The sequence below is a fragment of the Aythya marila genome, assembly GCF_965140915.1.
Source record: "Aythya marila genome assembly, chromosome: 1".
Classification (NCBI taxonomy): Eukaryota; Metazoa; Chordata; class Aves; order Anseriformes; family Anatidae; genus Aythya; species Aythya marila.
The window spans coordinates 45,597,387-45,741,565 of record NC_139042.1 but is presented as its reverse complement, the minus strand read 5'-3'; the positions used below and the strand labels follow the sequence as shown (position 1 = coordinate 45,741,565).

Genomic DNA, 144,179 nt, shown 5'->3' with positions numbered 1-144,179 from the left:
TAAAAAGAATCTAAATGCAGAAATGAAAGCATCTTGTACTTCCAAATCTCCCAAGACTCCAGCTGCTCCCCTATCCTTTCATGGAACACAAACCCCTTTCTCCATGAGAAGTTCCTTTTGAAGCAGAGACCCAATATAAAATCATGTGTTTGTGTGTGGAGCCAGCATAGGGTTGTGCTGAGGTCTGATGGCAGTGGCTGTGCACTCCCAACTCAGGGACTGGACTACACCAGTACAGAGGTGCCACCAGTACAGTCATGGCTGTTCAAAACCCCCTCCTCAGCAGAAAGCAGGTGGTTTGACTCATCAAAACTTTCAGTAGCATTTTGCAGGTGCCTTGCTCTCTTCATACAGTCTCCATAGACTATAGAGAGAGCCTAGAGGAACTGTGCTCCCAATTTATTTTATTATATTATTCTTTTTATATTATTATTATTACTATTTTATTATTATCCCCACCAACAACAATTATATTTTTTTTGGTGGTGGTGGTGGTGGTTTTTTTTTAATAACTGCAAAGCTTTGGGTCGGAGACACAGTTAAAAGAATGTTTAAACAAGAACAGAAGAGATGGTAACTTTTGGCAAAGTAATGAAAAACTGAGTGAATGCTAACCACCTACCCTATGTCAGCAGCAGAAATCTTCAAATCTCATTTTCATTGATAATATTACAGAGCACTATAAATAACTAGAGATTTGTATAATATAGAACTTTTTATAAAAAAACCATATGCACTGCTGTCAGGTGCTTAGAGTTAACTCAGACTTCAGTTCACAATATTTTTTTAACCCATGATTCTATGTTAGGAAAGAAAATACAGACAAGGGAAGGAAAAAAAAAAAAAAAAAAAAAAAAAAGAGAGAGAGAGAGAGAGATTCATTATTACTTGTATTTTTGTCCAGCATTAATACTTTGAAAACATTCCCTGGTGCTGTCAATGGGAAATAATAATAATAGTTCAACAAGAAATCAAAACTAAGTAAGAGAGCTAAAAATACACTGCATTTTCTCTACACTACAGCATAACCTAAAATACTTTTTTAGCATTGGAATATCAAGGAGTCTAAAATGTTGTTTATAAAAGACAATCGTGGTGCTTCTGTTTAAAGTACAATAGCCATAAACATTTGTGTATTATCAGACATTTCTGCTTATAGACTGAAAAGGAACTGTATAGTCTGTTTGATTATCTTTGTAAGAATAAGTGTACTGCCAGAATCTCACTTCCATATCTGTACCAGAAAAAAAAAAAATGCTGATCAAGGATCATGACTTGGAGCCCTGTCTGGGAAGTCTAGTACACAAAACATATAAGTCACAGAAATAGCCTGTGATCTTCATCCTATCTTTTCCCTTTTTCCCTTTCACTGGTTATACTCTGCCTAAGAAAATTCCAAGGTCCTTAGGTGGCCATTGACAACTTCGCATAAGGGCAGATCAACAATCACTGCCCTCAGAAGTATGCATAAAAATTATTCATATTTTTAATTATGCTATATACATACAGATATACACTGACATTGTTCAGTGAGCAGTGGGATGAGTGTGATTTTTGTTCTCATGGGTTCCCACCCCATGTGTCCCTCTGTGATACAACTCCCATAGATGTCAGAAAAGCAGCAGTATGTGCTATGCTGCCCTTAGTTAGTAGTGTGTGCATGCTGGTCAGCTGCATTGCCTTCAGAGCTGAATTATAATGGCTTTTCCCTTGGTAGCAGACCTTATTTGGGTCTCTCTTACCCCTGTAGGCTTCAGTTTCCATGAAATGTGTAGAAAATAGGGTTTCTGGGACCTTCTGCTTGTTAGTTTAGGTTGTCACATAGTAAGTTGTCCAAAAGTTATTACAGAGGAGACCTGAGCAGGGCATATGGACATAGACTTCACCATGTGCTGGTCTAAGCTTCATTCCTCACAAAAGCCAGGCTAAATTCACACAAAACTTAAATTATTTGAGTTAGGGAAAATGATAAGTGAGTTAACTCAATTTAAATATACAGGTTTTAAAAACTGCTGAAAAATAGTTCAAACAGAAAAACAAAGGATTTTGTGTAGCACTCTTTTAGACATCTTGAAGTTTAAACAAAGCAGTCACGTCATTTCTCATTTCAGAGAAGTCTGAAATATGAAGTCTGAAGTGAGTTTGGATGCATTATCAAATGATGTGAAACGATAAACCCGTGAAACTAGTTATGCCATAAAAAATAATAAATAAATAAATAAATAAATAAATCTCCTTCAAATACTTTGTAATCAAAGGAGTTAAAATCCTAAAATATATTTTGCCCTTTGACAGCTCTGGAAAAATAACCTTAGATTTTTATGGAAACAATGGTATAGTACTACAAACTTATTTATTTATTATTTCTTAATGTTCCTGGGCCAAATCTTGCATCATTGAAACTAAAAGTCCTTGAAAAGCAAACGGGAGTGTTTGTATGGTTAAAGCAGGAAAACTTTGGTTTACAGCTTTTTTTTCATGGCAATGTTGATATACTGGCAATAACTACATTAGCACATTTTGTAGAGAGCAGTGTTTGGATTTCTGACATCAGTCCAGAAAAGATAGTCTAAAATGTGGAAGAAAGGCCCAAAGTTGCAGAATACCCACTAGTCAGTAACCCTCGGTTCCTGTCTCTCCCACTCAAGTGTCTTAATGTTATGTAACAGGAGAAGGGAATGTTCCTCTCTTTTGGCAAAGGACACTGAATCCAGCAATTTGTCTTGATGGCACTGAGCAGAGCACATGAAAACAAATGAGTTATTACAGCCTGTGGTTTCAGGAACCGGTTTAAAGATAGCCTCAAAATTATCAAAATTTACATAAAGAAAGACATCTGACTATGGCCATGAAATACTTCTACCAAGTTTGGAAAGCAAAACTCAAGCAATGAATGGTCTGTGTCATAAATCAATTTTTTGGCTGCACGAACAGGCCAGTGAAGAAAGAACATTGAATAAGCAAAGGTTTTAATATTCTGACAATTATAAACAGTCCTTTGTTTTTCTTTTTCTCTTACATGCACATGGGTGTGGGCTGGGGAAGCCATATATTCATAAAACATCTGGTGTTCAGCTTGTTGTTATAATCAATCAGTCTTTTTATTTTATTTTTCCAACTCTATGGAAAAAAAAAAAAAAAAAAAAAAAAAAAGAAGAGAAGAGAAGAGAAGAGAAGAGAAGAGAAGAGAAGAGAAGAGAAGAGAAGAGAAGAGAAGAGAAGAGAAGAAAAGAAAAGAAAAGAAAAGAAAAGAAAAGAAAAGAAAAGAAAAGAAAAGAAAAGAAAAGAAAAGAAAAGAAAAGAAAAGAAAAGAAAAGAAAAGAAAAGAAAAGAAAGGAATAGCAGAAAACATAGCAGAAAACCAATACTTTAGCTTTCAGTCCCTACAATTACAGACGTAGTAATAACACAAACACAGGCCTAGACTTCCACAGAACCACAACGCTTCCTAGCTCCTCATTAGTAATAATGCATTACAACTTCCCAGGGTGATTTATAGGCTACTAGCATTAGGTTTGCAGCCTCATTCATCAGGTAAATTCAACTCCCACCCCCACCCCCAGCAGTGGTGGTATCGTCTTGTATCTCAGAGAAAGAAGAGCCACATTTGCAAAAGTACTTTTTGTCCTACAAGGCCTACAGAGGACAGAGATGTTACTGGTTCACAATACTGTGTTCATAAACTGAAATTACTGTGACCATTTTCAGATCTACTGAGTCTGAGAAATAAACAAATACTTAGAGGAAAATTATTTATTAGTCTTGCTAACTACATGTTAATGGTTAACATGCTCTCCAAATTTGTCTGTCTGAGACAACGTTATTAAAGCCATAGTTTCTGTCTTCCCAGAGCTATGTGCATTTAACAGGTGGCAAGAAGCCTGGCAAAGCCGGAGGTCTGACCTCTCAAAAATCATTGAACAGCAGCGCAGAGAAATGCTATAGAGATGAGTAACTACAAAATACAAGAAGCAAACTGCAGTGCACTGATGCAAAACAACTGAGGCAAGGATTCAGCTGCAGATTCAAATACTTAAAGTGTGATTCTGTTACTTCATACACTTATATATTTTGTGATAGCCTGGGATATCCAGATCACGAACACAAGAGTAGCAGATAGGCAGAGGACCCACTTACAGGTGACCTGGTCCTCTCTTGAGCATCGGAAGGAACCTGCTTCTCATACATTACATGTATGAGAGTGAGCTCCAGCCAATCTGATTTCTCTGCTGTCTGAATTTCACTGACTTTTTTTTTTTTTTTTTTTGAACTCGGAACTTGTCTCTGTAAGTGACTAAGTGAACTGTAAGGCAAAGAAAAGTGAGTCAAGATGTTATAGATGTACAAGGTGATTTGCACACATTTTTGTATTTGTGTAAACAGGATGTAGCACACATTTTCACATGTTAAATAAAACTTGAAAAAGCCAAAGTTCCTCTGAGTTCTTTCCTCTTGCTTTGAAAGTTATTTTTTTCCCAAGGTTTGTCTCTCATAAACATATTAAAACACCACAAGCAAAGGAATAAGATAACCCACTGATGAAATGACTAGCCACATAAGTGTCCTCACTCTGCAGGAAACCTCGCCATGACTTTGCCTAGCCTACACATTAATGAAAAAAACCTTGTGTTTTGTAAATAAGCTCTGCAAAGTCTGGTGGAAAAGTGCTTTCTTCCTTGTTTCATCAATAAGGTTACTATGTGACTTTTAAAAAATTCCACTGCAGTAGGAAAACTTCTGTTTCCTTTTATGTCCAGATTTAGCAAGTTTTTCAAAGCCCTTCTTATTAAGAAAAGTTGTGGCTGGAAACATGGATAAGTAGTTACAACGATTCCAGAAGCTATAAATATTCAAGTTATGATATCCAAGAAATTATCCTCTCTGAGGTGGGCTTTATTGTCTCCTAGGGCCCACCTGCAGCTAGGTAAGGGCCTCCCAAAGTGAAGTGGATGGCCCTAAATGATCATAGGTGGTTTTTAAAAAATAAACACAAAATTAGTTTCACACCTACTTAGACAGTTTAGAATTTTAATGTGCAAAGTCTGCCAGGGCTTTGCAGTGAAATAAGGCCATGCATTCAAGCTCCCAAAAACCAATCAGAGAGCCAGGCTGAGTACTACCCATTTCGCAATTAGGGATCGCAGCTCAGTTTTAGACCATATTATTAATGAACAAACTGCTGCTTTTATCATATTTTAACATCTATCAGCTCACAGAAACTAAACAAAATAAAATAAAATAAAATAAAATAAAACAAAAACAAAAACAAACAAAAAAAGAACAGAACAACAACAAAACAGCACCTTATGTTTAAAAAAAAAAAAAAAAAAAAAAAAAAAAAAGATCTTTTTTAGCCTGAGAACACCAAGAAGAGATCCATTTCATGCCATGTCTGCAGGCATATAGTAGTGGGCTTTTCATAGTTTTTTCTCTACACGTCTCTCTGCACACACACAACCCACTCCACCTACGCCCTTTCTGCTGAAAGACTCGACTCTATCTAGGTGTGTTTTGATAAGTTTTGTTTGTGACTTGATGTCTGGTTGCCCTGGTCCAGACCAAAAGCCTGGCATCATCAGCCAGATGGAAGTTCTGTCCCATCTCCTGAGAGGTGCTCTGACCCACCTTCCCCTAACACTTCCAGATAGCAACAGCAGACAGAAACCCAAGCATTGCCCCTTGGACTGCACATGCCATTAGTCCATCAGTCCAGTATGTCCTGCATTTGTGTTGGATTTGTTCCTCATCTGCCAGGCAGCTCTTGCACATTTTACCGATTTGGAGAAGCTCTAGGTATAACTGAGCTTTGTTCAAACCTGTTGCTGGCTTTAGAGGAGGGATGGACAAAAGTATGTTTCACTGTTTTATATCAGCATTTCTTTATGTTGTTCAACAATAAGCAGTGCTTATACTTGCCGTGGTTCAGGTATTCCAATTGATTTAACTCTGCCACCTTTATTCCACATTCAAAGCAATGTGATGAAGCAGCCACAGTCTGTGCAGTTTTCCCATCCTTTATACGCTTTCTGTGCAAATTTTCTGAAAACCTTTTATCACCCAGTTCCTCTTCACTACTAGGCAAAATGGTGGAAGACAGAAAAGGGTTATGGTGTTGCCAGGAGTCTGATTCATGGTAGCTTTTTGAGATGCCTTTATTAGCACAGTTTTAAAATTTCCCTTTTATATTAGGGATATATCTGAGTTCCAGTGCCTGGCTATCAGAAGCAAACAAACAAACAAACAAGCCAACCAATCAACCAAATAAACAAAATATTCAGGTCTTGTGCTTGCCTTTTTCTTACAGAGATAGATTAACAAATATAATAAAGAAGGGTTTTTCTGGGAAATCAAAAGTGAACTTTAAGGTCTGTTCCAACCCAAGCCATGTCATGATTCCGTGATTCTATGATTCTGTGATTCTATGATTCTGTGAGATAGTTTAACCCCTAGGAAACTCCTGCTCAGAACCACATATGCCCTCATAATTAGATTCATTAAAGGACTATGGTGCCCAAAGTGCACCTACAGATAAATCCAGACTCTCTATCAAGCTTAAACGCTCCAAACCCACATAAGCCAGTGTGGGACAGGTGTCTCAGGAAGGACTCCACCACAGTCAGCTCTTCATTTGTACAGTAAAATACCTTAGGAAATAATAGTTATTCTTATGCTGCCAAATATCTTGGCATCCCTCCCCACTACCCCTCTAACCCCCTTCACTCCTGATTATCTAATGTCCCAAATCTAATTCATAATCTGCTTTGTTTTGAAGTGAAGAAACTGGCTTTCTGTGACACAAGCCTTGCAAACTGTCCTAGAGAAACACTACTCAGGGATCATTCCCACCAGCCCACATGGCTGCCCACGGCTTCTCCCCAAGTGCCACTGCCCCTACAGCCCTTGCTACAGTGACATGGCTATTTTGCTTCAGCTGGAACAAATGTCTTTTGCTGCACAGCCACAGCCACTGGGAACAAGGTTTTTCCCTTGGAGTATATGAGCCAGGATTACTTCCAAGCTCTTTTCTGATAATGATGATGATTACAGCACATTTATATAATAGCCTGTATCCAGGTCTAGGGTGACTAATTTAAGCACCCAGCTCTAGAGCATATGTGCCTACACTTCACATGTATCATCCTAAGTAAGTGACACAATCCTGATAAATTATGCAACGCTTTTCCCTGTATTCTCAGTGAAGAGACTTATGTGCCTATGTAGAGGTCCAGAAGACAATCCAAACACCTTAAGCATATTTTTCTCTATAATGACTGAACAAAAATGTAATGTAAATGCTATGTGATTCCATCCCAGCTGAAATCCATCTCAAATCGCCTTCTTCTGAGAAAAGAAGCCGAATTCAGAAAGATAGGTATTTTTGCACAGTAATGAAGTTATTAGAACATGTGCAACATCAACACTGTATTCATGATAAGACATTTGTGAAACCATCACCTATTTCACCATAACAACCCACCTACAAAGAGCAGGTTGAAATGACACATTAAAGTGTTAGCTGTCCTTTTTAGTTTGATTACACCAGCAGTCCCATCATTATAATTTCTGTAGGGGGCAAAGCAGCATTACCACTCAAAAGGAAACATAAAATTACTTCAGAAGCTATGATTTTAATTACAGTCACTGGAATGGGGAAGAGGACAGAATAGGAAATACAAATACAAAGGGAGTATAAATAGCATTCCCTCTTAGGACAGTATTATTTATCTTACTCTGGCTATAAAGTTGCTTTATTTTCATAACTTCCTGCTTTGGAAAGCAGCCACTGAATTAAAAGAAAATGTGGTTTTGTAATGCAAGGATAATTTTCTTAATTTATAAAACTGGGGAATGAAAAGCAATCTAATTTAAAATGCAGGCTCAAGAAGGATTTAGATGATTCCAAATACTAAAAAAGTATTAAAGAATAGAAAAGAATAAAGAATTCCTTTCCAAAGAAAATGAATTCAAAATTCAAATTAATTGTGAATATTATGAACCAATCTCCTTTCTTGTACATTCATTCTCAGTCTGGTTTACCTGTTCTTGCATTCATCAACCGAGCCATCACTGTGTTAAATCATAGTGAAATTAATGTTTCCCCATAATCTAAGGTGTGACTGATTTTTGCTAAGGGTATCACAATATCCCAAATATCTATATAAGGAATAAACAGATTTTGAAATCAAATCACAGAATCACAGAATGGTTGAGGTTGGAAGGGACCTCTGAAGATCATCTAGTTCAACCCTCTCCTGAGCAGGATCACCCAGAGTATGTTACACAGAATGGCATCCAGGCAGGTTTTGAATATCTCCAGAGAAGGAGACTCTACAGCTTCTCTGGGCAACCTGTTCCAGTGCTCTGTCACCCTCACAGTAAAGAAGGGCCTTCCTTAAAGGAAACATATAAATCTCTGGTTAATGAATATCATGGCCAGCAGCATATGATACAGTTGCCTACACATACAGTCCTGTTTTCATTTTAGGCCCCTCAGGGTGGATGAAAATTCATGCCATCCCAGCCAGACCCAGTACACGAAGGTTTATGTTGGGTGTCCATGGTAAGGTGTTGGTGGTGAGTACTCCACAGGGGACTGTGGGAAGAGAGGCTGGGGCTGGCCCGTGCTAGACATAGCCAGTTCCGGCCAGCTCCAATGGCCCCACCACAGGGCATGGCTGGGCCCAGCAGCCATGGTGGTGTCACCTTGAGAAAAGCCTATGTAGTAAAGGGCATAACACCACATAGCAGTGAGAAGTGAAGAAAAAAGAATGAGGAAAATACCCTGTGAACACCAAAGTCAGAGAAGATGGAGGGGAAAAGGTGCTCCATGTGCTGAAGCAGGGATTCCCCTACAGCCTGTGGAGAAGACCACAGTGAAGCAGATTCTCCTGATGGGCACTTCAGCCCATGCAGAAGACTTGTCCTGGAGCAGGGGAAAGATGTCAGGATGAAAGATAGGCAGAGAGGAACTGTTACAGACTGACTGCGACCTTCATTTTGCACTGCTTGGCAGGGAGAGGAGGTAGAGGAGTTGAGAACAAAGGAGTAAAGTTGGGAAGAAGAAGCCTGGGAAGAAGAGGATAGGGTGGACAGAAGGTACATTAGTTTTTTGTCTTTGTTTCTCAACATCCTACTCTATCTTAACTGTCAATAAATTAATTTTCCACAAGTAAAGGCTGTTTGACCCACCACAGTAACTGGTAAGTGATCTCCCTGCCTTTATCTCAACCCACAGGCTTTTACATCTTATTTTCTCTCCCCATCCTATTGATAAGGAGAGTGCAGCTGGATGGGCATCTGACAGCCAGCCAAGGTCAGCCTACCACAGAAGGTTAAGATGTTCACACTTGTCATAAAGCATAACAGATTCTGAGTTCTTCAAAATTCCCACTGATTTAACAGCAGAAAACATACTTAAAAGTAATTGAAAGAAAAGTATAAAAGAATTCAGCTTGTGTTTTACTGGTTATAAAGAGATGAGATACAGTGCTAGGAGGTGGAGAAATCAAGAGCTGCATCAGTCTGGGCTAAAACATTAACTCAAGCCATTAAATACTTCTTGTTTCACTCTGAAAATTTTCTGTAGTTTTAGGAAGAGAACATCATAACCTACTTTCTTCATGATGCTGCCGCTCATCCTCATTTTCATTAGGCCCATTCACGATTGCAAGATAAATTCAAGTGCCATAAATAGAACTGTATTGGCATAAACGTGATTTCTCTACTTGGTTCTTGACTTAGGTAAAGAGCCACATGCTTCCAACAAGCCCTAAGGTTGGAGTCTCATCATTTCATGCTGTCAGAGCAGTCTTCTACAGGCAATTTAAATATGGGGTTGTCTGGATAAACCTTTGAGATTGATTGATTTCCTCTGTTGGTTACAGAAGCAGTTTTGCAGTAGCACTCTTTATTGGCACATCTCTGACATTCAGGGTGGGGATCCAGGTCAGGATTTCAGCTGTAGCATGCCTGCAGAGATGTGCATACCTAAGGTCTCAGAGACCAGGTAGGTCCCCAGCACACCACTACCCCTCACAGTAGCAGAGTAGGTTGCTCACAAGCTGATGAAGTGGACATGGTGACCTACACCCTACATGTACTAGCTGGTGGAAAGATTTAGTCTCTGGGAGGGTCAAGGGCTCCTGCCTACTTTTTCTGCCTACCACTGAGTTCCAAGGGCAGCAAAAGCCAAGACTTGGGCCTTGCACAGAAGTAAGAGGGCAGTTGCAGGGCAGCAGTTCCTCACTGCCAGGACCCCAAGAACTGAGGAAGATGAAAGTTGTCCTCACAGCCTGTCAGCAGCCATGGCATTGGGTTCTCCAGGGTTTCCAGCTATCTCTCTCAGTGATGTTAGTTTGAAGCTGTGTATGTTAACATAGAAGTCATTTACAAGGCAGCACTTCCAAAGTCAGCTTCAAACGTCATGGGTTGCTGAAATTACAGAATACACAAAGGTTAATGAGTGCAATCCTACACAACTTTCTCCTGAAAATAAACAAACAAACCAACAAAAATTACTCTTTAAAGAATAATTAAGATGTTGTATACTGTCTAAGAGATTGGTTGGTTGTTGTACTGGGACTCTTATACCATAGATAAATACATGTGGACAACCCTGGGATTACCATTAAATTCAAGGGTGGAGGTGTTTGTGAAGATACAGAGGTGTCCTGCACATAGAGAATCAGCTTCAGGACTGGGGACTTGGACAAGACCTGTTATTTATTTACAGTTGTTAACTTTCTTGCACTGGAACACATACACAAAGTTTAAGCACTCCATTTCTGGTTTTTATTTTGATGTGTAACTTCAGTTTGTGAATTAACCTCTTCCACAGAGTTTGCAAACTCCTTCAATGGCAGTGCTATTCCCAGCGAAGCATGCATCGAGTAGTTAATCATTAATTCTTCATGGTTCATATTTGCTGTCTGTTTTACTGCATATATTTTGATATAGTTCCTTCGAATAGACTTAACGCTATCATTACGAGTCACATGCTGGATCTTTATCTAAACTATTATCACAGTCCAGACATAGCATTACAACTTCCTTTTGTTAGCCGAAATTATGGAGTTCAGAAAGGCTTAAAACTTTATAAATACTGTGGTTTTTTATGGTAACAGAACAGCTGCAGTGGCAGACTGACACACATACACACCCTGACTGAGTCTGCCTAGTCACTGTAAACAGGTGCACCTAAAGGCTAAAGCTGTTATTTTTTTATCCATGACACTAATTTCATTGTCAAAGTCTAGCTTTACAACTGTATGTGTGTTGGGATAATGTAAAGGAATCCAGACACATATGGTGAACGAAATTCCTGGCTCTTGCAAAGGGAGTGTATTTTTAAATTGAAATTGCAGTTATCACGGTGCAGATAAAACAGTCGACCACTTGCAAAAAAAAAAAAAATAAAATAAAATAATAATAATAATAAACTGTTTGTTATTGCTGGAAATCACATGACATATGATATGTGGAGACTGCCCTCAGAATAACAAAAATCACCACAAAATGGCGTGAATTATGGTACATAGCATTCTAGGAAGCTCTAAACCTTTATTTTAAAATCTCAGACATAGTCTGGGGTTAGATTCATATGTACTTTGGAAGAACTAGTTCTCAGTGTGTTAAAGTGCACAAGTGGGTAGGCAGAGGCATTTGAAAATTTCAGCCCAAGTGCCTTAGATCAGATCACTAGGCCTGTGGCTAACCTATTCAACCACACTAGAAACACTTTCCTCCTCCTCACTGTATGCTAGCATGCTTATTTCTTGGAAAAGAATGTCTAAGATCAGGATCAACAGCAAATAATTGCATTTGGCATTCCCATTTGTTTATACCTTCCATAGGGGATGCAGTGAATTTAGCTTACATTGGATGAGTCATCTCTCACACAAGTAAGCATTTTCTTCCTTCCAGCCACTTTTGGTGAGTCTGCCTAACAGGATGTGATACCCTAAAAAGGCCAAGGAAAATCTAAATAGGTTTCTATTCAAAAGAGTTTAAAAAGCAAGCAAGCAAACAAACAAACAAACAAAACTCTGCATCAGTAAAATCTTTCATACGCTAATAAGCTCAGCTGAATAGCAAATGATACGAGCCTGGGAGGAGTTCTGTCTTAGTATAGCTGTAATAATTCCCACAACACAGCACGATCACCTAGGGCTGCTTCCAGTATCTCTGCATGGCACTGAACTGTGCCATACAGACATACCCTTAACCCATGTCTTTAAAATGGGCAGCTTTCACTTGTCTCAGGTAGTAAAAGGATCTTCCTCATCCACGTGGAAAGATCCCATAGAACGTAAGAGAGATGAAGCCTATACAGACATAGAGAAATGTTCTGTAGAAATTAATTTAGAATTAGATAATTTCTAAAAGTCTGTAAGCCATACAAAAAAAAAAAAAAAATCAACCCAAGATTACATCTCTGCTTTAGAAATTGATTGAGTTAATTGAAAGGTGAATAATCACTGTAAATTCAACTGGGCTTTCTTCTGATGCCTGGAAAATGTGTAGAAATAAAGTTATGTCTTTTTAGGATTCATATTATCTCAGCCAGCCACAGAACCCAAAGTTTCCAAAGACAGTTTTTGTCACCCCTCTTTTATAGAGTATTTCTTGGCTTTAAAATTGGCAGCCATGACCTGAACATTTCTGGAGATGTCACAATCAGGCTTCCTCTGCATGATATCTGGAAAAGTCATCTTTACTTGTCTTTGAAAAATTAAAGTTTCCAGACAATTTCCCTATAGCAAGACAAGCTATGGACTTGTAATGTCTCAAAATTGATTTAGAGATATTGTTAAGAGAATGCTATTAATAATCTTCAACCAGAGTTGTTTTGCATAAAATCCATTGGAGGATGGCCAACTGAGTTTGAACTTCCTTGTGTTTAAATCAAAAAAGTTCCACACATTTTTTAGAAACTAGTCTATCAAACAGTGGTCTGCTGTCAGATTTGATAAAAGTTAGTTACCACATGTGCTCAGTATATGATCCAAAACAGGAAGCACCGCATCCGATGAAATAGATGACAAAATGCCAGCAACGGATATCTGGAATATGCGTTCCTCAGAAAGAAAATATATTTTGCCATTGGGCAATAGTTCACAGAAATCAGCTGCAATTGTCTCCTTTCATTTGGTATCTGCAATTCAGATATTTGAATTGTTCTGAGAGCCTTCTCCACACCCCTTGAAATTACTGAAGAAAATGATAGTGATTAATCTTTTCTTCTGCCAGTTTGCCAATGAATGAAAAGCATAATTTCCCCTTATCACTTCTTCAGTTTGCACTGCAGATTTATGAATTCAGTACAGGCTGCAATTTGGACTTATTTCAGACAAATTTTTAAAACACATATGCTTATTTATCAATCTTTAAATGTTTTAGCCTTCCCCATAACCCCTATCTCACAAGCCAAAATTATAATTTTCGTAGTGTCTTCAGAGATTGGCAAGGCCCAGCAGTTTTCAACATTTCTCTGATGTCTTAAGTGTATGGCTCAATCCTTGCTTTCTTTTAGGGACTAATATATTAATTAGCATCACACAGGTGTTCTCTAGGAACACTTGGTGTTCCTGTCTTTTCTTTCAAAAGTGTTGTCACAGGTTCTGCTCGTCATGACAAAATAATTTGCATTATTAAATGAATAAGTATATAGCATACTTTTATATATATATATATACATAATTGTGATGTAGATATAATAGGAACACAAATTTGAGTGAAAAAGGAAGTGAGGGGCTCAACTGTCATTTTTATAGGTGTCAAGAGCCAGCTCTGTTGTGGTTTTTTGTTTGTTTGTTTGTTTTTTCCAAGAAATTGGTTCCACATGCACCTGGACTGGCCAGAATATATCTATACAGTGCATAGCACTCTCTGTTTTGTTTTTGTTTTTGTTTTTTTGAAAAGTAAAGGGCCTGAATTTTACCACATTCTATGCTGCCAATGTTTTCCTTTTCAGTATCCTTTTGAAACTTGTATTTCAGTAGGCATCAGTTGTTGAGTTTCTCTGTAATTTCTAGTACTTCACTTAATTTTTTCCCTTTTTCCCATTACTTCTACTTACCTCTTTTATAACCCTTATCTAGAGCTCTTGTCTAAGCCTGTTAAGTATAGACAACTAAGAAAATATAGCACTGACAAGAATGTAACTTGTAAATAAGTCTGTTTCCCAGAAATAAGTGTTGTGTTTTTGTTTTTTTTTTTTTTGTTGTTTTTGTTTTGTTTTTTTGTTTTGTCTGTTCTGCGGTATGACAAATCTAGTTCTTGTAGTGCCACCTAAAGTGAAGGGTTACTATACTTGCTTTCATTGAAGCCGGTATAAACCAGAACTAAATTAGAACTGTTAGACCTGCTAATGAAATTGACAACACACGCTGATGGGAAATCAATGGGAAAGGCAAATGCAATATAAGACGATGCACGAGCCCAAGCTCCTTCACAGATCAGTGTGACTTGCAAATTCTGGAATCACTGAAATGGCAGCACTGTAGTCTGGTCAAGAGGAAAAACAAAATTCCCGCCCAAGGAGAGATTATATCATATGTTAAGATACAGTTTTGAAGCAGACTTTTACAAATTGTTTTATTATTTTTCCTCAGTTCCTGTGGGAAGACAGTCTGGCTGTGGGATAAAGAAAAGAAAAGTAAGAAAAATTAAGACAATTAACCAGAACTACCAGAAATGTTCCCGTCAGTCTCCAGACTCTGGGTTTTGATCCCTGTTTAAGAAGTCAAGCGGGCTCTGCTCAGACGTTTAGCTACCAGCTCAAAATGATTACCCCAGAAACAGGGAGCATTTGAAATACATGGAACAGCTGTCTGTATCACTTCAGCTATAAAAGAGACTGTATTTCAATAAAGAAACACAAATAATGAAGTATTTTCTTGGGCTATGGTAGGAGGCAGTTGGGAGCTTTCCCTTTCAGCCTGCTGGTTCCCCCTGAAGCTTAGAGACCACCTGTTCCAAGGAGCTTCTGGGGCTGAATGGCTAGAAGGTGGATTTCCTTCTGAAACAAAACCAAAGTGCACAGTGGATGCCAGCATTCCAGAGTAAGGGAAGGCTGTCTATTCTTGCTTCAATTATTTGGTGTTCTTGGTTCAAGTAGAAGGGTGATTTCAGACAAATATGATGTGCTTGCTTTGGGGCTTTGGGCTTGTGGATTTATTTATTTATATATGTATTTATTTATTTATTTATTTATTTGGGGTGTGTGTGTGATTTGTGCTCGCATTTTTTTATCTGTTTTTAAAAACAGGTTAGTGGAAGAGTGTTTCGTTGTTGTTGTTGTTGTTTTTCCTCACACATAAGGAGTAAAAGTAACAAACCTGAAAAGGCGTTTTCCCCTAACTCTCCCCTAACTCTCATTTATACTGGCTGATGTGACAATGCCTAGGCCAGTGCAAACACCTGTTTTCTGGGAGACAAAATACTACCAAATAGTAGATACTTTGCAGCCTATCACTAATACACTATTGTAATTATTTTAAATTCAATAAAACTTGCACATGTATATAAAAGAAAATAAAACTGGACTATTTTTGGGCTGGGAGGAAGGATTAGAGAAGACACAGCACCACCTTTCTTCTCTTCCTTCTCTCTGTTGATCACTGGAACAAAGCTGGAGCAGCACATCGTAGCCTTTACTGTAAATATAAAAAACAATAAACAAACCATCCCTACCACCAAGTAAGGTGGAACCTGGGGTGCAATTGACATCCATCAATGCACCTCTGGGAGGCAGAATGACTCCAAGGAGGTTCATGGCTATGCAGTTTATGCAGTTTATGCAGTTCATTGTTTATTTCCAAGGAGAAATTCCACATTATTAAGGAGGAAGGAGGGATGGCTATATTGTTTCAACAAAAATTACTCTGTTTTTTCAGTTAGGAAAAAATCTCTTTCAAAACATGCAAGACTACTTCATTAAAAAATAAAACTCATTTTTAAAGCATATTAAAAGCGTTAACATAGTGCCTGCTGCCAGAAGAGCCCCACTGCAGCGCTGTTGAAGGAAGGAGGACAGCATCGTTATTTATGAGCGTCTGCACTCTCTCAGCCTTTCATGAAACCCTAATTTTATCTGGCAGCTCTTAAGAATCTCTGAGAAACTGGGTCCTTTGTTACCACTGTATCCGTCTAACTTCTGGACCTAAAAAGACATGGATACTTTTTTACAAATATAGAAAAAATGTCCAAACTTTCTGACATTAATGTCACACTACTGTTTTAGGCCCTAAACCTTCAAGTTCCTCTGTCTGGGAAAACATCAACAAGTGCCCCTTTTTGCTTAATTTCCAGTTCTAGATTTTACAGTAACTTTTCTGAGAACAAGATCAGGCCTCAGTAATTTGTTTTCATTGGGGGAAAAACAAGACAAAACAAAACAAACAAAACCCCTTTATTACTCTTAGACAGAAACAGAGTTAAGCCTGAGGGGGTTATTTTTCTCCCATTAACTTTTTCTAACCTCATCCCTCCCTCATTCCTTTTCTCATATTTACTCCCAAACAGTTCATGCATATGTGTGGATGTTTCTATGTGCCTATCGGTGTGTGCATGTATGTATATGAGTACATTTATCCATGTAATGAAAAGGAATCTATCTGTTCAGATAACTTGCTGTTGTTTGCAACATGATACAGCTAGTCCTTTTGACTTCAGTGTGAATAAACAGTGTGATCCCATAAAATAGGACTTTTCTCTCCCAAGAGTTTGTTCCAAGATTGCGGAACCCAGGCTAGCAAAGAACATCTGCAACAGTTAGTGGAAACCCTAAGAATTCTTGTGAATAAATAGATTGGAAACTAAGTTGGAAATTTCTCAGTGAGATATAAATTTAAAAAAAATGAAATCCAGTTTCCCTGGGAGAATACAAGTCTAGCCAACCCAAGTCTAAATACATGTGGTAGTGATCACTGTATGCTGTTTCCAGTTTATCATCAAAAACAATCATAGCTAAAGTATTGTCATTTAAATTTAGCTTCTAACAAATAAATGTTACACTTTTTATCATAAGTATCATTGCAAATCTCCATTATAAAGAAGATGCCGGAAAAAGATGGAAGAATATATTTTTTTAAACTTCCTATATTTTTCCCTATTGCCAGATGTACCTTGAATCCTAGATGAACATTAAATATGTCAGTAAAATCTACTGATAGTGAACAATACAGATCAGGTAGATATAAGTGCTATAATCAAGGTTTCATATCAGTCTGCTTTTCAATCTATTTATAATGGTAACTCTGCAAATCACACTCAGTGAAAAAACCTTTCAAAGGCTGAGGTTTCTTAACTACATTGACTTTCACTTTTATACTCTCACTTTCCTTAAATATGAATTCTTCATTTCAGTTGCATGCTTTCTCTCTCTCTCTCCCTCTCTTTCTCTCTCTCTCTCTTTTTTTTTTTTTTTTTCTTACCACTGGCACAAAAGGAAGACATTTGGGTTATATAGATTATAAGCTAATAGATAGAAGTTACCAGCTTCGTGGGAAATACTTCACTCTTATTAAAGAAAAAAATATATATTGTTTGGCTTGATTTAGTATAGCTTTAGTACGTAGAATAAATCATTTGCAGCTGGCTTACCCATGCACATGCTCTGGCAGTGAGGAACACATGCATGTTATCAACTCATTATTTGTGCTGCAGTTCGTTACCACTTATGTGCTGGACAGCGACATCACTGTCTACCCTACATCTGAGGGTATAACATTAATGGCAACAGATATCAAGCTGTTGGGAAGAAAGCAAAAGCTAGACTGTGGTCGGATTAACATTTGATTGCCTAAACAGTAAGCTTTGAAAGCATGGGAAAATTTGCCTAGTGAGCAAGCTGGATTTTTTTAAAAAACATAAAGCCTGCCAAACTCCTAAACCTAAGGGGAAAAAAGAGCTTGTGGAGAACTTTAATTAAAGTAAATGGAGAAATCTCCCCTCCTCATTCTGAAAAGGACTTAAATATGTGATTTTAACTCTATGTTCATTCTGTCTTTTTTTTTTTTAAACTAAAAAAAAAAAAAAAAAAAAAAAGTTAAGCATGAAACTTTCACAAATGTTTTCTAGTTTCCAAGCCCTGCTTCATCTTCTCTGCCTATTATGGTGAAGAGGAGAAAACCTCTTCTAGTGAATACTGACCTGTATTGATCCACAAGACCTAGAGTTTTTCATAAATATGCACATGTACCAAGTGTTTTCTCAGTTTGAGCTGTTTTGGAGGCAATATGAAGTTTGCTCCCACTCTTTGCTCTATGGATACAGTCTACTGAAGTGACTGTACTAAGGATGCCCTCTACTGAGAAAAAATGATAGAAGTCTAAATATTAGAGCTGCAGAGAATCTTCGTTAGTTAGTACAAGTAACAAAAGACTGTTTTCAGGAGGAGAGAACACTGAGCTTTATTTATTTTTTCAATTTGAAAATGGTTCTGATAATTGTGTGGGTAGACATGACCACAGAATTATAGGTTAAATCTATACTAGCAAATTAAACTGGGTCAGGGAATGTTTCTGAACAATTCTGACCATTTACACTGTTCAAGTGCTAGAAGCATCTCCCCAAAACTGTCTGACATAGTTAGCAGCCTCCAAAACAATTTCTGCGCACAACTTAGCAGTTGTCACAGGGTCAGTGTCTCTTATGAGTAGGGTGGAGTTGGCCACCTTGTTTTGGGTGGCAAAGGAGTTTAATACTGTGGATACACACTGCTCTTTACTAGCTAGCATCATGCCAGAAAAAAATTATCCTAGACAGACTTAGCAGTATAGATGTGGCCTTAGAAAACAGGGGCAGAAGGAGCATAAGATCTTCTGCTTTTTGAAGGGAAGCTGACCATGCATGGCAAATGCTCAGTGCTTCTGACAGGTGTTTGTTCTGTCCTCAAAAATCTTCAGGAAGAAAGATCCACTGGCAGCAAATTAACTGATAACCATAGTTGATTTTCTTTTTTGTAGCCACCATTTAATTATTTGGGATGAATACATGGTTTCAGCCTTTTTCCTATTAACATTAAAAATACTCAATTGTTTTAAAGTTTCTTGTTTGTCATTGTTTCCAGATCGCTAATATCACATGCACATATATCAACACATAGAAAAGTAAAACACAAGAAAATTCAGTCAGTAAATCAACCACTTCAGTGGTCACTAAACCATTTCTTAGCTCATACCCTTGTACCTTGCTAGGAAATTAAAACAGGCAAATAAACATATGGCTTCAGACTGTAACAAAAACAATAAAGAGCCTGTTCTGCACCTAGTTTCACACTCCTCAACCCTGCCATGAACATTAATAATGATATTTATGATACCTTCTCCAGGATGAGACCTTCTTTTGCAAATATACTGTAGGACTTTTTCTCTATAAGGTTTACTTATTATTGTTATATTATTTTTAGTCATAGTTACCCTGCTTCTTACAGACAGGAGGAGAGATTGAGGAATATTCACCTCCTCTACCTGAAGAGTTTGAAAGGCAGATTTCTAAGACTGCCTCTCTTTTGTCAATGTAAAGACACATAAATCATGAGGTTGAGTCATCTCATCCAAAACCAGACATCTAATAGACATATGATGGGTATTTTCTCAAGATACCTGTTTCCACTGACAACAGAATTAGTCCAATATTACTAACTCCTATGGGAATATCTTAGAGACAAGTGCTAAAACAAGATCTAGAGAAGAAAGGATGATCTCTCATGATTGTTCATGAACAAAAAAAGTCCTGCTAAAAAGTCCATTATCAAATCCTGAATGCTTGAAAACTACAACTCCTGTGAGGTATATTTGTGATAAATATTACAGGTCTAAACAGAATCAGATAGCTTCATGCCAGTGGGGGTGATTTTGCTCTTGCTCATATGTTTGCATGATCTGGTGTTTTCAGTCACCACATAGCATGCGGACATTTATGGGACATCACTAAATGTTCTACATACTGAGCAAGTGGATCTGATGACCACAATGTTTGTGTTCAGAGGAGTGTCCTGAGGGAAAAGCAAATATTCTCTCTACATGGTTTTCTTACTACAGTGCACAGGATGACATACTTGTAAGACACTACCAACCATTTAGGAATGCGCTCTCAAAAGTGACAGGTTCCGTTGAGACCATTGTTAGAGAAGCGTCCAAAATTTGTCTGCCTACTTTTTATCATCCTTTTAGCTATGAATTAGAGACAGATATAACTGTTCTTGTCCATTATAAGAGTCCTCTTCCTGGAGCCCAGGCATCTTCTACAGTAATAAGGAAAATATTTGTATTTAAGGAAAGAGCATTTGTTTTATTTTTGTTTGGTTTTGTTCTTGTTCTTTTTTTGTTGTTGCTGTTTTGTTTTGTTTTGTTTTTTTTGTTTGGTTGATTGGTTTATGTTTTGCCAGAAGGAATGCAATACAAGGAAAATTATTTTTCAAATTATGTTACCCACATGTATTTAGCAAATTTTCTCCACCCTATCAAAAGGAAGGCCTGTTTTATTACCAGTTTCTGGGTCAAAAGATGTGGCCTACTCCCTCCTTTAAAGTGGGAGGAGGGAGCCCACCAGTGTTTTTTCACTGACACAATCTGGGCACTCTCTTGATTCAACCAAGTCTCCTCCCTTTCCAAGTATCTTTGAGGTTTTTCCATGTCTTTGATCCCAGAAGAGATGGAGCCAGACAGGCAAATGCTTCCCATCACTCGATGGCCTAGCCATTGTTATCTGAACTCCTTTGAAGCTGGGAACCTGCAGCCCTTATCTGAGACCATTGTCTCACCTTTCCTGTTAAGTTCTGCAGCCATTCCTTTTACAGTTGCCTTTGACTTCACTTCGCATTCAGCCAGGCACAATTAGGAAAGAAAACAGAACCACACAGAATCTCTAAAGATCACACAGATAGTTTTCCAGCAATGTCAGAAATGCAATTTCAGGGGATAGAGGATCATATATAAATCTCTATCTATATATGCCTTAAGAGAATCTGTCTAAAATATGATTTTAGAAAGTGAATTCTTTCTGACTATTACAAATCACCCAGGGTACATTCTAGATAACATTCCCTGATTTCACCCTCTTTTGAATGGAATGTGCACCTGGAAGCTGCAACACGATGATGTGAGACTGCAGGCCTTCAGAGGCTGAGGCACCACTATCATTGGTGACAAGGAGTCAGTATGTAGCTAGATGTCTGAAAACATAAATTAATTCAACACTGTGTTCACACTTGCACTGCATGTTTTTTTCTGTATTGACATACAGACTATGTGACATAGAAAACTTTATCATTCTTGAATAAAGTTAATTAATGATGAGACAGCAAGGGAGTATCAAGATGGGAGTAGACATCTTGCATGGAATATTCTCAAAGTAATTAATGAAGTGCCTAAATTGGGAGATTAGGGTGCCATGCATTGCCCTGTAACCGATGAAGAGAGACAGAGAGAGAGGATCTCAAAAACTTTATCCAGAAAACTTCTCTCAAAAGTAGTTTTTTGCTGTAATGATAACCAAAAAAATACATGGAAGAAAACTATTGGAAGAAAAATGTAGTGTCTTGTTTGATCAGCTGATGTGGGTGGAAGAATTAGATAAACTTTTAGTTACAGAAATCTTTCTTCAGGATGGAAAGAGAAGCAACAAAAGCTTTCACAGTTATGTCTCAAATTGGAATTGAATAATATATCCTTTGTTAAAAATTTTCAGGATATATTAATACAAGCTTTTGATATGCAAAAGAGGGAATTATCAAAATGAATTGAACCAAAAGGAGAGGCATCCTTAAGAAAATCTAGTATCAGATAAGTAACAGAAGGAGTGGCCATAATTGCTGGATAATTTTACTTTGTCTCAATAGCTGTCAATTCTATCTTTATGGCTTCATATAACGGTAATAATAAAAAAGGTTTCTTAATAATCTTTTGATGTACTAGTACTTTCCTAGTAAAAGTTGTGGTCTCAGCTTGGACTGGAACATATTCAGAGAAAAAAAAACAGTCATCTCAGAAAAGAACTGAATGAATATTCTTTCTTTTTTTTTTTTTTCAGAAAAAATGCCCCATCTCTAAAAAAAAAAAAAAAAAAAAAAAAAAGAGGGGGAGAGAAAAAAAGAAAGAAAGAATGGGAAAGTGAGAATAATTTCAGAAGAACCAGATAGTCAAATTATTATTATTATTATTATTATTGGCAAAACAATAACCCAAGGTTTTAAAGAAGATTTTTGGAGTACTTAATTCCAAACTAAAGATATTATTTAATTTGTAGTTTAATTAACTTCCCATCCCTTTTTAATTTAATCTTTTTCTTGTTTTGGTGGTGGTGGTGAAGTTTTTACTTTAGGTCACCACTATGAGTGAAAATATCACTTAAAAATGAAAAGTCAGGAAGTTCAAATATGTCAAAAACTGATAAGCCGATAGACTGGGACCACTGTTTAACATGATAACTAATACCGTCTGATTGTTTATCTTCTTTTTAGTTCATCTGTTTTGATCTCATGTCAACAGTCTCTTGCTATCTCTGTGAGGCAGAATGGGTTTTTACACCATGTTTCTAGAAAAATAAATAAATAAATAAATAATCTTGTCTTAAAGTATCTTGATGTATGTGTAAGCCTCTTTGAAATTACAGCCAATAAAGCTTCTGGGCTTTCAGTAGAGTTTTTCTGGTTGAAGAGAGGTGATTATTCAAAAAAGTGAAATATTTCTCAGAAATGATATGAGGCTGACAAAATTAAGAAGCACACTTAGGTTTCAGATTTTGATGATTCTGAAAGTTTCCATCCAGAATCTGACTGCATGGTTTCCTGTCATTTCACTTGCTTTGCTGATAGGCTACAAAGTGCACTGGTGATGAGCTGAGCCTGAAAGCTGACAACCCTTCAATAGCTCGTATGGTAGGTAAATATACTATATAGTTAAATGCATTATTCCCAGGGATGTCATTGACATCGGTTTTCTACCGTTGGAGACACAGCAGCAGGTTTGTCTTTATTGAACACTCTCTTTTGGAAGAGTAAATCACCATCTAGTTTGTATTTGGTAACAAGTTTTTTAATGAAAATGGGTAAATATTTTGATGGTAAGGAGGCTACTAAGGTGTATGTAAATAGTGTTTTTGTCCAAGGAAAGATGATTGACGACCACAACTAAGGAATGTGAGCAGTTTCAGAATGAGCCAAAGATGTTTTGCTAAACAGAATTAACGTTTCATAATAAACATTGTAGAAATTATGTCAAATAAGATTAACAGCTGGGTGAAAGAAATTGGACCACAGTAAGGTCAGGACCATGGGCTACTTGGCTGTACAGATGAGGAAAACATGAGAGAGAGGCCATTACAATGCAAAATTGGGAATAAGATACAAACCATGGAACATTATTGAAAAGGAACAAAATTTAGTGTAGGATCCTGACACCTCACTTGTCCATAGGTGCCTCCATGATAAGTGTAGTTCTCAGACAAAAGGAAAAGCAGAAGTGAAAATCAGTGATTTATGCATGGCCTACCAAAATCTAAGTGCTCAAAAGATGAATAATTTTGCTTATGGTGTTATGTTAAATATTCCTGACTTTGTCTGGGAAGGCCACAGATAGTTGAAGCAGCCAGGGCTCAGAAAATACTCCTCAGAACATAGACTTTTTTTTTTCAGTTGCATATGTATGATTTGAAAATTAGTACCTTAAAAATGTTAATGTAACAATATATATTACTAGATTTTACAGTGAAAGCGCACGCATCTTAATCAGATCACAACAAAAACACACACACACACAAAAAAAAAAAAAAGTAAATGTTTTTCTAACCTCCAATAAAAACACTTAGAGGCAACCCTGCAGAAAGTAATTGGCTATGCCTCTGCTGCTAGACACACACACACACAGAGCAGAAACAGAAAGAGATTCCTTGGCTTTTAAGCCACATGACAAGGACTTTGTATCACCCTTGGTGTTCAACATGTGTCTCAGCAAGCATCATGCCACCCCCCTCCCCCCCCATGTGAAAACTGGCCTTGATCTTATCTACTAAGTGTAATATTCCCTCAGCCCTGAATCATGATGACTATTCTGTGTGTTTATTTCAGTCTGCAATGTCTAAAGACTGAGGGCATTTTCAAAGTCAACAAAGTGTGTTTTTTTTTTACAAAATTAATTCAAAGGTATGTGGGGCATGACCTGTGATGTGATATGAAGGCATGCAGGTGTTTCTTTGGGTGCAAAAACAGGTGGAATAAAATGAGATCTCTGTAGAGAGCTAGTAGATGCTAGACATTGTACAGTGTCATCTGTAACACCTTCAGAAATAAGTTCTGGAGTGAACTATCACCCAAACCACCTAGGAGGATTGACTTTGGTAGAACTAGCAGTCGATATTTTTTACTTCAACTTCAGTAAGGATTTGACATCATCTCACATAACATTCTCATAGACAGGCTGACAAAGTACAGGTCAAATAAGTGTACAGTAAATTGGACTGAAGTCTGGCAGAATAGATTGGGTCAGAGGATTGTGATCAGTGGCACAAAGTCCAGTTTGAGACAGATCACAAGTGATGTACCCCAGGAGTCAATATTGGGACCAGTACTGAACCCAACACTGGGATAGACTGCACCTTCAGAGAGTTCACAGATGAAAAGAACAAACCAATTAATGAACTAAAACCACAACTACCACCAACACTAACACCAAAAAAAAATAAAAAATAAAAAAGGTATAGGAGGCTGATACACTGGGCCACTCAGGAGGACCCTGACAGGCTGGAGAGAACTGGACAAAAAAAACATCTTATGTCATTCAATAAAGGGAAATGTTAAGTCCTATGTCTGGAGAGGAATAACCATAAACATCAGTAGTTGGAGGGCTAACTGGTTGGAAAGCAGTTTTGCTGAGAATTTCAGGTTGCTAGTGGACATAATTGACAGTGAGGCAGAGAGCCTCCTGGGCTGCATTAGAAAGAGTGTTGTCACTGGGTCAAGGACAGTGATCCCCACTCAGCACTGGTGAGGCTGTATCTGCAGTACTGTGCCCAGCTCTGGGATACCCAGCACAAGATGGATATGGACATACTAGAGAGAGCCCAATATAAGTCCATGAATATGAAGGGACTGTAGCACCTCTCCTGTGAGGAAAGGCTAATAAATCTGGGGATGATCAGCCTGGAGAAGAGAAGGCTGGGTGGGAATCATTAATGCATATAAAAATACACTTGGATATATTGATGAAGAAGAGGCAGACAGACTCTTCTCAGTAGTGCACAGTGACAGCACGAGAGGCAATAGGCACAGGTTAAAACACATGAAACTCTATCTGAAATCAAAATAACATTTTTTTAATTATTATTTATTTTTCTTTGAAGCTGGTAAAATGCTGGCTTAGGTTGCCCAGAAAGGTTGTGGAACACCCATCCTTGGAGATATTCAAAACCTGACTGGACATGGTCCTGGGTAACCTGCTCTAGGTGATGCTGCTTGAACAGAGTGGGTGGACTAGAAGATTTGAAAAGCTCACCTGCAACCTAAACCACTCACTGATTCTGTGAAACTTGGAAATGACACAGAATCAGACAGGAAGTGAAATAGCAGTTAGCTGTGTGGACAATCAGGAGTCTGGTGCTTGTCATTTTCTTAGCAATGTGGGTGAACACATTTTACAAGCAAACTTTCTTCATATTCCAGAAAGGAGGGACATGAATGTCAGTGAGATAATTGCCTAGTAAGGTACATAAAGGCAGCAGCTCCAACGTGTACAGACAACTGAGCCCTCAAACATGACATAACTGGAATTAATTCAACAACTGCTAACTAGAAAAAAATTATGACTGATGGAAAAACTATGCTACAGCATACAGTGCATCAAGTCACATCTAAACAGCAGACAGATGTTTGCCATGAGGTGTCTTGGTGCATTGGTCATGCAGACTAGGGGAATGCACGTGGCTTCACCACATGCGCAGGTTTCCCTTGCAGAATCAGGCCTGTACCAGGAGTAACATGCACACCTCAATCTGCCCCTCATGAACAGCACAGATGAAAAATGACAGGTATCTGAACTCTGAAACTGGGAAGTTGCCCTTTTTGAGACATACCTTCTGAGATTACTGGAACACAGTGAGTTGGCAGCAGTTGTTATAAGATATAGAGGCTTATTTTACCCTTGAGTGATCAATGAGGAATCAGGGACTGCAAGGAACATATAACTGCTAGATTCCTCAAGACTGCATGTATCATCATCTGCTGGACACACGTGGTTCCATCTACACCATTGCTCCTGCCAGCCCAGACCATCTGAAACCAGAATTTGTTTGTGGCCACCACCTTTCTTTCTGCCACAAGGGTTATGTGAGGATAAAGCCATACAAGACAAAGAGATGTGTGCCACAGAAATCTCTGCTGACCAATGCACATTCAGAAATCAAGAGCTCACAAGGAACTCAGTCTATAAGCCCTCCTTTTTACTCCATTCATTCACTTGTTTTTCAGATGGATTTCCAAATAAGAGTGATGGAGTTCCCCTGTTAACCTGGCTCTTTGGTCTGTGCTTCCTACCTAGTCAGTGAATGTGTCCAGAGTCCAAATGTGTTCAGGAGGAACGGCCCCCTCTCCCACAAGAGCCCCCCCTTTTATTGCTGAGTGTGACATCAGGTGTTATGGAATATCCCTTTGGTTGGTTCAGGTCAGCTGCCATTGCCCGGCAATGTCCCCTCCCCATCACTTGCTCACCCCCATCCTGCTGGCTCTTGGGGGCTTGGAAGGAGTCCTGATGCTGTGCCAGCACTATGCAGCAATAGACACAACACTGGAGTGATATCAGTGCTGTTCCAGCTACGAGTGCAGAGCACAGCACTGTGTGGGCTGCTGCAGGGAAAAGGTGACTCCAACTCAGACAGACCCAACACAACTATTTAAATGTGTTCTATCCCATTGACTAAATATCCAGTTAAAGTTTTCATATTCACTGATTTTTTTTAATGGGAAGTGAATTTGAAAGGTCCCAAGCTTCTTCCTGTGACCAAAGACCCATGAGATTTTTTTTTTTTTGCTTTTATTTTATTTTATTTTATTTTATTTTATTTTATTTTATTTTATTTTATTTTATTTTATTTTATTTTATTTTATTTTATTTTTATTCCCCAGAATATCAGAAAGTTTTTAGTGCTCTTAGAAGAAAAACAGAAATACCAAAATTACTTGGTAATACCTGTTATCTTGCCAACCTAAGACTCACTGTGAAGATATTACATTGAGCAAGTTGAAAACTTTTTTAAGAAGAGAGGTAGGCTCTATCTGTTTTCATCCATGCTGTTTGTAAGCAGAAAATGGTTCTGATATTGTTTGATCTTTCTTTTAAAAATTTTAATAAGGGGAAAATTAAATAATGGAAATTACTTCTCTTAAGATGCTGAAGGAAGTTTTGCAGAAATAGGTATACAATAAAGCTGAATGAAACAATAGCAAGGTGGAAAATGGATTTAAGCCTCCAAAATGAAAAGAAGCATATTCACAAAGAGTTCACTGAATTACACAGTCTGACTCCATTACCATCAATGTTGCTACTATTTATTTTTTGAGTTATCATAGCACAGAACAGAAAATGTTTTATGTATTTCAGACAGTGAGTACAACTAGGCAGTTATTAACCAGTGTTATTGTGTCTAAATCTGAGACAAAGATAAACAAATGTGTTAAAAAAATCCATGTTGGAACCGCTAGTGTATAGACTTTAGTATCAAGTGTAATAACCAATCTGTAACAGGAGAAACCATGAGCATGTATATTTTTAGAGGTATAGGAATGTTTAAAATTCAGCCTGACTGGACTACGTCAAAAATGTTCTCAAAAAGGATGTTATTTGTGTTATTTATGAACTCATGGTGTTAATGATTTATTTTAGACAGGCAGGTGAGATGCTATGTTTCAGGGCATAAAAATGAAATGTTTAGTTTGTGCATATTATGTTCTTTTTCCAGCAAAATTGTCTGACTGTAAGAATTACTAAAATATGTTTTTGAAACTCACATTTGTGAGGCTAATTTTCTGAGACAAAAGGAAAGAGAAGAATAGGGAAAAAAATGGAAGTTGAGCTAAAAAAAAAAAAATCACTACCATCTGTAATATAGTTTTAATGTAAAGATTTTAAATATTAAACTTTTGATCATAAAAGTAGGTTTTGTACCTTCTAACCAAACTGAAAGAAAGGCAAAGAGAAGAGTCTGGAATTTCACTGCTTAGTATGAAATAGATCAAAATGCATGCTCATGTGAACAGTAAATATGTTAAACAGGTAATTCTAGAGGCTCAGTTCTGAATTTTTTAAACTAACTTATTAAATAGAAACAAGCATTTGAACCATGGGTTTACCTTTCTTATTTTAATTTATTTTCAGATAGTATATCAAAATCAGTGCAGTGCAAGAGTACCGGATCAAAACAGCAATCAGAGAATCAGAATTTATTCATTGGTTTGATTTTAAAGAATTTTGCAAACCAAAGGCACTTCCTAGAGACTATTTTATATATTATAAAATAGTATAGAGACTATTTTATATTTAAGCAAGCAAACACTATTGTTGACATTGGAGCCTAATAAGGAGGCTTGCAAAACCATTAATGATAATTAATGCTAGAACCAATGTGTATGAGACAAACCATTCTAAATACAGTCTAAGAAAGCACCTTCAGCAACAGTTCAGTTTCTTATATAAATACAGTACAAGAGAAGTAACCACTTTGTACTTGGTGCATTACTGCAAATGCATGAATGAGTGAAACAAAATATCCTAAAGCCTGTTTACAGAAACTTTTGAAACTTGACCAAGAATGTTATAATTTGGTCTTGTTTGTTTTAGAAGAGCAGGCATATTTCCTGACTCTAAAATATGGAAGTTGAAGAGAAAGTAATCCAATTTTCTTCCCCACATATGGTCATCCAACCTTCCCTGAGAAGTCTCTGTCAAAAAAAAAAAAACTTGATAACTCTCCAAGAAACTCATATACTGCACATTTAACTTCTGAACAAGATGATGGGGTGATGGCAACCGGAGGACTAGACCACCATCTGTGTCTGGTCAAGTAACCCAGATGTAGCCACCCTCACTGTATCAGATGATAGGATTTGCCCCAAAATCTTGTCATGAGACATGGTGTGAAAATCAGTGGCAGGTAGCTGACCTATACCATAGCATTTCTTAGGGAGAGAGGGAAGCTGTAGGATGACATAGTCACCAAGGACTGGACGATATGTCAGGGGATGAGAGAGGGGGACTGAAAGATTCCTGGATGACCTTAGTCTTCTTCTTCTTCACCCCTGATACAAGAACATCTGAAACAGTGGCAATCAACTGTGAGAGACAGACCAATGTCACATATGTATTCATACATACATGTATACATATGCATATGCATACGCATACACACACACACACACACACACACACACATATGTATGGAAAGAGGAAAATAGGGAGAAAGAACCTTCGGTGCTGTCCTGAACAGCTAATTTTTTGATCTTCCCCAATTCACCCTTATTTTCCCTTTGATGTTATCTCCACTTTTTTATCTTTACATCTCAGTGTATCCCTCTTTCTGCCACATACTTTTCACTATACTGTGTAACAAATGCAAAAGACAGTCTCAGAAGTGCCAAAGAATTTGGGAAATAAATATAGCCAAGCTGCCCTATGAGCCTATGTAATCATATATTATGTCATTATTAGTTATATCCTCTCTGATACAAAGGTTTGTATCTCTGAAGTAACATAATATTTTAATTCTTTTACAGTCTTAGATGCAGAACAAGAATTGCAAGGAGTACGGATTTAAAAATAAATAAATCAATGATGTCCAAAGAGTACAGTGAATACATTATTTCCTTAAGATAAAAAGTCTCTATTTAAATCATTGCCAAGGCATGTTGTGATTGTCAATTGAATTTGACAAACCTGAATCATGCATTCATCTGTAACTATTTCTCTTTTGTCCTCTTTATCTGCTACAGAATTAGCGGTCAGAGTCAGTTTTGAAGATGTCATTTATCATTTTGAGTATTTTCCTGTGAATCAGCCCTGCTTAGTCTACTCACTGGTTCATCTCGTATATTCATTCATTCATTCATTCATTCATTCATTAAGGTCAAAGAAACTATAGTCATATTCACATCCAGTGTTCATGCAACATTCAAATATTTGTGTTTAGGCCTCAATGCCTCAATGCTGTAATGTGATGGACAGCTGGTGTTTGATATAGAGTTCCACTCTTTACCCTGAGAAATAAAAAAGAAATGCACAATTTCTGAATAAGCTTTTTTTTTTTTTTTCTTCTCATAAGGAGATCACATGGACTAGCATACCTGCTGTTATTTGGTGCAAACAGAAAGAAAGACCAATTTCTACAGTTCTTTTTTCATTATTGCAGTTTTTTTCAATGTGCTGTCATTGCAGAGGTTTCTTCTTTAAGCCTGCAGACAAAAGCATCATATTCTTATTTGTGAATAATTTGGGTTTAGAATAAGAACACATACCAAATGATTGTCTTAGAGACAGTCTTGGCAAAAGAAAATCATATGGAACTGCACTGCAGTTCAGGAGTATTTAAACTGTGAATGGCTTTGTCTCTCTTTTGATCTGTTTACTCACTTTCCTTATGAATGAACTCATGGATACTTTGTCAAAATTTATATTCAGTTAATGTTCTTCACATCTTGCAAATGAAGGCAAACTTTTCTATTGCATCAGGTAAGTCCTAGACAGTAAGAAATCAATACTCCACAATTCTTAATTTCAGCTTTAAACAATAGGGGAAAAAGTAATTCTATCTGCATATCAAAAGAAAAGTATTCCCATGATACCTGGAACTATTAAAGCTTGCATGTTTATGGGTATATGTTACTCTTGCAATTTACCTATTATGGAAAAACATTCCCCTCATCATTTAAAAAAAATCTTTTGACAGAAACTTTTGATTACTACATTAAAATACAGAAATTACTTCACTGAAAGTGACCATGAACCCTGCAAGTTTTCTTTATGATATCTTCTCTACTCAGGAAAACAGAAAATTTCTATTAAAAAAAAAAAAAATTACAAAATTGTAGGAACAATTCTGTCCCAGATCATACTGAAAGTTCTGGACTTCCAGTCTCCTCTGTCCTATTGAAAACAAGAGTAAAGCATGTTTTTGTTATTTTTTTAAAAATAAGTATTTGTCAGTTACCTATGAGCTGTGTTGCCTACCAGTTTAGCTATTGTTGATACTCTCCTGTGGCCTGATTTTTCTGCTATGTTTGATTTGTAATTATCTGCAGCCATAAAAAGCTGATGGATATTGATAACAAGTCGGCAAGGCAGTTCTTTGCACATATTTTGTCCTGCCATTCAGAAGACTTTCCCTTTAATCATAGAATCATTAAGGTTGGAAAAGACCTTCAAGATTGTCTGCTCCAACCATCACCCCACCACCAATGTCACCTTCTAAACCAATTCCCTAAGCACCATGTCCAAGCTTTCCTTGAACACCCCCAGGGATGGTGACTCTACCACCCCCCTGGACAACCTGTTCCAATGTCTGATTGCTCTTTCTGAGAAGAAATGCCTCCTAATTTCCAACCTAAACCTCCCCTGGTGCAACTTGAGGCCATTCCCTCTAGTCCTATCACCTGTGAGAAGAGGCTGACCCTCACTTCCCTACAACTTCCTTTCAGGTAGCTACAGAAAACAATAAGGTCTCCTTATTATATATAATATGAGCCTCCTCTTCTCCAGACTAAACAACCCCAATTCCCTCAGTCGCTCTTCACAGGACTTGTGTTCCACACCCTTCACCACCTTCATAGCCCTTCCCTGGACATGATCCAGGGCCTTGATGTCTTTCTGGTAGTGAGGGGCCCAAAGCTGAACACAGCACTCGAGGTGCAGCCTCACCAGAGCAGAGTATAGGGGATGATCACCTCCCCGGTCCTGCTGGCCACACTATTCCTGATACAAGCCAGGATGCCGTTGGTCTTCTTGGCCACCTGGGCACACTGCCAGCTCATGTTCAGGCGAGCATCAAATAATACACTTTAGGAAAGATAATAAGTGCATATAATTGAATAATAATTAGAAACAGATTGTATCACAAGAGTATTTCTGCCAGTTGTCAAATTAATCACAAATATCCTTCCATATTGCTGAGACTCGTTTCAGAAACTAAACAGTTCTGAGCCAGAAAGTCGTTCCAAAATTTATTTATTATTTTTTGTGCATATGCAAGCAGCTAAACCAGGAATGGATTTCTACAGCCAGAGCAGCTGCAGTGTTGAGCTGAGCTCTTTCCTTCCAGGGCTTTTCCTTGCAACTCTGAGTTGCGTGCACCCAAGCATGGGCTGTAAAAAGGAACAGACTATCACTCTTTTTCTTCCTTCCTCCAAATGCTGTGCCACACTATATGCATACAAGAACACAGCCAGACAGAGAAGCCTGTTGTACGTAGACTAAGGATTCTGCAGATCAGAATAATAGTTCTTTAAACTAAGTAGTTTAAACATTAAATATTAGTAGTTCCTTAAGGGTGTCTTTCTCCATCAAGCATGATCCATCCTACACCTAGTACAGAGCTGATATAATAGACTAATGACAAAAATGACAAGGAGAAAAAGTAGGCTGGGGTAAGTTCACTACCATTCTTGCGGTCTGGTGACACCTTGTTGAAGGCATGAGATAATAAATGAGAAATTATTGTGAACTTTCTATATTTTATAGAACAGGGAGGATGTTTACTTCCACTTACCTGGTGGCTGCATATCAGAACTTCCTCAATATCTGACTTGAAGCAAACAGGCCACGTTATGATAACTTTGTCACCTCACTTTGGACTTATATGTAGTCTCTATAGAGCCTGAGAAGCAAATGGATATGAATAGTCTTGACCAACAGGTGAGCTAAACAAAGAAGTTGCCAGAGCAGGAAGATAGCATTCCTCCTGTACAAATGTATGCACCAATTAGCAAAAGAGAGAACAGGACCGTGAAAGTTGTGATGGAGAGTAGCATCTGGTTAAAGTTAAAACAGATTAAACAGCGGTAATGAACAGGACTGAGAATGAGAAGAATGCAGGGGGAGCTATCTCAGAGAGGTTAATCAGGCCACATCAGTCTTGACTCATGGGGACAGGCAGGCACATGTGGCCTCTGTGTGGGGAAGGGAAGGGAAGGGAAGGGAAGGGAAGGGAAGGGAAGGGAAGGGAAGGGAAGGGAAGGGAAGGGAAGGGAAGGGAAGGGAAGGGAAGGGAAGGGAAGGGAAGGGAAGGGAAGGGAAGGGAAGGGAAGGGAAGGGAAGGGAAGGGAAGGGAAGGGAAGGGAAGGGAAGGGAAGGGAAGGGAAGGGAAGGGAAGGGAAGGGAAGGGAGTAAAATTTTTATTTCAGAGTTTTCTTCCATAGAATGTCTGAATATCTTGGAAAATATTGGGGAGTGGAAGGGAAAAGAGTGGGCACCTACTATTCTGGTCCCTGCTCCCATGACAGTTCTTGTTTATCTACTAATAATCTAATATAATATAATCACTTTGCAGTTAGCTGGTTCTAGCTAGTCTCCAGTAGGATCTCTAAGGGCACCACATGCTCTTTGGATGAATGAAAGATGCTAAATAGCATTTATCTTCTGTTGTCAGTTTTCTGTCACTGTGCTAACCACCCAGCATCGTCCTTCTGTCAGCATGCTAGACACCAAGCTAATCAGCAACACATGGGCAGAGTAATTTTGTCAAAGGAAACTAATCAGTGATTTGATGAAATCTCATTTTTCAGGTGGCTTTTTTTTTTTTTTTTTTTTTTTCTTCCCTGAGGGATTTGGGCAGCATTTGAGCTCCTGTCTTCCTCAGCTTGAATCACAAACTGCTTTGGATGACAGACAGGCACCCATTTCCTAGCAACAGCAATCTGAGCATTTACAGGTGAATAAAATCAAGCTACATCAGAGAGGTTTCAACTAGGTAGTTGGCTTAGAGGCTTAGTGAATTTTGGTGCATACAGAATTAAGCAAGACAAGAAATGGAGTAGCTTTGGGGAATCTGTCTTAGCATAAGCACAATTTGCAGACTGGCTCCCTCTGAAAATTTTTTCCTGTGATATCTTAAATGAAACAATTCAAAAATCTACAGAAGAAGCCTGATTTCATTGTTTCTCCACCTCCCATATTTCCTTAACACAGAAGCTTTTGAGTTTAGAAATGCCTATGAAAATGCCTAAATTCATTTTCTGTAGCTGCATTTAACCACCAAATCTTGACAGCTAGAATCTATAGCAATCAATTAGAATGTAGCCAGTACAACTGTATACCCTTTCCCATAATCATGAACCAGTGATTATTTCAGTTATATTTTATACTGTGAGTCTATTCCCTATTAGCATTACATTGGAACTAGACAACATCACTCACCTTATATGACACAATTTAGTACTGTTGCAATAGCTGATAACACGCAAGAGAGGAAGGGAGGGAGGGAAGGAGGGGGAGAAAGGCATGCCAGGGAATGAGCAGCAAGTGCTTGCACAAACCTTTCTTTCAGTTCAAGTATGTAAAGTGAGATAAATGGTCAAACTGCAGACATACTGTATGCAGCGAGAGCCAAAAGCTGCTCCCTGGATTGGCAGCTCCAGAAGCCATCAGCACCGGATCCTCTCAGCAATTACCAGCTCGGAAATGGCCTTCTATTGATTGTGATGGACGTAAACCAGCTGTGTTTCAATAGTGAGAGAACAGAGGGAGGAAGAGCCAGACGGCAGGACACAAACAGTACTGAACACTGGGACCAGCTGCAGCCTGCAGGTCACACTTCCATGTCAACAAAAAATGTTATTTAATATTTGCCAAACACTGAAGTAATTCATCACAAGGTATAAGTGGATCTATAACGTCTGAAATCGCCCGTTGAAGATTAACTGGACATATCACGTTTCCAGTGCAGTGACCTAAATGGGAAACAAAACAGTCTGAACCTTGTAGGCACAGCACTTATTCACTCCCTGCAGTAGCAGGGTTCCCATGCTGGTCAGCCTTGCCCATGTAGTTTAGGAAATCCTTGTGCCAGAATATTTGTGAGCACAAAGGACAGTGCTAAAACAGGACAGTGCCAAACTGTCAAAACACAGCTAATGTGAGAATCTGATCAAATGTATGCAGCTGCCTTCATCTAATCTAGAGCCTGTATAAGACAAAATTACTGTGAATCACCAACTGAGAGCGGAAGAGGTCGATTATTGTTTAAACATAGAGATAAGCTGGCAAAAAAATGCTCATTGCTGGAGGGTGCCTCTAAAAATATCTGTTTTCCCCTGCAGACGTTCTTCAAATGGACACGGGGCTTCCTGCCTGTAAAAGGTGGCACTTCCATGAGAAGTGGCGTCACAGCAAGCTGCCAACACTGAAATACCATGCTTGGTTTGCACCCCCTCAAGCTTTTACAACAAAACAAAGAAAAGCCTTTGAAACACACAGAATGGAGGGAAGTCCCACAAGAACTTTATAGAGAGAAGAATTATCACACACATCCCAAAGTGGATACTAGAAAAAAAAAAAAAAAAAAAGGAAAAAAAAAAGAAAAAGGAAAAAAAAAAAGAAAAAAAAAAAGATGAGAAGTGGCTTGTAATTTGTTTTATTACTTTTTAGTACATCTGCCTGAATCTATAACTGCATCTAACAGGAGAATAATTGTTAATTCAATCCAAAGAGTCATCTGACAACTGTAATGACTAACATTTCTGTTCGCTGACCTGTCTGTCTGCACCCCAGTTGGACTCTGGTACTGCTAGACGTTGCCTCAGGTAGAAAGCAAAGCTCAGGTAGTGACTATGGAGCAACACACTTCTGGCAGGGGCTGCAATACTGCCCCTTGTATTGCCCCTTTGGAACTGCAATTTCCTATTGCAGGCATCAAGAAGCAGTAAGCTAACACGTTATGTACATTCTTGTAGTTATTATAACTAACCCACAGAGTGCTTCTACAATATAGTATTTCACAGGATTTCCTCAATAATTTCTTCAGGATCTACTCAGGACTGTTGTGCAAAAGCCATAAGTATGCCTCTAGAGAACGGAGTAATTATAAGAGGTTTTAAATAACACAATTAAGTATTTAAAATAATAAAACATATCAAGGTCACACAGTGATGAGAAAGTACAACATGAAATGTTCTCCTTCTTGCCATAACAGTCTTCCTGGAACTCTGCAGAGCTCATTATGTGAGCTTTCCAGAGAAGCTTTCTGCACATCATAAAAGGCAGCAATCAAATCCTTTTTTTTTTTTTTTTTTTTTTTTGACCCCTGACACATGGGTTCAATGCTGCAGCAGTGTGAGACTCAAGCTCAACCTCTTTCACACTTTGAGGGTGTAGGTCCTGACCCTGCAGGCCCAGCTCTTCTTCAAGAATGGAGGCCAATGAGGTTTTATACCCCATTAATTCACCCTGTTCCACTTGTCTTCTCTGCCATCTTCCACTCTTACTATCCTTCTGCAAAATCCCACTGCCAACCCCTATCTTCTCTACTCCACCCCACTAGTTCCACATTGTTTACCATTTCTAGAGCACATTAAGCATTTCCTTAATACTTTTTTGTAAAAGTTACATTTTTACTTGAAAAGCCACAAGTCAAATGCTACATTAAAAGATTTCGAGAGTCTCCGAGATGCTAATGTTTGCGATTAGAAAAAGACATTTTTTTAACATATGAATACCTAACAAGGTAGTGAATTTCACAGGTCATCCTTCACAAGTCTTTAATTAACCAGCAAAATTAACAAATATTACTATTTCACACAGTCTGTGTAGATCCCAAGACCCCACTTTATCCATTCATTCCCCTCTCTCTAGTCATTCTCCAATGCCAGAGTCAACAATATTTTTGCTTGAAGCACTGAAGATGCATGACCCTACAATTCATGGAAACACTGATTAAATACAGAACTTACTGCAGTACCATTTTTTCCATTAGACTGCAGTCATAAGATTCATCAGCCCTACTGCAGGTGTCCAAAACTTAGATGGACAAGTCTGAATTCAGTAAACAAAAAGAGACACACAAAAAAAGTCAGCATATAAGCAGAAATTTCATCTGATGCCCAACATTTATTTTTTTTTCAGAATGTTCCTTCAGTAATTTTTTTAATGATCTGTTACCACTGAGAATAAAGTTCAGCGCTGACAATCTGGAAGTCTGCTATAGCTTTTGCTTCCATATAGATCCAGTCAGCAGTGCTGGAAAAGCATTGCCAAAACCATTTGTTAAGTTTGAAGAGGGAGAAGAACATGCCTATTCCGGTTTACTTTTTCATTGTGTTAAAATTATTTTTAAGCCCTCTCTCATTTTTCCAAGACCTTGTCAATACACATCTCTCTGAAATTGAAAGCCTAACAAGCAAGAACGGATGGATATGCAGCCAGTAAAATTTCACCTTCCTGTCTGATAAAATTCCATCTTTCAACAGCTTTCTTAAGAGTTAATTTTACACTGGAGTAATGGAGAGGCAGAGTGGAACATTCCCTGCTACATTGCGAAAAGAAGGAAAGGAAAGGAAAGGAAAGGAAAGGAAAGGAAAGGAAAGGAAAGGAAAGGAAAGGAAAGGAAAGGAAAGGAAAGGAAAGGAAAGGAAAGGAAAGGAAAGGAAAGGAAAGGAAAGGAAAGGAAAGGAAAGGAAAGGAAAGGAAAGGAAAGGAAAGGAAAGGAAAGGAAAGGAAAGGAAAGGAAAGGAAAGGAAAGGAAAGGAAAGGAAAGGAAAGGAAAGGAAAGGAAAGGAAAGGAAAGGAAAGGAAAGAAAAGGAAAGAAAAGAAAAGAAAAGAAAGGAAAGAAAAGAAAAGAAAAGAAAAGAAAAGAAAAGAAAAGAAAAGAAAAGAAAAGAAAAGAAAAGAAAAGAAAAGAAAAGAAAAGAAAAGAAAAGAAAAGAAAAGAAAAGAAAAGAAAAGAAAAGAAAAGAAAAGAAAAGAAAAGAAAAGAAAAGAAAAGAAGAAAGGAAAGAAAGGAAAGGAAAGGAAAGGAAAGGAAAGGAAAGGAAAGGAAAGGAAAGGAAAGGAAAGGAAAGGAAAGGAAAGGAAAGGAAAGGAAAGGAAAGGAAAGGAAAGGAAAGGAAAGGAAAGGAAAGGAAAGGAAAAGAAAAGAAAAGAAAAGAAAAGAAAAGAAAAGAATGTATGCAGTATGCATAACAATAACAATACGGCTATTGTTACTTCAATTTCATGTAAAAGTAAAGGAAGCAAGACCTTTTCTTTTTTTTTTTTTTCTTAGAAGCAGTCAGTGTAGTACAGTATCTCTGTGCTACCCATCATACTTAGCAACACCCTTTCAGGGTTCTGTAGCTGTCTAGCTGTGTTCAACAGAAGCCAGTTTAGCCACAGCACAGGCAACATGTGCCCCAGAAGTCAGATATATTAGTTAATAAGTGAAGGGGTGAAGCAACAAGCCTGACAAGAAACTTCCGAATGATGTCATCAGGACAAGGGCTCGTCTCAGCGTGATTCCAGCAGGAGAAACCACTGGAGAGAGAGAGAAAACTCGCCGTATAACATACAAGGGTTTGCTACAGCCAGACCTTTCAGCATAACAGACAGGAGCAGAGCAGGGAAGGACTTTGCCCTGCCTGGAGGAGATGTGAACTTCTGATCATTAATAAAAGAAGGATGACTGACAACTGATGACATCAATTTCCTTTATCACGGCTGGTGGTCTCACAATTAGCAAAGCTTTGGGCAGTTAAAGGATTTAAATCTCTTCCCTTCTAGGTTTTGTGGGGTTTTTTAAGTGTTACTTTACAGTACAGTATTACTCTAGCATTTTGGGGCTGAAGTGAATTTTCAGACCATGCGCTGAGGTCTCAGTCCTGCAAGCCAGTCAGACAAATAAAGTGGAGACTTTAATACCATGACTTCTGAGAGTCCATGAAATTAGTAGCAACTCAGAAAGAGGTAAGAAAATCTTCCCTGGTGAAGCCTGTTCACAAGATTTGGGCCTGTCAGTCCTGTTCAAAGTCCACCCCCCGCACACCCCTACACCTAAATTTGATCTTGATTTGTCTTTTTTAGAAAGATGAATGGATAAACAGGTGATATGTAATCCTAGGTGATTCATACATTTCAACACTAAAGTAATATATAACATTATTTGGTTTGCAGTGGTGATATGTACCTACAACATTCAAATCAACTCAGAAGTATACTGTGCTGTGCACACATGCAATAAAATCCAGTTCCCCCACCCCTTACCACCTTATTAAGGAGTTTGTAATCAAAATAAACACAACAGACAAAAGGTGTGAAGAGAAACAACAAATACTATGTTGAAATGTCCTTGTTTGCAGTGAGCCAGAGGCTCAGCAGCAGGGAAGATACTGATGCCAAGTCTGTCCACACTCTTCCACCTGAATATACCCTTGCTCAGCTCCACCAAGAGCTTTTCCAAGATCTACTATTGAAATTGAGAAGTCAGGCTTTTCTTCAAAAACTGTTCAGCCTTTTTTCCTTCCTTTCAAAATGTGGAGTGGAAGGAAGGAGTGTCCACTTCTATATAACAACACAGTATTTAGGGATCACTTCGGGTTTGTGGGAAGTGGAGAAGGCTCTGCCTTGGAAGGAAGGCTCTGCCTTGCCTTCAACAGGTTCCTTTCATGCCACTATCTGCAAAATGGAAACACAGGTGGACTTAATTAATTAGGTGGGTAGTTTGGACTTGCTGAGTGGCAGAGGCATGAAGCGTTTAGTTGTCTTTCATTTAGGAATGTCTCTAGGAGCATCCAGGACTGTAGGACCCCAGTGTGAAGCATTTCCAACTGACCAGGCAGGTGGCTCCTTTGAGGCTGCACTGGCTGACTCGCCACATTGGAAGTGCCTATGCTAGGTTATGCAGAGCATCCAAACACCTATGTTTGCTCATGAATTTGCACCTCTTGGTCCTCATGGGAAAGATGGCAATAAAAGGCTTCCTTGTTCCACAGGGTGTTGGGAATGCAAATATGTGAAAGACATGCAAGGCTCAGATTCCATACTGAGGGAATCATCCCTTTGTCCCACAAGCATTATTTTAACAAGAAATGCCCATGATTAACTTTAAGACAGGGTCTTTTCAAAGTGGCAAAATATGTGTCCAAACACATTTTAGGAGAAAACTTGTCATGCATTGTCCTTTAAAAAGGCCAGACTCTTCTCTGCACTGAGTTTTTAAAACTTTCTCAAAAAAAACAATAAGCTGCCCTTCCACCCCCCCGGATCTCTTACCCAGAGTCTCCATCATGTGCCTAACTGAAGTGTTGTGTTATGATTGCCATAGAAACAGCAATCCAACAGCTGCCTTGACATTTCATCTTCTGCTGCTTTTAAAATGCTTTCTTTTTGCCAAGAAAAACTTTTCTCAATTATTTATTTATTTTTTCTTTGCTGCACACTGTTCATTCCACTTTTACAAAATAAACATTTAGAAAAAAAACAGCGGAAACTGCTTTGGTTCTAACCACATATTTTGCTAATTGCTTTTATTCTTCTCTCAAGTCATTTTAAAGGTTTCCGAGGCTGTGCACTAAAAAGCTTACGCTTTATTTTGCAGATAAAGTGATGATTATGCACCACTGTGCAGAGCCACTGTGGATTGCCAGAAGACACCTCCAACCCCCATGTGCAAGGGCAGCTGCGCAGCCCTACCCAGCCTCCTTAGATTGAAAGATGGAAACACTAACCTCCTCCTCATCCCCTGAGTCTGTTCAGATTTAACCTTCCCACTTAGATGTCTCCCCATTTTGCTACTCACTCTCCTCCCACCAATGCTTTTGGCTCCCAGCTCTATCTTACACATTTTCAAGGAGCTTTTCCTACTATTTCCACTTCTTTCTTCTATTGAGGAGTTTAGGAGATAAGACAGTAGGGAATATGAGTAAACACACCTTTTCACTCCTGTTCTGGAAGGGGCAAGGTTGTGCATTGTGAAGCAGGAATTTGGGGTGCCAAAGAGGGTGCAGCCACAGAAGGCCACAATCCCCTGCTGGTGACCCAGTGTGCTCTAACATCTGAGCTACATTTCACGTACAGAAAGTGATAAGAAAGCACCATATAGCTTTTAAGTATATACAAATGAGCTCTGCTAATTGACAATTTATTTTACTAATTCCACAAATAAAAAATAACAAAAAGCCCACGAGTTGTTAATTATCTAAGCTAGTCATCCCTTTCTTTTCCAAAAGGAGAGAAGGGCAGAGTTTTCCTTCACTGCAGCAGCAGCCAGAGAGGTGTGAGAAAGCACTTTCTCTGCAGCCTCTCAGAGCGCTCCCCCCAGGATTCTTTCCCATCCCAGCCTGCACTTGAGCATGGTTTCAGGTAGCCTGGTGCCAGGAAGGTGTGGGCTGGAGACGTGCTGGGGCATGGAGACACACACAGGACATATTGAAAAGAGATTGATTCAAAGCCTCAGTAGGCTGGATTGTCTACAGCTTGACCAAGGTGGGAGAGGCAGGATGCATGTGTGTGTTGAAGGGGTTTTGGCAATTGTAAAATAAGGTTAAAACTCAGAGACATTTGGGCTAAGAAGATTTAGGGTTTAAAACGAGTAAAGGGGTGAGGGTGAAGGCACGGGCCTGACAGCTTCAAACTGCTTTTTAACTATTTTTCCTTCTTTAATTAGTGGATAAGCTGACAAATTAAAATTAACAACCTTTATCTGAAATGCATGTATGTTTAACATGAGGAAGAAGGAAAACACCTTCAGAGGCAGTCAGCTTCCTGTCTTATGTTTTTGAAATCTAGCTGATGGCTCGCAGAACGGATCTTAAATATGTATATATATAATCCGCACAGCTAAAAGTCATCTATTTTAAAAGACAAGTGTTTGCTCACATGAGGAACATTGTACTCAAGCGCTCAGTCTTTGTGATCCATATGGATTTCATCAACTTGTTTGCCAGGAATTTAGGAAAAACAAACTTTATTCATGTTCCTTAGAGAAATGAATTCAGTTCGTGGTCTGTGCAAAAAGAAATACAGCTTGGGAACAAAAAAGCCCAGGGCATTCCTGGAACTGGAAGGTCAGAGAGCCAAAATAAGTGATCTACTTAATATGTGAAATGAGTGACTTTCAATGGCATCTTCATCAGCACTTGAAGTATGGGGTTTCAGCTTAGGAAGTGATTTCATGTCACATCCCATAAAGGGCCCCCAAATGTGAAGTGTTTTCCCAAGCCGCCCTCTAAGCCAGGCACTCCTGTTGCTCTGAGAATAACATTAATTCCTAATATTGGATTCCCATTTCTGCTCTTCCTCTGGCTTGAGAACCCCTGAAATCTTCTCTTTTTTTGGACAGTCCTTCAGCTGGACTGCATGTGCCTTGTACATTGGGTGTGGGACCGAAAAGAACTACCCTCTGAGCACAGACCCAAATCCTCGCCTTCCCCCCAGCCCACTCCCCTGGTCAAAACACAAGCACCATGTCTCCTTGGCCTTTCTGTGTAGCACCACACAAGTTACAAATTACTCATTTTCTCTGGGATCTCTCTTTTTTTTTTTTTTTCCTACTTCCTGGTCTGGACCTGGTCTGGAATTAATTGGGAAAGGATGGTCCCCTTGTTCATTTGGATGAACATAAAATCTTAGAGTTCACCACTGCAAAGAAGAGGAGAAGAAGAGGAGAGCTAACAAACACTAGAGGAAAGATGGAGCTGCCAAGACCAGACTGCATGAGTTTGTTTCCTGTCTTTCCTTTCTTGCATGAAACACATTTACACCAGTATCTGCAAGTGGAACATGCTTTCTAAAATGGGTACCTACTGCTAGCTAAAATATACTTGATATGCCTATATGGAAATCTGAGGTTCTTCTTCTGCATCTTTGAGGGGGTTTACTTCCAGCAAGAACACTTTTTTTCTAATTCATAACGTTTTCCACGTCTCATAGTATTTCTATAGAGAAAAAAATGACAATTTGCCTCATTTGATGTGTTAGATGTTTAGATATTTAGATGGGGGAGGGAGGGGGGGACGGAGGGAAATAAAAAAAAACTTCAGATGAGAACCTTTTCAACTGTCTTAGACTTCCAACCTAAAAATGGGATGTATAATTGTCTAGAAGTACCTGAGGCCTGGTGCCTAACCTTTTGAAAGCTAAATTTAGGTGAAATACCCAAATTATCCTGTACTATGACTTAGTACATCATTTTTGAGTATAGGAAAAATTTAGTTGTATAACCCTGAGTTTCATTTTACTACTGATGGTGAAAACCCGTGTTCTTTTATACAATGTACTGGTGTTTTGTTTTCTGTATCAGAAAGAACAGTTTTGCTTTTCTTTGAAGATGAGTTAACATATATTGCTACTGCAAACAAAGGCATTTATCTCCAATGACACTTATTTTAAAAGTACAGTCTAATGGCAGAAATATATACTCTGATTCATTCTCAAAGTTAAAGTTAATAATTATGCAGGTTAATCTGTATGCTGCTCAATTTTAAATAGCCAGGTCTAAAAGTAATGCATTACAAATCTTTATGGTTGAGACATTATAATATGGTATCTCACTGACTTTTAAAAGGAAGTGTATTACTGCTCAGTGAGATGTTTGTTACATTGAATTAATGTTGCATTAGAGCCCTTTCAATAAATCAAATGGCATTACTCACTCATATAGTATTCTTGGCAAGCCTCAAAAAAACATTTTTAATACTTAGGAACTGTGAGATACAGCCAGACAGTGATCTGATCTTTAAAACGGGACTAGGCACCTTGTTTCAAAATTGAAGCAGAGAAAAAAAAATAATTGAGTGATTAGTTTTTTAAGCCTAAAGGCACTGCATTTGGTAAATATTCCTATGCACCCCTGCATCCAGATCAAGATAGAGAAATCTAGTCTTTTCTTCATGTGTTACTGTGAAAAGCAGTGTGTGAAACCAGAATTATTCTTCAAACAATGTTGAGAAAAATATTCTTAGCGGACATGTTCTGAGAAAATGAACCCGACTTTTTGCAGAGGCACTGAACACACACAGCCTGCTGCTGTCATGTCAGGATGGGGAGGGAGGGACGCCCTGTCCCCGGCTGCAGAGACCTCAGCAGTTTCCTCCATCTCTTTCTGTGCCCGAGCAGTGCAGATGGGCCAAAACATGTGAGCACATCTGTTGTTACCCCTGTTTAACAGTGACACTTGTCCTGTCTTTCTCACAGCAACAACCACCCCCAAATGCCTCATTCAGCTCCTCAGCTGTGTCCATCTCTCCATGAGTCTTCGGGTGGTTATGCACAAGGAAAGTGAAAAATCCTGAATGGCATGGGTTAATTTTTATACTGGTGACGGCTGTAGCTGTTTACTTTTTAAACAAATGCCTAATATACACTGCAACTGGCTGAGTGCACAGCCAAAAACAGACCACAGGAAATCTCTTTGACAGCCAGGAAGGCAGAATTGTTAACATGGGTCTGCATTACAGTGAAATAATAATAATAATAAAAAAAAAAGGAGGGGCAGGGGGGTTGTGAAATCTCAGTTGATGCTACAGAAAAACACCGCAAATGGCTGTTTTCTAAGAAGAGACATCTATTAATAGCACAGGCATAAATAACTCTTTCCATTTTGTCTGAAGGATTATTGTGGCTTTTCACCTCAGTTTTTTCAACGGAAGTGAAGAAGACAGTGTAATACCAAGCAAATAAACCAGCCTAATATAAAGTTCTCACTGGCGATAAGAAAGCACATGAGGTTATTTATTGCTATATTTTTATATTCTCTTTTAGTTCTCCTTTGATCTGTGTTAACATAGGCATTAAACTGACAGCTTAAGGTCAAAATATGTACTGTGATATTGAAAGCCAGCTATGTATAAGGGAGTATCAAATCATTCATTTAGAGTGAGTTACAAAGCTTGGTTAATATAGTTCTCCAGGGTCTAGCTCCATCCACACAGATTTACTATCTTTTTCAGAAAAAAAAAAAAAAAAAGAGAGAGAGAGAAAAAAAAAAGAGTTAATAGAAAATCTGTGCGTACTTCTCTCCTTTTTTTTTAAGGTACAAACATCTGCACCAGACACTGGGTTTGATTCTCCATCCACTTACGGTGGTGTAACAAGAGTTGCTTTACAGACAGCAGTGGAATTTCAGCCTTAAATGAAAAAAGAATAAGGCTCATTGTGCTTTTAATTTTGTTTCATGTAGGCAAGAGGGGAGAAAATTGATTTCGGTTTCAGCCTTTTTTTTTTTTTCTCATACATGTCACTGATGCATTTCCAACCCTTGGAGAATTGGTGAATGTGGGAATACAGGCTCTAATACAAAACACTTGGCCTGTTTTCAGTTCCTAACACATACTCCAGAGTTCATGTTATGGTTATCAGAAAGAATCTATGAAAAATGAAGCTGTGCACAACTGCAGACCATCAGCGTGGCTTAACCTTGTCAAGCGGGGATGAAACAGGAAGTGCTTTGTGACACTGACTGGCAGAAATACAAACTGATGAAGAAAACACGCTGCAGGAAAGAGGATCTGAGACGGTGAGTTAACGCTGAGGATGTTAACTAGAGCTACACTCTGCTATGGCCAGGATCAGAGCAGCCTGACATACTTGTTAAATGTTTCATCAAAAGGATTAGTTCCAGCAGCTTTTTTTAACCTTTCCTACAACACAATTTACCCGAAGGTGGCTGGGGGCAGCAGGGCTGCCCTGTGCGATAACATTTTTAATTGTACAAATGCCATTCTTGATGTCATAATCCCAAGGTTAATGCAGCTGCAGGTCCTGAACAGATGTGCTGTAGGCTGCTAATAATGCAGAGAGGTGGCCACACAGGCCCAAAACAGTTAAAATAGCTACATTTCAGTGGCAATTTAAGTGATCAAGGGTGTTTTCCTACATGTCACCCATGTATTTTTGCAGGCTATTAAACATTCTCAGCCCCTATATAAAACAAACAGATCACTCATACGATGTATGACAGAGGATCAGCAGCCAAATATAGCCACTGCCTACTGGGACAGCTCAGGGACAGGGCAAGACATCCTGTGATTTAAGGAGAGGACAAGCAGAAAGGGAAGAGACCGGAAAACTTACGGATACCAGCATGCTAAATCTTACACCTTGCAGTACTTTGTCAGTACTGATTAATAAGAAATACGTTTTGAAAAGAGAACCTCAACATGTTCTATTAAATATAAATACACCTGCTGGATTTTAAGAGAGATCATATTTTCCACATGCAGAGAACTTGTCGATGGGTTTGCACATGACGCACTCTCTCTTCACTTAGAACAAACATTTCTTAGAAGAGATGTTCACACCACACAGTTCAAAGAGCACAGTTTTCTTCACTTTTAAATCGAACTAAAGGTTTGTTCTACATGCTAAGCTGACGCCTGTACCACTGGTTCCTAAGTAGGGAGGCATGTCTCATTGATGTGACTCCAGAAGATGAGAGTTGCAGTTCAGTTAAGCAAATAAATGGAATATGGGCAGGTTTACACAGGGCCAGCTTGGGCATTTCTGCACCATGTTTCCAAAATCCATAGAGAGGGATAGCATAGTTCAGAGACATTCACACGGGGGTGGGAATGAGCAAAAAGCAGAAGGCTAGGGCACTGGGAAGGGGGAGAGCAGTTTTAAAAAGGGGCAATTCCTATTGTGGGGTCAGAATTTGGGTTTGGAGTGGCCAGGAGGTGTATCAAATTGGGCTACTCTCTTATGGGCTTCAGAAAGTTTGGGAAAGATCAACAATTGGTCATATTCCCCTTTCCTATGTGGTTGCAGCATCAGCTACAGGGAAGGAGTTGTTGCTCCCAGGTGCAGCAGTCACATCACAGGACTAAAAGGTATCTTACCATGTATCCACAGGTCCCCACTGCTGGCCACAATCTTGTACCACACATCTGGAGAGGAGTTAAACAATCATGGCAGTGACACTTTGATTGTCAAAAACATGACTTAAATTAGGTTATTAAATCCTCTCTCAAACCCTTTCAGTTCTACTTGCCAGTTAAACCTTATGATCTTAGGCCATGCCCAAACTTCAGTAATATGACTGGTGTAGTATTAATGCAGTTTATCCCTGCACACATCTCTTTATTCCAGTATGACTACACAGACCTTAGGGCTGCTGCTAGTATGAAATTGCCACATAAATCCTCTCCTGAACTGCTCTTCACTGCTGCATAACTTGTAGCAAATGGTAGGGATATTTGCAGAAGTGTAAAGGAAGGTTACTTTTCTTAAATACAGGTTAAACTACAAATAAGGAGAGGAAGGGTCTTACATAGAAAGAAGTACTTAGTGTGGTGGAGCTGAGTTATTCAAAGGTGACAGAACTGGGAGGGGAAGGGGTTATTTAAAACAGGAATTGGGGAAAAACTAACAGGTGCTAGGAAGCACTCAGGTCAGATAAAGACATCTGCTAGAGATGTCAAAAGCACAAAGGTAACTTTGTATCTGGTAGTAAAGGGTCAGATAAAAATGACAACTGAACAGGAAATGGGAAAGACTGGGACTGTAGAAGTACACCCCAGCCCAGAAACAGGGTGTCAGATAGCAGAGTAAAATACAGACAGAAAAACTGTGAATACAGATTCTTGTAAGGAAAGGAAAGGAAAGGAAAGGAAAGGAAAGGAAAGGAAAGGAAAGGAAAGGAAAGGAAAGGAAAGGAAAGGAAAGGAAAGGAAAGGAAAGGAAAGGAAAGGAAAGGAAAGGAAAGGAAAGGAAAGGAAAGGAAAGGAAAGGAAAGGAAAGGAAAGGAAAGGAAAGGAAAGGAAAGGAAAGGAAAGTGCTCTAGAAAGGTTGGCACAGAAGGAGAATAGTAACGTAAAATCATTTCTGAAATGTGGTGAAGTGGTAAATATGCAATATTTAGTAGTAAATATGCAAAATATGGTGGTAATAAAATAATGCAAAATAGCTTAATTAATAAATAAAATTAATTATAATAAATTATATATATAAATAAATCATATTCTATATAAGTATTATTATTATATTAATGTTATTGACATTGTGTAAATATATATTTACATAAATAATAGATTATAATTAATTAGATGTAATTAAAATGAATAAATAAGGCAAAGTAACATGGTAAATATGCAAAAATGCCATTTTTTTAGGCATTGTAAGTCAATGAGATGTCTTTTAAGAGACACTCCAACTTCTATAGACAGCATAGGCTTGATTCAGCACTGTTAGTTAACCTATGGTCTGCATTGCATAGGAGATATAGGATCTTCATAACAATCCTCTGACTGAAATATAGAAATAAGTTGTATAAAATATAACAGATGGACAAATCAGCTTGCACAGATGAAGCAATTTATGTCAACAGTTCTGCGAGATTTTAAATCATTGAAAGCTGATCTTTTTCCTTCACTAAATGTGCCTACGTTTAGTCAGCTTATGGTAAAGCATATTGCAACGTATGTGTTCATTCATTTAAAGGAGTGAAAAAAGAGTTAAAAAAATAAACTGCCAGAGCTTTTATGTAATATACTTTTGTTTAATACAAAGAACACGGAACCTTTTCATTTAATTGTATGTTTGATCATCAATATCCTGTCTTTTGCAAGTAAATACTCCCACGCAAGAAGTTCAAATAAGGTACTTCTAAGTAGAGAAGCTTTCAACTACTTTCAGTTTATTTATCTAGATTGTTCCACATGTTGGTGTTCATCTTTCTCATAACAGGACTTAAAAACAATCATCATGATGAACTTTAACGAAAGGCAATAAACAGAGCTAACAATGTAAATTGAAAGTAAATACAGAGGACCAGTAGCATCATATAACATGATGAGATTTATGAAATGACTCTCAGTGCAAAAACACTCGATCGGATTTTTGTCCCCAAAACATCTATACCTAGGACACGTAAATTCAAATTGTCTCCAAATTAATTGCTTTTATGAAAGACAAGCATTGCTTTGCTTCTGGCTTCTCTGTAAAGAAAAGCTTGTAAGATAAGTGTGAAATGTCATTTGTGGTAATAGCACAAGATAAAGTCCCCACATCAAGCAGAACAACCCCCAGGCACCTCAGCTCAAAGGCAGGGGTACCTTCTCTCTGCAGGTAATCTCTTTCCTACAAAGGATTTCAGATGCACCTAGAATCCTAATGCCTCTGAGGTTCTGAGTCTCAGGGGCTAAAAGCATGGTCTAGAAAATGTATGGGGTCTATATCTCTAATATAGTTAAAACTGACCCTACAGCATATGTAGAAATGTTCATAACTTGGGCAGCAAACCACAATTAAGTCAGTTGCTTCCACAAGGCCATCATGGGCCCACCTATTATTTAGTTATTTAGGAACTGGAAGTTCTCTAGCCCCCCAGTTACTTAGGAACTGGAAGTCCTGTAGCCCCTACACCCTGCAATTCATGGCAGACTGCACAAGTGAAATCTGATAAAGACTCAGAGGGTGATCCTGGTCGCCATACAGAGCAGCTATTAGGACATGCCCCTTCCACAACTGCTTTATTGCTATTTTATGTCTCTAGGGCTAAATTTGGATTTTCAAAATCTCTGATTAGATGCCATGTCACCTTGGAGGCACCTAACTCATGATTTCAATAGTAAACTTCCTTTGGTACCAAAATACATTTCTCCTGGGCACTCCCACAACAACCTAAGATGTGATGGTGTCAAGCAAGCTGACCCACAATTCACATCTACAGACAGAAAACTGAGAAACTGCTCACAGTTCTGCCTACAAATTCCAGTCTGGGTGTTATTTTTGTGCCATCTTTCTACTTTTCTCAGAAAAAAAGTAGACACCTGTGTCTGAACAGCAGCAACCTGCGTCCCTCCATGTGTGGAATTCTCTCTTGGACTTCAGTTATTAAACCAGCCCTTTGTCTTAAATGACAGAAAAAAGCAGAAAGTCAGGTTTTATACTTCTCACATTGCCAGGGAATACTTTAATTGCTGTCCAGAGATGTGGTTCCCATCTTCTGGTGACCTTTGTGAGAAAAAATACATTAAGGTAACCAGCTCTGAGAGTTGTTTCATAGTTATGACCCCAGTTAGCAATAGGCATTTCTTTGCAGCCTCAAAGTAGGTATTGCTCTTTCAGAAGTATTGCCTAAACCACACTATCTCATAAGTATTTCCTAACAGCCAGCTAAGTTTTTCCACTCTGTACTGACTTCTGTGAATTTGCTTTCTGGCACTTTCTCTCCTAGTGGTTTGATTTCACTAGTGGCAAAGAGTTAGATGCCTCTAATCTGATGTCAGCAGTCTGAAAGATGAATGTGCAAGCTAAGCTAGTCCTTTAGGCTCCCTCTACAGTAAGTGAAGAGGAACTGGTGTTTCCAGACAGTGCCACATCCCTTACCACAATAGCCCCATCTAAGATACTGGGTTGAATTCACTTCTAGGAGGAGCTTCTAAAAGAAACAAGATGCAATGAAATTGTGAAATATGGTACCAGTTAGAAGAGTTTCCCATTTTCTACTCAACAATATTGGGAGGTCTTTGAAGGCTTTATCTAAATCCTCAACACCAAGGGAGTGTAAATCAGTCTGTCAGTTCCTGTGACTGTAAAAGCTGAAAACGTTATCTTCCAAGTCAAGACTATATAAGGCTTTCCAGTCCCAAACAAAGAATATTGGAAACGGCAAGAGCATGTGCAATGCAGAGCCAAGTACTGACAATGTTTGAACTCAAGCTGAAAATACAGCCACTATCCAGATCCCAAAGAAGGCAGACAAAAACTGCAGATGGTTTTAGGGGACACAGTGGCAGGGATACATGAACACATGTGCAGCAAGACACAACATTATATAATCATTGTGTTATCACACTCAGGTGCACAGGAAGACACAACATTAGAAATCTCTGCATTGCCATACTGCCCGCTACCTCTGTTCAGTGCATTTCCAAAAATTTCTTATAAACACTTATTTATTCTATATTCATTCTGGAACATGTTTTACCAAGTTGGCAAATTGAAGTCAGTCAGGGCTTGGCTGCTTGGTTTCCAGGTTTGTGTCATGTATCTCATTAATTCAAATGGCTTTTCAGCAGTCCTTGATGAGCAATGCAGTGCTCATTCAGAATTCTGTTATAATCCCTGTACTCACACATTCTTAGCACTACATAAAGTTTTCCCACAAATTCAGATTCATCAGTTCAGCCATTCTCAAATGCCTTGCAAGTCAGCCTCCTCCTTTGGATTCCTGCTCCCCACAGAAGCAGTAGAAAGGAGACTTCTGTGCCCAGAGGAAGTGTTGGGAACTTGTGTGTTGGGAAGCCCTTGCTGTAACTTTGGAGAAAGATCCATCTCTTTTCAGTTGATCTTGTTTCTTTATCCAAACTAAACCAAAGTTTGTATAACCTCTTACTGAAAAAACTCTAGTGGTAGATTTCCATTCAGTTTAGCATTTAGTCATCAGAACAACTTTTTATTATTATTATTTATTGCCAAAACCTTCTTCACTCCAGTTTAATGAAATTACTTCTCGTTCCTATGAATCTGAAAAGCAGATGATTCCCCTCCTATTGGAAGAAATCAATTAAACTCCGTGATCATTCATCCCCCACTTCTGCTACATCTTCACTAAATTATGCTCTGCATCAGCAAGTAGCTTTGGTAAGTACATGCTGTCATATACATGTACGTTACAGGTAGAAGCTCCTTCCATCTCTTAAGGAAGTCCTCTGGGTAGCTTTATGCTATAGGATCTACTGAGGAATTGTTGCAAGCATCTCTGTATTAACCTGATCGTTGTCTGGGTACCTTGGCTTCCAGCTGGGAAGCACTTGTGTTTGGTGGGATTTACTTTGTCTAAATGTGAGCAAGTAAAATGCAGTCAGTGAGTCTAAGCTGGGTTACCCATGAATGGATGGAGGGAAAGATCCCTGGAAAGTGATTCGCTCCATCTGCTTTAGACTATCCATCTTGAGTGGGATGAATCTATCACTCTCAACCACAGAGGGACCTTAAAGGATGAGTTTAAGATGGAGCTAGAGAAATTTTAACCCTTGCAACCAACTCTGGGATTACAATTTTTAAAATTAAAGCAATTTAATTTTTTAATTTAAATTTTAAGTTTAACAATTTTTCAAGAAGTGTCCCATGTTGTTCTAGGACAGCAGCAATATAGTCCCATCCTATGTACAATGTATTAGGACCCTATCTTGTCAAGCAATACTCTCGCACAGCTTTGCAAGCAGTACCCACGTGCTGTAGCACTCGTGGGAATTCACATGACTTGCATGGAAACAAGGAATTTGTCACATGGAGTTACATGAAAAAATGTAGACAAAAAGTTGGGATTTGAAAGCCAGAAGACAAACCTATTAATTGGGCCTAAAAGGCAGACCATAAGGTTAGAAAACATTTGGACATACTGATGCACAGCCTGTTTCTTTTCAAAAAAAAAAAAAAAAAACAAAACAAAACAAAACAAAAACAAAACAAACAACAAAAAAAAAACAGCAGATCTCTCAGATCTCCCTCAAAGTTAGGAGGGTGACAGTGTTTAGGATGCTTTCCCCACTGATGTTTAGATACAGTTGCTGGCACTGCACCCTGCCATTTAATTTAGTTTGTAACTGTGCCTTAAAGTGACAATCTAACCCTGAATAAAGATTAGGGGATATGGTTTTGTAGAAGCACCAAGAGCTTCTTTTCATTGTGTTTTGTTTTTGTGTTTTTTTTTCCTTCCTTTTTTTTCTTCTTAGTATTGAATGCAGAGAGGAAAAGACAGGCAGATGCATGTCATAAATAAACCCAAAGTGAACAAAGAACAGATCTCCCAAGGAACTTGCTGTCTCAGTACTTGGAGCACAAAGGAATGAAGTCAGCACAGCCCTTCATAGAGGAAGTCCTTCACTTCCTCAAAAAGTTCGAACATGCCGAGAAAGCAAAACAATTTCACAAGGCCAAAGTATATGGGCTTCTAATCCCATGAAAGTAGTATATGTGCAGTTGCAAATCCAGAGTCAACAGAGCTTTCCTTTAGCACAGCTACACCGTGGGTCTAGAACCGATAAGGTTGTTATCACTTAAGATTTCTTTTAGAAAGTGTCAAGTTTTTCTCTGCAGTGTTAAAGCAGAGATTAGAAAATAAAAATAATATAAATCAATACTTTTTTTTTCCTCCCCTAGCTAATTTAATGGACTATAACATGGATGGATCTTAGTGTGAGTCACACATGGGGGACAAAACTAATACATGCACAAGGAAAACTCACTGGAAAAAAAAAAAAAAAAAAATTATTTGAAACCTCATGATCCAAAAAACAACTAACCAAACAAAAAAAAAAAAAAAAAAAAAAAAAAAGCAAGCAAAAAACAAAACAAAACAAAACAAAAAAAAAACAAAAAACAACCAAACAAAAAGCAACAACCAGCAGACAGCAGGTAAAAATATGCAGAATTCACCACACATTGCAACAAAAGGTGTGTAGGACCTGCTTTATTTACTCTGCACCATTTTATTTCCCTTTCAGCAAATCTCCTGGGGCCAGCCAGGTGCAGCACTGGGGATGTGGAGCAGGGCCAGACGTCCCTTGCTCCAGGGGCATCTGCAGCTCAGCACAGGGGCTGTAGGGTGGCTGCACAGGGGTGACAAGGAGAAGGTAGCTGGGGCTGGAGACAGCCTGAGGGAGGGACGGCTCTGAGCTCTGTGGCTCTGTCCCTCTGTCCACAGACACTCAGTGATAAGCACTGCTGGAGTGACGGTCTGGGGACATAAGCAAGAAGAATCTGGAAGGAGATGTTGTGGCTTTTGTTAGACCCAACTAATAATTCTGGGAAAAAAAAAAAATAAAAAAAATAAAAAAGAGAGAGAGAGAGAGAGAGCGACTTACAACCTAAAGATGAGACAGTATGTCTGAAAGCTGTCTTTCTTTTTTTTTTTTTTTTTTTTTTTTCAGTGTGCCTAATGAAAGACACTGCTTTTCCCCATGAATCTTGCTTCATATAATTCCGGATCAGCATTTTCAGCCATTACATTTCTCATCCAGACTTTCAGGACACTGATGGGAAAATAAAAATTAATGGGCCACTGACCATAAACCAGAGGGAGATGTACACAAACAAACAGACTGGAAAGCTGCTCTAACCCTACGAATCGCATGATCCTTGCAAGTTGCAGGTTTTGGACCTTGGTGTGTACCTGTTTTGACAGCTCTAAGCATTGATGTGTGCTCAGAAGGAGACAAGGTGGGGCTGCGGTGGCTGGAGCTCCCAGCTTACCCACAGCAGTGTCGCGGCAATTGAAACACTTGGATGGGAATGGAGCTGCATTCCTCTTCCAACTAATATGGAAGGTGGCAGTGAGGGCAGGGTACATGTAGCTGCTGGATGTAGACTTCTGGTCCACAGTAGAGCTATGACTCCTCAAGTTGTGAGACCAGCCTCAGAGCCAAAGGCAATCTGTCCTCACTTCATACACAGGGGCTCTGTTTTTGTCTTTATTGGCTCATGTTTAGCTTCCTCTCTAACTCCCACCTGTGGTCTTTTCATTCTCTTGCTTTCTTACCTCTGTTTCTGTGCTTCTCTGCATCTCCCTTCCCCATTGCATGCTCAGCATCCCCTGCCCTGCTCCTCTCTCCTCCTCCTGTTTCCTTCTGCAAGCTGCTTGGCCCATCCAGCTCTCCTTCCCAGCCAGCATGGCAGCAAGCTGTCCCCAAGGCACCACTGCTGTCATCAGACTTCTCCTCAGCAGAAGATGGCTCCTCTAAGCCCCAGATCCTGATCGCCTTCAGCCTGCCCATACATCACCAGAAGCAGGAGGTTGCAACCAGAAAAGGCAGGCATGTCAGCTAAAAATGTATTAGCCCATGGGCACACACAACCACCAGCCCACTTTTTCCTACACCACCCAAATTTCCACCATCCTTCCAGTACTTAAAGGGGGCCTACAGGAAAGCTGAGGAGGGACTCTTTGTCAGGGAGTGTAGTGATAGGACAAATAGTTTACTCTGAAGGTGGTGAGGCACTGGAACAGGTTTCCCAGAGAAGCTGTGGATGCCCCTTCCCTGGAGGTGTTCAAGGCCAGGCTGGATGGGGCTTTCAGCAACCTGGTCTGGTGGGAGGTGTCCCTGTCCGTGACAGGGGGGTTGGAACTAGGTGAGCTTTAAGGTCCCTTCCAACCCAAACCATTCTGTGATTCCAAGAATTTCCTGACAAAGGGCCCCTGGCATCCCTGTGAGTGGGCAGCAGCATGCTGCAGCAGGGAGAAGGGGAGGTGGGTGAGTGCAGAGAGCAACTCACACCTCCTAGTACAGAAGCATCATGCAAGACAGGATCATGCCTGCATTTTGTAGTGAGGCTGAAGAGAAATGCAGAAACCATAGCTTTTGGAAAAATCACATCTATAACTATGTGACCCTTCCTCCCCCCCCCCCTTATTTTCCTGTATCAGCTTTCTCTCCCATGCATAATACATACATATGTCTTCTTATATATCTTCCCAGCTGCAATGACAGCATTTGTCCTACAACCTCCACAGAGAACTATGAGTCCTGGCTGATCTTAAAGCATTTTTTTATTTCCTTCAGTAGAAGAACTGAACAGAATTAGAACAGAATTAAAATCTTCTATTTTTTTTCCCTGCAATTAGCTTCCAAAGGGTTAACTTAGGATGATGTTTTTCAAAAATAAAATAAAAGCTTACAGCTCCTGAGATAGTATCAGCCCATTAAACATAGGTAAGAATATGAGAGGGAAAGAGAAGGGAACAGATATTATATATGTAAGGAAAATTAAAACTCAGGATGTTGGGCGTGGGGGGAATGTGCTTTGAAGTACAAAAGATCCATTGTTAATGTAGGACAAAACCTCCCCAGTATGGGACAGAGATAAAAAGGAGGGAGTTTCTAACAGATCAAGGTCAACCAAGATATATGAATAACATAAATGCTATTAATCTCGTACAGCATGAATCAGAGAATTGCAGCAGGGTATAGCTGTGTGGCGGAGTTCATGGCATGAGTGTTTTATGCCACTTTGTATTAGATAATGAGCGTATTCATCACAGACTCCTACACATCATCCAAACTGGCAGAGAAGGAGCTTTAAGGAGCTTGAGAGAACAAATCAAAGAGCTGGCTCTAAAGCTCATAAAGGTAATAGGGATGTTCAAATACTGCCCCAAGTTTAGATATTTGCAGGCATCCATACAATCTGACTCTGCAGGAAATAGCGTGAGAAAGAAGCTCTTAGTTGGACAGCTTGCTGCTTATTATTTATGATGTTGCCTCTGTCATAACAGCCGATTTTACCAATTAGAAAAGATGTAGAGCAATACAGGAAAAGATTACACCAGGAAAAAGAAAAGAAAAAAAAAAGTCTCCTTCTTGCCTTTTTGTTGTTGTTGTTGTTGTTTTTAATTCTCATGACTGAAAATTCAGAGACACAAAGAGAATCAATTTTCGTCTTGAAGGGCTTAATCTAAACATTGTTGGGAAGCAAGAAGCTGAGCCATACTGGAGTCAAAAAGTACATAACCAGATGTAATTCTGATTTCACATGTTGCATTTCCACACATTTTAGTCTCCTTAAATTCCAGAGACACATGTGTTCCACAGGAGAAGCTTAAGGGATAATTTATCTTGAGGAGGAAGGAAATGAAAATGTATACATGTGTGTATATAATTTTGACAACAATCTGCAAACAGATTGTTTGGAGTGGTTTGCACTTCACTTTATTTATTCCAAACAAACATTTTAACTCAATGACATGGATCTATGTAGCATGGTTTTCCTGATTTTTATGCTTTTCAGATTTTTGAAAGAAAGCTGAAATACAGTTGGGACCAAATTAAAATTCCAAAACCAACTAATTCCTTCTCCCTGAGGTTAGCAGGGTTTTCTCAGCATGAACCTAGACTTGCATTCAATTCTACATTTCGGTGCCATGTAATCAATGGAAAAGGGCAAGCCCCATAATGGGGCCAGCTCTCCACAATGAGCATATCTAAACATTTGAAGAAAAAAAAAAAAAAGAGAGAAAAAAAAATGAAAGAGGGGCTGGTTGTTGGTAGTGCAGTAGCATCTAGAGGCTAGACTGCATTCAGAGATATTCTGCATTGCTCTCTCTATATATGCATATATATCTGTACATGTATTGTACATAGACACATATGCAAGGTATGCTGTTAACTGTTTGTCTACCTGACCTTTAGGCAACATGTTGTTTCAGTTTAGTGAAGGGGAGCTGGAGTCGGGGAGTGTGGAATAAAAAGAGAAGCAAGGAAGGGAACAGCTGAAGGTAAGGCACCCCTCAGCAAACTGCTGAGGACTGTTCAAACATAACGCTGTCAGATACTGTCACTCCTCCAGCCAGCTTACAAAGTGGGCTTGAACAATACAGGAAGAGCAATGGGAGACCAAAGGAGAAGCAGCAGATTTCTTTAAAAAACTGCCAGATCAATCTGCAACTTGTGTAGGGAAAATCAGACAAAAGGACAGAGCAAGACTCAGAACACCAAATTCTCCTTGTGGTTACCCAAAGGACCCTGAAAGCTTCTAGTGGCCAGCAGTGCCTAAGCCTGAAGATCCTGCAGTCTATCAGCATCTGCCTGGTGAGCTCAGGCATCTCCAGAGCACAGTCTTGGGCAGGGTGATCTCCAGGAAAAGGCACCAGCACAGCAACAAGGCTCAATCCATCTGCCACAAGAAGATGCTCTGCTAGTCCCAGCTTCACATCCTGCAGACCTTATCCATAGAGTGGAATATAATAGGCCTGAGAAAGCTAAATGCTCTTCCTCTTAAAAGAGGTGTAGCTGCATTCAGTGTCCCATCTGGAAATTGCTCTGGCACATGCAGTCCCTCATGCCCTTGGTGGACAGTATCTCTTAGAGGTGTTTCAGGTTCCTCTCACCTAAGAGGTCTACATAAAGATCCCATGTTCACAGAATCACAGAATCACAGAATTGTCTAGGTTGGAAGAGACCTCAAGTTCATTGAGTCCAACCTCTGGCCTAACACTGACCAGTCCTCCACTAAATCATATTGCTAAGTTCAACATCTAAACGTCTTTTGAAGACTTCCAGGGATGGTGACTTCACCACTTCCCTGGGCAGCCCATTCCAATGCCTCACAACCCTCTCAGTAAAGAAGTTCTTCCTAATATTCAACCTAAAACACTCCTGGCGCAACTTTAGCCCATTCTCCCTCGTTCTGTCATCAGGTACGTGGGAGAATAGACCAAGCCCCACCTCGCTACAGCCTCCTTTAAGGTACTTATGAAGAGCGATAAGGTCGCCCCTGAGCCTCCTTTTCTCCAGGCTGAACAAGCCCAGCTCCCTCAGCTGCCTCTCATAAGACTTGTTCTCCAGACCCCTCACCAGCTTCGCCACCCTTCTCTGGACTCTTTCAAGCACCTCTATGTCCTTCTTGTAGTGAGGGGCCCAAAACTGAACACAGTACTCGAGGTGCGGCCTCACCAGAGCCGAGTACAGGGGGACGATCACCTCCCTAGCCTTGCTGGCCACACTGTTTCTTATGCAAGCCAGGATGCTGTTGGCCTTCTTGGCCACCTGAGCACACTGCTGCCTCATATTCAGCCAACTATCAACCAATACTCCCAGGTCCTTCTCCGCCTGGCAGCTTTCCAACCACTCATCTCCCAGCCTGTAGCTCTGCTTGGGGTTATTGCGCCCCAGGTGCAGGACCTGGCATTTGGCCTTGTTGAACTTCATACAGTTGACCTCAGCCCATCGGTCCAGCCTATACAGATCCTCCTGCAGAGACTTCCTACCCTCCAGCAGATCGACACATGCACCTACCTTGGTGTCATCTGCAAACTTACTGAGGGTGCATTCAATCCCCTCATCTAGAAAAGGAGAGTGCATGCTGCCAGCACTCTCCACCTCACCTTTTAGGGAAAGACACCATGTAGCCAAGGGTAGAAATCAGAGGAGAAGGAGGAGTCAGGGGAAGAGGAAGCCTGACCTTAAGGTCTGACAGTCAGGGCCTTAAGCTGAGAGGGGAAATAAATATCAGACACAGCTTCCACAAGTTTCTAGCTAATGTTTTCCCAGACTCCTTCTGCTCCCCAGAAAATGCTGGCTACACCAAACAAGTGCAGTGCTGAGGGAAACCAAGGCAGCCACTGTTTCTGTAGGTGCAGAGGAACAACTGTGAGAGAAGGAACAAGAATCGGTGCTTTCCCATGAAAATGTGGGCTTAGAACATCTTCCTAGCTAGAGAGAATTAAAATGTTAGCTTGTCATTAGTGACAGATCCCATCCTTCCAGAAACACTACAACAGTAGGATAATGTTCCCAGGTAGGATGCAATTCTTTCATTTGGGTCCCTAAGATAACACATGAGGCTCTTTAGGCTCAGCATTTCCATCCCTGCCATAAAGACACTCAGCCAGGACATAAGAACAACCCCCCAAAAATGGCAACACTCATTCTTGTATAGTTATGGAGCTGTGAATGAAACATTTGTTTTCATTTCAATATAATTGCTATGTTTGATTCCTTTGGATGTGTGAGATGGAAAAAAAAAAAAGTCTCTCAGAGGCTTTTACCTCATGGTTAAATATAGTGGTGAAGCAGTTAACATAGTTATATATCACTGTGTTTGCATGGGTTTGTTATCTTTTATTGGCATCATTTTATCCCTGGAGACAATAGGAGATTGTTCTTGCTGTGTATAAAAAGATCTTGTTCTGGCAAGTAGGGTTTTCCCAGTCAACAGGTTTAAAACCCTTGGTAAGGAAGACGTGTGCCTTGCTGGAACCGGCCTGTGAAGCATCTCCTCGCTGCAGCCATCGCCTCGCTGTTAACATTTCCATGGGCTGCAGAGCACGCAGATACTACACGGTTGAACCCAGCAAAGGAGAAAAGGCAAGGCTCACAAGTCCCTGCAATACTATTATTATGAAGATGGGAAAAAAAAAAAAAAGTTGATTCATCTTCTCTAGGTGCCACCTGTACTGTAACATGTAGACACTGTGTGGGGAGATGAAAACCCTTGTGCTTGTAAACCATTTTTTTCGCTAAAAATGTGAAATCCGTAAGAACACAATGACTCTGATTCCCTGCATCAGGTGCTTCTGTACACTCTAATATGTATAGGGTTTTCTCTTTTAATTTTATCTTTCTGATTGTATAAATAGCGCATAACACATAATTGCAGCAGTTAGAGGCAGTAGGAATAAGAAGATATTTACATCAGAGATGTACATACAAGATTGTGTGTGCATGGTAAATTTTTATCTCTGACTTTAAATAAATATTATGCTTTATCCACACCCAAAGTCTTGAAAGAAAGCTGTTTTAGTGTAAACAGTTAGCTTCCTGGCCAATTGTTAAATTATTTGATGACTTGTTGCTGAGAAATTCAGATTCTGTACTGCTGAATACACTTTACAAATTTTGATTAGACAGATAATCCACCCTAGATTTGTCCAGACATTGTAGTTTATTTGTAGTCATATCACAGCATTTGGCTGGCCTAGTATTTCAGTTGTTCTCATTTGCAGAGGCTGTAAAGTGCTTTGGTAGCTACCAGACTTTCAGCGATTAGAAATACAGGCATGAAAAAACGATGGCAGCCTTCGCTCTGTGTTTTATGAATACCCACGTTTCACCCTTCAAAATATGCTCTCCAATCTCAGGTTACACTGAAAAATAAAGTCTAGCAGTTGGAGCTGCAGTGTTAGCTTTCAAAATGTTTACTAAGTGTAAGGCAGTGCAACCCATCAAATCACCAGGCTGCCGAGCACTATGAACTACACAGAAGGTTGTAGCTGAACTGCGATCCTATAGCCATGACTATTTTCCAGATGCAGTTAAATTCATCATCTTGTGGCAGATGAAAAATGAAATGTCGAGAAACCCTCTCTTTGCCCTGCAGGGATCAACCTGCAGCTGCATTTCCCTCTCTGTCTTTTCTCTGCAAGGCCCAGGTAGTTATAGATGTGTGAACAAATTCATTTTTGTTGTTTGTTTTACTTAAGCCTTGGAATTAAACCACTGAAAAATTCAAAAGACATTTCTCTGTGGCTTGAAGAGAGGGGTTCTCATTGACATTCAAATAAAACAAAACAATCTGTTCCAGGTCAAGCAGAATCTCTTCTCTAATGGTTCAACGGCTGTGCTTAGACACTGTTTGCAAAATGAAGGCAGCACCGCTCTTATTTAACAGCCCACGTGCAGGATTGGGGAGATTCTGGTTCAACCTCTTGCTTTCCCCACTGGGGATTTGAAAGCCACAGCAGCCGTCTCTGGGAAGAGGATCCTGCTCGCCATGACAAAGCAGCCATGCTCTGCCAAGCTCTCCTCCTGGAGCTGTTCCACCCCTTTGTATAGGGTAATTACTTAAATATACATTGAACAAAGAGAGAGGGAAATGACTTTAAGGCCTATCAGTTAGGGCACTCTACTGGGAGGTAAAGCAAACCAGTGAATAATTCATTCATGATATTATTTCAGTAAGCCAGTCGTTTTTATTGAAGAAGGAAAACGTCATCATCAGGGATTGCGGGATTGTGAAAATAGCCCCCAGTCAGCCTGCTACTTGGGGCACCCCTTTGGGAGGTAAGTGTCATGGTTTAAATTGCCTGACGGTGAAACGAGGATTGAAGCCTCCTCAGACAGGTGCTCTAGTGACAAAATTGCTGGACAATGGGAATTGGGTTTGTGTGTGTCTCTGTGTGTTTTTTTGTTTGTTTGTTTTCTTTTTCCATTTGCTTGTGTTTCAGAGCCTTTTTAAATTCACATCATTAAACAAAATTGCAACTACAGCTTTTAAGGAACTCAAGTCAGCCCACGTATTTAACAAATTAATTATACATAGGGCTGAAGTACAGAGTTATTGAGCTAATTGCTTTCAAAAGAACCCTCCCTGCCTCATTCCCGGGCCCTTGGATGCAGGTGGCAGGTTATCTCTGGGTCCTGCTAACGTCTGGTCTCTCACCCAAAGCCAGGCACAGCTCCTTTGCTTCTTGGCACCGCGGTCCAGGAATGGCCGGAGGTACCGGCTGGCCAAATAGACTGCCTGAGAGCAATTCAGGCACTGCAAAAATCAATAATAAACTCCCACATTTCCTGATATATACGAGAGGAAGAAAACTGAGATGCTCGACCGTGCCACATTAAAGGACCCAAAAGTCTTGCAGAGGGACAACTGGAAAATGAAGTCTAAGAAACCATCAGCAAGAGTAATGACTGTGTCTGTCAATGAACTTTATACCCATATTTTCATCTGTAAGCCACAGTAAAGCAAAGGGAGGGTAGCTGGTTATGAAGAACACATTATTGTGACAAAAAGCATGTTGCTGGAGGTTTTAGACATTCCTGCTGCAGAAAGAGGTCACCCGGTGCCCTGAGAAGAACTCATCCCACCTCCTCTGCCTCCTGGTCATGAAAAAGCCTCCCTCTGACTTCCAGAGCCTGAAAACATTGCCATCTGTTCTCACTTGAGGGAAATACTTGTTTTATCTTTTCCATTTGTTTTAAGCTGTTTTTAAACAGGAGAGGCTCAAAATACAGGCTGTGCAACAGCATATGATACAGTTAATTTCTCTCACCATCTAATGTTAACAACATATGGAGAACGGCCCGAATTGCCAAGGACATAAATCTATCTCTGCCTGCTGGTTTGTTCACTGAATCTCCATTTTTTACGACTACACATTCCTACACAGAACTTCACCAAAACACCTGGTGGGGACGTTCCAGATGAATGAATCTCACTGTGCAGAAGGGACTCCTCTTCTCCCTTCCCCCAGAAAACATCTCCCATCAATCTCCTTTCCCCCAAATCCAGATTCCCATTTCCATTGATAAATCCCATTTCATTAATAAGCTTGATTCCTTTTTACAGTTTTATACAAATGACTACAACTCACTGGGTTTTTCCTTAAAATTGTTTCATTTGTCAACGACTCCAGGGCTCATGACAGCAAGGGACATTCATATCAGCTAGAGCCAAACCAACTGTGGGCAGGTATTGTGCAAGCTTCCTCACCATTTTGCCAGCTGACCTCATTCTTGACCTGCAAATTCTCTGCTATTCCCTTCCCATGCCAAACTATGCAGTGGTTTTGAGATGCACACAAACAAACTCTCAAGCTCTTTCCAACATGCTGAATTAACCAATATTTGAACTCAGGTTTCAGGCTGAAGACATTTACACAAACCTTAAACTGCATTGTAATCAAAATTTGGCATTTCAAGGCCACTTGTTCAAATGGACATTAGTCTTGTACGCTTTGTAATTGCTGTAGAAAAATAGCTGGCCTAATATTGAGAAGAAAATTATAACAGCAATTTTTGCTGAGTTGCAAATGGGACTACAGGGCAGCTAACTGGAAAACCACTGAAACGCAGAGTGATGCTGAGGACTTGAAATGGACATTTTTATTTCATGTTTTTGTCCTTTTCCCTACGTACTGCACTGAACTGTGTTTTTAGGTACCTTATACATGAAAGATGGACTCTGCTTGCAATCAGCATGTGCATCTGGTCTCTCACAAAGCCTATACGTAATTAAAATGGAACAAAGTCCAAGATGTGAAACCCACATGTCTCAGGTGAAACCAGATGGTAATGGATGCTTGCTTATTCTCTTATGTATCCTGTCTCCTTACAACATACATAATGTATATATTTTGCTATGAATATCTTTTAAGTCTGTCAGAGATGGGGAATTAAGCTGTCACCAGTAAAGTCTATGAGCTCCTTTCTGTTAAAGGAAAAGTTACATAATGGAAGTTTACTGGTGATGTTTTCTTTTAAAATCCTTAGCTATCTGTCTTAGGGACAAATTCTGACCACAGTTCTCCATAGGAGTTAACTACTGAATAGTTTCATAAAAAAAAAAACACCTGACTGCACAGACTTGAGCAATATTTCTGGTTGTCAGCATTAATGGGCTATCATATGATGAACTGGATTATTCATTAGAAACTTCTCTTGCCATACCATCTTGCACAGTGTGAAGTCACCTGGGTTTCAGACAATGTATAACATTGCAACTTTACCTTTTTCCAACTGCTTTTTCTTAATTATTGTGATCATTTCAGGTTTGGGGATATTTTTCCCCCAGTTCTAATTCTTACCCCCTTTTTAGGGAATACATTAAGATTAAAGAATATCAACATGTGATAAATATTTTTTCAAGAAATCGTCTTTTCTTTGAATGAAGAAATTAATCCAATGTTTCCTATGTTTGGAAGAAAAAAAAAAAAACTCTCAGACTGTCAGGTGAGGAGAAGGAAGCAGAAATGAACCTTATACTCTATCCAGACAGACATCAGGATCGTTTCTTTTAAAGCACGACATGCCAGATCCAACCCCATTTCTTTTTAGGTGCTAGGACTTATTACACCTTTCAAAAGCAGTGAAAGAAAGCACACTGTATGCCACAAATGCTGTTTTATCACTATGTCAACAATAGCACAGGCCTCAGCATTTAGCAGGAGCTATTTACTTTAGGGCTGAAAAGTCTCTCATCGGCTGGGGCAGACAGTACACAACACCAGTTTCAACACAAGGTGCCTATTTTTTTCTGATGTTGATACAGCAAGGTGCAGAAATGCTGTGTCCAGCTGTTGTCAGCGCTGTATTTCGCTGCTGTCGACTTCAGTTCAAGCTATTTCTGCCTCGGTCACGTTCCAGCTCAAGGGGACACAGAGGAAAGGGGGGGGTTACGGTGCAGAAAGCATCAGGAGCTCCCTATCAACGCTGTTTGCCAATCCGGAAAGGAGTTTTGCAAATAGGTCACTCATTAAAAGTTTATAGAGCTGAATTCAGGAAGCCTCCTCTAAGTAGAACAACGGTAAAGAAAAAAAAAAAAAAAAAGGTTTTATTGAGCCTTCTGGGTGGGCACAAGCATCAGGCTGAATCCAAAGCCTACATAAAGCATTACCCTTCAGATACTTATCTAGCCCCTCTCTAAGCGGCCAGTTATTATTTAGCCCTGTGTAAACAGCTCTGAAATCATTTTTGTACCTCTTTACAGAAGCCTACAGGAGGAAAACTTGACTACAATATTAAACAAGTCACATTTGCTGTGTTTTCTTTTTAACCAAAAAGACTAATTGAGATGGAAAAAAAAAAAAAAATCCAGCTGAAAACCAATCGTACAAAAGAAGCCTCTCTTCTTAACTCCTCCTCTTCAAAAGCGAAGGGACCACTTACAAACGTAAAGTGAAGATTATGTGCTAATGTTGGCAGGATTCGGGACTTTACAGCTTGTGAAACTATCTGAACTTGGTCTCTTTGGCTGGGCAGGGCAAGTGTATTCTGTAACACACCTTCCTTTCATAATTGTTCAGATCCAGGGATATTTTCAGAGCTTGCTGCAACTCCCTTCCTTTGTACGGAAACCGGCGTGCCAAAAGATGGGATGCAAAGCCGAGTTGGGAGCTGGGAGGCACTCCTACATCTTACAGGATGGAAATTAAACATTAACATGCATCTCCTGCTACCTGCCTGGAACTGAAACAGCATTTTAAGCTGTCGAGTAGCAGGGAGGTCAGGTTTGAGCTTTTGAGTTGTGGTAGGCTCTCCTGTTCCTCAGCAGCCAAAATTAAACACTCCTCAAGTCCTTCAGCTTACGGCACTGCATTTTGAATAATTTCTTATAAGAAACTGAAACATTTATACCTTTAAATTCTGCTCAGTTTGGAGCAGCTGAAGCAGTTTTCTGGAGCTGAGAGACAGAGAATCTACACAATTTCTTCAACAGTATAGAGGCTTGTTCTAAATTTCTTTGATTGAGCTTGTAGCTAAGTAATTTTGCATCATAATGGAAATAGGTTTTAAGGTTATGTTCACATTGCTAAATGAAAGAGTTGGGGATTGAATGCAAGCACTGGAGCCCTGATCTTCTGCACTGCTGAGCTGTTAGGTCATTCTCTGGCGCTATTTTGGATGCTGTAGCTAGGCTCTCTCCCCATGACCAAACTTGGATGAAGTTCTGGTGAGAAACTGTACTCCAGAAGATGCTCTCAAAAGGCAGCATGGCTAAGACTGCACCAGGTCTGAATCCTCCAAACACTGTCTCAGCAGCCTTTGAACCTTTGAACTCTTCAAAATATTGCAGACCATCTGCTCCACACTAAGAAAGCGCCAGCCTGAAAAGTTGCAGTGTAGGCCAGATTTCAGACACTTTGACTTAAAACACAAATGCAAAAATAACACTTCTGACTTAGGACTCAACTACAGTCAAGGCCATGTGCTGTGGACTTATGTAGTGTGGATGCAGCCAGCCCGCTCCAGGTCTGCTGGGTAGCAGTACTGCAGATGTAAGCCACTCTCCACCACTGGCCATGCACCAAGGATCCCTTTCTGCCAGTGACACTGTTAGCAATATACTAAAAGCCACAGAAACTCTCAGAAAATTAGTTCAATTTAGACTTCAGGTACCTCATATCTTGAAAGTGTTTTCTAGCAGCGTAACAGCATTTGTGGAGCAGGGTTTGTTATTCTACAAATGTTATTCTACCAATTAAGACTCACAACTGATGGATCTCTTTCATGGGAGAAGGATCCAAGAGTCAAATGAGGCCATAAGTCTCAGAGTACTTAGGTGAACTCCTGAAATCTCAAAGCCTATCTAAAGTAGTGATTAATCCAGAAATAACAGCTACAAATGCCATTCATAAACTAGGTAAACATGCCGGGAACATGACAAATTTTGACTGGAGGCTCGCTGCTTGGCACTCTTAACACACCTCGCCAGCTTTATCACAAAAACATACAGACCCTACAAGCCATACCAAAAAGAAGCATAACCATGGAAAGCTGTTTCTCTCATTTCTCTGGTCTTTGTAAATAACTTGGTCACTCTAATCACAGCAATATACCAAAATACTGGGGAAAGGAGTACCACAGCTCAATGTCATATTTTGTGGAAAAAAAAAAATAAAAAATTCAACATCTGCATACTTGCTTCATTATGTTCCCTCAGTTCTTGGATCAGAAAAGAGCAAACAGCTGATCCTTATTTACTTGTGAAATAGTCAGTAGGAAAACAGGATTTCACAACGCCCAAACCATTTAATTTGAAACACCACAGACTGAAGTCTACTGCCAAATACAAGGCAGGATCCTGGGGGAGCCCAAGAAATTGGCAGCTCTGGAAGTTATAGTATCCTCAGCCACAGGACAGATGTGCCCAAAGGGCAGGAACACTGGAAGCAGGGGTAAATTGCTCAACAGAATGCCAAAGAAAGAAAAAGCCAGTTTCCTATAAATGAGAAACTCTTCAACAAGCTTCAATGTGACCAAAAGCTATTGTTTTCTTAAGAATCTGCAGGGCACATTCTTTAAAAGGTACTCAAAGGTGCAGCTTGCAGTCCAAATACTTTTCAACACTGATTCAGTTGACTCCATTTGTGACAGGAAACTTTGGGTATGGAAAAAACATCATTTGCAGATGAGTCTCTTGATCTGACTGCAGAGCAATCCGTTGTGAATAGCTTAGACTAGATGACTAAACTTTTAGGTAAATGAAATTAGATGATGTAAATCCCACTCCAAGTGATTTAGGTACTTAAACCTAAAGTGCCACGTAGGGAGCAAGAGGCCTCCTAGAAGTGACAATTTTAGGAACTATTAAGAGAGTTTACAGCATCCAGAGCTCTGGGTAATAAGATCCTTGAGGAAGCTGACAGTGAAAAAAGTAGAAGGCCTGCAATCCCTTTTTCAGTGTTGGAAATGTCAGCAGTTCATTGGAGACTGAATACTCTTTCTCCCTCTTTACACTTGACAGTTGAGCAGTTTGCATGGCTACTCAGTAACTAAGACATCCTTCCTCCTGCCCCAGAGCCTGGGACTCAGATGCCAGGAGAGAGATCAGAGCTGTGGGGTACTGTGGAAGAAGTCACTGACCGTATCTCTCGTGGAAACTAGGTCAGTGATGATCATGAATGAGGATAATGAAGCACTGGAACAAACTGTCCAGAGGGTGTGTGAAATTGCTGACCCAGCTGACAAAGTCCTAATGTGATCTGAACTCAGCACTGGCCCTGCTTCGAACAGGAGCTTGCACTAGGTTACCTCCTGTGCTCCCCTCCAACCTGAATGACTGACTGCAGCAAGTGTGGAGACTGCTGGTCCAAAGGAAAGAAGGTAAGAGGATAACTAACTCTTTAATCTAGCTGTAGCACTCAGTCAGGAGCTGGGATACTCAGGGGATGATATTTTCCTTCACACTAAACATAGAAATGATCCTGACAGTAGGAACTCAGCTTCTACCTGTTGTATACCTGAACTATTTCACAGAATTTCTAGGTTGGAAGAGACCTCAAGATCATCAAGTCCAACCTCTGACCTAACGCTAACAGTCCCCACTAAACCATATCCCTAAGCTCTACAATATATACACCAGAACACAGGTTCCTAAAAGAACTTAAATACTATATACCTCAGCTTGATATTCATTTCTCACTACCATGAAAAAATATAAAATTATCTATTTAATATGGATACTGAAGATGTGCTAAAGAGCATGATGCTGATGCTCAATGGTCAAAAAAGTTTGAGCCTGACCAAATTTGCTTTACCTGAGTTACAGCCATGACACAAGCTGGCTCTGCACTGAAATCTCTGCACAGTGTTTCCCGCTAATCCAAACACACAAACAAATCAGAGACTAGGATAACTCTGAATGCAGCTAGCCTGGGTTCAGCAGACTTACTTCCTCAGGATCTGTGACATACAATGGCAGCAGTGCCATTTCCAAACTCAAACCTAAATCAGGACTCACAGGCAGTATCGTTGCTGTGACTAAACTGATGAATGCAGAGCTGGCAGCCAAACAAAACCACTGCAGGTGTCAGCCCATGGCATTAATTAATTTATAATGCAGATAAACTACCTCTGGATAATTGAGAGTTAACTGTATGGCATTTTTCATTCGAAGGGCAAAACAATTCTGTACTAATTAGGAGCACAAATACTAATGGATTGCATTTTATGCATTTCACAAGCCCCAAATCTGGATTAAATCATACACACTGGCTGTTTAATCACTTTTATAACACAGATGCTGTATAATTAGATGCTTTAAAAAGATGTGGTGCAGGATTGTGCTCAGCACTGCACAATAGTTAACACAGGACTCATAAAAAAAAAAAAAAAAAAAACACACTATGATTCTACAAGGAAATCAAGAAGCAAAAATCACCATTATCACTACAATTTAAACTTGAGGGCAGAGATGTAGAAGTGGTAAATGGCCTGCTGAAAATTCCAAAACAACCCAAAACCAAAACTCATTAGATTTTTATTATTATTTTTTATACAGATGCCATTTTTTCTCTTGATATCATCACAGAAGTGCATACTACTGTATGTGTATAAAATACACATCACCATGAGTATGGAGTCATTATGGGTATAGACCACAGACACAGCTAAAATTTTACATGCATTGTATATATTGCCCAACTTTCATCGTTAGAAAGGCTTACAAAAACTGCAGGAAAATAACAAACATACAAAAAACATGCTGTCAGTAAATGTTATCACAAAGAGTAACTAAATAATTATTTTTAAGTTCTTTGATTTGAAAGCACAAAGCATACAAAGAACATATCTTCTCATTTTCCAAAAATATTGTTCTTATACTACGGAGTCAAAGCTGAAGTATCTTCTTGCATTATGCATTGTCAAGAGAATTGAGGAAGGCAAGAATAATATAACTTGCTCCACACATGCTTGTCAGAGTTAACCTGTCTTAAGTGTACTCACTTCACAATATGGCTTTGAAGAGTCTGATCATAGGAGGGGAATTAGGGAAAAAAAAAAAAAAAAAAAAAAAAAGGACATTTCTCATAAAATGGCAAGTGCACCAAATTTTAGGTTAATTAATATAGGACGGACACCTTTCTTGACTTACAAAATCACCAACTTTCTGTTTTTCTGAGTTTTTGTAAAACAGACTATATGCACGTTGACTGTGGGAAGCCTAAATACAAATTTAATTGTGAGAAGATAATTGGAAGGATTCTTTCCTCTGATGAGATTTTATTAATACTGATGATTTGCAAGACAAGACCTTGCAGAACTAAAGTTAGTTTAGCATGACTGGCATATGGAAAGTGGAAAAACTGAAAGAGATTCCACATACACACACACACACACGTTTGACTTTATTTCTTGTGTATGTCTTCTTGATCAATTTGATTCTTAAGTTCTTGATAACTCATCGATCTAGAAAACTCCCTTAGACATTTTTACATTCACATTTCAAAGAAGAACCAAATTTCATGGCCCAGCTTTTGAGAACATTCATCCTTTAGCTGTTACATCTCCCAAAGAAGAAATTAAATGCAAAAATCAAATGAAAGCATGTAAAAAAAAAATAAATCAATCCAACATGAAAAGTTTAACATGGTGCTTGATTTTTCTTTTCTCACTGAAATCATGTATTATATTAGATGCTATTAGCAAGAATGGTTAGTGTTCTGGGTAATATTCCTCCTACAGCTGTTGCTGTAACTGGATAGATAATATTTCTAGTAAACACCAGTTTGTCTTACAAAGTACAAATTTTATGAGTAAAATGGTAATTCCTAAGAAGTCAGTCACGAATCACAGTACCCCCTTTGTATCAGGTAGTTACAGAAAGTTCCACAAAAGATTAGGAGCAAATGTTTATGGATATATTGCACCAACCTAAAAGATTTTCAGAAATATGCTGGGAAGAAATTTTTCCCAATCCCTCAGCTGAACCTTGTGTAGCTACCACTCTAACTAAAACAGTAAGAAAGATTCCCAGCTTCACAAGATTTGTGACAAAATATAAATGTTGACAACACTGATTTTTTTGTTAATGTAAACCTCAATATTGCGAGAGTTGAAAAGGCTGCATATTCCTTGCAGATACTATAATCAAAGCCAGGGCTGAAGATTACACTCCTTCTGGGAAGGCAGGGAAACAGCCAGAGGCCTTTCCCATAGGGCCAGCTAGGCTAACAGCTGTTGGCCAAATGCCTTCATGGACATCCAGATGGGACCTCCTTTATTCTCCTCTGTCCAAGTGGAGGAGGATTTGTTATTCTAGTTGCCTCCAGGAAGCAAAGAAAACCTAAGGGCTATTCTCACAGATTACGTAGGTACACAAAGCAGCATAGGCATAGTGCTGGTAAGCTGGCTAGAAAGAGGGTGATGACTGCACATAAATGTGCTCACATCATGTTGCCAGAAACACCTGCTAAATCAGCTGCTGCAAATGCAGAGTTAAAGGTCTGAGTAGTTTCTCTCCCTCCCTTAATCCCTTCGCTGTAAATATATGCCTAACATGCAGGAAGAGAACATGCAGCAGCAGTCTCAGTTTGAACCTAGGACATATCCTGAGCACACTTCATAGCAGGACTCATGATCCCTAAGGAGGAGGAATCAGGCACAGGCCTGAGCCAAGCCACATGTAACCGAGTCCAACATGGCACATCAGTCAGCTTACAGCCAGAATTCACAAACATTTAAGTCTCTTGAATGTTTACGCTTACAATTTTTTAACCAGGGGATTATGCTGTCAGTTTTTCTTGTATTTAACGTGTACCCATGTTGCAATGAATACCAGCAGAACTGGTATGAGCATTGTGAGTTTCCAACTAGAAAAAAAAATAAAATACTAAAACATGCAAACTGACTCCTCAGCAGAAAGAGAGCAGCAGTTCAGAATTCAGAATAAAGTAATACTACAACTGGCTGCTGGTAATTATTTACATTACAAAATCCTGTTTTTGCTTAATTGCAGTGTCAGCCTATCGTCAAAGTAGCAGCTTTTAAGTTGGATTTGATTTTCAATTCAGGTAAAAAGTAGCAGAATTTGGCTCAATTTCTTTTGCAAAAGTGATCCCCGTTACAGTGGGAAGTGAAATGACAGGCCTGCCTTTAGAAGTTTGTTGTTCTGAGAGCTGCAGAGGTAAAATGATCAAAAACAATTTCTCATCCTTTAAGACTAAAAACAGCACAAAGAGTTTCTATGAAAATTGCAAGAAACAGATTAATTAGCTAATTAGAAGTCACCTAGCGATGCAAAGAGCAGACCAACTGAGCAATGACCCCACAAGTGCTTGTTCTACAATTACACGGTGACTAGCATCAGCTTTATTCTACTTACACTTCCAGCAGACTTCACTCAACTATCCTGTCACTGCTAGTGGAAAAATACACCGAAAACTTCAGAATCTAGGAGTGAGAGCTCATCGGCTATGTACAGCAGAAGTGGCCTAACATTACATTCATGCAAGGACAGGATCTAAGGAAAGCAGCAGTGCTACTACAATTACATTAAACTGCAATACTCATTTAATGAACATGTGCAAGTGAAGTGTGTTTTACAGTTATTTTGCTGTTAAACAAATTATACCGTCAGCAGTCTGTTCCATGTGAAAATGACCATTTAGAAGTCATGGTACTACACCAACCTAGAAAATGAAGCTGGATGGGCCTCTGTGCGTGCATAGTGATGAATCAATGAACTTCTTGGATTACATTAAGGATATCTCCACAAACATACTCCTTCTTTGACCACAAGAAAAATTGAGAGTGAAGACTACAAGAACAGATGTAGTAACAAGGATAACTGCAACCATCCCTCCATATGAAAAATCCAAACTTTCTCTTCTGAATATATACTTTTCTATTTTCCACAAAAGGAACAATAGCTGGAGACCCGACGCTGTTTTGAATACTTAAGTCTCACTGCTTGTAAGTTTCCTAAAGTAAAGAACAACTTTAGACACTACAACAAAAATCCAGGAAAGCTGACTTTTCTTTCATTTGGAAGGGGGTCGGAGAAAAAGGTAAATATATTTCAGGAAATGGTTTACAGTAGATCATGTAGACCCTTAAGGAGATAAAGGAAAATATACCTACAACAAATTCTGCCACCCTTTTAATGCAACTTGCACATGCAATACTTACAAATGCTGGATGGTGCAGTCACATATTTCACACATTTTCAGCTGTCTGAAAGTCGTTGATTTTGAAAAATTAGCTTACCTGTAAAATATGGACTTACAAAAATACTAACCATCACTGCAGTTAATAAAAAATGGAAATTGCTCGGTGGGTTATTTATCAGCTGCAGCGAACATGCAGTAGCATAGCCTTCTGCCTGTCCTTACTGTCCTTTATGTACTCGACAAGTGCATAAAGAAATAAGAAAGGACATGAAAGTGGAAAAGATATGCAACATGGAGAAGATATAGACAATGAAAGTATCCTTGGAAGCTGAGGAAAATGATCCGTTATCTTGGGATAATGGAAAAGAATAGCATATATAGGACATACCGGACTCCACCATTTCTGGCTAGCTGTGCACAGATGCTAATCCAATTTTAGGATGATTAGAAATGTTTTCTTTATTGAAAGATACCTATTGCCATACCAGATGTTATTCACTCTTCAGAAGTCCAAGAAGCAATAGTAATTTCATGATAGGAATATTTTGTTCAAGTGAATAAAGCAAGCAACCACACAAGAGGGACTAATGCAGAGCATTAATGGAAGAACATTTACAAAAGGTGGAAAAGAGATTAAAAGCTTTCTGATATTCTGATAGTATGTTACTAAAATCACTTTTCCTCACCTGTTGTTATTCATACATAGCGAAGGAGGCAGATTCAAAAAGAGTGTGGCATTCAAAAAGGGTTAAAAGGTGTTGTAGAATGAGGATTACACCCACACTCCAGGTGAGTCAGTGAAATGAAAGACTGGAGACAACCTTCTTTCCCCAAGAATTATAATTTCATCAGGTATCTGTACAGGAAGTGTTAATGACGGATCGTCTCAGATGTGTGAGTTGCAGGCTAGCTGAATCACATTCATGATGTCCATCTACCCAAGGTGTCCACATCAATAAAAGTAGATGACAAAAACTGAAGAAACTACATTCAGACAGTTACTTGAATAAAATGAAGTTTTCTCTCTCCTTCCATTTTCTCCCTCCCCCCCCCAGCTGTTTTTGCACCATACTTCAAAGCCTTATTTACATTCATACCAAATCTGTTTACAGTCAACTTCACTGTGATACTGAAGCTTTTTTTTTAGCCCAACTAAGACACAAAGCAAAGCTGGCCAGGTGTCTCTAAACCACAGAGCCAGCTGCTCCTAACCAAGCTCACAGGAAATAGCAAGGAAAATATGCAGCATTTGACACATCTGGAATAGATTGCAGAGTCTTTGAAAACTGTGTCCCAATTCCCTTCCTCCTGCTGATGAGATTTCAGGCTACCAAACTGCTGCATCAACTAAACAGGATTAGATAACGTGTACATTTTTAACCCTACATATTGTTTGTCCAAAGGAGAATTTTTGCAAGCTAGTCCAGCAAAAAAATAAAAAATAAATAAAGAGGGGGGCAAAAAAAAAAAAAAAAAAAAAACCACCAACAACTGAGTATCTGTAGGAAGCTTTCTGTAAAAATATAGTAGAGCAAACAAACAAAAAAAAAAATCAGTCAGAAGACTGCTATTTAATTTAGGAAAATTGATACAGATGGAAAATAGTACTAGCTGACACTGGTAAACATAGAAAAGGAATCGATACTGCATGCTTTGCACAGTTGCATTAACTCATTAAAAGAAATGTTCTTACAGTACTGTTGCCATAAAGCACAAGATGAAAAGGAGAAGAGCAGAGAAGAGAGATTAGTACTTATTTTGCCAACTAATTTGTCTGTAATGCCAGAAGTACTGCAGTGTGTAATTTTCAATGTGAAACCCACCTCCACACCCAAAACAAAAAGCCTAAGTCTTAATTAGCAAAACAAAGCAATGTTTTATTATCTCCATTTCTTTTTCATAAGGACAATGAATGCAAAAGAACACAGAAAAACAGCTAAGTTTAGAAGGAACTTCCAATCAGATATTGAAGATAACACAATTTTATTTTCCATAAAAAGCTGGGAAGTGAAGGTGCCCCTAAAGTTTTAGTCACTTTCAGTACCTCTGAAAGTTTAAGAAAATTAATAATGTAACCAGTTTACATATGCATTTTTAACATTCATTATAGATACAAAATTGAATACAGCACTAGCTTAAAACAACATAAACCTCATTCTTAATGTTAGTAATAAAAGGCAAAATTCTAATACAAAAAGAAAAACTGGAGGAAAGTATTTGTAATTTTTCCCCAAAGGTGCAACCAATGTATTTTGCAACTGAGATTCCAGTTGTACAAAGGACTGAGAGATGTGTTCTCCTGCTTAGGTAGACGCATAAACCATTAAACATTAAAGGAAATCAAATGTGCATGAACACTAGAGAGTACCCCTTAAAAGAGATGATATTTATAGGAAAGTAATGGTATAACTTAAATGAATACTGAGAGAAGTGCAACACACTTTTTCCAATTTCAGAGCTTTAAAAGTAAGATTTCCTTCATAGGCTATTTCCAAGGTTTAGCTTAAATTAGTTTATTCTTACGAGATGGAGTATTTATTCTAAACAAGCATTCTAAGACAGCTTTTTTTTTTTTTCATTATACCCTAAGAGTGGGTGTTGAGTTTATATTAAACTGGAGACTTCTTAAACAGATCCACTGTTATAAGTCAGGGGATACATTTGCAATACTCTGTTTCAGGAACAAAGGTGCACACACAAGGATCTAACTGCATAACCAAGGGCTACAGATGCAAGGCTGTCCATCCCTGCTAACATGAACTCCATCTTTTAATAGGATCGTGCATAAGAATAAGGGCTTTCAGGATCAAGCCCAAAACAGATAATAAAAATCCATGTGAGTAAAGTTGTGACAAGACAAACTATTCAATGCTTTTACCTCCAAAATTACATCTAACAATAATTATACCCTTAACGGCCAAATTAACAAGAAAATATGTAGTCATATGAAGATTAAACATAATTTGGAGAACATGCTGTTGCAAAATATATTTTGCTGTAATTCCTAAGAAGCAACTCAAACAGTAATTTATGCAGAATTATTTACAGGGGACTCAACATGGAGCATCAGCTTTAAGTAAAACAGTATACTGGTTTGAATTTGATAAAATATTGATGAATACAAATTTGTGACACCAAGGAACGCTGGGTTTTAGTAAATTTAACAAAAAAGTTCTACATAATTATATAATTAGATGAATCTAAAATATAGAAAAAACTGCCTGAACTGGTTAATCTGAATCATTTAATGCATTTCATTTTACTCAAACTTCAGGTCAACAAGTCAGTGGTACACACGTGCTGTGAAACAAGTTACCACTTACATCTGTCAGATACAACAATCACAGATTAACCAAATCTGACTGTACCTAATCTATACTAACAGATGGTTTGTTCTTACTTCAGCACTATCTTTTTAATAAGCACATATGCAAATGTGCTGAAATAAAAGGCAGCAGTTATAAATATTTACTAGAATGACCACAGTGGGCACTTGAGCATAAGCCATCCTGTCATTCATTTTTGAAGCTTTATCTTCACTAATTTGTCTTCTGTTTTTAGTAGTCTTCTATCCTATTAACTTGGAGGGTTACAGATCATCTGGAAATTTCACACTGGTATAGGAAAGGAATGTCTGTTCGATGCAGTCTGAAGATAAAGAAAGAATCGTACTTCAGTTCATTGGAGTGATTAACCATAAAGCAACACTACTAAATGATGTTAAATGTAGAAGCAGCAAAGAACAGCCTTCCCCCACCCATGTTAGGATGGCACAAAGTGAAAATTTACTATTATTTTGTCAAAGCTACATTTCCTAACACCAACCTCAGAATATTTTATGATTTTAGAGTTAACATTTGTTATTTATTAAGAGTAATAGACATTGTGCAGGAAGTTAAAAGGCTACTTAAGATAAAGGCCATTGAAGTGTGATAGCAATTAATTTGAACTTCTCGTTTCAATACTTAAGACACTTCAACAAATAGTATTTAGGTGTCCAGCCCTCTAAGGAAACTCCATACCCTTATCACCTCGTACATCCTGGTGGTGAGAAATGCTTATAGCTAAAAGAAGCCATTGAAGTCAGGTAGGACAATTCATTAACATCACTCAATACTGACTAAGGCCTTACTGTTTTGCCCTAAAACAGATTTTAAATAGCAGGAGAATAAAGAATCACAGACCATGTTTTCTGCACTCTCATTCTTCTCTACAAGGTACAATTTTCAAATACCGCTTAGTCCTCATGATTTTTTAGTGTTTTTACACTTCATTATACTGAAAGCTAATGGATATACAGATGTTTTCATACAGTCTCTATTCTATGAATTTCAGCATTCTGAAAGGGTTACCATATTACTAATAAAGTGAGAGACATGTTACTCTTACAAAAAGGAAATGCTGCCATACAGGTGCCATTTTAGGTTGATTACTAAAATGCAATATACTATTATTTACGTTCAACTTACACATAGCTTTGACAAAAAGACACATTAAAAATATGTCACAATAATATTAACAGGTTCATTCCATGATCAAGAACAATTACTTATCATTGCTGGTTTTATATGTATCTCACTGTCTTATATAAAAGGAATCATCTTTCCTAGGCAAACACCGTTTCAGTGTTTTTCAGACTTCCAACAACGTGTCACTGGTTACCTCATATTGATCCTGTGTCCAATCTTGCAAAAAAGTTAAGAAAGTCTGCTTTATTACAAACAACACTGCTTCACAGTTAAGTCAAAGGACGGCATTTAAAACATTTTAAGTAAAATGCAGAGCAGTGAAGATGCTACATTACTTATTTCTGAACTTAAATTTAACTCATCGTGCAGTTTAGGTTAAGAAGTTAAACACAAATGGAGACCTCGAGTTTAAGATAAATAGAAGTCCAATAGGTCCACCTAATGGATAAAACATTTTTAAAAAAGTGGATATGTGCCAGACTGATTAGTCAGCTACCTGAAGGATATATAAAGCACATTGTTGCATACACAATAATCATCTTTGTACAAGACTATCTTAAGCCAGTCATGTAAAGAGAGGCAATACTTATCTACTGTTTGCATGTTCAGACCCACGTCAATCAAATTTAATATGCAGGCAGGTTGGTGATTCCTAGCACACTGACAACAGTTGACTATTAAAGCCAGTTTTCCTACACAAAGTACAGTATCCTGACAGGATTCTTGCATAGGATAAACAACCAGTTCTGCTTTGTTTTTGTTACTGAACATTAGTTCCAGGGAGGACATGGGGCAGCAACGAGGACATATTGTTTATTTTCAAATTTAATGATTTCAAGAGTCTTAAGACAGTCTCAAGTACATGTAGAACATATGCAACATTCATGACAGATGTTGAAAAATCATGCAACAGCAATATGTTCTTGATGTGTGACTCAAGTTTGATTTTTTTTTCTTTATTGAAAGTATTGTTTTCTTCTTAGTTTGCCTAGGAGAATCTCATCTCAATACTTAAAATTGCTTACCTTTAGTACAAGAAAAAAAATCTTGTTCTGTGAGCAGCTGCCATGCTTTCAGACATATTTCTAACTTTAAGATAATTGACAAAGCCTCGAAAGAACAGGAGAAGTCCTGGAAGTGTAGAAAATGCACAAAATTAATTATATCAACCTAAAGTACCCTACAAATTCTTAAGATTATTTAAAAATTCAGATTTTATAAAAACAGTGAGATCTTTATGCATCACTCACAAATTTAACAAGCAAGTCTTCCACTTTGATCTTGTGTGATATAAGAATATATCATTATGGAAGCCTTTTCTAAAATTTTGCACTCTCAGTTTACATACCATCTGCTAAAAAGACATGAAAAAAAAAAAAAAGGAAAAAAAAAGAAAAAAGAGATATGTTCCACATTATCTCCAAACATGCTTTGGAAATGTTTAAGATTAAAAATGTACTGCTAGTCAAGAGAAAAGAAGAAACAAGTCAGTACAAATTGTTCTAGCAACAAGCCAACGATAAATTATAGGAGATTACAACTTGAGATTTAACCATCCAGGAATATGCACCTGACCAAGAGGAGAAAGAAGAGCAGTCAGTTCAAAGAAAGTTACTCAACTTGTGTTATGATTTATTTGTTAACTGCACAATTTAAATTATTTTTAAATGTTTAAATTTAGCTGCATTTGAAATAATATCTCTGCTCTAATAATAAGAGAAGAGATAAAGAATTGTCACACAACTTACAGATGTAACAGTGGAAATAACTAACATATGATGTTTTGTTTGTTTGTTTGTTTGTTTTAAACCAACACAGATTCACACACTGGACACTTCAGCAAACAAACCCAGAAAAACACGCTGTTGTATAATGAACAGCTCTCTTTGCTCCATTCTCTGCTAAGTAGACTCCAACAGATTATTTTACCAGATTATTTTACCTCCGTCAGATTTTCCCTGATCCAACAGATGAATTTGCCCAAAATGTTGGGGTTGAAATCTGAATTATACATAAAACAGAGAAGCAGAAATCTGGAGAGCAATTCATCCTAGAATAGGTTGTACTCTCTAAGCAGGTCCCTGTTTTTTTTTCCCCACAGTTGAGCAAGGGCCTACTGCCAGTGGTTCAGACAGAAAAAAAACCAACAACTTTTAAATGTCCAGGGCAGGGCAGATGAAGAAACTAGGGTGTTTCCCTTAACCATAAATGTCATGCTATTCATTTGAGAGCTCATTTTTGATTTTGACATGCATCAAAAAATATGGTATTGTTAAATATTTTCAAAGTTTATGGAAAAAAGAGACCCCTAACATTTTTTTTATTATCTGAGATGTTGGTACATTAAATCCTTGTACTTTCTTACAGTGGATCTGGTGTTTGCTCATAAGACAACACTCTGGATAAGATCAATACTCAGTTGAGTTGAATCCACCAGGAAAAGTCTTTGGTTAGCTTAGCTATACACCTCGGTGTTTAAAAAACAAGCTGACCACAAACAGAAATTTAAGTTTATCATAAATACATCTGAACTAGATAACCCAATTCCACATGTAGAATTATTATACAGGGATTGGGTTCATTTATATGCTTAAATGAACATGTAGGTTCCTTTAAGATATATACACATATGTACTGAGATTCCAGAAGTTCAAATGAAAATCCAAACAAAAGTTAACAAATTTAGCAAAGGATTACATCCTGTTCTCTTACATCTTAATAAACAATCTCTATGGTTACTCTGGTATTTTGCTATGTGATGCACTTTTTCTTCCTGCTGTCCCTGCTGAGACCCTGACTGTTTCCTATGCTCATTTATTTTGTAAAATAGAAATTGGCAAGCAAAAAGCATTTACTTTTTTTGCTTCTTTAAACCCAAGTCTCCATAGGACACACACCGAAGAATAAAAAAAAAATCCAGATAATGCTCTGCTAACTTTGACCTACAACAGATACATTTATGTGATTAAGCTGAATTCTGCATGGAGAATAATGTAGTAGGATCTGGATCAAAAGTCTTCTACCAAAGCTGCTACACCAACATTATCAGAGATAGCCCTACAATCAACCGAAAAGCAGCTGAAACAGCAAAAGGTGGACAGGAAGATTTTCAGGTGCCTGAAAGCATATTTTCTGCATTACACGTGCTGGGAAAACAGTCCAAGTTCAACCCATACTTTTATATTTCACTGTTTAATGGAGGAGGGAAAAAAAAAATACACCACAGAAAAAAAAAAACACTTTCCATTGTGTTCCTCAAAAAGAAACATTGGCTAACATTTAAATTTTAAAATGAGAATTGTCTCTCTCTCCAATTTGTTCACTGTGCATGACAGGTCTTTGGAAGTTGACCATTTCACATTTCCATGAAGTGTGAGCAAATTTTTCCAGACTTTAAATGAAGTGAAGGGAACATAAACAGATAGGTGAACACCAGAAGAGAGAAAAAGATAGCAGTACATGAGCTCAAGTATGTCAAAGGATCATCCAAAACAAAGACTCCAGTTTATTCACTATGAAAAAGACATAGGATATACTACTTCACATGTTATGATTGGGAAGTTATCTGAAACAATGAAATACAGACTTGGTTGGCAGAACTCCCATGACTTGATAATAGTCCTTCATTTCCTACTAAGTAGGTCTATGGGGGTAAATCCTCCTGTAGTGTTCCAAACTGCTGTTGGTCTATGTCATACAAAATGTTTGTAAGACAAGGGAATGCTAACTGCTGGATACATACAGCGCCTTTTATTGCAAGCTTTGTGAGGTTAAGAAAAAAAGTCTTCTAACAGTTCAGGCTGAAAATAAGGCTTTCCTAAATCTAAGTGATCTGGCTTCTGAATGTGAAAAGTCCTGTGAAAGACTAGTAAAAAGAACTACAAATGCACAACTTTTTCTATATGCCTCAAGTAGCCAACAGTAGAGCAAGCTATTAAGAAATCTGATGAATACTCTTAAACTGTATTGAAAGAAGGATATGGAAAACTTTTTTTTTTATTATTATTTAGGATTTTTGGCATTTATTGTGAAACAAATAAATCAGAAACAGTCAGAATCTTTCTCTCAAAAAAAATTACTCAACATTTTACTCCAACATTTGTTGTAAGCCCACAGCAGAACTGACTCAAAGGGAAGACTGCCATCTACTGAATCAGCAGCAGCTTACAGTTCCCAGAGCAAGAAAATAAAATGGATAGCAGCATTCACTCCTGTAAAAGCATATCACTCCAGACTTCACATTCAAATCACAAAATATATAGTAAGAAAAAAATTATAATGGCTGGTGTTTGAAATATCAAAATTAAAAACAGACAGAAAGACAGAACTTGATGTGTTTAAAATTTTGAATACAGGCATGCAGACCTCTTCAGAAAAAGCTGACGTCATGGAAGCACTGTGATCAGAAAGCATGAAGCCATTCTCGTCTGACTGAGTAACTACTGATGCAGCATGCATTTCAAAGGAGTAGAAAAGGACATTTAATGACCTGTGTACAAGACAACTGACTCCACCTTCCTAGGATCAGTCACATTTCATAAAATTTAAAACTTGACATACAAGCATATATATGTAAGTACCTGGTATCACTTACTTTCACTGCGTTCTCTGCATAAAGCCTAGAGGTTTTGTTACACAATTCTGCACCCTTAGATGAGCACGAGCAGATTAAAAAGCACAAGCTATAAGTCTCAGGTATGTACATAATTACAAATGTAGAATAACATTTTGAGTTGGATGTTATTTGAATAGTCTGCAGTCCACACAGTAACAGTACTGTAATAACCTGGTGAACACTACAGAAATAAGAACAGCATACAAAACTATCAACAGCAAAAGAAAAACATATAGCTAAACACCTTACAGAACTCTAGCTACAAGGACATGATATACCTTTCAGTACTTCATCAAAACAGAAATGTTTTCCATTGCCACTTACCAAGTACAAGGAATATCCACCAAAGCCAGTACTGTCCATTGAAATATCCAGTAAAGTAATCTGAAAACTGGAATTCATACAGAAGACTTAGCTGTAGCAAGAAAGATGACTAAGACACATTTAATGCTTTATGCAAATACAGGAAGCTGAGGAAAAACTAAATTAAAATATATATATATATACACTGTATTTTCCTAAGATAGAAAACTGGTATTTGTGCCATAGTTTACCATACAAATAACACTTCCAGTACCAGGTGGTCTTTGGCAAAGTTATTTCAAAAGCTCTAAGATATATATACACATATATATACATGTAAATACATGTACATTGCATATACTACTTGCCAGAATCATCTGACATTTTCTGTTATAATGAATCACCACTGTCAATTTCCTACCCCCCACCCAATGCCTGCTGTCCTGAACACATTACGGCAGCCTGCTGCTTTAGATATTAACACCAAAAGCCACATTAGTTTAATCTTATCAGACAGGGATGTTCTGCTGACCCCTCAAAAGAAGAGCTTTTGACCTTCTGTATACCCCCTACTGTTAATCGCTGCCAAGAATACCAGCCCCATAAAGACCCCCAACTCATTAAAGTCTTTTCATTTTCAAACCAGCATTCAGTTCCCAGCAGTGAGCTGAACGCAACTAAATGAACCTTGAAGAGGCATTTCAACTGTTCCTGTTAGTGACCATGGTAGACAGTTTTGTCCTCTCTGATGTGGGAGGCAGCTGGAAGGCAGGGTGTGATGGTATTGGAGACAGGTATCTTTGCCTTTACCAGACTCCAGACTGCATGCTTCACTGATAAAAAAGGCTAATCAAATGTCTCCAAAACTCACACAAGAAGTAGGAATGAGGAGATGTGTGAAAAGTTGCCAGAAGGAATAAAATAACCTATTTAGTAGCTCTGCACACTTTTCATACACTTCCCATCCTGCTGTCATTCACTATGTTTACTGCATCCTGCCACAGCACATCCTATTTGTCATATCCAGTGCGCTTCTGTAGTTATCAACCAAGAAATCATGTAATTCAGGCATTATTTTCTCTAAAATAACCAGAGACGATACTAGGCAACATATTCAACCAGAGCTGTTAAAAGAACTGTTAGGTTTTTGTTCTCAAGTAACTATGCATTGAGATTCATGTTTTCTTCACAATAAAGCCAGATCATCAGGCTCAATAAAAAAAAAAAAAGGTAAAGAAAAAGAATTGCCAAGTTGAATGAAAAGAACAATTTACACTATCACTATATAAATACTAGCATATCTATTATTCAGCAAACTAAGCATTTTGTATTTTGACAGCTTGTTAAAAGACCAAATGAATATTCAACAGCAAGAAAGTTCACTGCATTATTAATCCCACTTCACCTGGTAGTTAATATTGTAAGTTTTCTTAAGCATGTATTTTTTCTTTTTTTCTTTTTCCTTTTTTCTTTTTTTTTTTTTTAAACTTACAAATTCATTTAACTGGAAAGAAGATGTATTAAAACTACTGACCAATCAATTAGTGGCCTAACATGCATTACTCTAACATTTTTAAGCAAAAGAAATCATTGCTGCAAAATTCACTGAACAACAAATCTGTGTTTTTGTTGTCTAGAAAAAAAAAAAAAAAAAAAAAAAACACAAAACAAAACACTTTTCTGGATATAAAAAAGTGATACAGAGAAAGCATATGTAAACTAGAACTGTTTAGACACTATATAGTGTCTACTACAGTACTACTGAGCCTGAGTGAGAAAGTTCAGTGCAAGCTTTTTGAAAAGTTTGAAGCAAAGGAAATACAATTTTGTGTATACATGCACACTTGCATGTCACCATTAAAACAAAATTGTTGGCATATATCCTATGCGCTTCTGTTATTTTCTCCAGAAGAGGATACAGCACAGGAGGTTTATCATCTTGACTACGAAGAAAGCAGCCCCGAGGTCTTGGAACTGGTCAGCTCTAATATTTTGAGATTAGTAACAGACTATACACAAGATTTTAAATGCAGGCTATGACTCAGTAATTCTTTAAAGAAGTTTAGCATGTATTCATTTTAGTGGTTGTTATGAGCACATTCTCAAGTAGACAGGAATAATAAAACTGACACAACGAGCAAGTTCTGGCCTCTGTTTAGTATGCCTCGAGGAAAGTTCAAAATAGCCCCAATGGATACACAGTTGAAAAATTCACGTCTTCATGCCCATTGAGATAAACTCCATTCCAAACTCCAAATTCCAACTAATTACACCAGAACTGCATCTGATCTGGTAGGATTCCTCTGCCCTGGGGAAGCAAAAAATTACCTCTCAGCTGTAAAAAGGATGCAGGATGTGTGCCATAAGGACCAGGTAATCTCTCCTCTCTACAATCCTTGCACTAATTGTACTAAGAGCCAATCAAGTTAGATTACTAGCACATACAGAAAAAAAAAAAAAAAATCAGAGTTAGCATGGTATAAAAGATGACTAATGACCAAAGATCCTTAGACAGGATGAGATTTTAACATTGTGTCTCAGAAGTGTAGAACTCAAGTTCAGAAAGAATTACCAACTTCCACCACTTAGTCAGCTAAGGAACTTCTAACATAACTTTCCGAAAAGCATCTAGTCTCACACTAAAAGCATCAAGAAATTGAGTATCTGAGCTGGTAAAAATGCAGTCATGTATTTGATTTTGACTCGATTTAGTATGTATGTGCTTTTCTTTTGCCCTGTAAGATACAAGTGAGAAATGCTTTTGTTTGCTTGTTTTTTTTTTTTTTTCCCTGATAGACTTCACCATTTATGTTTTTCTTTTAGAACACTTTCTGAGTAATACGATTGACACTTTTGGCACTTGCTCCACTTCTACGTGATTTTTAAATAATGAGAATGAGTCACTCTATTTATCTTAACTGGAAGATCAACACAAAATGATAAATCAGATAAAGACAGATTCAGTTTCATTCTTCTTAAGCACTTATGAAAATATAGTAAGTAAATTCCCTACTGAAGCGAAGGTTAGAGAAAGTTAAGTGCAGAATTTAATATAGTTATTTTTAATTCTTTTACTATAGATGCTTGGATAAATTGTTATGGATTGGTTCTACAAGCAGAATCAAAAAACATACCCGTACAATGAGAATCCATTTGATCAGGGAGAGACCGAATCCACAGATTGCACCATACCTTCCAGCTATGGTATTTGTTATACAGAAGGATAAACAAAATCCAATCCAGTTGAAAATAAATGCCACTATAAAGTAAAAGAAACAGTAGCTTCTGTTAATCTGCATAGCTAAGCAAACAGACTTAACATTAATTTCACTTATAAACTAATAAGGACATGCTTACACAGTCAGTAGGAGTTCCATTCTGGTAATTCAAGACTTCAAAGATTTACTTTGAACCTAGGCATTCCCAATGGTATAGTCACTTAGTAATAATAAAGCAAATGGTAAACAGGCTGTAACCTACTACTTTAAACAAGAGAACATTACAACATTGAGGAAAGTATTACTTTGCTACAGAAATCTGACCAAATGACGCTAGATAAGTAAGGTAAATGCAAACAGAGGGCTATAGCATACAAATCTGGATTAAAACAAAAAATAAACCTTGCTACACTTTTATAACCAAAACCAGAGTTATATGCACACATAAATGCATGTGTCAAGGCTGCATATTCAGCTTTATCCAGTTTGGATAAAACAGAATAAAGTATCTGATCTTGCTCTTTAAACACAGTATAGAGATGAAGATAAATTGAGAAGCTGCTGTTTCACTAGTTACTGTCTTCTCTTTTAGATGTATGCCCAAGCCCACAAACGCAAAATTCAAACAGTCTGTAAAACTCAAGTGGAACTATAAAGAAACTGATGTTCCAAAAGAAATTTTGGAAGACTTTGCATCATCGCCACAGTCATTTTGTACAAGTGAGAAGACATCTTGCCTAGGGTAGCGATGAGAAAGCTTACTTTTACAATAATTACAAATCTTCAAAACAAAGAAAAACTTTGAACAAATGCTAATAAAAAAAAGAGTAAGCATTTTATCACATAACAGCTACAGAACAGCATGTTGGCAATCTTTATGTTTGCCTAGCTTCCCAAAATAGAAAAGCTTTTACATTTGAGAAAGTTTGGATACACTGTCCTGAATGCAGGATTTTCCTTTTTTAAGCAAGCTCTCCAAATTCAACATACTTTTAAGAGTAACAGATTTAGGAAGCTAGTTCTTCAGCATCTGTCTGTTCCTGTCTCAGCATAACAAGTTACTGCTCTCTCCCATCCTCCCTATTAGTCAAGCTACAAAGGGTGATGGATCATGGCTCCACTGATAGGCACGCCAAAGAGGACAAAAGACAGACAAGTTTCTAATGGGCTATGGGAATCCCCATCATACTTGCAATTTTAATGTGTACATAAAATGATAAGGATTTAAAGTACCTAATAGCTATTTTTGCACATAATAAAAAAAATCCCAACCAAAGTATATGAAGGGGAAACGAACTTTGAACACATCAACAATTTTATCCTCCTTTCAAATTAACCTAGAAAAATATTCAAAATAGAATCCACAATCGCTGGATGAGTATTAGAAGGTATTTAACCTTATGTTATTTGCCCAACTCTTGAAAGACAAGGAATCATCTTCCAGTACAGTTCACAACAGCTTACCTCCCCCTCCCCACCCTTTAGTCAGAGTGCTGTTTCATCAAGTTACAAACTGACAATAAAAACAGGAAAGAAAAAAACTATATAAAAGTTGTAAACTACCCAAGTTCACATACTCTAAAAAAAAAAAAAAAAACCTATAAATATTGAGATTTGTTTTCTATATAAGTTTCTGTCCATTTCTAGAAAAATTCTGCAGTGAGGACCTAATCAAAAATCCATGTCTTCAGCAATATGAGAAAATCATTATTTCTACCTCTGTAAAACTTAAGCAACACCTTAGGGAGCTTCCCCCAACATTTCCTTGGCATTGCATCACCTTAACAAATGCTGAAGTCAACATGTTTTCAGTATTTCCTATTGCTTTTTTTCCCTCCCTTGTGTCCTGTCTCTACTTCTAAAATCATCTTTATTGTCTCATTCTGTTTAAAAAAAATAATTCGTTCCTTGCAGAAATGCATCTGCAGTTTCTAAGCAGACTGCAACAAATTATTACTTTTTAAAAATCTATATTCAAACTGCTCTACTGCTCTCTGCATCAAGATTAGGCTCATTTATCTATCTTCTTCCATCATAGTTTCCATGTATATCCTCTGTCAGTGATGCAAATTCTGAGTTTTCTGGCCTACACTGCATCTGGAAAGAGTTACTACAGTAAATTTATGTAAAATTTCTGTCTCACATAATTACTGCAATAAAAGTTGTCTATATCTTTCATCTCCGTATTGCCATTGTTAAACCATAGCATGAGTTCCGCACCACACCAACAGAGAAAATAGAATGAGGAGAAACTAATGGAACAAAGTACCTACTGCCTTCTCTGTCTGCAAGATGGAGACTAATAAATCGTGCAAGCTTCTTGTTGCAACAAATGCTACCATCTGCATTCCGTAACAAAAAGTGTTCCTGAGGTTGAAAATTAGGAGAAATTTCTTCTCAGAAAGAGTGGTCAGGCACTGGAACAGGTTGTCTAGGGAGGTGGTGGAGTCACCATCCCTGGGGGTATTTAAGGAAAGGTTGGACTTGATGCTTAGGGACATGGTTAGTGGGTGACATTGGTGGAAAGGTGATGGTTGGACCAGGTGATCTTGGAGGTCCTTTCCAACCTTAATGATTTTATGATGCCTGTCCTTGAGATGACTAACATTCAGACTCCTATGTGAGCTCAACTTTCTACTACTGGCCTCTTACCTTTAATAAATTTAAGACAGAAGCAGCTTTACAAGAGGAAGATGGATAAGCTAAAGATTTTTTTTTTCTCCAGTAAAGTCTTCTTTGTATCGTGTAGTGCTCACAACATTTTATTTCTTTCTGATTTGTAGTGCAAAAAAACAGTTGAAATACAAAATGCAGGATGTTCTAAATGTTACAGAAGTTTCAGAATTTGACGTTTCAAACAAGGTCATCCATAAACTATTTGTAAAACCAAAGCCCTCTTCTGAGGGGCAGGGGTCAGCATATGATTTTTGATATCAAAAATAATAAAAAGCAAATGTTTTATTCCTCTGCACTTCCAAGTAAAATGGAGTAACACAATCCAATTTGGTTTTGCAAACAACCTTGCATCTATTGGTATTTTTTATACTGTAATAGACATAGGGCAAAGCAAAGATTATGTATGATGCAGTATACTTTGCCATTACTATTTTATTAATCCATCAAGAGTACCACCTCTTTCAAAAAAAGTTTTTTTTGTGCGTGTAAAAAGTTGATATCATTTTTATAAGCTCCTTTTAAGTACTGAAAGGCCATAATAATGTCTCCTAGAGCCTTCTCTTCTCCAGTCTGAACATTCCCAGCTCCCTCAGCCTTTCTTCACAGCAGAGGTGCTCCAGCCCTCTCATTACCTTCATAGTCCTCTTCTGGACCCGCTTGAACAGAACTACATCCTTCTGGTGCCGGGGGCCCCAGACGTGGACACAGCACTCCAAGTAGGGCCTCACAAGGGCAGAATAGAGGGGGACAATCACCTCCCTTGACCTGCTTGCTGGCCATGGCCCCGTTGATGCAGCCCAGGACACAGCTGGCTTTCTGGGCTGCAGGCACACACTGCTGGCTCATGTCAAGCCCTTCCTCCACTGGAACCACCAAGTCCTTCTCTGCAAGGCTGCTCTCAATGAGTTCTTCTCCCAGCCTGTACTCATGTCTGGCATTGCCCCAGTCCAGGTGCAACACCTTGCACTTGGCCTTGTTGAACCTCATTAGGTTCACATGGGAACACTTCTCAAGGTTGTCCTTTGGATGGATCCCTTCCTTCTGTTATATCAACTGCACCACTCAGCTTATTTTCATGATACTAAACATAGAACTGGTCTGAAAACACATGCTGGTTTCAAAGTTTAAGTACAGGTCAAGTCTATGACATGATTAAAATGGCAACTATATACACATAGTGAAACCATGCTCAATTATGTCCTTTATTCCCTGCTTTGTCTGTCCAAATACTTGTGTCTTTTTTTCTTAAATATACAGCAAACACCAAAAGATCTTAAAGTTTCATACCTTGCCTAGGTTTACAAAGCATACAGTAATAAATCTTTTCATGCACCACCAGAAAATGCTCTTCCCACTCCTGCATAGAATTTATTCCATTCCTGAATTGGTATACATTTTTCCTCCTTCCTGGTGGCCTCACCTTAAGTCTGCTGATGATCAGTAACAGTATTTGCTACCAGCCTCTTTTTTTTTCTGCTCAGTGATGAACATTCAAAAACTTCCCTAGGCAGTTTATCTTTAGCACTTCATTACCCATGTTGGTAAATTTCTCTTAATGCCCAGTTGGAAGCTTCCTCATTCCAATTATTTTGTATTACATCCAATGCATACGTAGAAACCACAGAAGTCAATTTCTTTCTGCATAAAGAAGTTAGGTGATTGTGTGCCAGGCTCCCTTGATGATCAGAGGCAAACGAGCACAATTCCTTTATCTCCTTCCAACATCTGCTATTTCAGTCAAACGACTTCCCCTTAGTTTCTCTTGCATGACTAAGGGAAACCCGCATAGCATTAATACACGCACAAAGAAGTCAGGTTTCCTAAATTCACACCAAGGAATCTTCCCACTGGCAATTTAGACCATGCTTACCATTTCTCAGGAAGCATACAACAAGAGGCTGTTCTAATCTGGGGCTTGTGCTACAATTCTGCCTCCCAATTTATGCCTGTTTGCAATGCTCCGGGTAGATATCCTAGCTTGTGTGCAATTTATTGTTCATTTGAAGCACCTGCTAGGTTTGAAAACAGCGTGGACATTAGTTTCTGAACTACTGTTATGGGTGTTTTCTGTTCCAATATAACATCTTGAACTAAATTTACATTTACATTTCTCTGTATTGTGAGAATTGTGAGAATTTTTTTTTTTTTTGCTGTTGAGTTGTAGATGTGTTTAAATTGGCTGGCCACGTTATTCAAAAGTGAATCACATCTCCAGATGAGAACTTAAACTTCAGCTGTCTCAAACATTTTTCTCCTTTTCTACCTCCTTATCAACCCATTTGTGAGATTCGAATTAATATTTAGTTTTTCCAGAACAAGGATTGCCCAAAGCCCTCTTCCATAGTTTCAAAAAATCCAGATGAATTCCACAATTATTTTGGGGTCCACAGGTGAAAATGCTGGTAATATTCTAAAGTACTCCTTAAATACAAGGGAAAAAACTTTTATTACTGTCACTTAGCCAGGATAAGCCAATCGGACATGATTCAAACTTCCGCTATGTGCACAGTAAGTAAAAAAAAAAAAAAAAAAAATTTTGGGCATGACAGTTACTTGCTCTGTCACCATTACAGCCATGTTCAAAATGATAAGAAACAGCTCACAAGTTTCTCCGTTTTGTTATGCATACAAAAAGTTACTCTGAGTAACGCACCTACTAACTTCTTTCACTGGCATTCTGAAAAGTTTATACTTTGCTGTATAAGGCACATCTGACTAAAATACATAAATGAAAAATATATTAAGTGGTCTGGTGGCATAATTTGCTGCATTGACTTCATAGATTAATTTAGCTCCACATTAGAAACTGACAGACACCAGCCCTGACCATTGAAGAGCAGATTGTTCACTTATCAACATAATCACAGATTTCAAAAGTGACAGCAGTTTCTTAAAACAGTTTCACCACTTCAGCGATAAAATAGGTCGGTTTCCAAATTTTTCTACAAAGTTTCTGAAGGAAGTGTTCAAGCAAAAAGCACACAAAACCCAAAGACATTTTACAAACACAGAAAAGATGCTCAAAATACCTGCTTATGTAAAGGAATTTTATTCTTTAAACTATATTGTCTCCTTTTCTTTAGTTATACTGAACACAACGGTATTTTTTTCAACTTAGATGAGAAACAGATTTGTAACTTGCACGCACCAAGATCCAAAATGACAAAATAGAAGAGACATCTGGCCACTAGATGGCCTCAAGACAAATATTTTTGCAATTTAGGCAGCTACCACTAGATGGCAGCTACTCATCACTAGTTGATTGTAGGCAAGAACAGTAAAAAATGTATTTGATTACACTTTGGTTGAATAAAATGAGGTAATAAAAACTAAATTCTGTTTTTATATTTAAAATAGAGGTAATCAACCCCCAGGATCTTACTACAAGTGTTGTACCTAACAGTCACAGAAAGGATGCAGGAGAGCTCATCCACAATGAGTCATTCTTTCCACAATTCTCTTACTACACCACAGCTCCTGATACTGTTGTCCTGAATTTTAACTACATGATGAAATTTACTCTAGATTCTCAGTGTTCTGCCACCTTTGCTTCCAGCATTTAAACATATTCCAGCCAGGAAAAAAAAAAAAACAACAAACACATATAGCTGTTCCGAAAATTTCACTTCGACTCCCACTCCCTTAAGTCTACATAGATCTAACCTAAATTAATTAAGTTAAGCTAATTTTTTATTTAATTCTCTAATCTCACCATGTAACGTCCATTTTCCAAGTTTTTTTCACATCTATATATGCAACAAGTTTTCATTAACTCCTCATACTGTGAACACAAACACCAAGTAAACTATATACATTCCCATACATAACTGGTATCCAGTACCAGTTAACACAGAGACAAATTAAGCATATGTTTTTATATATACCTTGCAACCTGTTTTATTTTGAAAGCACTCATTTTATGCATTTCATTCAAAGATGATCAGAGTTGGCAGTTATATACTCTCAAAATGATCAAGAAAAAAAAATTATAATCTACAGGGTATTTTTGACAAATATGCAGAAGTAGTGCTCTGTGCAGTCAGTCTCAGATAAATGACTGATTTGAAGAGGAAGAAGCCAGTTTATCTGAGTTAGCCTCTCCATTCTTGAAGATGTGTACAAGGTTCTGGGTGTGCAGTTTTGGCCAACAGCATTTGATTATCATTGGATTCTTTGCTTCTGCATAGTATGAATGTTACTTCTACTATAGTCCTAACTGCAAGCTAACAAGTCTTTTTTAAACTCTGATAAAAAGGACTTAAAAACATTTTAGACCCAAAAATTCACCCACTTGACCTTCCAATGCAGTGCTAATGAAGGCCTGGACCAGGACTTGCAAGAGCAAGTTCACACAATAAAGAACTTACACAGTTAAATACTAGGTTAAACACAAGACATTGCAGCACATAGGGCAAGGGAAGAAAAGAGAAAAATGAATAAAACCCTTCACCCCCAAGAATACATACCCTTTTTATGGTCCAACCACAGACAGAGGTCAGACTACAAAAGTCACTTTATCACCGTACATATATATTTGCATATTTGCTATGAGAGATATAAAAATTATAAAAAATTATCCGAAGATGCAACCCCCAGTTGTCCTAGTGATTTATATATCAACACTAAAGAGCTTTCATAAAAAGTTCTATAACCTGTACCTCTAGCTTTTAAATCAAGAGACTACAAAAGACATAAAAGGTACATGAACTAAAATGAAATGTAGGTTGAAAGACAAAGGGGATTTCAGTAGATAACCAATCAGGTTTCATCCTGATGAATGCTAAAACGAACAGCAGCATCCCCCACATCAAACTTTCATTAAGGCTGCCAGAGAAGCATTTCAGAACAGGGAAATATCTTTAGAAATGATAAATAAATATCCAAGTGGGAAAACGAACAGCTTTTTTCTACAAGTAATTTCCAGTGGCTAAATCCAAGTTTGCTCAACACAATAGGTAAGTTATAAGACAAGGCATGCACAACATACACAGGGCCTGAATAATTGTAAAAGTAGCACCAGCAGCAATCACATATTACCTAAGACAGTACATATTTATATGCTAGTGGTTAGTTTAACCTGAAAATAAGTGTGGCTGGATTTGTTCCATAATTAACTTAATTCACTACACTAACACAAGTAGCTTTTATATGGTACATCATTTCTCTCTAAAATTTCTAAGACCTGATAGCCAGATTTCTGTGATCCAGCCTTTAAATAAGTGCAACACACTTGCTACATCTGGAACAGTAAGTGCTTACATCTCTGTACAAGTAAAAGTAATAGTAATTCATTACAGTACATTAATTCAGTTTATCACAGTTATCTTTCATATTCCATAGAAATAAGGTAAAATTAAGATATACCTCAATAGGTCTGCAATACCAGATAACTTACTGAAAAATGCCAACATGAAGATGCCATCATTGCCCACTCTAAGCTGATCTGCATCACTGAAATCATCTCGTGGTGGATACTCTTCTTCCTGGATTTACAGGTTAGCGATAATTTAATTAAAAGTATAGAATAACTATCTTTAGGACTAAATTATTGTGTTTCTAAATCTAGAAAAAAACTGACATTTCTGTAATACGTCTATATCAAGGAACTCCAGAAGAAAAATAATTCAAATCAATAAAAGAGGCTTATTGGTGCTTATGTTGACAGAGCCCAGAATTAAATCAAAATTGCTATAGAAGATACATACATATCGTATATTCATCTTAAATGAGAACAGAAATTATTTCAGATGAGTACTTTAAAATCAAAACCAACAGAATTCCCCTTTCTTATTGAAACTATCTTGGTATGCAGCCAAGATGTTAAAAACTTAATTGGATAAAATCATTACATAGTATGCTCTATTTTTTTTTTTTTCCTGACAGAAAGGCCTTTTAATACTTTAAAAACTATGAAGATTTAGAATAAGGTGTATCTTAATATTGCTGATGCAAAAGCACAGCACTAATCAATTTATAGATTATCCAACAACCTGCTGCAAAACAGACATAAAGCAAAGAAAATCTCTAGGGACACTAGAGGGCATGAGTACGTTAAAATTGTTTTAAAAACTTCTAAACTCAGGAAAGACAATTATTAACTTACACAAAAGTAAACAGAGATATCAGTCAAACCAATGCATAAATTTCTCTGGTCATGTCAAAATACTAGGTCTTAAAATACAGAAATTATGAGTTTGTTTTGTTTTTCAGTGCTTCATTGTCAACAGGACTTGGTAAATCTTATGTACTGTTCTGTAGGCTGGGAAACAGTTTTCTGTATGACAGCTCTCACTAAAGAGAGCATGATGAAAACTATAAAAAACAGTTAAACAATATGTTAAGTAAACAACAGAAAAACAACACAGGATGATACAAGTCAAATAATGCTGCCAGTAACAGTAGCAATCTGGTCTAGACAGAAGCAGAAGTAATATTCTTTGAATTTTCCTGTACTTTTTCTCCAACTGATGATCTTAATGACTTAGAACTGAAGTAAGAAGTATCCTATTAAAAATAGTAATAAAAAATTTTATCAAGGAAGATTAAAGATTTATTTTGCTGATTGACCCAGATCAAACAATTACTAATGAAATAATGTAATTCTGCTTTTAACATTTTATTCACTGACTGCACCAAATGTTACTTTATGCGTGTTTTATCCATATATATAAATATATGGATATATTCATAATTTAAAGGGCATTAAACAGTCACAATGATCTAGAGCTCTGTCATGGGATTGACATATTCACCTTTGTGAACAGTGCAGATTAATCTACCAGGGTATAGTGATTACAGTTAGAAGTATGCTAGAACAAACTGTACCAACTCCAGGCAGCCAGCACTACCCTTCATAACATGGCCGTGAAATTCCAGCTGTTCTCTTTCCTTTCAGAGTAATTAACCAGGCCTCTGTATCACAAGGTATTTTAAAACCATTGCTTTTCCAATGAAATCACAAAAAGCTAGTCCAACGCAATCTTAAGAAGCCATAATTCAACTATATACACTTTCAAATGTCCCTAAATGGTCATCTTAAATGATTATGAAAATATCAGTTTAGCACAATTTTGCTACAGCTGCAAGACTGATGGGGAAAAGTAAAAGAAGGACTAAAGATACATTAAATAAAAGACTACATTTGAACATGTTTGTATCAGAAACATATGGCTCAAAAGTTCGGACTGTTTTCAATTTTAATTTCAAAAGCTCTGTAAAATAACGTTGTTTTTTTTAAATAATTGGCTGGCTACTGTTCTTCATACTGGCATTTCCACAACAATTATCAAATTTGCTCTACGCAAATTGTTCCCTCTGAAAAACAAGATTTGCCTTAGCTACAGTAACAATTTTAACAGGTTTCTCTATATGCATGTTGCTAAGGCTTACATGTGTAAGAAATGTGAATCAGTAAATAATCCAGGGACATGAGAACAGGCATTTGCAATAAGCATGAACAACTTATTGCACTCTATTGCAAAAGACAATGATAGTAAACTAAGCTCTATTTACTGTCTCCAAAAATTGGCATATTGAAATTACCAGAATCTTTAACAAAATGAAATAGTTTCCTACCTTTAAACTAGATTCAGCCCTTGCTTACATCACTTAGTATCTGGTTTTACAGTCAGTCCCACTGCTCAGGTCCCACTAATATAGGCTGTCCTTTGCAAGACAGTGCTCTCATTTAATCTAGTTAACGTCAACAGTCTTAACTTTCCTTCAAAGTATAATTGTTTGCGACCTTTTTGGTCCCATTTTTGAGGAATGAAAAAGGGACAATGCAGAATGACTCTGTCCTCTCAGCTGATGCTCAGAAAATAAACAATTAATGACATTTACTGAATGAGAATGATTATATTTTCTTCTTTGTGAGAATGTCATTGATATCTAGTTATATAGAGAGACAAAGAGTTATCTACACATAGTTTATACATATACACATACAAACTATTGATTTTTGACAAAATTAGCCATTGTAAGGATCACAGAGAATTCATTTGATTGTTAAATATACTGAAATTTGTATAAACAGAGAAAATTTGTATTCCTATAACCAGGAAAACAGTTAAATAGCAAAATATATTATCAACACGAATATCAAACAAAGGAACTTCTTTAAGCTAAAGAACATGAAATAGTACACAGCATCTATCGAAGGCAATCCTATTAACTCCTCTGGAAACAGTGTTCTCTGTAGCTATCTTACAAAAAGAGGGCTGTGGTTCCCCCCCCCGTCAAGGTTTTGTAGCTTCTTTTAAATTGAAGCCTAGCATGGCATACTGTGAGAAAAACACCTTTACTCAAGGAAAGAAACAGTGTTTTCAGTAACCCTTTGGATAGCTGAACTGGTAACTCTTCTCAATGCAGAGGATTTACAGAGAAAAACTTCATGATGATATCTTCACGCATACAAAACAATATGGAGAAGTTAAGGAGGAGGAGGTGTGGGAGGCATAATGAAACCCAGAAGCATTTGTTTGCCAATAGGAAAATTCATAGTTAAAGTCTAAACTAGAGAGAACTATACCATACCTCGGGACGACTGAGGAATATTTCATCAAACAGACTCCTAGACTCCCTAAACTGGGCGTGCTAAGCATGTAAAAACAGAAAAATGTAAGACAAATGCAACTGAAGAGCATTAAGTAAAAGCCATTCATTGCAACATACAAACAAGCCATTTACCTGTTAGCAATATGTTTGCCCATTTAAATTAACCTTTTTAAAATGACCTTTACAATTTGAAAAGGAAAAAGATGAAAGCCAGCATAACTAATGCTATCACAACTGATGACAAAGGATTGCTACAATTTCTTTGGTACATTGAGCTAACTGGGAGAATTTGAAAGAAATAAAAACATAGATTTTGTGTAAATATTTAAGATTAAATACACAAAATCAAGCACAAAAAGTATCCATAAATTTTAAGTTTGGATTGTTCATACAATCTATGGATGCAGGGACTACGAAGTCTATAACGTGATCACAGTAATTTTTTTTTTTTTCATATCATCCCTACCTCATTCAGGAAAAAAGTATGAAAGTAGTTCATTAAATGTGCTATCTTCTTATACCATTTTCCTTTCTTTTGCTCAATTAATAGGTTTGAAGCCTTCTTTACTGCACACTTTCGACTGTACCATGAAATAGTTATCAGCTTCATGTGTCACTCGAGATAAAGGCTCTGCCTCTGTTCACATTATAGTAGTGAAGAAGCACTATATCCTCATTTTACAAGCAAGAAGCTAGAGGCACATCGTAACATAACTTACATCCTTAAAACACTAACTTCATAAACCTGAAAATTAGAAATGGAAAAAATACATTATGTAGTTTGTGTACATTTTGCAAAGTGTGTAATACAGAACTCAGACACTGCATGCAGATGTCACTGCTTGTGATCTCAAAGATAATGAAAATGAGAAAATAATTGCAAGCTAGTAAAGTCCACGTGACTTATTCTTCCACAGGTATGTAGAGCTAAGGATCAAAATCCTTCCCCTCTGGATGGCAAACCACCACCCTAACCATAATGTGACTTTTTCCACAGTCTTAATACCAAGTCTTTAATATAGCTTGTATGTTTATGCATGAGTGTGTGCTGAAAGGGAAAAAAAAGAGGGGAAAAAAAGGACAGAAAAAAGAAGAAAAAACACAGAAGCAAAACAAGCAGAAACCATCAAATCTGAGATCCTTAGCAGTCTGAGGCCCTTAGGTACACTGAGGCAGCTTCTGATACAGTACTGCCTTAGCCTACAACTTTCCAGTTAATTTCTGCTTTGGTGGAATGATGGTGTGTTCCTACTCATTCTTCATATGTACGTGAAATTTATAAGAATTTCACCTAAGTGTAAGCACTTGCTGTGTTCCTCTGTGCATGTTGGAAAAGAATGCATACCAACAGGCTTCATGCAAAAGTTCGTTTATCCCTTTGTCACCATAACCTACTCTCCTACTTCTAAAATCTAGATTCCTCCTCACCTCCATTTTACTTACTGTTCTTCTGCCTTGGCAATTCTTTCTTTACCGATTGACTGCTCAATCATTTTACTCACTTTTTTTTTTTTTACTATGTTCATATTTTCCAAATACAGTCATTTCCCTTCTTCATCTCCACAAGTACCTCCTCACAAAGCAACATAATCTTATCAGTGTTCCTTCTCCATTCCTATTCCCTTCTTCTCACTCACCCACTTCAGCTGCTCTTCCAGTACTACATTTTGTCTTCACTTGGTTTCCTTTCTCCACCAATCCCAGTTTATTCTTTTCCCTCTTGCTTCTCATTAAGATCGCTCTGTGCTCCTTACATACCAATTCTCTCCATTCAGCTTTGCCTTTTCTCATTTTGACTTAGACCCATCACCCTCACCCTGCCTGTGCTCACTAAGTAACCTCTTTGACCAACCAAAACCAGACTACTCTTCACAAAACGAAAGCTGTAAGCTTTAGAGCCTCGGTCTTTGTCCTTTTACCCTTCTACCTAATACAAATAACCTCGTGGTTATGTACTGATCAAAGGCCAAGAATAATAAAACTATGTCACAGCACACCAGAAACTCACAGTTCCAGTGTTTTCACCAAAAGTAGTCATGAGCAGTCATATGGTGCATTTACTTTTAGCCTGATAATCCTATTCTGATACAAGACATCTACAAATGTTCTCTGGTGACAAAACATCTGCAGTCGCATCTCCTTCAGACTTATGAGCAGTCTGTCTTCCACGAACAAGTTCAATCTCCACAAATGTATTAAAGCTGTATGCATGTACTATGGAAACTCATATTCTCAGTAACTGAATTTGGCCAAAGCCAGGCAGATTTTCTGAGAATGAGAAAAGATGTTTCTGACACAGTGACCTAAACATGTGAGAATTCAAGTGCTCCAAAATAAAAAGGCTTAAGAATACAATTTAAAAACTATTGTTTTTGCTTAACTCTATTCTTAGAATTGGCTGAATCCCAGCCTGAGGTTTTTTTTCCCAATTAAATTCAGGTCAGGGACAATTGCATTTAAGTCTAAAGCTTTCACCCCATAGGGTTCCAGATGTACAAAGTTAAAAGCAACAGGAATCTTGCAAGAAAGTTGCATGTGCCCCATCTGAAGTGTCATAGGACTGGTAACAGTACCCTTAAAATTAAGGTTTGGGTTGCTAATGTTTTGAATTTAAAGGTTTTTACATAATTTCAGATTAAGGGTTTCTTTCGGACCAGTATTTCATCATAAATTGTACTTATATTACAAGCAGTAACAACAGACGACTTAATTACTCTAACAGAAGCACGGATTAAAAGGTTACAAGATCACCACCTCCTAGCAGGAACTTGGCAAGTAACCATGAAAAATATTCCAGATTCACTGCTACATTTAGTAAAATAGACTTGTACAACACCTTCACTGGTGATGTTACACAAACCCATTTTAAATTTAGCTGCATATACTGATTACTGCATGGCAATCAAGGAAGAAACCGACTCCACCTGTGTAAGTAAAAAATTTTTCCATTCACAGGCAAAAATGTGCCCAACAGCTACAACCCAGTCAGTAAGATTTTAGAGTCATAAAATCATACAATGGCTTGGGTTGGAAAGGACCTCATAGATCATCTACTTCCAACACTCCTGTCATAGGCAGAGATGTCACTCACTAGACCAGGTTGCCCAGGGCTTCATCTAACCTGGTCTTGAATGGGGTATTCACAACCTCTCCGGGCAACCTATTCTCAGAGGGTGGTAAAGCACAACTTTAAAATCCATCTGAGGTGGTGAGGAACCACCTTATAATCCACCTCAAATCACCTTGTTCTTAAAGTGGGGATTTCTAGTGAAAGCACTGGAAGCCTAAATTAAATACAGCATATTATGGCCAATCCTATCAAATAGCAGAATCTCTTTTTCTCTCCCAAATTTTGAAAGGTGGAAAGAACAAAATCATCAATTACAAAACTAACATTTAACATTAATTGCAGATATCAAACTTTTGGTTTTACTTTGAGTACTGCATTCTTTATAAGGTTAGTTCATACGAAATTAAAAACACTGCTTATATACCGATTCATTTACTGTTTAGTATAACTTGGGGTGCATGATTTTATGTTTTTAGTTTATTTTTAAGTCATAGAATGGGTTGGGTTGGAAGGAATTCTATAGATCAGCTAATCCCAACCCCCTGCCATGGGCAGGGACACCTCCCACAAAACCAGGTTGCCCAAAGCTCCATCCAGCCTGGCCTTAAATACCTTCAGGGATGGGGCACCCACAGCTTCTCTGAGCAACCTGTGCCAGTGCTTCATCACCCTCTCAGTAAAGATTTTCTTTCTTATATCTAATCTAAATTTACTCTTTCAGGTAGAAGCCATTCCTCCTCATCCCTGAAAAAGGGTCCCTCCCCAGCTTTCCTGTAGGCCCCCTGTTGCTGTAATATCTTCTAGAGCCTTCTGTCATTCTGCAGGCTGAACAACCCCCATCTCCCTCAGCCTGAACATTCAGGGATACTTGGAACAATCCATCAAACTTAAGTATTAAAGCTTTCACGTAGCAGGGATTTTTCCTTTTGGAAGATCTCTGCTTTTTGGTATCTTAACCCTTCCAAACTATTGGAAACCCCTTCCTCTCCAAAACTCTACCTTCTTTACTAATTAAATTTTTGTTTTAAATCATCTGAAACACTCAGCATCAGCACTCACTTTAGAAAGTAACATTAATGTGGATACTTAAAAGGTGACAAGATAGTAAATTAATTATTAAAACAGGGCAATATTTGGCCTTCAAAAGTGTTTAGCCAGCTGCTATGCCTCAGAACAGAGTGAATACTATACAGTTTCCATAGTACAGTGATCTATTAAAAAATATACAAAATATATAAAATCATCTGTTCACCATTATTTTTAGCAAATAGGCCATAATACGATCCCAATTACTGTAAACAATTAGAGTATCCTTAGGTTTCACGAAGTTGAAATAAAGAACTCCAACACTTACTCGTTGGGCAACTTCTGCTGCAGCAGCTGCCATTGCTGCAGCTTTGGCCTTCTCTGCTTCATCATATGTAGGAAGAGAGGTAGCTACACTGTATGGAGGTGGTACAGGATAAAACTCATTGTGTGTTTCTGTTCAAAACAAAGAGGTTATGCATTTTTAAACCAGAAAGATGTCAAGAACAATAAGCTTTATGTGCATAAAACTACTTTAAAACTACTTTAAAGTGCATATTCTCAAGAGTCTGAAATTGATTATATGTGGGGTTCAAGTTCTTATAAACTTTTGAAACATTTATTTTTATGCAATTAAGTGGTGAACATATTAATGGTTCTCTTAGTTGCTACTCAAGGCAGAAACCTTAAAATAGATGCTTCAAGAAGCAAACAGTTTATGAAAACAATTCATGAGCTTAGTTATATCTCCAGGTGTTCCAATCAAAGTCTTTTTTTTTTTTTTTTTTATAAAATCAGAGACATTCAAAGAAACATCCTAAAAAAGCTTTTAATTTTTAATATTAACCAATTAGTTAAGTATATTAATAATCACACTATATTTTTATTAGCAAGATCCTGTTGCTAACTCCAGTTGTTCCATGAAATTCATTTTCTCCAGATACTCCGTTTCATCATATTCTTTTAAAAATGTTCCTTATATCAAAACAAACCACAGACTTAATTGTTACATATCAAAATAGCAAAGTAAATATAGCATAGAACCACTAATGAAGTGAATAAATCTATTTACAATATACCTCAAGCTTCTGCCTACAGCCAGTAATAGTTTGCACAAGATTGCTTACATGGGAAAGATTTGTCAGCACAGGTCACATGGCAAAAATATGTCAGTACACTACAAAAATGTTTCACGTAGGGCTAATTCAGCACAGCTACACGTTACACTTGCAAACACTGTCTGACAGAGCAGGGATAGGAAATTGCTTCTTTAATCAACGTTAAAGAATTAGGTCATAGATTAATTCCAAAACATTTACTTGGCACATGGGAGATGCAAATCCAGGCAACTTTGCTGAAACAGTGACTTTGATGTTGCCTGCTGTTAAGTCTCCTATACCCTAAAGGAAAGTCACAGTCTCATCAGAAAAGGAGTACTGAATAAATGGGGAAAAAGTCCTGCTTCTAATTTTTCACAAGAAGTTTTATGAAGAGTCTTTAAAGGAAAATGAATCTTTTTCATGGCAATATTTTCACCAAATATGGCACATACTTTTAAGAAGTCTTAGGTTTGACAGGGGAGTGGAGGGGTTTTAAACAGGCAATGAAAAATCCTAATGAGGTCTAATAATGAAGCACTACTCAAACATGTAGATTAAATGTGGAACTGAACTACAGGCAGACTTAAATAAAAGCTAATCATTACACTAATTAATGAACAACCATTTAGTCTAGCAATTCAGAAGAATCAGTGTAATTTAGAAGCGTGCTTCTGAACAAACTGGACAAAGGACTGTGCATGAAAGCCTAGCTTTTTGCTGCAACTGTGCGCATAGAAAAAATACTGCAGCACCGTACCACTCTGAACCAAGTGCTGATTCATACACACTCCGCTCTGACAAGCTGTTATGTAAGGAAAAATACCTGAGGTTGCAGCTGCTTCTACAGCTATGCTACAGTAAGGTGGGGGGGAAGTATCTGCTTCAGATACGGCTGCTGTCTGAGGAGTCTGTGTAGTCTCCGTAGAAGTGGAAGACTGCTCAGCTGCTGAAGACTCTGGTGGGTCATCCTCATTGTGAAGCTTAAAAGAAAAACAAGCAAATTTCAGGCAATTCTTTACACAACCACCTAACACTTGCAGGACTGTGATCAAAAGGAGAAAATTGCTCTTCCACAAAAACAAAGGAAATATTTAGGCAAACAGCACATGACTTCTTTAGCCCAGTTAAGTACTTTTAAAGTAAACAGCCAAAAGTAATCTTAATTGCCCCCCCCCCCCCCGATTACTTCTGTTCAGTGACATTCACAGAACTCAGTTTTATAAATCTGCATTTTTAATGTTTTCTATTGAGAAAATGCTAAGTTTATATACTTTCTATTCCGTTAATATTTTAAAACTATTAAACAATCTTCTTAAATATGTTCATAAAATATATTAACTGATTTTAAAATACAACAGGTGAGCAAAACTATTTTGACTGTATCAGTCTAGAGGAAATCAAGAAATAACACTACTTGTATGAATGTAATTCTTATATTGTTGCGTCTCGTTAGAGAGCTTCTCCACTCAAATTTTAAGACTTTCCAAAACATTCTGCATTTCTCTACCTTCTGGAAAGAATCCTTTCCTATAAAACTTTAAAATGCTGGTTTGCTTGCTTTTTAAAACGTAGTTCTAAAAGGACACGTCCACTTAAGCTTACGGAGAACTGAGAATTACGATAAGCAAGCATGTTTGTTAAAACAATAGAATTCAGATATATCAACCAACGTATTTTCTTTGAGAAAGTGTTTTTGATTATTTTAGCTAAATCGATAGTGTTTAGAATCAAACTAAGAAGGAAGAGTACAAGCTTGATAGAAAAAAAGTATTAGTACATACTGAACATTAGTATTCACACCAGGGTGAACTACAAGATGCCTATGATGACTACTGAGGCATTCATATTTAAAACACACAAAGTCAAGCGAATAAATTGAACATATCTGAAGCAAGAATTCTGTATGATGTTTTTAGAAACTGTCAAAGCTATAGAAGATTATTGTCCTAGCAATAACAAAAAAATACTAAGAATATATCATTACTTTTGTATTGGGCAAAGTGTAGTCAGATTATTGGAAAATAAGAATGCTAAACAAATCTTATTACCTAGCATCACATTATTACAAAAATTACTGTATATCCAGAATATATCTAAGTTCTGCAGGTTATAAATTCTGTGCTTTTCTTTCTAACGATAAACTAGTGATAACAGAACGAATTACAAGCAAACACGACATTTAAACTAAAGACAGGTAAATTGAAAAGACAGGCCAAGGGCAAACAGAAAATACTTCAAAAAAGTTACTGTGACAGAACAACTTCATGAAATTTTCATATTACTTCTATGCTATTGTCTTTAAAGGTGTCAAATTTGAAAAAGTGGTTAAGTTACTTGTTAAAGCCTTTTTCAAGAGTCCTTCCAAATACTGCATCCAAAGAACTATAGCTTGAAGAGGAAAGGTTTTATCTGTATATATAGCAGACATATACACAAACCTACATACACACACATACACGCAAACAAGCACATGCTATTAGAGAGGTCACCTTGCATAGAACTGATAGAGGTTATTGAAGGTCTCTGGGTACTGAGCAGGCAGGTCATTTAGTGTCTAATCAGTGATCCAGAAAAAGCAGTAAACTGAGAAATATGTAAAGCTATTTATAGTAGTTAAGGCCTGAAAAAAGAAAACCACTTCAAAATAACCTAATGTATTTAGAGATACAGAAAGCATGTGAGAAGACAAGACACTTGATTCTAGAAAGGTCAAGCAGATCGGAGAAATATCCTGAGAGATAGAAACCTCATGGTTCTACATTAAGTAAAATCATTCACAAGGGTAATATGGTATTGATATAGCTAACAAAACTACTTTTAAATAAAATTGTCATTTTATTAGCAATGAGACAACAGAATTTTGTCTCTAACAAAATTACCGGCTTTTTGTATTCTATGATTAATGGCTAGTACACAAAATACAAATGGTACCTGGAATGCATGCATAGGTCTGACTACCTCACTGCAACAAACTGGAGAAGAGGAAGTAAAGCCTAGTTAATGTATTTCTGTCTGTTATCTTTGTTCCTCCTTCCCTCTTGCTGTCCGCTTCAATAACAGCTTTTTTTCCTCCTGCCAATATACCGCTTGTGCTGTGACCATTCTACAAAGATTCACAGCACCAATTGGTCAAGGAGCAGATCACTGCTCAATACCCACTCTGACATTACTGAGGAAATTAATTTTGTCTCTTCTACTCGGTTTCTTGAAAGCTACCTTTCTCCAGATTAAAATTTATTAACAGCTACAAATGATGGAGGTAACATTAGGTGCGTATTACTCTCCCAACCCAAGACTGCTTCACTTCACAGTGTTAACAAGTCATTCAATTGTTGTAGCAAGTGCAATTAGGAAACAGAGAAACTCCATACTACAGGCTTTATACAAAGGAGTCCTGTTATGCCTTTTAGAGCATTGAGAAGGCATAGTTCTGACTGTTGTTTAGTATGACTCATTCAGGGACTAAGTATTTCTATTTATGATCCTGTCTTTTACTTTACTCTATAGACCTTTCAGAAATTCCGAAGTGTATAAAGGTTATCCTGTTGCAGTAAGACAATCACAACATTCCTTACAGGATACCCCAGCATTAAAATCACAGGAAGCGGCTTAAGAAGCTTGAGTATTTACAGCTAGAGTAATAAATGCTAATTGTCCCATGTGCAGAAGCTAGCTTTTGTTAGTGCTGGTTCAAGTGTTGTCTCCTACTCTCTCCTCAAGGCAGTAACTTCAGCTCTTCTACTCTCCTCAGACTCCAATGGGAAAGAAAAATAATAAAATAAAACAAAAAGCATAGCTTGCTCTGGCAAGCTGGAAGTTCTGCCTATGCCAACAGGGTAGACGTGCTGCAAGACACGACGGTACAACCGCCTCTATCTGCCTTGTCTTCACAGGGCGCTGATCCTCCTCTGTGGAGTCACCAGTTTGCTGGCAACCTGTAGGAGCCCAACTCTCTTCAAACCTCCCCCTGCCCGTTTAATTTTGGCTTATACAGGCTGGTAAATTTAGAAGCTATTTTTGGAGACAGGGGAAGAAGAGGCCTGACACACTGCATTGGTTTCATTTCCATAGAAACCAGGCTAAAAACACTCAGAAGGGAACAGAAAACGTCTGTTTCAAGGTATTACTTAAGCTACGTACTTAAACATCACCTTTGCAGTATTTAACATTAAAAGTGAAGAAATTAGACCTAGAAAGTTTTCCAACTGCAAGATTACTTTTGCCCGCCTTTTTAATTAAAGGAATAAGGGGAAATTACAGATTACAGTTCAACCCCCCATCACCATGACTATATAGTTGTAAGCAATACAACTGAATTTGTCAAGATAACGGCCAAAAAAAAAAACAAAAAAAAGAAACAAAACAATTGCTAGGACCTCTTAAATTACAAACAACTGCAAGCTACCACCTTCCCCTGCCCTCATCACAGCATTTTAAAAGTGGGATGCAAAGACATTTTTCCCTGTTATTTCTGTATCAAACTTTCTTCTGAAAAAAAATGCTTTCCTGTGCGACTGTAGTTTAGTTGGCCATACCTAGCAATAGTTAGCTGTCTAGAAATTCATCTTCATAAAATCCAAAGCAGATTCCTTTAAATCTTGGTTGTATGCAGTGTATCTGGCCGACCAGAAGCTTTACAATTAAAAAAGGGAATATTTGTTAACAGACTTGTATTTCTATTAAACTATACACACAAGTATTTCAACTCCAGCTTTCACAGCCCTTGAACTACAGTACACTCCAGGCTGAAGAGTCAGATGTATCTGTCTTAGCAGATACATTGCAAGATGTGTCTGTCTTAGCACAGCTAAAATTCAAAGCTAGATATAGCAGCAATGTTTTTTCTGACAAACGCTCGAGATCTCATGGAGACTGCCAGAGAATATCTGCAATGTAGAAAAAAAAAACACATGGTAAAAGTCACCTGAAGAAAAATAATACACCTTCAGTTTACTTTGCAGAAAATGTCTATAAAACAATAATTTACTATTTCATTCCAGAAGAAGCTAAAAATCAGGGACAGAAATTTCAGCATAAAAATGTTTGAAAATACAGCTATTTTAGCATTAAATTTTTATTACAAATCACTTCTTCAGGTGCTGCATCTTCTCCTTTCCTTAAGTCCTCTATTTTGTTTGTGTGGTTATTTCCAAAGTAATCAGATTGATACCTAAAATCTACTTACACACTATACAGAACATGAACCAAAATAAAGTGCTTGGCACAGGGTCCTTTCCTGAAGGGACAGGCTTGGGTATTTTTACTCTTTAAGCCTTTAAAGAAGAAAAAAAGCAAACAAAGAAAAAAAAGAGAACTACCTCACTCTCTGCTTACACTTTTCTTTTGCCTGCAACAGTAATTTTCTCTGACCTACAGAACATTGCTGGGCTGGGTAACATTTTGCTTCATTTCATAGAACGGTTTGAGTTGAAAAAGACATTAATGACCATCTATCTCCAACCCCCCTGCCCTGGGCAGGGACACCTCCCATCAGACCAGGTTGCTCAAAGCCCCATCCAGCCTGGCCTTGAACACCTCCAGGGATGGGGCATCCACAGCTTCTCTGGGCAGCCTCTGCCAGTGCCATCCTCAGAGTAAGGAACTTCTTCCTTTCCATCTAATCTAAATCTCCCCTCTTTCAGTCTAAATCCATTATTCCGGTCAACACATATGTGATGCATTGACTGACTTGTAGAAGAGTGGCAATATAGGCAAGTTGTTAAGATACACTAAATTTTAAAAAGGGCACAGGAAAAAGATATCACGTGATGACGTCTAATGCCACGTGTATGCTATTTGCACAAGATTAGAATGATGTTTTCTGGTTAACATAGATAAAGTAACACATGCCAGCTCTATTCGCACTGATAGGTTAACATACACAAAAACCACTCAGTAATTCTGGTGACTAATTTTCTGCACATTCCTTAAAAAGTTGTAGGTTTCAATTTAAAAAAAAAAAGTGATATACAGAAGTTCAGTACATTGTAAAATTGTTGCAACATAATTTCAATGGCACATTACAAGCAGCATGAAAACCTTGTTTAAAAATATAAGCTACTTTCATGCTATTTATAAAATCTCTTCAGTATAGCATAAGATTATCCAGAAGATGCTGCCACACACACAAAAAAAAGCATCTAGCTAGCTTGTTTCTTCTGTCTTTTTTAGATCTTTATGACCAGCTCATCTTGACACAGCCTGACTTTTAGGTAAGCTTTTGCATAAGTTTCAGTAGTAATGGTTCTGCCTGGGACACTGAAGACCAGCATTCTCACCAGCAATTTTCAATTTTGAGTACTTGAATTTGTCCTCCTTTCTAGCCTTTCCCATGATATTACTACAACATTTTTCAGAAAGGTTGGCTCCTCCAGTTTTGACCTCACACTGATCAGTGTATGAGTTCGTCCCGATGGTGTTAAAATGAATATAATGCACAGAAACTCCAAAACACTGCATCTTACGATATGCTTTAAGGGAAAGCATGGAGATAACCTAGTTGATCATGCAAATGTTCAAAAAGTTGATCATAATCTAGTTGATCATGCAAATTCAACCTTTGCATGCTAAGCCAGTCAACTGGTACACCTCCTCCATGAAGAGCAATGCTCTCAGCAGCAGAGGCTCATCTTTGTCACTTTGGAGAAGTTAACACTTCCACACTTCTAGTTTTCTAGAGCAAGTTTCAGACCATGCCGAAAGGCCAACCGAAAATATCCACTTACTGCAGCTTCTGGTGCTGCAGGGAAGGACTCATCCGAAGATTGCCTCTGCAGTGCTTAACAGCTATCCAACACTTCTGCAGTAGATTCAGGACCCCTTCCATACTGGTGCACAGGTATTTATTCCACAGGAATTGTAACACAGTAAATATTAGAGGTGGAACTAACAGCAGGTTAACAAGAAAACTTCCACCATCTTTATCAGGCTTTCAGGAAGCTTCTCCTTTTTTTTTTTTTTTTCCCCCTATATGTTACACATGATATCTCTATGTACTAAAAAAAATAAAGTTTTTTTTACACCTGCCTATTGGTAATTATTTGTAAACCTACTCTTAACTGTTCCATACAAACGAGATGCTATTCATAAGAAATGCAAGCTTAAAAGGAGAAGGCTCTATCAACATAAAAACAATTTCACTAGACCACATAAGGGTTGCATATTAAGTGCTGGCCTTGTAACCACATCTTGCATTGCCTTTTTCAGTTTTAGTAGTGTAAAGTAGGGTTTCTTCATCTGCAAATAGCAAAGTGTTTATCTTTAGATTTTCTAGGGAAAAAATAAAAACAAATTTTATTTCAAGATTGCTTTTAATTCTGAACCTGTTGTAAAAATAGTTCATGTTAGAGAGAGCTTTTAGTTCAACTTCCCTATCTCTTTTGTTTCTGAATGGCATTATGGTCTCACCAGCTCACACTACACACTAATTGCTTCCGTATTTTTAGAAAAAAATAAACATAAAAACCATACCATTAACCTATAAGTGCCATTCAAGTGTTAAGATCAATCAACTCTCATTTAGGTCACCAAAAGCCACTGAACAATCAAAACTAAAGCAAATAATGTATAAATACTCTTAGACAAGAAATACAAGAGCAGAAGAGAGACATAAATCCTTCCACTAAAGAACTATTTTCTTAGAAGGAAAATAAAAATTCACAACAGCATTCGGAAGAAATCTTTCACAGTTTTTTAAAATAAAATAATATTCGGGGGATGAAGTACACATCATTGCATTTTAGGTTGCTAACTTTATTTTAAGTACAGGTTTTCATCCTTTACCAATAGAATAGCTTACAACAAGATGATGTCTTTTTCCCCAAGCTCCTGTTGTAACACCAGCCCAACGCGAACTCACACAGAGCAGAGTGCCAACTTCCCAGCAAGTTAGGAAGCAAGCTCCTTGTAGTCAGTCATCATCACATGCAATCTCTCCTGAAACATGCAATACTGGCCACAGACACAGAGCTCTAGAAAACTGAAAGTCTCCGAAGATGAAAGTCTCTTAATAAATACCAAACCCTGAAGCAATGAAGGTTATAAGGCACTTCAGTACATTCCGGTAAAACACCGAAGTACAGCAACTTCCAGCTACCTTTTGCTTTTAATTCTTTGATACTTATCTGAAACTAACTGCTCAAATTTAATCAGCACTCCCAAGCACATGGAACATACATTTTTTTTCCTCCACCATCCCATCACTTGGCAAGTCTCCACTATCACATGCTGAGATCGAGTGACAGTCACGATAGTGGAGTGGTTTTTTTTTGTTGTTGTTGCTGTTTGTTTTTTTTTTTTTGTCTGTTGTCATTTTTTAAAACGCTACATCTCTGCAGAAAGTTTTCAACAGTAGTCAACATGTTTTGAGGTCAAAGGTGTAAAATCTGCAGTAGAAGCAGAAAAGCAGAACAGAAGTCCATTGCTGCCGTTCCACAGCTGTGTAGAAATACCAAATGTGTCTGCTAAATAAGGATTAGGTACCATGGAAACCCGCAACCTCTGTCGGCAAACTTCTACTGAACAGAATCCGAAGAGATTTATACTGAATGTTGTTGAAAAATATGTTGCAACAGGATGGCTTTTCTGCCGAAGTTTGACACCCATGTTAAAACTAAGGTGAACCACAGACACTGAAAAGGTTTTATAGGCACTTAACTTAGGAAGCTGTTAAATAATTTTAGTCACTTCTGTTTAACTAGAGATCTAGCCTAGTGGATTTACCAAATTACCAAATTATTCCTCAAAGAAACGTATAACCAGTGGGGGAGGTGGTACTTAGAAATGGTGATCAAGACTTCCTCCTCAAGGGAAAGCGTTCATCTCCCGCAGTGGCTACTTTACACATACAATTTTACTTTTTTTTGGATTGTAATCCAAATTTAAACAATTGCACATTTGATAGCATGACATAAGCATTTCCATTCATTCCCTGTGGCTTCTTAGATATCTATACCTTCCCGACCCCTACATTAATAGCAAATAACCTGCTCATAAAGGACATCAACATACCACGTGTCAATATCAGAACTCTTTTCTAACAGTAAATATTCTAAAAACTAAACTATTCTTAGCAGTGTTAACACTTGCACTTCTCCCCACTTAGTTCTTCAGGTTTCTTCTCTAATACAGAATTATTCAGAGATAATTCTGAATACTTAAATTTTGGTATGAACAAGATATATCTTTCATATTTATTGTAAAATTTCAAGTCAGATATAGTTTCTAGAAGTTTTTCCTATCACATGATTATAGGAATTAATTGTAAATCTACCAACAAAGAAGCGATGTCTCTAACATTAACAAAGAGGACAATTAGGACCAACAGCTTCCAAATCTTTTTTCTGCTAGTGTAAAAATATTTCTAGAAGTTTATAAAAGCGTTCCCTAAAGCCTGTGCACAGTAAGAAATTTTAACTAGTAACTCTAGTTACTAAAAAGATCACCATGTACCACCTAGCTACCTGTTTGTCAAATGGTAACTCAAGAACAGTTTGAAGAACTAGTTTAAACTCTATTAAAAAAAAAAAAAAAAAAAAAAAAGTATAAAACAAGGCTCTCCTCCTTGAACACTTTATCATTCAATTTGAAAATCTAACATACAGACCCACTGGTAAAGAAAAAAAAAAAAAAAAAGTATTACTCAGTCCAGAGGCCAGTCTAAAGAAACGTTCCGTCCCCAGCACAACTATCAGGAGATGCATGGAAAGCACACAAAAACCTTAGTCACTTATTTGCCACCCATTTTCCTCAAACTTCTCTAACATTCCCAGCTGTTATATTATGGCTGGTAAATGGTACATCTCTGCTTCGTTCATTTAGCATCTGTTATGGATTTGATGTGCATGAATTTACATTCTTGAATCTGCTAATAGTATCTGCCTCAATGATCCTGTGTATTAACAAACCCCATATATTCATTTCTCTTCATGTAGCTTATTTCCTGTGATTTAAACCCAAGTTCAGCATTTCTGGGGGTAAGTAACAGCTCTGCAATGGTTGAGCCCTGATGATCTTACGAGCACCAGGCACTTCCAACTCCCACCACTCATTTTAGACTGCAGTGTTAAGAAGGCTGCCTCCCTTTGCCTGCTGTAGCTCCACCAGGCTCTTGTGAGAATCCCCAAGTGCATACAGTACCCAGCATCTGGGCAGTTCCCAGGTTTCATACAATGAGCCTTCTTGTTCATTCTCAGTATCTTCCATGGTCATGGCCAATGTTCCGTCCGGATTTGTTGGCAGCTGCCACTAACCAACAGCTCCAGCAAAATATCAGCGACAGCTCCAGGAATCACAAATCAAAAGAAGCACACCCTGACTTACCAGCAGCTTTATAGAATCTGTTCACAAAGTATATTCTGGTCATTTGACACAAACAAAACATGTAAACTGTAAAATTGTTTAAAAAACAATAACAAAAAAACATTGGGAAACAGACAGGGCTTTCACCAATAGCAAATTCAATATTCAACAGCTAGTTCCAGCTTCCATTTTAGCTTGCATTCATTTGGGCTGAAAAATAATCAGTGCTGATTCAAAAAGCTGGGTATTATTGTAAATGTAATACATGCTTCACTTAAAAGTCAGAGTACAGTAGAACAGCTCACACACAGTTTCCTAACAAGGACAGTGCAGAAGGGTGCTAAAAATGGCAAATTCATTTTACAGGGGGAAGGATACGGAAAGAGTAGGTTTTTTTGTTGTTATTGTTGTTTTGTTTGTCTTTTTTTGTTTTGTTTTTTCTCTTAGAGAAATATCATAACTGCACTGCAGGAGGAGCATAAAATTTCACCTTAAATCCCTGACCAAAGTTAGGCAGAAAAAAAAAAAGACTCCAGTTTATGCCTCTTATATCACAGGTAATTATGTGTCCTTGAAAATTCTGGAGTGGAACTAAGAAAAACCTTAAAGTGTCTCAACTTTTTTGAGAACACTGAGGTTTTTTCTCTCTTCTGTATTTGAAAAAGCTAGTCATGAAGGAACAGTCTCCTACTCAACACCACAAAGTAGCCCAAAAACAAAAATATTAATTAAATAACACAGATCAAAAAAATGATCAAGTCAGTAAAAACTAACTCACTCCTTATAAGCAGGTCAATTACGTGTGATTTTTTGAGCATAGCTCCTTCTCCTAGTAATAGGAAAATGGAGTATTCAAGCTCATCAATTTAAGATAACAATAAACTATAGAGAAAAAATAGAGACAGTTGTTATAACAGGTTAAAAAACCCACACAGATACACAATATGACCTGAACATACTTTCTATGCATTACATGCAGAAGAACAAGCTCTACTGAAGAAATCCTCAGTTTGATTTATGGTCTTACCCTTCTCCATCCACTACAGGATACACAGCTTTAATAAAACAAACACGACAACAATGACCTATAGGCCCTTTCTTTAAGGAATGCATTTTTATGTCTCAACAGATACTTGTTAGATAGAGCTAGAGTGTTTGAAAACAGGTCTACATAATACATGGCCCAAAGGACAATTCTCTGGACCCCTCAATTGTTTGATGATGCACACATCTAGAAGCAGGTACTTTCCAGCAGGCCAAATGTTTAACTGTGAGGAAGCTAAACATCAACAAAACAAAGCACCATAACAGTCTAGGAGGAAGCTCAACTGTTCAGAGGAGAGTAGCAGATCACCAAACCGGTGCTACCTCTGAACCCTGGTAAGTAGATAAGAATAGCAGACCCTGAGGTACAGGGAAGGAACGCAGAACAATGCTCATCACCAGCTGTAGACCAATACTGCAGGGCCTTAGCAGCCTACTGATCTGTCTGAATTATGCTCTCTCATTCTAGGATTTGGAATAGGTTTTTAATAGTATACAGCTTATAACGTTATTTTTCCTAATTGCATTTGGTGCAAGCCTATGTTGTGACCCCAGTGTTAGAACTTTAACTAAGAAAATCTTAACGCTTCGGTACATTCCTTAAAAATACCTTAGGTACTGTTTCCTTTAAATTGCAAAATGACAATAAATTACAAACACCACAATCAACTGCACAACTGGCCTCAATAATACCCAGCACTGTTATTCTAACCATCTTGTGCTTTATCTAAGGCATCCCTCACCTCACAAAAATAAGTGTTAACCACACTAAGCATTACCAGAGCAATGTTTAAATGCAAGCTTACGCTATTTTGCAAAAGTTAAAAGGTTATTTCTCAATAAAGAGATAGGATGATGTTTACGGTATCGTCTATCATTTCTTCAAGGCTGTTCTACATAATCTTTTCAAATTCAGCAAGGAAAAGCAAAAACAGGTTCACTGATTCAGGCTACATACACAGCTTTACCAAGAACTTGATCCTGACCCCTCTTACAGTTAACATTAACAGGTTTAGTGCCAAAATGTAAAATATTCTTCAAAGCTAAAGTGGACAAATTATGTTTGTGAACTACTACACAGTAGTCAAGAGACCAAGATTTCTCCTCTCTTTTTATTCCTGGAAGGCCACGTTTTACAAGAAGGAATATGACAAACCTCTGCCAAGTACTTCCAACAGTAACCGAAGAAAATGAAAAGTGGTTTTACAAACAACAAAAAAAAAAGTAACATACAGGATATTGACCAGATTTTGTTGTGTCTGCATCAAAGTTTTGAGGCCTGTTTTCTAAATCATTCTGTCCATTCCTCAGCTGAATGAGGCACAGTCAGGGACGAGGGGAGGAGGGAGGAGGAAGGGGGTGGCTCAATACCTAATTGGAGTTGGATTTGATGATCATCATGGGTCCTTTCCAACTCAGGATATCATATAATGCTTTGGTTACAGCGCGACTGAAAAGTAAGTTTGACTGTTCCTGCTTTAGGCTAATCTTAGCCTGTGATAATGGAAATGATGCTTAAGTGGAATAAACAGTTAAATGTTAAAATGGAAATATATTTTCCACTTTCATTATAAGACTCAAAGTCATAAGGCATCCACATCCTGACATCTGTGAGCCCTGGCTGTGCAAGTCAGAAATGACTTCAGCACAAAACAGAAGAAGTTAGTCATTTTCATTAAAAACACAGCTGGCAAAGGGGGTGCCCATTTTATTAAAACATGCTAGCTGTTACAGTACTTGTCCAGGAAGTGGGAGACCTAAGCCTGAGGCAGCTCAAACCCACAGTCTTGGCTGTACAATAGTTCAGCTTTAGTAGGAAGCATTGGCAGTGCTTCTCCAAGCTAACAAGTTGCCAATTTTTTTCATTATTTTTTGCCCATCTCCTCTTCAGATTACTTTTCTTCTCAGCATGAAATCAATTTGCCCACTGTGGGTGTGCTGGTACGTGCCCATTTCATCACTCCCCTTTCCAAAGCAGCTTAAGCACCTGAAGTCTAGAAGGAGGTTTGGAGGCTATGCAACTCAACACCACGATCAGATCTACAACAGAAAACTAGGGACTACGTCCCAAGAAATTAGGATTAGCAATACATACTACCAGTTGTACTGATGATACATACTTCCTTGTTTTGTTAACACTGTCATTAGGAATAATGTTCCAAAAATAGCCTAGAATTAGGCATTTCTGCTAAGTGCCTCATTTTCATCCCACCTGGAAGACTAGTACTAAAACTTTGCATTAACACAGCACTTTATAAGTACTATGTTTCTGATGCTCTCCTAATGTACTTCCCACCTCATTTTTCATGCAAAGAAGCTCACAGAGTGCTTCAAGTTCCTCTTTTTTAAAGTTGAATGATCTGAACAGATCAAGCTTGGCCACATCACAGGCGTCTTCTGCTGAGAACCGTGTTATTTGAAAGCATTTTCTTCCCGTTACCAAACTTCTGCCTTTTATTACTATTTAACAGTTACAAGACTTACTAGACGTGTCAGATACACATGACAGCCTGAAGATTTCCTTGTACCTTCCACAGCTTAATGTCACATCTTAGGGCAGGCACATCCTTCTTTTAAGAACCTAAAAAACCCCCACAGCTTTCACAAGCCAACAGCTTGCTGCACCAGAACAGACACTGATATTCCCATCCTTTCCTCCCCGCCTCTCTCTCTTGCTCAGACTTAACCCTAAATCTATGCCTGAGAATACTTTTGGAGAAAGACATGAGTGGAATAACCCAGGTACATTTTACCGGTGTACATTACTCATTTTGCTCAGTACGGTAATACTGGTGCCCTATATAACTAATCCAGTTTGTACACGGGGCTGATGAAAACCGCCTTACTTCCCCTCGCGCCCCCACCAAAAAGACAGGAAGCTGCCCACATGCCACAACCTGCGCCCACACAAAGCAGCAGCAAGCTATTGTAGCTGCAGCCGCTCCTGCTCATTCAGTGAGACAGGGCTTCTTCCTCTGAATCAGGCACAGAGCTGGGTATTAAAGCTGTGGTCCTCCAAAAAGGGATCCAAAACCATGGCAAGGACAGCACACTGAAGTCAGAGCACACCAAGTCAGAGCATCCTGCTTAATAGATATAACACCTTCTGTCTCCTTGTAAATATCTAGTACCTCATCTCCTTGACTTGAGAGGCGCACACAGAGATTTGAGGTTTAGTTCCTTGTTTCATATGGAACAGAAAAGCATTCAAAAAGCATAACTGAAAGTGAAAAATTTAAGATTTACTATTTTTTAAACATTCACTGCATCACTACCATATCCGAAAACATACCTGAGCATTAATAAGTTTTCGTCTTCATTTGTAACAAAATTCCTCAAAAAATAGGGGAAGTTTATAAGGTAAATTAGGTAAACAGGTAAAAATGTTACAGAAATATTCAAAATTCTGTTTATTATTACATCATAAAAATGAGACGTAAAAACAGTCCATTCTTTAAAAGTGTAATCCACCTCATTTCAATAGATCCTCTTTAGTCCTTCTAAACTATTAAAAGGGTCCACACTAGGAGCTTCAAGTACAAAATTAAGGTGCACTGAAAAAACTTTATCTTCAATGAATACGAGGTTTGTACCCCTGGAAGGGCCAGCTTAACTGTCATAGGCAAGCAACAGCAAAGCTTATCACTTAATGCATCTTTACTCAGTATTCTTCAGTACCATAAACTGAATCTCTTAAGTGCAACATCTTATCTCCAGGTCTGACTTCACAATCAGATCTGTGGAAAGGAACAGAAGTCTCCCTAATGTAAACTGGCTCAATCTGTTCGGTAATACCAGTTACATAACAGCGCTCCAAAACCAATAAATGTTAGATATAGGCTAGAGTTCTCATTTTAAAGATGCTGAATAATCAGTGTTTGGTTTTATTTATTTGCCAGCCACTACTTAGTCCCATGAAAAGAAAGGAAGGAGAAAATTTCTTTTGTGCACATTTCCTGTGTAGGCTGACTTTCATGTTTATGTAAGACCTACAAAGACCATTTGACTTTGATTAAGGTTCAACCAGATAACATTGTGAGAGGAAAGAGTCAATGACAATGGAGTTAAGATGTACTGTTTATGTGGCAAGGTTTTGGTAGCAGGAAGCTGCAGGGGTGTTTTTTCTCTAAGAGACTGGGAGCTGCCCCCCTTTCCCTCACGTCAGAGGGGACCAGTTCAAGCCAGCTCCAAAAGGGACCCACCGCTGGCCAAAGCAGCCTGTGGAGAGGCCTCTGGTGGAACAGGCTGTCCCCCTGCAGCCCATGGGTCCCACATGGAGCAGATCTCCATGCTGCAGCCCGTGGAGGAGCCCCCAGTGGAGCAGGTGGATGTGGCCTGGAGGAGGCTGCGGCCCATGGAGAGCCCCCGCAGGAGCAGGCCCCGGGCCGGAGCTGCAGCCCGTGGAGAGGAGCCCACACAGGAGCAGGGGGTCTGGGGGGAGCTGCCTCCCGTGGGGGACCTGTGCTGGAGCAATTTGCTCCTGGGGGATGGACCCCGTGGTACGGAGCCGTGTGGGAGCAGTTCCTGAAGGACTTGTATCCTACAGGAGGGACCCCACACTGGAGCAGGAGAAGAGAAGGAAAAGGAGAAAAGAGTGGCAGTGACAAAGCACTATGGGCTGACTGCAGCCCCCATGTCCCTGTGCCACTTGGGGCTGGTAAAATAGGTAGAAGAGTTAATATTAAAGTTGAGCCTAAAAGAAGGGGGGTAGAGAGAATGTAGTTTTAGTGTTCTCTTTATTTCTTACTGCTCTACTTTTATTAATTGGCCATAAATTAGTCTTCCCCGAATCAAGTTTGTTTTGCCTGTGACAGTAACTGGTGAGCGATCTCCCCGTCCTTATCGCAGTCCATGAGGTATCTCATCCTATTTTCCTACATTTCCCATTCACCTGCCTTGCCAAGGAGGGGGAGTGAGAGAGCAGCGTGGTGGGCAGCTGGCAGCCAGCCGGCAGCCAGCCAAGGTCAACCCACCACAGAAGAGATGCAGATCATTAAGCATTACCTGAGATAATTTTAAAACTATTCACAACGTGTAGCACTATGTAGGGGAATTAACTGGAATGAAGTATTTATAGCAGCAACTTTCATTTCTTCATCCTGTTCCTAAAAAGCATACACATCTTAACTTTTATATAAGATTCACACACCTATAAAAAAAAAAAAAGTTTCTTTAATCCTCTTTAATCCTATATAGTGCCATACAATAGCAGGCTGAGGTCTTGGGAGTCTTGCATCACACATCACTCACAAATCACAGCAGCATTCCCAAACCCCACCAAACTCTAGGTGCTCCTGTGACAACAGCAAGTCCAGTGACAGCTAAACTGACACCCATGTGGACAGCTGCTTCTGGCTCTACCTACCTAGCCATTTTACCATTCACCTATATAGATATGACCTCCCATACAAATCAAAGATCGCTGGCTACCTGATCCCAGAAAAACAACCTAAAGCTTTCATCAGGAACATCCAGGGGGGAGTTATAATTATTAAGCAGTTCAGAATATAAATTCTAGAGCTTTTCATTGGTTTTATGCACCTAGATCACACATATATTTGAAGTCTTCCCTCATGACACAGTTACCTGGAAAACCACATTTCACAGAAAAAGGCAATCCCAAGCTTTAGGACTTGGTTGCTCACTCAGTTTTATGCACTGCAGAAAACAGCTGCCTTTCTTTTGCTTCGCTTCGGTAGAGATTCACGAAGCATCATTTGAGTCATCTTTTTCTGCAAACAAGTTGGACTATGAGCAAACATTTCAGACAGCAAGATAGCAATGCACAAATTAAAGTCAGATGACAAAGAGCAAGAAGTTAAAAAGAATCAGGAAAGTGATCACTGAAGAATTTTTGATTATCATTTTCCTAGAGTTGATGCCTCATTCCGCTTGTCTACTAACAAGCAGAATAGGGGAAGAAAACAATCAAACAAAACAAAACAAAACAAAAAAAGACAGCAAGGAGAAAGGAAAACAACTGAACTGATTATGCCTGGATTGAAGTTTTAAGTCATTTACCAACAGAATTGCAGTATGTAAGTGACTAAGAAGGGGGGGGGGGGGGGGGGAGGGAAAGGAAGTAAAGCAAGACAGCAAAGATTGGCTGATTTATTTCTGATGTCATATTCCTGCAGGAAAGCATGACAAGTTCTTACCCATCAATTAGTTGTCTTTTTGCCCTATAAAGGGAGGACAAAAAAGGAGGGGCAGAGAGCAATACAAGTCACACATGCCTGCGGCAGACAGTTACATAATGCTGATTTACTGCCCACTCTTAGTTTACAACACTTACTTCGCTGCAATTCCAAACAGCAGCTTTTTAGCAGTTGCATCATTTGAACGTTTTTGAAATGCTTTTTAAATAAAATACAGATGCAAAAGAAAGAATAGGATGCAGAATGAAGCATTAGTAGTGTTTCTGTCAAAAAAAAAAAAAAAATAAGAAAAAACGAGGGCTAAATTTATGATCAGATATTCTATCTCATTAAAAGTGCTAAAAGTGGCTTGTGGTGCAAAAGCTTAAAATTCAAGTGCTCGTAATTCTTGAAGCTTTTTAACTTGTTTAAAGAAGCCACAAACAAGAAGAGAGAGCAGTGAGATAGCTCCTTCAACTTCACTGAAGTCCTACTGTTACTGCTATGAACAGAAACGTAAGCCAATAATTGTTATTACTTAGAAGAGAACTTGCACTGAATAGACAAAGAAGAAAAGAAAAAGATCAGTTAGAAGTAAAGGCAGAACTAAAGGAAAAAAAAAAAAAAAAAAAAAAAAAAGGAGTTCTTGCTATTACTCATGAAGGCAAAAAGTAAAGGACGTAGAGTGAACATACCAGAACTGGTCAGATTTCATAAGCTTAGCACTCAGGGAGTGGTACATGCACAAAACCAATGCAGTATTAGCCACGTTAAGTAGTATTTCATTTCTATATTTTGTCCTCAAGGATTAGGACATGACCATAAAATCTGCAATAATCTACTGCCTACTACCTATCACAGACATTACATAAGCAAATACCTCATAACACTTAAGATCACAAGCTTGAATAATCAGGTGCTAATTAAGTACATCTGCAATTGCTTGGTTCCTTCTATTCTCTGACCCAACACAGTAAGTATTACAAAAATCTCGATGTCTGACAGTCAGATATAATGGAGAGAAAATCAAACAACATGGTCTTACCTATGGGATAGTAAATAGGAAGGTATTTTAAACTTCAGAGTACATCAGAGATTAAAATTGCACTTTCATTATGACTTACAATAAATTCAATGGAACTTAACGTGCTGTAATTACAAAGGCTTCAGAGACACTTCTCTAACAAAACCTCAGTGACATAAATTGGCCACAAAATTTAACATACATGGGGAAGAGTAACACCTACTGTGTAACATTAAGATTAGCCCTTTCAGAAGGCCACACCAAGAAGCATTTCTGCAAAGCTAGGCATCAGCATCACAGCTGGAAGTTACAGATGTAACTTAAAACACTAGTAACAAATTATTTCTTTGTTCCATCCTCCCGTGTTCTACTCTACTCCTTTGAATAACAGAATTATTATTATTTTTTTAAACTTTTAAAACATACCCAGGTTATTTTAGGCCTTGGGGAGGATACCGCATTTGAAGGCTGTTAAAAAAAAAAAGTCTGCCAGCATTCCCATTCTCCTCTGCAAAAAAAAGGAAGGAATGACTTCAGGACTTCTGCTGACTTTAGCTAAATTACGGTCATGTGGCACAGGAAGAGAAGCACTGACCCACAAAGCGCTTTGGGACCCGCTGCTGTACGCAAGGCACACGGCGCTCCTCAGAAGTCACAGGCTGCTGGGTCTGCTCATCTACGACAGTCCCAGTGTACCATCACCCAAGAGCATATAGCAACCTCCCACACCGCTTGCCGAGCTCTCAACAGAAATATGCCAGACCTGTAACAAGGTATTTGCTGCTCTCGTTTTGTACGTCACGACTGAGGAACCTGAATATAGATATCAGCTTTTATTTCTACATTAAAATGTAAAGCAAGCTGATCGCTTGCAACCCAGAGGCAACGTTTATATCTGGAGAAATGTGTAAAGAAGCCTCGGACATACAAGGTATGCACAGAAGTGGACGTGATGACTTCTGTCGACGTTATTTTCAACACTCGAGATGTAAAAAAGAAAACAAAACAAAACAAAACAAAAACAAACCAGTAAGATAAATTCAGCACTTGGGCAAACGATCATAGAAGAAACAGGATATACGAGCAGAGATTTCAGGCTTTCACAGCGTAAGTTATGTACGCAGCAAAGCCATAAAGCAGAAGGAAGCAAGGGATTAAATGGAAACTTTTGGGGACACGGGCTGTGCTCACATCCTCTTTTTCGACCAACAACCTTTTATATTGAGAGCAACTGATATTAAACGAGGCTGGTCCGGAATCACAGGGTTCTGGATGGGTATAACCAGCGACAAGACCCACAGAGGGGCACAACCGACCATAAATCAGTAACTGCAAAATAATAACAACTATGAAAATAATGAAAATAAAGCAGGCGGTGCCAGCAGCTCGAGCAGGAGGCAAACCCGCACGGAGCACAACGCCTGAAGGTCACCCGCCTGCGACCCACAGCCCCCTGCCTCCAAGCGAGAGGCGGCCGAGAAAAATAGGGTGGGAAAAAAAAAATAAATAAATAAAAACAATTAATTTAAAAAATAAAATATAAAGGGTGGGGAAAGGGCTCGCCCCCCTCCCCGCCGGGGACAAGGCGCTCACCACTCGGTATCGGCTGGCGGGCTGGTGGTGCTCCATGCTGGCCGCTCCTCCGACCCCACCGGCCCAGCCCGACCCTTCCCTTCCCTTCCCTTCCCTTCCCGTGCCGTGCCGGTCCTCCCCCGCCCCTGTCCCCGTCCCTTCCCCTTCCCTTCCCTTCCCCGCCCCACCGGAGCCGCCGCCGCCGCCGCCCCGGCACAGCGCGGCCCTGCCCCCTCCCGGGGCGGAGCCCTCGGAGCCGCGGCCCCGCCCCGCCTCCGTGACGCGCATGCGCGGGGCTGCGGCCGCTGAAGGGAGCGGTTGGGTGGGAGTGGGGGGGTTGAGTGCGGCTCTGTGGGGTTGTGGCTGTCCCCAAAGGCGGCCCAGCAGCTATAGGGCGCTGTGCTGCCCCTACAGGCAGCAGGACACCGCCTGGGGGTGTCTAGTTGGCATCTCCCTGTGTATTAAGCAGTTGGGCTGGTGTGCCCTCAGTTCAAAACACTCTGACAAGAGGGGGGCAAGCTGCCGCCATTTCCTTCCCCCTTTCCCCTTAAATGTCTCCTAAACCCCATAAACGTCTCCTGGAGCCCTTAAACGTCTCCTCAAACCCATAAACGTTTCCTCAAACCCATAAAGCCTCTCCACACCCGCGTGCTTTATGACCTGGCGGGGCAGAAGCAGTGAGAAACACGGTCGCCCACAGCGGGGCCGGGATGAGTCACGCCGGGGCTCTTGCACGCTGGGCTGGGCGGCTGCAGCATGGGGCGACCTGGAAAATGCTGAGAGCACAGCTCCCTGCCGCTCGCATGCAGCACGGGGCATGGCTGGCCCCAGAGGGGAACACTCCAGAAAGCGGTTTCTTGCCATAGCTGTTGTGGCAGAGCTTTATCCCATCCAGGCGGCCGCCTTTCACCAGGCTGCTGCTTTACTTGGAGGCCGCCTGGAGCTGCGGGGCGAGAGCTTTCATGCAGGCAGCCTGGAGAAAGTCTTGAGGGAGCTGAGTTTTAAGTCCCAGCGTGTAGGAGGGCAGAGAGGTGGAGGGAGAGCTCCGTGGCTGGTCCCCAGTCGGGCGTGGGAGTGAAGCTGTGCTGGATGATGAGGCAGGAGGGGGTGGATATATGATGCCTGGTGGCCTCCTGAAGCCAGCCTCTGCCTAGCGCAGCTCTCAGCAAAGGGACCCCAACAAGCCCCAGGTGGGATGTTGGGGGACTTCTCTATTGCTTCTTGCGTTTCTTATTGTTTCTCCTAGAACTTTGTTGCGTGTGTAAAGCCCTGCCGGTTTGGAAACAAAGTTGGCAGAGACATATGGGTTACAAATGGATTAAAGTTATTAGTTTCCTAGCAGGATTTCCTCCTTTTTCCCCTCTCCCTCTATACATAATGAAAGTTTCTATGTTTAATTATTCTGTCTTAAAAGGAACAATTATTATTAAAGGTCATGTTGAGTTTAGAAATAGTATGTACAGAGTCCTGTACTGTGCTTCTGTTACCAAATAGAAGGAAAATCTCTTAATTGTATTACCAGATTCCATGGCAAATGGAATTTAGATCACTCATGTAATAATAGGTTTAACTCCATGTCTTCTATACTGCTCAAAACAAATTTCCCAAAAGTAAACCCTTTCTGAAGTGTTCATGGCACATTTTGAAAATGTCACCTGACCTCTTTTTTTTTTTTTTAATGTACCTCTCAGCTCTGTGGAATGCACTGTCCTAGAAACTCAAACTTGGGCATTAGTTAATAGCTTCCGAATACCATTTCACTCTGTAAATGTTAGAGTACAATTCAGCAAGCATTTATTAAGATGCAACTTTGATATTTGAACTTCTACAGATTAATTCTCTTTTAAAAGAATAAATGACTGTAGGCAAGATCTAGAAGGTCTTAATAGCAAAATTTAAAAATATTCTGTAGAAGCTTGGGAAAAGCACCCATAGAGGTAGCAGTGGATTCAGAAAGTTTGTGTGGGAAGAGAGTTTCATACTTAGGGATAAATTTTGGATGAGTGATGCAAATGAGAAGATACACAGAGACCCAGCTTCTTTTTCTTTAGTAATATTATCAAAGTGCTTATGGGACTACCCTCAAAATAGACAATGTGACTAATTTAGGCTTTGAATGTGTCCATCTTTCAGTTCTTGTTCTTTCTGGAACATTGTAGATCTCTTTTTTATCTCTAAGTAGCTGAGTAGGTGGCTGTGTCACTGCACTGATAGAAAGCTAAAAAAGGAAGGTCATGCATTTCTGTCAGATCTTCATATTTTCAAAATAGTGCTATCTCTGTATTTTAATTTAACTGTCTGGTGCCAGAGGTTTTGACTATGACATAATATTAAGTGACAGTAATCATAGTGCAGGGCAAAGTAATCAGCAAGCACTAAGACATATAAGTATATATTGAATATATTTAAGTATATATAAGTATATTGAATGTAAGATGTTAACTTCAGAACTATTAGAGTTTTATTACTTTGATGAACAAGTCATGTTGACTAAAACACTTGAATAATGTTAGTTTTTATGTTTACATTTTCAGCTTGACCTTCTTAAACCTTAAGGGCCTAAAGAGACAGTAACACTTATCACTGTTTTCTGGATCTTGTAGTAAATTGTTTACTGTAAAAGAGCTGCATTTATGGAACATGTTCACCATGTAAAGAAAATAGTGTCAAAATGACATTTAAAAAAATACATTGCTTCAGATTTGCTTCAGGAAAGAAGAAACCTATTTGCGTTTAGTCAGCAAGTTTGCAACAGTTTAAACTTTGCTCTACTATGCAAATGAGCCTACAAAGGAATCTTCTTGGTAGTAACAACTATTGCAAGCTCAGTTCTGTGAAAAGTTGACTTAAAGGATGTGATCTGAATTCAGACAAGTCTGAACTTAATCACACAAAGGCAAGCAGTACAAGACTTAACAACTTTAAACTTGTTTTTCACTCATTGTTCTATCAGTGGTCACCAAGTACAGAAGGGCTATATTTAACTTTACACTTCTTCACCTGTATAAGTCTATTTGAAATTTTATTGTTTCTGCTGGAGCACACACATTAAGAAAATAGATATCAAAACTAGGCTAATGTTATCTTAATAAACATACATAAAACCAATGCTGCATGTTTATATCGCTCTACAATTTTACACTATTTTAAGTAGATATTATGTTTACTGTGCTATTTTTTTGTTGTAATATATAAAAAAAAATTAGCATAAAAGCTGTACCTTGATATTCAAAAACTGAAGAGAAAAAAATGCCAGATTTTGTGGCTTCATTTTGCATCTTGAACAGTGGTCTTCAAATCTCTAATGCAAATAATGTCAGGGGAAATAAATAGATTTTTCCAAATACAAATTGAATAAATTAACGTACCTGATTTAGTCATGGATCAATCTGAAACCAGGGTGTGAATTTACTGACCGTATTTATTTTCTCCACTTCTTTCAACCTCTTATTATAAACTATTTTGTTTCAATTCCAAGTTCTTGGTTACGTGTACAGTTTCTGATCTCTTTGTGGATGTAGATACTTTAAGCAGGAAGTTGGCTTAAAGAAGCCACTGGGACTGAATTTCTTAGAAAGAAACAGCAGGAGGTTGGCTTGGCTTTCTACATCTTTTCTTCTCCTTTCCTAGGGAACACAGGCAATACCAGAGCTATCACTAACAGGAACACGCATCTACTTTTAAGATTTTTTAGATGAATACGCATTTTCAATTACGTTGTCATCATCTTTGTTGAGTGTGTTTATAAATGTCTTGCAAACCTGGTCCTTGGTTATGTCCAAATACCACGCAGATAGATCTGAACAAGCTTAAACTGTAATTACTGCAACACAATGCTTAGGGTGGAAAACGTCTCAAATATTTGCCTTGGTCTAGGACGAATTTTGCAGTCTGCGCTGATCTTTCTATTGCCACAGCTATTTCCTGTTAGTCACAGAGACAGTTTAAAACTAGTTCAGGTATATAATGAGAAGCTTGTCACAGCTAGGCAAATAATACTTTGTCTAAATTTGTAGTGTGGTCAGATCCTTATGTCTCTTTTGTCTCCCAGGCAATTAACACTAATTGCCATGAGCATGGATAAAAGAGGAAACCAAAGAAGTGAAGGAAAATGATCAGCCAAACAGACATAACCATGCTTCAGACAGATTCAGGAAGCCAATGCTCACAGTGGCGTTGATGCAGCTTCTCCAGTATATCTTGGTGTTTTGGGGAAAAAAAAAAAAAAAAAGAAAAAAAAAAGGCACAGCAAGCTGCCACAGAGCTATGTTTTCATAGCCAATTTTGTGGAGTAATCCGTGAAGCCAGAGGAAATTGGACTTAGTCCATAAATAAAGGCTGCTGCAGCGTGTGCTCGTCTCTGAGAAGTTCTTCCTAAAAGCTGTGTTTTTATGTAATGTGATACAAACTGGATGTTGCTGTGAAGAGCGAATGAAAGAACTGACGGAGTTTGACACAAGTGGCAGAGGGGGTTATAGCAGTGAGCAAGAAGCGTCTGCTTCCACCTCATCGGAGAGGTATGTGTGCTTCAAGAGAAGAATCACAGCAGTGAATGCTTGCCTGCATGCAGGTTCAACTTCTTTTATCTTTAAAACCAGTTATCTGTTTAAAATCTATATGTTTATAACTTTTTTTAAACGCCTTGTAATAAAATATAATCATTTAAATATTTGTGGCCAACAAACACAGGTGGTGAGCACTACCTGAGAAAATACATCCCTGAATTAAATACAATTTTTAAAAATGTGTGTGGTATAGTTTTTTCAGTGTTTCTCCAGGAACAGGTATGATGTTAAAACCCTAGTCTTGGCAATACCCAACATGTTATGTTATGGAAATAAACAATGTTTAAAAAAAGAAAAAAAAAAGAAAAAAAAAAATCCCCATATGGCCTCAAAGTTTCCGTTTAGCAAACAGAGCTGAATGGAATGTGCTCTGTCAGGCAGAGCAAATAAAACTGATGACAGTAAAGTAGAAATACAGAATGTAAATATATGCCAAATTATGAAGTCATGTAGTAAATATGTGAGAAAATATCTCCTGTTACAAAACAATGAACGAAAAAAAATCCCCAAACCCTTGGTCTGATGGGAAAAATGGAAGAAATGGTAGAATATACAGATGGCAGTATGCTTTGTGCATTGACAGTCAATACAGATGGATACTGCAAGAAGAAATCTTTTGCTCTTATGAAGTCCTATTTGGACAAGATATTTCTGCTATCTTGACAATTCTTTTTTTTTTGTTGTTGTTGTTGTTCTGACAAGTAGGTATGATTAAGTAGGAAACAATTCTAGTGTGTATTACTTAGGAAAGAGATTATTCAAATATTTTTTCACCCATTAATCTGAAAGTTACTTGTCTAAAAGTTGTTCTCAGTCTTCTTGGAATTAAGTGAATGCTGTCTACGTGTTAAAACACCCCAAATTAAATTACATAAGAACAAGTGTGCAATAAATCTAAGCAGTAAAGGCCTGGATGCTGTCTGAAAATCATTTTGTTATACAACTAGAAGTGGAGAGGCCAAGGAATAGATACACAAGTAACTCCATGCTCTTGTAGTTCCAATGTTGCTTTGAAATATTAACTGCACTGTGTGGTCTCTGTCCCACAGGAACAGAGGGAAGCTGAATATATATTCAGAGTGAGTTACTGCTAGGTCAGTAAGTTTAATGCATTGGCATTTCTCCTAACACTTATAAAACAATATAAAAATCTGCTTGAAAAATCTATAAAATGAAAATTTTATTTTCATTATCAAAATGATACTGATGATTCAAATTAGATGTCCCATGACACACTGTCCTGCACACTATAGATAATAGTTTTGTTCTAGATAACATTTATTTTTCTCATCTTTATATATGTTTCACATACGGCTTTTGAGTAGACTTTATGCCCAAATTGATTTTCTTCTATATAAAATAAAGCTCTGACAAATTATAATCCTCTTGGATTAGGAAGCACCATTCTCTCCTTTTTGCAATACAATTGCATTAAAAATAAACAATGCTGCACAAATATACAATGGCTTCATATAACGCTAGCTTAACTTCCTTTGTAAGTCAGAATATAAACAAAAATATATCATTACCTTATCATTACTACCATATCATAAACTGAATCTAGCCAGTTGCAACACTAATAATAAATTCTGCCTAAGGCCGCATGCTTTGAGTTTTCTGTTGATAGGCCATAAGTATTCTATATCAGGTAAAGCCCTTCATTTAGAGGATTTCTGACATACATAGTTTTGGCTATTAATTAGGTAGATGTGTTTAGATGGGAGTTAAAGCTGAGCATGGCTGAATACTTCAACAGGCAACTTGTTAAACATGGACAAAAGTATGCTTTTTCACTGGACTAGCAGGTTAACAGTCAAACGTGCTACATTGCCAGGCTGCACTGTACTGTTTTGGCTAAATAGTGGCAGTCACCCAAAGTTTATACAGACACACCTCGGGAACTGGTAATACCCAAACACATAGTGACATCTGTAATTAAAATTGCTCAAGTCTTTCCCATAGTTATGTTTTCATAAGCAGGTAGCTTTCTGGGAAAAAATGATTAATGCACTCAGTCTTGAGTGGAAGCGTCCTTCAGCATCTGCAGTGACTCAGGACTGCAGTGACAGAAAGTAAAACTGAATTTTGAGACATCATCTTCACTGACAGTTTCCACTGAAGCTAGCTTTTAGTCAGTTGTGTGGTGCATGTATATAGCTTCAGGCATGGCATTTCAGCACTCACATTAGCTTTGAGGCAAAAATACAGTGCTACGCTTGAGTGTTTAAATGCTGCTGAGTTTCAGTCAGGGCTTGATCCCACACAGGGTTATGCTAGTTCAGCTAAAGGAGGAACATTTATGTTGAAATATTGTCAGCTGTGTTGCCCAGATTTATTCTACTACAGAGGTGTTAGTTCACCTAAATGTAGATGTTTCTGTTACAGATGTCTGCATCTGATCTAGATAGCTGGGCATTCTTTATACTCAGTGGAGAAAAACAGGCACTTTCAGCATTCAATTCTTCTTCTCATTCGAAGATAGATGCCTAAAATCAGTTAGATCAGATCAGGCTGTTGCTCTGTTTCTCTTCCGTGAGTACAAAAGCAGACACTGATGAATAGGTTGGCTGTAGATGTTGACACAATAGACACACAGAGTTTGGTAAAATTAGTTTTACCTTAGTGACCATGTGTCAAGGTCAGAGCACGTTGGCTACTGGTACTCAGTGAGGATATGTAGGACCACGTAGTTCCTTTGTGTCTCTTGCCAAAGTTATAAGTGTTGAATTGAGCAGTATGTTGGTAAATTGGCCAAAACCGAATATTAATTTAAAAAGCTTAATAATAGCATAAGAATAAATCATATAGACCTCTACGGTACTAGAAAATTCTTGGCCATCAGAAGATGGCCAAGGGTCCCATCCCTGCCAACAAAAGCCTGGGTCCCATCCCTGCCAACAAAACCTAAAGGTCCCAGACAACTACAGTTACATTGAGGTAAATACATGTAAGTAGTCCGTCCTTGAAGGGCTTGCTCTTTGCTGATTTTCTTCATTCACAAGCAGTGACCTTAGCTGAGGACCAAGGCATCGTTCTTCTAAAAGCAGTGTCAGCTCCGTCACTTCTGTCAAGGACAAATGCCACATAAAGCAGATGCTGAAATCTGACCATTCTGCATGTTACAGAACCACAGAATCAGAATTGTGGAGTCACAGGATGGCTGAGATTGGAAGGGGCTTGTTGAGATCACGGAGTCTAACCCCCCTGCTCATGGAGGGTCACCTAGAGAATATTGCCTGGGACCATGTCCTGTTTTGAGAATCTCAACAGGTGTAAACTCCACTTGGTAAGCTGTTACAGTATTTGAACATCCTCACAAGAAAAAAGAGTGCATTTCAGGAGAACAGACTTCACTCTTTCAGAGATCTGATGGAAGAATCCCATGGGATTCCAGAAGAACTGGTTGATATTCAGGGATCATCTCCTCCAAGCTCAAGAAAGGCCTATCCTGACAAGCTGGAGATCAAACAAAGGCAGCAGGAGGCCTGCATGGAGGAGCAAGGAGCTCCTAACTGAATTCAGATATAAAAAGGAAGTGCACAAGATGTGGAAGCAGGAGAAAGTAATTACAGGGTGTATGCTTGATGAGGGTGTGTTTCTTAGAAAAACAGCAGAAGCTACTTCACATCCGTGTTGAGTCTCATTTTGTTGTTGTTGTTGATTAGCTCTCAGTTGATTAGATCTTAATACATCTTAATGGCACTTTGCTTTAGTTTCTAGGGTTCATTCAATCTGCTCCTGTAGCCTTTGAAGGCTTTGAAGTCTTCCTCTAAATGCATTAGTTCTAAGCAGATATAATAGAGGTAGTCCTGTGTGTTTCTGTCTGGAAAAGTGATGAATAGCCCACTTAAGAGATAATTTTGCTCATCAAGGCGTAAGGGGGAGAAAATGAAATGGGAAAAGGATATTCAAAAGGTTAATTCTAGGCATAGGAAACTAGTCTGCTGTCCTTCTGGAACTGTGTCTACATGCCCACTATATTCTCCTGAAAGTAAAAACTTGTGGGTATCAACCACCATGCTAGTTCTGCAATGCAGCCACAGCAGAAAAGAAAACCAGGTGCCCATCTCAGACAGGAGAATGATGGAGGACTGATGATCACAGTCACAACATATTCTAGCAAATAAGTATACAGTTTAAGAATTAGATAAAATAAGACTTAAGTGAGCTTATTTCATTGTGTTCTGGAATATTGTTCAGTGACTTCTCCCAGGAATGCCAGATCACGTGCTGATAATACTCTTATTAAGCTGTTTGCATTGACAAATGTAATAAGAAACAAGATGTTGGGAAATGAAAATGGGAGACCCTGTAAAATCTGCAGACATTGTTAAGTCTCAGAAAGAAGAGAAGGTATCAAAGAGCAAGGAAACAGGAGATAAATTATTTGCAAGACCCTTTGAAAACCTAGAAACTAGCAGATGTGAGAAACCATACTGCCTAGGACATTGGCTGATACTTTGAGAGAGTTTGACTGTAACTAAGAAATAGTCCTTTGCTCTCTATACTCATGGGTCGAAGATTGCTTTCCTAGGCCCTGTTTTCCCTAACCATGACCCAGCTCTTCTTCAAGGACAGACCCCGGGCATGCATCATAACAAATTTCCCAGCCTTTGGCATACACCATACCAAATTTTAACCGCAATGAAGCCCGTAATTTTGGCTTAATGAGAGACAAATATTTTTTTTCATATATATATATCTAAAGAAGTGAATCTACATGTAGCAGGTAGAGCAAAAAGTCAGCAAGTAGTGTAGGAATATGACTGGAATTCAGGTGTCAACAAGCAACAAAGAATGTTGTTTATCTCAGCACACCAATGTCTACTTAGAAGAACATACTGGTCTGTACTGTTTCTACTCTGAGGCAAATGTTCCAGTCATGAAAGAAGTAGAATATTTCTTGGGCTTATTTGGACAACATCAAAGTTATGAGTGATTGAAAAGCTGGTTCCAACCGTGTAAGGTACAAGTTGTTTTGACGTATGAACTCTCACAGAGGTAAAGCGTGTGTAGATAAGGCCATGGTATTTACATTTCAAAATAGTTTTGCCAAGCCTGTGCTTTTCAGGAAGATTTGCAGAAACAAAAAATATATCTTAGCAGAAATGGAGAAAGAAAATGTTAATAATTCACTCTCCTTGAAGATCAAGGAATGCATCGTCAAGATTCAAAACAGATTTAAGACACTACATGTGGGTCTGAGCTGTTCAAAGGGAGGTAACTGTTACAGGGGGAGCTGAACTCCAGACTCTTCAACTGTACAGCTCAGGGCATACAGTGCTCCCGTTACCAATAACAGGCTGCAGGCTCTGTGTTAAGCTGACAGCACAGGCATTAGGACATGTTGGGATTCATCTGGGCTGGTCTTGGCCTTCCTAGAGCTTGTTTTTCATCTGTTTAGCTGTAGCAACTGTTATCTGACATACAACTGTTACTCAGTTTGTTTCATTCTTTGCTTAGCTTTGTACAACTGGGTGGTGTAAGACTTGCTGTAATTTACACTTTTATGAGTTATAGATATTCACTGCATGTAGTTTTTCTTTCTGTAATGAACTATGACACTAGAATAAAAATGCAGTGTAGAGAAGTACAGACACAGGAAGATAACTGGGCCTTGAAAGCGCAGACACGGGATGATAACAGAGGTCCCTGGGTCATAAACAACTCAGCAGTAGTCATTTACTGTCTGCAAAAGGAATGCAACCTTGGGAGCTGGGTAAAACAGTTCAAGGGGAACAAAAAGAACATGGAACAGGTATCTGATATATGTAAAAAATACCATACATAGTAGATTTGGATGTAATATGGAATAGCGAACCAATAAATAAAGATCAAGATCGTGTTAACCAGTACATAATAATAACACAAGGCAGACCCACGAGCGAGGAGGAAGAAACCAATACCTTCATCATATTTCCAGAAAAGAAAAAAAAAAAGGAGAAAGAACCCCCCAACGTCACACCTTTGCCAGTGAAGGGCGGGATGTCAATGACTTGCTGTGACACCTTCACACCACAACTGAAGCCATCAGCCTGAAAAGGTGGTCTCTGAGTCACCAGTGTCAACAGAAGGGTGAGCATGCTACCAGAGAAAGAGCAAGAAATGACTGCTAGGAAGTTTGGGTATTCTGGTTTTAGCTGTATCATGGGATGAGCTGTAATAATTGGATAATTTGAAATATAATTGTTAGTATCATTGTACCTGGACTAATAATAAGTCTTTGATTAGACTGTCAAGACTTTAATTAGACTAGCAGTAAATTCCCAGTTCTGCATAAAACGTGTGTGACCTACATAAACTGCACAAGTTGCGGTGCACCAAATTGGCAGGAGCAACCTGAGATGTAACTTAAATGCAACAAATTAGTAACAAGTTTATAGAGAATGTGGGCAACCTAGATTCTTAAAATTGAGTGCAACTGTCTACTGTATTAATTTGATATCCACTCACTGTAGTGGGAATTTGGGCATCCAGCTCATTTGTAGACAACTATATTTAGTTATCATTTATGTACCTCACATTAAAACTGATCTCAATGTAATTCTTTTACCATCGGATTGTAGAAATTATAGCTATCACCTATCATAAAAGACATGAGAGCAGAGGGAAAATTATCAATCTGTAAACAAGTCTTTGCTACTAGTTATTTGTATAGTCAGTCCTTTGATCTTGACTTTTTAAGTTTGCCATGCAACATATCAGAATTCACCCGAATTCAGCTAGTAGGTATAGCTGTAGCCTGTGTGCCTTCAAAATGCTACAGAATGTGTGTTTTGATGTTCTCATTGCATAACTGAAAAGATCCCAGCTGAGTGCTAGAAAGATTTGTTTTTCTCCTACCAATGGATTAGCAATGTATGGGCACTAAATAAAAGGGATAGAATCACAGAGTTGTGTAAGTTGGTAAGGACACATGGAGGTCAGCTAGTTCAACTTTCTGCTAGGACTAGACCCAGTTAGATCAGGTTACTCAGGGTTTGCTTAGTCAAATTTTGGGTATCTACCTCCAAATACAGAGAATCTGTTTCAGCTGGAGTTCACATCTATGCTCCACAACTATGTGTTCACTAGTTGTGAACAGAGAGTTCACAGCTCTCTGTTGGCTGTAAGAAGGGTTTCTTTGCTAACTTTAGACAAAACTTGATGAATGGTTGAAAAATTCAATGTGTAATCATGCTAGCCCTATCGAATATGCCATGTGTTGTTGATCAGTGTCAGAGAGAGGATGCCAATCATTTTTTTTTTCTTCTTTTTTGTCTGACTCAGTGTAGCTATTTAAATGCTTTTAAGCAACATCAGTTTTCTTCCTCATTCAGCAGGCTTTGAAGGCACAGTGATAATTCTGACCAAGCATCCAGACAGGGTAAATCTCACTTCAGTATTTTTTAGAAAAAGTAGCCAATGGACACAAAAGTTTGGAATCCTACCAAGGCATGAATATTTATAGCACAAGATGTTTGAATGAACTAGAAAACCCTTAACTCCATCTGAACCAGATGGGAGAATGTAAGAACAGAGCTCAGACAGGACAAAAAAAAAGGCTTTTCCCCAAATCACAGAAAGAAAAGTTCTGCTTAAGTAGGAGAGAGGTTTGTGTAATGGGAGTCTAGAGATGTGTTACAGAATTAGCCTGTATAAATTTTGAGAAGGTTGTTTATCACAGGAGAGAAAACTGATACAAAAATTCAGATTTAACAAAGGGAAAATAAGTATGAATCTTTGTTGTAACTTGTTACCCCACTGTTCCCAAGCATCATTCCTGATGTTTATTAATGACAAATGTACTAGTGACTGATATGTCAGAGAGAATAACAGTGGACTAGTCAGTATTGAGGCAATCAGTACTGGTATCCTCTATCTTTTAACATAAGAATGTTGATATCATGCTCTTCTATATTCTTTTTGTCTAAATCTAGCTGGCAAATGAATAATGTCCAATATAGCAAGTTGCTGATTCACTTCACTAGTTAGTACTAATTTAGTACTATTTAGTACTGTTACCACTAAATGCAAGTAATTATATTCAGTGCTTGTGTTTGTAAACTCTATTAGAGTTGGTTTATGTGATCATTGTGTCACAGACACAATGTATATAGGCTCTTAAAACTAAAAGACTGAGATTCAATTCAAATCCCAGGGGAAAAAAATAATAATATATGTATATATATAAACAAATGACTAGAGCAAAAATATCAAGGAGTCTAACCCATGCCCCCAATACCAGGTGGCATTAACTAGCTTACTTCCCAACAACATGAATAGGGAAAAAAAAAAAAAGTAAAACAACCCTAATCCGTGACTAGGCTTCTTTCTCCATGTCTTCAGTACAGAGCCTGGCAATATTAAGGACACAAGCACACAATCCCAACAGACATTGTTAACTAAAATGTGTCTTAAGTATATGCACTATGTATGCCAAAACTGGAATATTCCTAAACAAGTGCTCAAACTTGATTCTTCAGAAAAACAAACCACTTTATGTTGGCTTTGTACTGAATGTCATGCAGAGTTTGAGATTTGAAACACCTGTCTCCAAATCTGTCTTTGATTTATGTCTGTGATAACGAAGAAAAGATGCAGATCTGCAGTGGCTCTCCGCTGTTTTAAGAAAATGAAGCAAGCAAAAGTGAGTGCAATGGTTGTTTATGATTTTTGCATAGTCCCACCATATCTCATTATCTCTTGTAGACTGTAAAAAAAAAAAAAAAAAAAAAAAAAAAAAAAAAACAACAAGAAACAACCCTTTCTCTTCTTTTTGCTTCAAAAAACAAGCAGTAATGTAGTTTTCTCTCATAGTAAGATACAATGACAAAGGCTGTCCAGTTCCTCTTCATAAGAGCAAAACAAAAGAGGCACAGTATCTCAGCAACAGGTATCTCATCAAGAAGGTGGCAATGAATGCAAAAAGACATAAATAAAAGTTTTCTGAGTTTTAAGGAAGCACTTAACATTAATCTTTCTTCTAAGACTATAGCAGGATCCTTAATATCTTGCTTCATAAAGGCAAAATATTAAGGCAGCTAAACATAAATATGTGCAGTTGACAGCAATGAGAGTTTAAAGTTATTACTGAATTGCAGGTAAATACAGTGGAAATGATGTTGCTGTGAACCTTGTAAAAGAAAAATCATAAAATTCATAGGAATGAGTTCCTGAAGCCCCATTTCCTTCCTTCAAATTTCTACAGAACAAAAGCAAATTTCCTGTGAAAGATCTCATTCATACATCAATGAGAGCAGGATTGGGTAGTTAAAAAGGAAAGAGGATAAAAACAAGGCTACTTTGCAGCTAACTGAAAGGGGAAGTATGTTTTCCCTGGCTACTGTAGAAGAGCTACTGCATTGTCTGGCATTCCCCTGAAGCAGTGTCCTTGTCTGCACAGAGGCTGCATGAAAGACCTTGCATCACCTTTTATCAGAAGGAGACACAAATACTAAAGATGTTGTGCCAAAGTACACATTAGTATTTCCTTTTTTTCTTTTTCTTTTTTTTTTTCTTTTTTTTTCTTTTTTTTTTCTTCCTTTTTTTTTTTTTTTTTCTTTTAATACCCTTGTGTCCAAAGCTAAAGAAACCAATACAATTTTATATTTTCCTGTATCCTGGTACAATAACATGTTGTCACTTCAGCCAAGTATGAATAATTCATTCAGTGAATCACTATCATTTCTATTTAAACAAGCATAGAATAAGATAATAGTGCCTTTTGCAACCCCACAATAGCAGAACTTCCTAGGGTTAAAATAAGCAAGGCTAAAATAAACATCTCTGACCCATAAGGGTCAGATACTTTGCATGTCCCTAACAGTTTTGATCTGCCCAAAGGCATGAAGCAGCTATGAAAACAGGGTTCATAACTCCCTCTGAGAGAAATTCTCAGGTGCCATCAAGCTGCTATATTGCTCCAAAATGTCTTTATTTATTTATTTATTTATAATATTTTCTGGCATAGAACAGCTATCCCATGAATCAGAATGTAGACCACAGGAATTTAGAAAAAAAAAAAAAAAAAAAGTTGTAAAACACTATTAACTTATGACAGTCATTAGACTTGACTCCAGCTGATGGGATAGTAAGGCTGGATTAAAGCAGTTCTTTTCTTTCTCCCTTGATATTTTGGTTGTACTACACAATTTACTGAATCAGTTGGAAATACGAGTTAACAAACACAAAAACAAAAGAGCCCCCCACACAAAAGTGCTTTTTCCAACATTTGAGACCCTAGGTGAGGGTCATCTGAAATGCCCTAAAATACCTCAGAACAACCCACTAAGATTGGCAGAATCTAGGCTCAGCTTTCTTAGGTGTCAGATGGCATCCATCTGAGAAACCTGAGGGCTTCTAAGATGGAACTGAATGGGAGTTCTCTTGTCTAGCTCCATAAGAATATTTGGCCATATAATATTTATTCTGAAATCTGACTGGGTTCCAATCAAGTATTAATGAAAACTAAAAGCTATGGACAGTAATTACACTAGTTTAATAATGTCTACCTCTCAAACATTTTATATTTAAGGAACATTTATAGCTAGCATACTCATATTTACTTTTTTCCTCTATTATCTATATAGAATATATAGATATGCTTTACATATACTAAATTCAGCAGATGCTTTGAAAAATGATGATGCCAGCTGGTGACCACTTAAAATTTGTCTGCCAGAATACCAGAAAGGGAAGTTGACTGTGAATCTGCAAGGCAGTGAAAGCAAACAAACAAAACAAAAACAAAAACAAAACAAACAAACAAGCAAACAACAGGGCACAATAAAGAATAGGAAAAAAATAGCTGAGTTGCTCATAAAATACAGTGATTTTGAGGAATCCAAATAAAGATAGGGATATCAAATAACAGTAATAAATCGGACTTGTGGATTTTAAAAGTGTGAATGTTATGGCTGATCTTGACATAAACATGGAGACTGTCAGATAGCGTGGCAACAGGAATGATATGAACCGGGATTTATGAAGACTGGAACACAACAACTGAGAACTGATATGCATCAAAGATCATGTGTTGTTGGAAACAGAATCTCTGAAAAATGTGATAAAGAAGAGAGGACAAGGACAGCATTACCAAGTCACACAAAATGTCCTGGTCCCCCCAGGATCTTGTTCACAAAGTCTGTCTGTAGTAGCTGCATAAATAAGAGGGTAAAAATAAAATAAGCATTTAGTAATGCATCCCCAGCATATTTTCCCAGATTCCAGCAACTTGTGGTTTAAAAGCCACATGAAAGAGCTTTGTATCTAACAGGCCTTGGTAGGATTTTTTTCAATAAATTTGTTCATTGCTTTCTGAACCCTTGTAAACCTTTAATATCCCAGTGCAAAATGGCCAAGGGTTCTACACTGTATGATGAAGTATTTCCTTTTTTTTTTTTTTTTTTACCTGTCACCTGCCAGCTTCATTTGATACCTCTCCCCCCACCCACCCAAGACAATGAAAAATTGCTCTCTATTCATGCTCTTCCCCCTACTTGTATAGACTGCTGTTGTATCTCAGTTGGGTCTTCTCTTTTTCAGACCTTCTAAGTGTGGTATTGAAAGAGCCAGTGAAGTGCTGGTATTAAAAGCACTGCACATATAGCTCTGTGAAGGAGATAGAGCAGGAATATGGGAAGATACTTGAACTGGAGAAGAAGTTCTGATGGAGAGCAAAAAATTGGAATATTTTCATAGAATCACAGAATGGTTTGGGTTAGAAGGGACCTTAAAGATCACCCAGTTCCAACCGCCTGCCATGGGTAGGGACACCTCCCACCAGACTAGGTTGCCCAAAGCTCCATCTGGCCTGGCCTTGAACACCTCCAGTGCCTCACCACCCTCTGGTTAAGAATTTCTACCTTATATCTAATCTAAATCTACTCTCTTTCAGTTTAAAACCATTGCCTCTTGTTCTATCACTGCACTCCCTGACAAAAAGTCCCTCCCCAGCTTTCCTGTAGGCCCCCTTTAAGTACTAGAAGGCCACTATAAGGCCTCCCTGGAGCTTTCTCTTCGGACTGAACACCCACAACTCCCTCAGCCTGTCTTTGTAGGAGAGGTGCTTCAGCCCTGTGAGCATCCTTGTGGCCCTCCTCCACACTCATTCAAATTGGTCCATGTCCTTCTTGTTTTTTAAATAACAGTCTTATTAAAAAATAAAGAAAAAGGGAAACTTTCAGTAAGCTTCTTAATTATCTTAAAAGCAAACTCCTTCTGGAAGAAAAAATGGAAGAAGTAAATTTTTAAAGAAACTGTAGAAAAGATTAGATTGCTTGGGAACAGCTTGTTAACAGATAATGGCAAATCTATTGATTAATTATTAAACACATAAAATTAAAGAAAAAAAAAAAAGAACTAGGTTAAGGATACTGGAGGTATCTCAGTGGAACAGAAAAACATTAACATATACCAAATTAATATACCAAATTATGAGAAAACATAATTTAATAATTTAATCTAAAGATTATTATGCCATCTCTACCATGTATGCTATCTATATTAAAGTATCTCAAAATCAAAAAAAAAAAAATGAGAAGGGAACATCAATATAGTATTCAGAATAAAGGTAGCCTTAGGGATAAAATATTTTAAATTTGTCAGTGGCTCAAGAAAAACATGGAAAATACTATGGTATTCCATAAAATAGCCTTGAGCTCTGATTAAATACTTGGAATCTCAAATAAAACAGTTGAATGATAAAATCAGAACTTTTTCATGCTTAGAACTGAAAAAATACACTGCAACATTAGGGAAGGAAATTCCTCTTTGTTTTGTTATCAGTTCATGAGCACACTGGGAAATACTCTGTCCTCTTTAAAGTGACTATGGAAAAAAATAGTTTAATATAAGGTAAAATTTTCAGAATGTCACAACTACAGAATTCTACCATCTTTTTAGATATGCTAATTGTCTAGTTATGATAGGAGAAATAGAAGATGAGTGAAAAAAGTTATTGAATTAGGAAAAAGGAGTTAAGATCAACAAACTGAAAAACAAACTTATTGTTGTAAGTTGGCATACAATATTAACCTGTAAACGTAAATATCAGTAAGTTAAAGCAGGTTAAATGCTTACCAGCATTAATTGAGAATTATCTGGGGACAGAGTAAATTGAGGCCTGGTTGCAGAAATTGAATGCCTCTAATATTTCTTTAGACAATTTTAGCTCTAAAAAATCAGTTGTGAAAGACTGTCTTTTATAGAAAAGGTAATAAGGAAGAAAGACAATTCCATGTATCATAAAATAAAGAAACAATCTATAGGTTATTGTTTTTTTTTTTTTTCTTTTTCTTTTTCAATAAATGTATGGAAACCTAATTATCATTTGAGTTTTTCTTCCCTTCTTTCAGAATACCTTGAAATAGTAAATAGATTCAAAAGGAAGGACACAAAGAAAAATGTCTAGGTGGTACCTACATATACAACTGTTTTTCTAATTCAAGCAACCTGAGGATTTATGAAGATCCAAGTACCCAGGTGCAAATTATACCCATGATATTATCTGTGTTCATTAAAGGCAAAAGCAAAAAGCAGCTGTACGTTCCAAGGAGTGAAGTCTGGGCAATGTTGATTTTTTTTTCTTTGAGCATGTAACATGAGGATTTCTTTTACTTATTTGAAACCTTAGAGTTGTTAGCTCATCTACTTTTTTCTTCTTCTTCTTCTTCTTCTTCTTCTTCTTCTTCTTCTTCTTCTTCTTCTTCTTCTTCTTCTTTTTTTTTCTTTTTTTCCTCAGAAATGTACTGCTGTAACAAAGAGGACAAAGGAGTATAAGCAAACCAAGTCAAGTCATTTGTGTTGCTATTTTTGTCACAACTGCTTGCTGGTTATAACCTAAGCTTTTCGGTGTACATAAATCATGTACAAATGGGTGATGGAAGGAGCATTTCTGGGCACTTATTGAGCAGCCAAAGGAGGGGAAAGCCAATAAAGGGCTCATAGTGAGTGATCCAGCTGGGAGCTGGCATGTCTCCTAGCCATCAAGTTCCCTTCAGCATTAGGGAAGAACTCTTTGCCCTGTACTTGTTCAGTTATTCAGGCCAACATCATTTTAAAAAGAAGTCTATAATTAGGCCATCAATCCATACATTTCAACTTAAGTAATCAGACTTCAGAACTGTCAAGCATCTGGAAATTTCCACATCAGCTGGCTGGTCTAAATTAAGAAATCAAATGTACCAAGGACTGTTTTCTGGCAATAAAGGCAATTGGCATGGAGCAGCCCCTCACTCCCATAACTATGCTACTAGACTCTCCAGAATAGGGTATCCTGACCTTAATTGGGAATGGCCTCTCACCCATGTTATTTCCCAAGCCATGTGCCTAGGAACTGTTAGAAATCCGGAGAAAGCCAAAACTTCTCCAAGGATCATACTTGCAGTTTAATGATATAAGCCACTGAATTACAATGCCTGAGATACTCCCTAGCCTCTTAAAATTGCCAGTACAGGCAGGCAGGTGTGGCACTTCTAGGTCTCTTTTTTATTTTTTCCTTTTTTGTTTGTTTGATTTGTTTTTCTTTTCCTTTCATTCTTTTTTAGTTCCTATTTGTAAAAGCCAAGTTTTTTTTTTTTTGTCTTTTTTTTTTTTTTTTTAATATCAGTGAAAGATCTTCATATCTTTCCCACTAAACTAGGAAGTTCTTTCCAGCAGTTCACCACCTTTCTTTCTTTGATAAGGGGGTTACACATTAACCTCAGAAAATTAGAAATGGACTTGTGCAATACTTACTCTTGCCTGTCCTATGATACTCTTGCTTACAGTAAACAATATCTTACTTTGAGTACTCCACTAATATTAGTGGGATTCCTTGTAGTGGAAATAAAAAACAATGGTGGAAAAACACTGGTATGCATAGTTTCTGGAACTCACTTCCCACCTTATTTTCCACGGTTCTATGATTGTCATGTCAGTTAACCTTAACCTTTCATAACAAAGTAAATCAATAAAGGAAGTGAAAAATAGATTACATTGCTGGTTTGTAAGTTAAAAACTAAAAATATCTGTGGTAAGACTGAAGATACAGAAAAAAGAAAAAGAAGAAAAAAAAAAGGTAAGAAGTGTTGGCTTGAAAGACAAAATGTCAGGAACTTTCCAAAAAACTCTTACAAAGTTAGCTTTGTGAACGTAGGGGCAGGAAAATTCCTAGATTTAATAAGTATTAAAGAGTTGAGTTAAAGTGGCTGAAGAAAACAATATTTCAGACCTGAGATTGCTTCTTTTTAATATTTCAGAAGTCTTAGAAAAGCAGTCTAAATATATTTATGCCTAATATAGTATAGTATTTTGAAGAAACTGGCAATTAGAACGTCTAATTCTTCTGTAGTTGACAATTATAACCTGAAAGTTGACTCAAACCAAGTTCAATCATTATAATTTAAAATGTAATTAAAACATTTTCTTATCTTCCATTTGGATGAAGACCACAAAAAAAATCATAAAAGGTACTCCTATTCCTCCTGATTTGCTATCAAAACCCATATTTTGTCAGAGCTATCTACTTCTGGTATCAATTTAAGGATGGTATTATTTGAACAAGAGATCTTGAAACTATGTATCTGAGCTCTAAAATATTAGAGAGCAGCCAAATGGCAATAAAAACTAAGATTAAAGCATCGCTTTCCTCTATAAGTAAAAAGACACTAATCACTATTAAGAGTGTAGGAAGCCTTAGAATCCAATACTTGAGAATCATCAGCTGTGATAGAAAAAGGAGATGGAAATTATTTCATATATTTTTCTCTAATCAAAGGATTTCAGTCTCTCTCTCTCTTTTTTTTTTTTTTTTTTTTCCCTCCGAGATGACATGCAGGGTAAAATACATGCTTTTATTTTGCCCATGAACTAAGCAGAACTATCCAGAGATTTCTTTTCCCAAAGCAAATAAATGTTTAATGTTTATACTCAAAAATTCCTTATGGTCCCTAGCATGGTCAATCAGACTAATGAGGGTATTTCATGTATATAAGAACTACTGAAATCTTGATTCTTATTTGTTTATTTAAAAGCCTTCACAATCAGGCTATGCAAAAGACTACACATTGGTTTCAAGATTCACTAGTACATTTGAAATTATAATATTCAAAATGTATGTGTCTCATCAGTAACATAACTATAAAATGAGTGACACCTGGCAAAATAGAGAGACACAACAAAAAGATGCACAGAATGGTTACATGTTCACATATACTGATGATTTTTTAAAATTATTTTTATTTTTAATTGGGCAACATAAAAAAAATAATAATATAGTGTTAGGACGTTGTAACAGATAAGCAACAAACATGGTCATTATGGAACGACTATTTTCTAAAAAATGAAACAAGCAAGAAAAATCTGTTATTTTAAAGATCATCTAGTTCTAACCCCCCAATTATCATAACATATATTTTGCAGGGGAGGGATAAACAACTGGATGGACATAATTGCTTCCATATTTGAACAGTGTCTGCTTCAATAAATAAGGACATGAATATTAGTTTTACCAATCTTGCTTTTCATCAGAAATATGCAAGGCCTGTATGAGAGCACATTTTAATACCATTTACTTTCATTTTTGCCTTTCAAGTGTTTGCTTACTTTCATTCTTGCCTTTCAAGTGTTTGCTTTCTCAGACAGAGCTATGGTATAATACAGAAAATATTCTGACATTATAAAGCATGGGCGCTGAGTAAAGTGAGTAGGAGAGAAATTTGTAAAATATAGTTCAAATACTCTTCAAATATTCTGCAACAAGACTTATCCAGCATAGAATTTCCTAACTGTTAATTTTACATGGGAATGTTACTTTTTACAACAGTTCTATTTAGATGTCTGAAACTGAAACACTGTATATGTGTTTCTAAGACTGAACACCAAAAAATAGGACAATATGATTTTTGAAGGTGTGCATATTCACAAAACGAAAATGGAAAGTGGCATTATTTGGATAGGTATCTAAGATGTAATTCCATCTACTCTGTTGTTAAAGATTTGTGGGGTTTTTGTTGTTGTTGTTATTGTTGTTGCTTTTTTATGTGTGTGTTTTCTGTTGTTGTTTTTAAATTTACACTCTTCTTTTAAAACAATCATTTCCTCACTTTATCTCTCTGTTCCTTTTCTGAAGCATCAGAAAATGGGTACAAGCAAAAAACTCCTATCCCTTGCAACCCAATCCAGGATAAAACACACGCTCATTCTAAAGACATACAAATCTGAGACCAAGTAGCATCCTAATCCTGAAGAGAGCTAAACACATTTTGAAAGAAGCTGAGGGTTCTCAATTTGCTTTGACAGCAAGATTGTGTATCTAAGTATGTGTTTAAAGACATGCAAGTATTTAAAAAATAGCTAAATATGGCACACACAGTAGCACTATTTTTATTCTTTAAGTTAAGCACCCATTTAAGTTCTCTGAGGTCACAGGAATCACATCTTTAAATCCAATGTTTTTAATTAAATCTTTATTGTTCAATAACATTTAATATAGGTAAAGATACTATCTTTAAAAATGAGAATGCCAACAAACATTATTTCAGTGGCTATGATTTTTTACCAATTTTGTTATTTAGAAGGTATTTTCCTTCTAATAGTTTAGCACAATAAAAGCAAACCAGACTTTCTTTCATAGTCTAGTACAAAATTAATCTGTCAATATGTACAAAGTCTACAGTTCACAGTAATTACAAACATAATGTACACATCTATAGATGAGATGGTGAAAATAAATGATGGTAATCAGTCCTTATTTCTGTGCTCAGAAAACTT

General features: G+C 38.1%; 1 protein-coding gene and 1 long non-coding RNA gene across 3 annotated transcripts; both read right to left on the bottom strand.

Moving 5' to 3' along the window:
* Positions 1–28,405: 28,405 nt before the first annotated feature.
* LOC309880215 lies at positions 28,406–34,617 on the bottom strand. Its single transcript, XR_014317922.1, has 5 exons — positions 34,511–34,617; positions 32,746–32,853; positions 31,899–32,036; positions 30,329–30,436; positions 28,406–28,930 (listed from the first exon to the last, which is right to left on the bottom strand). It is a non-coding gene; the product is annotated as an uncharacterized lncRNA (long non-coding RNA).
* A 40,011-nt stretch (positions 34,618–74,628) lies between these two features.
* Positions 74,629–122,045, bottom strand: NDFIP2 (Nedd4 family interacting protein 2). Of its 2 annotated transcripts, XM_082768204.1 has the most exons (9): positions 121,903–122,045; positions 102,629–102,785; positions 101,034–101,161; positions 96,589–96,648; positions 93,449–93,536; positions 85,294–85,418; positions 82,181–82,247; positions 78,267–78,372; positions 74,629–76,420 (listed from the first exon to the last, which is right to left on the bottom strand). In XM_082768204.1, the coding sequence occupies exons 1-8, from the start codon at positions 121,936–121,938 to the stop codon at positions 78,269–78,271; spliced, it is 765 nt and encodes a 254-aa protein (XP_082624330.1). In that variant the 5' UTR covers positions 121,939–122,045; the 3' UTR covers positions 74,629–76,420; positions 78,267–78,268. The 2 variants fall into 2 exon arrangements, with proteins under 2 accessions (XP_082624330.1, XP_082624331.1); XM_082768205.1 differs by lacking the exon at positions 96,589–96,648 and having other exon boundaries at positions 121,903–122,027.
* Positions 122,046–144,179: the final 22,134 nt, after the last annotated feature.

Coding starts and splice junctions, on each gene's coding strand:
- NDFIP2 (XM_082768204.1), bottom strand. CDS start 121,938: ATGGAGCACCACCAGCCCGCCAGCCGATACCGAGTG. Junction 96,649..101,033: donor CAGCAGAAGTTGCCCAACGA/GTAAGTGTTGGA, acceptor TTACATGCTTAG/CACGCCCAGTTTAGGGAGTC. Junction 82,248..85,293: donor AATGGATTCTCATTGTACGG/GTATGTTTTTTG, acceptor TATGAATTCCAG/TTTTCAGATTACTTTACTGG.